Raw genomic sequence first — 128345 nt, 5'->3', positions numbered from 1 at the left:
CATGTGCCCTTGCCTCTTCCGGGCAGCCACACGCAGGGCACATGTTTAGGGCACATGTTGTGCCCTAAACACACCATGCATTTTCTATCCCAGGAAGCCAAAGCATCGTCCTGTGGATGGTGGGGAGGGGTATCAGATGTGGTTCAGAGGTGGGAGAGCTCACGGGGCAGCTGGAGGCAAGGCAGGGGTCAGTGTCGGCTGCTCCCGCTCTCCAGTACCTTCAGTCTGAATCTTTTCCATCTGTCCAGGCTGCAGCTCTTCCAGGAGGCCCTCCATGATTGTCCTAGCCCACAACAATCTCGGCCACCTCCCAAGCAGTCTGAGAACCCCAAATTGGCGCACCCGTGCCCGGCTGGGCTGCACCCTCTGGGGTTCTCTTTTGTGCTAAACACCTGTACCAGATGCTCCCAGGGGAATCAGGGTGAGCCTGAAGTGGAGGCAGCCTGGCGATCCTGGAAGCCAGTGCCCCACGTGGTTTGCCTGCCCTGCGCCTGGTGTTTGGCAGGTGCACTCTGGCTCCTGCAGCCCACATTGGGGCCCAGCTGCATCCTACACGTCCTTAGGCCTTCGACAGCGGTGCTTACCCAGACAGGTGCTCACCTGATCTTTCTGCTGCATGGCCAGCAGCACACTTCCTTCATGCCGTGACTGGCCTCGGCGAGGGGCCTTGGCAACCGTGGGTCTTGGCGCTCTTCTGGGCCCTGAGTCTCGTCCTCAGAACCCGCTCCTGCTTGCTCATTTATTCGGGTCCTGAGTCATTTGTTTATCCACACGTCTGAGCGTCCTCTGTACCGGGCGTTGGGGGCGCAAGATGACTCTATTCAGGTTTCTGCCCTCAGTGAGCTCAAGAGCCTGAAAACGGTGATAATAACCCCTGACACTGAGTGAACACCTACTGTGTACAGGGAGCTCACGTGGATACAGCAGCCAGAGTGGTTCTTTAAACCTACGTCGGGTCATGTCTTTCCTCTGCTCCAAACCCTCCAATGGCTGCAATCGCACACAAGAGGGAAAGCCAGCGTGCTCCTCGTGGCCTGCAAGACCCTCAAGATCTGACCTGATCGCCGCTCCAACTTCATCGCCTACACCTCTCCCTCCAGATCGCTTTCCAGCGACACCAAACTCCTGTTGGTCTTCAAACCTGGCTCAAAACTTTGCTTGCACTTCCCTCACCTGGAACCTTCTTCTCCTGATATCTGCACGGCCGACTCCTCGATGCATTACGGTTTCTCAGCTCATCTGTTACAGTTTCACCTCCTCAGGGAGGCCGTCTGTGACCACCCTTTCCGAAAAACACCCTGACACTCTTCTTCCCGGTTCTCTGATTTGGATTTTGTTATAGCACTGACTACGCCTTACGTTAGATTGCATATTGATTTATTGATCTGCCGTTTCCTCTGCACTCATGGGGACTTTGTCTTATTCACTGCCGAATACCCCTCACCTAGAATAGCACCTGGCACAGTTGGGGGCTCAGGAACTCTTTGAGGAATGAATGCCTCACAGCCTCGAGGTTCAGGAGGCTCTCACAGGTGGGCAAAGGGGAGGACGATCTCTAAGGACAGGAACCCTGTATGGCCCGAGGTCGCCATTTTCCAGGCACTCTCTGGAGTTGAGGTGATGTCTCTGGGCCCATTCCTGGTCCCTCCTACAGAGATATATGGCCGCCTGGCTTACACGTGCTCCAAGGGTGGAGGAAGGAGTTCAGGGCGAGGAAGGTCTGCCTGCTCTGGTGTGACAGACACGAGCCTATGCTCTCAGAGGTCTGCCCTGTTCTGTTGTCCTGGGAAGGAACTTTGGACAAGTTCTTTTCAATCAGAAAGAATCTGTCTAGAAACTATAGCAATTAGTTGTTACCTATAACCGCCCTGATTACAGCTTGGGGGACTTTGATATTTTCTTCCAAGGACATGATTTCAGCACAAAGATTCAAGTATCTCTGATATCCGCTTGCCCTTGCTTAGCAGGAGAACTAAATGCTAACTTGGGCCAGTGAACTTCGAGGCTCCCACCTCACAGGCCTCACCATCAGAGCTGGCTCAGGACCTCAGGGCAGGGGCTGGGGTGCAGCGGGCACTAGCCGGAAGGCTGATAGGCTGGCATGCTCTTGATTCCCCACTGTGTGGCCTTGGACACATCTTTTCATGGCTCTCAGCCCGAGTTTCTCACCTAAAGGAAAACTTGAAAATTCTTTAGCGGGAGGAAAAAGTCCCTTCGGGTGTCTCCCCCTCCCCATAAGCCTCCAGCCCTCCAGGTGGCGGGCTCGGTGACAATGCTTTTGGTTGCATCTAACAGAAACTCGAATTGACTTAAACGAGATTTTTTTCCCCTCACTTGAACATCCAGAGGTCAGATGGACTTTGGGGCTGTTTCACTCAGCAGCTCAATGATGTCTTCAAAGACTTGGGCCTTCTTCTCTGATCTGCCATCCTTTCCTGTTGGTTCCATTCTCGGGCTGGTACCAAGATGGTAGCAGTAGTTCCAAGGGTAACTTTGGGATATGGCAACTCCAGAGAAGGCAGATTGTGTCTTCCCATGACTTGCTTAAAATGGAAGAAAACCTTCCCAGAAGCCACTTTAGACTTTCTGGGTTCTGCATCTAATCGGCTAGAACCGGGTAACATGTCTTCTCTTGACTCAGTTATTGGTGAGGGGGAGCATGGTACCGTGACTCGCTTGGACCAAACATCAGGGGTAAAATGGATGTCTGTCCACACTGTCCGGTGGGATGGTTCAGACCGTCATCTCCAGGAGCTACAGTTATAATTCAGCTCTCCTGTGGGACCCCCTAGATGGCACTTTCACCCTGCAGTGGCCCTCAGGGTTAGAGGGGGCTGATTTCTGGGCTACCACAGGTTCAACTGCACAGTCTCTGGGCCTAGAGCGTTCTTAGGTGCAGCCAAGTCACTGCCAAACTTAGATTGCTAGGAATTAGGCCCTTTAGACTCACCATTCGTGGGTGAGGAGGGAGTAAACTGATTGAGCAGCTACCATGAGTGATCCTTTCATGTAACAGGGCTCACACGGCCCTTCAGAGACCCCGCGATCTTACAGGTTAAAAAGGGGAGCAGCAGAGACTTCTGTTCTTAGCCAAGATGAAATAACAGGTAAGATTTATCCTCCCACCTGAAACTACCAGAAAAACTAAACAAAATACATGAAACAGTGGTTTACAAGGCTTTGGACATTGATCGATAAAGGACAGTAATCCCAGACAGATGGGAAACCAGTGAGGTAAGTCCTATGCCTGCCTAGCTCAGTGCCTTGAGAGAGTTTTCAGGCTGCAGCATAAGGAGGGGGACTGAAGTAGAGCTGAGGGCACTCCCTGAGATAGTGCTGAGAGTCTGGAGACCAGTGTAACAAGAGTCCAGAAATGGGCAAAAGATCTGAATGGACATTTTTCCAAAGAAGACACACAGATGGCCAACAGGTACATGAAAAGATGCTCAGTATCCTTAATCATCAGGAAAATGCAAGTCAAAATCCACAATGAGATATCACGTCACACCTGTTAGAATGGCTATTATCAAAAAGACAAGAAATATTGGTGAGGATGTGGAGAAAAGGGAAACTTCGTGCACTGTTGGCAGGAATGTAAATTGGTGCAGCCACTATAGAAAACAATATGGAGGTTCCTCAAAAAATGAAAAATAGAACTACCATATGATCCAGCAGTTCTACTTCTGGGTATTTATCGAAAGAAAATGAAAACACTACCTCGAAAAGATGCACCCCCTATGTTCCCTGCAGCATTATTTACAATAGCCAAGATATTGGAAACAAGCTAAGTGTCCATCGATGGATGAAGAGATGAAGAAATTGTGGTATATATACACAATGGAATATTGTCCAGCCATAAAAAATGAAATCTCACCATTTGTAACAATATGGTTGGACACTGGGGACATTATGCTAAGTGAAATAAGTCAGAGAAAGACAAACACCATATGATCTCTCCTGTAGGTAGAATCTAAAAAAAGAAAAACAAACAAAAACAAACTCATAGATACAGAGAACAGATTGGTGGTTGCCAGAGGTGCAGGGGGTGGGAGAAATGGGTAAAGGGGATTAAAAGGTAAAAAGAAAAAGGGGGAGAGAAGGGGAGGGGGGATGAGAGAGAGAGAGAGAGAGAGAGAGAGAGAGAGAGAGAGAGAGTTCTCAGAGAGAATACCAGAGAGCCAGAGAGAGCTGCACAAGGAGAAACTCCTGGAGATCTGCATAGGGTCCCCTGAAGTATTCATTAGCATACTGATCAGCACAAGTGTGCGAGGAAACTATCTGAGGCCAAGTAAAGAACCAACAGGAAGAATGAAAGGGAATAGTCCTCAGTGCTCACATGAGTGGGGAAGAGTGTCTATTCCCACCAGCCGTGGCACTGGGGAGAACGTCATGGTATATACGGGAAAATACTCGGAAAGGTCTTGCCTCGATAGTGGCCAATAATTAGCCCTAGAAAAAGCACTGCTCTGAAATTGCCTAAAAAATCTATGAGTAAGACCCAAAAGGATTAAACCGTTTCCAAGTAACTTAACTGTCCTAGAACAAAGCTCAAGAGGATTTACAGGATAACAAAAATATCCAGCCCTTAACAAGGTGAAACTCACAACATCTGGCATTCAATCAAATACCATCAAGCCTATAAAGCGGCAGGCAATACGATCCCCAATGAGGAAAATAAGCAATCAAAACCAACCCACAACTGAAATAAATGTTAAAATGAGCAGATAGAGGCTTCCCTTCTGGTGCAGTGGTTAAGAATCCGCCTGCCGAGACTTCCCTGGTGGCACAGTGGTTAAGACTCCATGCTCCCAATTCAGGGGGCCTGGGTTTGATCCCTGGTCAGGGAACTAGATCCCACATGCATGCTGCAACTAAGAGTTCACATGCCACAGCTAAGGAGCCCGTGAGCTGCAACTAAGATGTGACATAACCAAATTAAAAAAAAAAAAAATCCGCCTGCCAATCCAGGGGACACGAGTTCAGAGTAACACTAACCTAACACAAGCCACAACTAGACCTGGTGCAGCCAAAATAAATAAATAATTTAAAAATTAAAAAAAAATTTTTTTTAATGGGTAAAGGACTTAAATAGACATTTCTCCAAAGAAGATATACAAATAGCCAATAAGCACTGAAAAGATGTTCAACATCACTAATTATTAGGTAAATGCAAATCAAAAACACGAGATACCACTTCACATTCACTAGGATTGATGGGTATTTTCTTTTTTTAAAATAAATTTATTTATTTTTGGTTGCATTGGGTCTTTGTTGCTGTGCACGGGCTTTCTCTAGTTGCAGCAAGTGGGGGCTACTCTTTGTTGCAGTGCGTGGACTTCTCATCGTGGTGGCTTGTTGCAGAGCACAGGCTCTAGGTGCGTGGGCTTCAGTAGTTGTGGCACGTGGGCTCAGTAGTTGTGGCTCACAGGCTCTAGAGCACAGGCTCAGTAGTTGTGGCACACAGGCTTAGTTGCTCCACGGCATGTGGGATCTTCCCAGACCAGGGCTGGAACCCATGTACCCTGCATTGGCAGGTGGATTCTTTTTTTTTTTTTTTTTTTGCAGTACACGGGCCTCTCACTGTTGTGGCCTCTCCTATTGCGGAGCACAGGCTCCGGACGCGCAGGCTCAGCAGCCATGGCTCATGGGCCCAGCCGCTCCATGGCATGTGGGATCTTCCCGGACCGGGGCATGAACCCATGTCCCCTGCATTGGCAGACGGATTCTCAACCACTGCGCCACCAGGGAAGTCCCAGGATGGGTATTTTCAAAAAACAGAAAATAACAAGTATTGGTGAGGATGTAAAGAAACTGAAATTTTCATGCATAACTGGTGGGAATGTAAATGATACAGCCACTGTGGATAACAGGATGGTGGCTTCTCAAAAAAATTAAATATAAAATTACCATAAGATCCAGCAATTCCACTCCTAGGTATATACCCAAAATAACTGAAAGCAGGGACTTGAACAGATATTTGTATGCCATTGTTTACAGCAGCATTATCCACAATAGCCAAAAGGTAAAAACAACCCAAATGTCCACTGGTGGGTTAATGGATAAGCAAAATGTAGTATATACATACAATGGGATATTAAACCTTAAAGGAGTGAAATTCTGACATATGCTACAATGTGAATGAACCTTGAAGACATAGTAAGTAAAATAAGCCAGACACAAAGGAACAAATATGTCCTGATCCCACTAGAGTAGTCAAGTTCATAGAGGCAGAAAGTAGAATAGTGGTTACCAGGGGCTGGGGGGAGAAAAGAACGGGGAGTTAGTGTTTAATGCATAAACAGAGTTTCAGTCTGGGATGATGAAAAAGTTCTGGAGATGGCTGGTGACCACACATTTGTTGCACAAATTGTGTTGCACAATTTGTGAGTCTACTTAATGCTTCTGAATTGTACACTTTAAAACAGTTAAAATGGTAAATTTTATGTATACTTTACACAATAAAAAGTTAGGTAGAAATCTGGAATATATATATATATATATATATATATATATATATATATATATATATATATATATATATAAAGACCTAAATCAAATTGCTAGAGGTGAAAAAGACAATGTCTGAGATGAAAACCACTGGATTAGTGGCAGAGTAGACATGGTACAAGATTAGTGAATTTAAAGGAACAGTAATAGAAACTATCCAAAGTGAAACACAGAAAAAAGAATTAATGAAATGAGCATCAGTGGATGGGACATCAGTGGTGAAACAACTTCAAGTAGTCTAACCTATGGGTAATCAGAATCACAGAGGAAAGTGGGGGGGAGAAAAAATATTTGAAGAAATAGCGACCTAAAAACTTTCCAATCTTACTGAAAACAATAAACGCACAGTTCTAACAAGCTCAATGTACCCTAAACATAAGAAATATGAAGAAAACTATACCAAGGCATCCATAATCAAATAGCTCAAAAACCACTGACACAGTAAAAGCAGTCATAGAGAAATGACTTGTTACATACAGAGGGGACAAAGAGAAGGATATCAGCTCTGTTGTTGGAAGCAACGCAAGCAGTAAGACAGACTAACATCTTTAAAGTATTAGGAAACAAAAAATCTTGTTAACCTAGAATTCTATACCCAGCAAAAATATCTTTCAATCACAAAGCTAAAATTGAAACATTCTGGACATATGAAAACTGAAAGGGGACTTCCCTGGTGGTCTAGTGGTTAAGCCTCCATGTTTCCACTGCAGGGGGCACAGGCTTGATCCTTGGTTGGGGAACTAAGGTCCTGCATGCCATGTGGCGAAAAAAAAAAAAAAAAGCTGAAAGAATTCATCATCAGCAGATCCTCATTACAAGAAATATTAAAGGATATTAAAGGATGTCTTTTAGGCAGATGGAAAGTCATACCAGATGGAAATTTGGGTCTACACAAAGGAATGAAGACCACTGGAAATAATAACTACCTGGGAACATATGTAAGATTTTTTCTTATTACTTAAGCTCTCAAAAGACAACTGTTTAAAAAAAAAGACAACTGTTTAAATAAAAATAGCAACAGTATATTGTGGGGTTTATAACATGTAAAAGTAAAAAAGGAGTGACAATTGAAATATAAAGGCTGGTAATGGAGAAATGGAAGTATACTACTGTATGGTTCTTATACTGTATGTGAAGTGGTATAATATCACTTGAAGGAAGACTGTGATAAGTTAAAAATATACACTAGAAACCCTAAAGTAATTACTGAAATATCAAAAAAAGTTACAGTCAATAAGCTCATGAAGGAAATTAAAATGCAAAGCATACTTAATTTGTCCAAAAGAAGGCAGAAAAAGAGGAAAAAAGGAAACAACAAATGGGGAAAATAGCAAACAAATGGCAAGATGATGGACTTAAACTTAGCCAAATCAAGAATTGTATTAGGGACTTCCCTGGTGGCGCAGTGGTTAGGAATCTGCCTGCCAGTGGAGGGGACACAGGTTCGAGCCCTCGTCTGGGAAGAACCCACATGCTGCGGAGCAACGAAGCCCGTGTGCCACAACCCTGAGCCTGTGCTCTAGAGCCTGCAAGGCACAACTACTGAGCCCGTGTGCCACAACTCCTGAAACCTACACACCTAGAGCCTGTGTTCCACAACAAGATAAGCTACCGCAATGAGAAGCCCGTGCACCTCAACAAAGAGTAGCTCCTGTTTGCCACAACTAGAGAAAGCCTGTGCGCAGCAACAAAGACCCAACACAGCAAGCAGCAAGCAAGCAAGAAAGAAAGAAAAAGAAAGAAAAGACGAAAGAAAGAAAGAATCATATTAAATGTAAATGATTTAAACACTCCAATTAAAAAGCAGAGATTGTAAGACTGGATAAAAAGCAAAACCAAACTATATGCTGCCTATAAGAAACACACTTTAAATATAAAAATACAAATAGGCTAAAAGTAAAAGAATGGAAAAAGACATACTGTGCTAACATTAGTTAAAAGAAAGTGGGATTGGCTGTATTAATACCAAAGTAAATTTCTGGGGATAAATTCATCCAAAGAACAATATGAACCTAACAGAGTTTCAAAATATATATAGCAAAAACAGAACTGCAAGGAGAAATATACAAATCTACAATTACAGTTAGAGATTTCAATACTCCTCTCTCAATCACTGGTAAAACAAGCAGGCAGAAAATAAGCAAGCACATCATAGACTTGAACAACACTATCAACCAACTTGACCTAATTGACATTTATATAACACTCTACTCAAAAAACAGCTGAATACTCATTCTTTTCAAGTGTAAATGGAATATTTACCAAGACAGACCATATTTGGGGCCATAAAACAAGTCTCAATAAATTCAAAAGAATTCAAGTCATATAAAGTCTCTGCCCATTATGGTCTCTGTCCACAACAGAATTAAATTAGAAATCAATAACAGAAATATCCTTGAAAAAAAAATCCCCCAATATTTGGACACTAAATAACATACTTCCAAATAACCCATGAATCAAACAAGTAATCAAATGGAAATTAGAAAGTATCATGGACTGAATAACAACACACAACATATCAGTATTTCTGGGATCTTGCTAAAGCAGTATTTAGGAAGAAATTTATGAACACCTATTTTATTTTATTTTTTAAATTTTTTTGTGGTACGCGGATCTCTCACTGTTGTGGCCTCTCCCGTTGTGGAGCACAGGCTCCGGAAGCACAGGCTCAGCGGCCATGGCTCACAGGCCCAGCCGCTCCACGGCATGTGGGATCCTCCCGCACCAGGGCACGAACCCATGTCCCCCTCATCGGCAGGCGGACTCTCAACCTCTGTGCCACCAGGGAAGCCCTGAACACCTATTTTAGAAAGAAAAAAAAGACCTCAAATAAATCACCTCAGCTTCCACCTTAAGAAACCAGAAGAGAGCAAATTAAAGAGAGATGTCCACTCGCACCATTCAGCACTGTATTTGAGGCTGTAGCCAGTGCAAGACAACATGATCATCTATGTAGAATTCTGAAGGATTATACAAAAGACAAAAAAACCCCACAAAACCTCCCAAAAAACAGCTACTAGAACTAATATGTGAATTTAGCAAGGTTTTAGGATATAAGATCAATACATAAAACTCAGTTGTGGGGCTTCCCTGGTGGCACAGTGGTTAAGAATCTGCCTGCCAATGCAGGGGACACGGCTTCAAGCCCTGGTCCGGGAAGATCCCACATGCTGCGAAGCAACTAAGCCCGTGCGCCACAACTACTGAGCCTGCGCTCTAGAGCCCGCGAGCCACAACTACCGAGACCACGCGCCTAGAGCCCATGTTCCACAAGAGAAGCCACCATAATGAGAAGCCCACGCACCACAACGAAGAGTAGTCCCTGCTTGCCACAACTAGAGAAAGCCCGTGCGCAGCAACAAAGACCCAGCGCAGCCAAAAACAAAACAAAACTCAATTATATTTCTATTGCTACCAATGAAAAAATTAGAAATTAAAAAACACCATTTTTAATGGCATCAAAGTATGAAATAGTTAGGAATAAATCTGACAAAAAGCTGTGAAAGACCTATACACTGAAGGCTGCAAAATATGGTTGAGAGAAATTAAACAGAGAGATATAAGTTGTTCACAGGTCAGAAGACTCAACATTAAGATGTCAATTCTTCCCAAATTGATCTATAGATTTAACAGAATCTCAAATGAAATTACAGCAAGTGTGGACTTCCCTGGTGGTCCAGTGGGTAAGACTACGAGCTCCCAATACAGGGGCCCCGGGTTCGATCCCTGGTTAGGGAACTAGATCCCGCATACATGCTGCAGCTAAGAGTCCGCATGCCTCAACTATACAAAGATCCTGTGAGCTGCAGCTAAGACCAGTGCAGTCTAAATAAATAAATAATTTTTTAAAAAAAGGAATTACAGCAGGTGTTTTTGTGGAAATTGACAAGATGATTTTAAAATTCATATGGAAATCAAAGGGCCTCGAAATGCTGAAAAAGAACAAAATTGGAGGGCTAACAACACCTGATTCTAAGAATTATTATAAAGCTACAGTAATAAAAAGTGTGGCATTGGCATAAAAATGGACAGAACAATGGAACAGAATGGAAATTCCAGAAATAAATCCACACACAGGTGGGCAACTGATTTTTTGTTAGAGACACAAAGAGAAAAGATAAGCTTTTCAAGAAATGGTTTAAAAAAAACAAACACAACAACTTAGATCCATATGTTGCACCTATACTAAAATTGCCTCAAAATGGATCACAGATCTAAACACAAAACCTAAAACTATGAAACTTCTTAAAGAAAACATAGGAGAAAAATCACTGTAACCTTGAGTTAGGCAAAGATGTCTTAGATATGACACCCTAACCCCAATCCATGAAAGAACGAATAGATAATTGGACTCTTTCAAAATTAAAATTTTCTGCTCTTTAAAAGACACTATTAAGAGAAGGAAAACACAAGCCACAAACTGGGAGATCTTTGCAAAGCATATATCTATTAAAGGACTTGTGTGCAGAATCCATAAAGAACTCTCAAAACTTAATTAAAAAAAACAAGCAACTCATTAAAAAATGGGCAAAGGATTTGAACAGACACTTCATCAAAGAAGATATATGGATGACAGATAAGCACATGAAAAGATGCTCAATAAAAGTTGTCACTAGGGATATGTAAATTGAAATCACAGTGAGACATTATTTTGCACCTGTTAGAATGGCTGAAATTAAAAAGATTAACCACAGGAAGTGTCAGAACATGGAGCAACTGGAACTCTTAATATACTGCTGATGGGAATGTGAAATTATAGACACAACCACCTTGGAAAAGAGCTTGGCAGTTTAGTTTAAACATTACCACTATCATATGATCCAGCCATTTCACTGCTTCACTTATTCACAGCAATTTTATTTGTAATAGCCAAAAACTTGAGACACAAATGTCTGTCAATAGATAAGTAGATAAACAAATTATGATACAGCCATACAGTGGGATTTCATATACTCTGAAATATAGAGGAATGAACTACTGATATACATAACAATGTGGATTAATCTCAAAAGTTATGCTGAATGAAAAAAGACAAAAAAGGCATACATATAATTTCATTTATATAAAGCCCTAGGAAAGGTAAACTAATCTATAGTGACAGAAAACAGGAATGATGAGAGGCTAGAGGCCGGGATTACAAAGGACATGAGGAAATTTGGGTCGATGAATATGTTCACTGTCTTGATTGTGGTGATGGTTTCATGATATATGTCAAAACATGGGACTTCCCTGGTGGTCCAGTGGTTAAGACTCCACGCTGCCACTGCAGGGGTTGGGGGTTTGACCTCTGGTTGGGGAACTAAGATCCCATATGCTGCACGGCACAGCCAAAAAATAAATAAATTGTATACACACACACACACACACACACACACATACAGACACACACACACACATCAGAACGTATCAAATTGTGTAGTTTCTGTCAATTATAATTTATATTAAAAATATAAACATAAATACATTAAAAAAATACACATTCTTTAAAAAAAAGCAGCTATAGTAGTGGTTGCAAGAACAGGTCTTGGAGTCTGGCTGCTTCAGTTGAGTACTGCTCTAGCACTCACTTGCCATGGGACGCCCCCCCCCCCAGCAGGCTACCTGAACTACTGGTGCCTGTTACCTCCTCTGTAAAAGGGGGCTAATAACGGAACATGCCTCAGAGGATCATATTCAATATTAAACGGGCTAACACATGCAAAGTGTTTGTAACAGTGTCTGGAACACAGGAAGTATCCCATGAATGGCAACCACCACCTTTCTCACTGAGGTTTGGCATTGGAGTGGGTGGGTCTAACAGGCAAATGTTTTTGTTTGCTGTGCATACCCTACTGTGGTTAACTGTTCTTTCCTCATCATCCACTCCACGTGACTCTGGTGGGCTGAAATTCACAGTATCCAGTACACTTGGGGTAGGCAGCCTGTAATAGGACCCTATCCCCCAGGATGTAGTGATTGGTCCAAGATGTATGAACAGTAACCCAAGCCGGGCCCATCAGAGACCTTTCCTAGGATTTATCTATATTGAGTATCCTAACATAAGGAGATGTCTTTCTTTTTCTTCTGGGCTTTCTAAACTGGCTAATGTAAGCCTAGAGTGACCTGTGCCATGCTCTCCCTGCCTCCCCCATAGGAAAGAAGACTGTTGACAATGGGACAAACGGTACAGAGAAAAGCACAGTTGGAGACAGGGAGAATCTTAAGGCTATCCTTTGTGCCCCTGGATCTATCCAGACCTGAAGCCAAACCACTCCTTTCCTTGCTGACTTATGAGCTAGTCAATCCTCCTTGGGGCTTTAGGCTGTGTGACCCATTTCCACTGCCTGCAACTGAAGCTGTCTTACATGACAGAGAGGTGAAGTGAGTTAGCAGCAAAATATCGGAGCTGGGAATCATTTAAAAACCAGGTCTCACTGCTACCAAAGCTCACACATGATTACCATCTCCTACTTGTGGGACCAGAGGGGCATGCTTAGTGATTCAGTATCGAGGGTCTAAGCAGATGGCAGAGGCTATGAACAAGCACCAGGCAGGGGAAGAGCAGTGGCCTGGGCCCTAGAAAGCCTGACATGAGACTGAGCTTTGAGGGAAACCACTCAGCTCAACACATTTGGGGAATCTGTCTCACCTCAGACCCGTAACCCTTGAAGCGATTCAAGAGACATGACAACAGGACAATGACATATTTATTTACAACTGGACCAAAAAAAGGCATACAGGCATCTTTTAATTAAAAATAATGATGATGATGATTTAAAAAGTCAGAAAAATCGATGCTGTTTGAACCCTTTACGAGGAGTCCGTTTCCCCGCTCCCCCACAAAAGAGAATCTCTTAGGGAAAAAAATCCAACATTCGAATGAACAAGACTCCATTATCATACTCTACTGCTTGGGTTCCCTTTCCTCCAACCTGATTCTTGGTGGACACCGCCTGGCACTGCGGAGTCGCTGTGAGGCAAGGTTGAGAAGATCACCGGTTTGACTGGCAGAGCTGGTGAGGGCTGCTGGGAGAGTGCGGGGGGAGGGGTGGCGGGGAGGGTGGTGTCCTCCTACCTCAGCCAGCATCCTGAGCTTTGTCTTGTGGTGGGCTTCCTCAAGGGGCTGCAGCAAGGGTGGGTGGCTGCTACTTAAACCCTAACTCCAGGGTGGGTTTGGTCTCTTGCAGCTTAAGAGCAAAAGTCTGTGACACGCACAGGGGCCGGGGGTGGGTTAGGAGGAATGGGCGCTGACAGGGAAGCCAGGCCTGTGCGTCAGCTCCTCTTTCTAACTTAGGCTCCTTGCCTATTCCTGGGACTTGGGGAAGGAAAGACAGAACTTACTTTCCATCTTCCTTCTCTCAACCAGTGTTCTGGGTGTTCCTCAAAGGAGGCAAGAACTCAGACAGGAGGTGGAGGGGAGGGGTCTGGCTAAAAGAGCTGTGTATGGGCACTAAGGCTGGGGGATGTCAGGGAGAGTGCCTCTTCCCAGCCACCTAAAGCGGGGGATCTGCTGTCTCCAGGCCTTGTCCTGCCCTGGAAATGGAGGAGAGGGCCCACCCTAGCACACTCTGCAAAGAGCAACAACCCCCACAAGGAAGGGCCTGAGGAGCATCCTGCGGGGTGAGGACCCTCAGCCCAGACACAGACACATGGATGCTTGGTTTGGCTCTGGAAACACTTGGCCCTGGATCCAGGGTTTCTTGGCACGAAGACAGTTCATTGCAAGTCTCTCCTCCGGTCCAGCAAACTCTCACTGCTCTGAGCAGGCGCATCTCCTGCTGTCCTGGGGCATTTGGTGCCCAGTACTTCCAGGGGAGTTCCTTGTAGCAACCAAGACCTAGGCTTGCTCCCAGTGACAAGATGACCGGAGGCCTGGTGGGAAGCCCCGCCTCGAGCAGCCCTGGGAGGAGGCTGGGGAGGAGAGAAGAGGGAGGAAAGGGGGCTGGAAGAGGCTGGTTGGCACTGAGGATGTGTGTCCAGGCTGAGCTGTGCTTTATCGCGGCATCAATGGCGAGGACGGGCAGCGAGAGGCTCAGAAATCTCACCGAAGCCCTGGAAGGCCCAGCGTTTCCTCTTCCAGTTAGTCGTGGGGTGGCCAACAGCCCTGAGGAACTGAGGTGGAGACAGTGACCAGAACCCAGTGTCTTGATGGGTTTATCCATCCTGGATCCATTTGTTAAAAAAACTAAGGAAAAAACTCCAAACCAAAAATAAACCTGAATAAACAGGTCTGAGAGTTCCTGCTGGAGGGAACTTTCTTAGCACTGAAGAAAAACAACCCACAAAAAACTCATCCCCCACAGAACTGGAATAAGATGATGAAGAAAAATGCAAGATTTATCTATAGGCCCTCCCGCCCCCTATGCAGCCCCAGGATCCAGGAACACTGTGCCAGGAGTTACATTCCAAACGAGCAGGAGTTATTTTATTTTACGTGCCTGCAGTTCCCCATGTGGGGTGGCTTCCTGTCTGTGGATGGAGAGGGCCAGGCCACGGTCCACCCTCATCAGTCTATCTTCACAGCAGCGTAGATCTTGCGGACAAACATGTAGGCTGCATAGAAACCGATGGTGCCCGTGAGAAGCCAGAAGGACAGGACCATGAGGGCCGTGTAGCCAAAGTAGAGGAGAGAAGGAATGAACTCGACGATGTCCAGCTGGGGCACGAGCAGGGGAGAGAAGAGAGGGGACACGCTTAGTGCCAGCCTGCCGTGGCCAACTGCGTGTCCCCCGACCTTCTCACTGATCTCGGGGTGAAGCTGAAGACTGGCAAGGGGAAGGGGCCCGCCCCAGGTAGGCAGCGAGGGGCAGGTGGGTCTCAGAGTCACGGTGCACCTTCAGCAGCACCAGGGCCCGTGCACTGCCTTGGATGCTCACAACCACTATGGTAGGTTATTAACCCACTTTACAGACGGGGCACAGTTACACAGCCGGGAGACAGAAGGAGCTGGGATTTGAACCTGGGGCTAGAGGGCTAAGAGCCCAAGGCCCAAATCCATTGACTCAGGCCATTTCTTGTGGGGGTAGGAGGGAGTGGGAGTCTTCCTGGGGAAGGGCCTGGGAGCTCGCTGGGAGATGGGGCTGACCTCAGGGGCCAGTGCCAGAATGACAAAGGCAGCAATGGCCATAGCTGTCACTTCTTCACTCTCCACAGTCCCCAGAACAGTACAGTGAGACTCCTGGATGCAGGAGAGAGGCGTCCAGGGCTCCTGGCTTTAGGAACAGAGAGCCACCATGAGCCTGTCTCAGCCTACAGTCCTCTCCACCTGAGTGCGCTGTCACTTTCATTACCCTCTCACGGGGATTTTTATCTTGGAGCATTTGAACTCCTTTGCAGAGTTCTGAGGCCTGGGCAGGGATGCTAGGGAATCTGGGGTGTGGTGGGGTTTGCGGGGCCAAGTGGAACTAATCTAGGACCTTGGTATCAAGACCTGCCCAGCCCACCAGGGCCTGAGTGGGGCCTGTTCTAGGGCTCATGGGCAGACACATGGTCACAAAATGCCAGGAGCCCAGAAGAAAACAATAAGGGTCACTGTTCGAGACTGTCTCCCTGAAATCAAATATCCTCAAACTAGGGGTGAAGGCCATGTTTTCCAGCTCAACTGCCTATGTCTCCTTTTATGAGCTTTCTTACGGCTGAAGATGGGGTGAAGGTGAGGGGGGAAACAGGGCAGTGGTAAATCCAGTGGTAAAACCAGGAAAGGGATGAGGCACAAAGGCAGCGCTGGAAAGTTCCTTAGAGTTCAGACAGGCCAAGGCCACCATTTTACAGACAGGGCTCTGGGGCTGGAGGAGGTTTTTAGAGCAGAGAAGAAAGCCTGGGCCAGAGGCAGGAAGGGCAGGAGGCTGAGAAGTGACGCTTGTGTAGGCGGCTATGGTAGCAGGTTTTGCTTGCCCAACACTGGCTCCTGTCTTCCTTCTTCCTGGTGTCTCGGGTACCCACTCCCTACTTTGTGGTCCTATTGGGGCTGTCAGTCCTAATACAAAACCTAAGCTAGTCAATCAGAGTATGCCATCCTATTGGACATGAGGAACAGTGAGGGATGGCATGTAGCCTGGGCCAATGAGTGTCTTCCCTGGGATTTATAACATAATGACAGAGGAAAGATGTTCTTTTAGTTCTAGAGCTGCAAAGCTGAGAAAAGGAGACTCTAGGGCTGCTCTTGGTCATCCTTCTACTTTGTAGAAAGATCCTGCCTGCAGATTGAAGCCAAGAAAACACACACAGAGCTGAGGAATAAACATAGAGCCCTGATACCATTTGAGCTGCTGGATCTAACCAAGCCTGAAGCTGGAACTCCAACTTCTTATTAAACTTACATCAGCCAAAACATTCTCTTTTTTGCTTAAGCCAGTTGGAACTGGTTTTGGTCACTTTCCATTCAAAATAGTTCTGATTAATATGGGCTGTAGAGAAGGGAAATTAGATTTGTTCTGCAGGATTCCAAGAACAAGACTATGGTCTGAAGATGGAATTTACAGGGAGACAGATTTCAGTGTGACTTAAGGAAGGCCTTGATAATGACAGGAGCTATCCAAAGAGAATAGGAGCATCAGGAGGGAGTGTCTTCTGTTGCTGGATATGCCAGAGCAGGGGTCAGCAAGCTTTTTCTTAAAGGACCAGATTATAAATAGTTTAGGTCATGTGGCCTCTGTCAAAACTACTCCACTCTGCCCTTGTAGTGTAAAAACAGCCTTGACAATATGTAAATGAACAAGCATGGCTGTGTGCCAATAAAACTTTGTTTACAGAAGCAGGCCTGCTGGCCCATGGGCTACAGTTGGCTGACCCCTGAGCTAGATGATCGCTTGTTGGGATCGCTAGAGAAGAGGGCAGTCAGCAAACTGGAAGCAGGGGTGGAGCACCGCACTCAAATATCTGGACAGTCCTTTCCAACCTGACATTTTTGGGAAAGGGAATTCCACGCTTCACCCAGCTGACCTATGCCTCTAGTTGGGGAATACACCCTGGTTGTGAGCAGAGGACTTCTCGGTTTGGGGTTCTGGATACCCAAAGTATAGCAGGTAAAACTGTCTTCAGCGTAAGCTCCAGAGGTAACATGGGGTCCACAAGAGCGACCCCAGACTCCTCTCAATGGCCCACCTGGTTTATGTGTTACACACAAATCTAATAAACATGCTGCAGGGATCTGTTTGTATTCTTACTCTTATGCCACTCTTTGGGGGCAGTGAGCTCTGTGAGTATAGCCGAGTTCCTAAATCTGAGTGCTAAAGCCTATTTCAAAAGTTTCTGCTTTTACCTCTATTAACTCTTCTCACTTACTTTCATTCTTTCAAGTTAACTGTTCTTTTTTTTTTTTTTCTGTCTTCTTGAGGTGAACACTGTATTAGTCTCTCTTACTTCCTCTAAAAAGCGCTGTAAGGTGATACACTCCGTTTAAGTTCTGCTTTGGCTGTATCTCACAGGTTTTGCGTATAGCATTCTCATTGTCATTTATCCTAAAGGCTTCTGTCACCCAAACATACTCTCTTTCCTAAAATGATTATGTTCTAAGAGCAGGAACAGTTCTAGGATGACTTTGGTCCTCCTCATTCTTGGCAGAAAAGTAAGACTTAGACACTTGGGGTTTTTCCACAAGCACCCTCCCCCACACAATCCTGCCCTAAAAGGGCTAGGGGGCTCCCTCATGCAGGGTGGTACCTTGTTAACAAAATAAAAGATGGCATAGACCAGGACATAGAATGCAGATCCCCCGGAGACTAGGAAATTCCTCCACCACCAGCGGTAATCCTGAGGAGGAAACAGAGAAGGGTCATTGCTGTCTCCAGGCAGAACCTCTTCCCCAAGTTTCAGAGCTGCCTGAGGAACTAAAGACCCTGGGTAAGAACTGTAATATTTGGGGTGATGCTCCAAGCATTTCTTGAGCAAACGCTCACCATGTGCCACATACTATTCTAAGTGCTCTATGTGAATCAGCTCATTGAGTCTTTGCAGCAGCCCTCTGAGTTAGGCCGGGAAGGCACACAGAGGTTAAACAACTGCCCAAGATCCAGAGCTACTAACAGAGGAGCCAGGGTTTCAGCTCAGGCTGTCTGTCCCAGAGCCCTTATTTTGCCCACCAAGAGCTAGTCCCCAGATGGAGTGCAGGTCACCCAAACTGCATCAGCTCTTGAAGAAACCATTACTGGAGTGGACTCAGTACTGACGAGTCTACTGTCATTAGGTCGTGGTGACTTCCCCGCAAGACTATGCAGTGAGGTAGGGATCATTAACTCTAGTCTACAGCTGAACAAATGGAGGCTTGGCAAGGGGAAATGATGTACTTGCTCAAGACCTCATGGCCAGAAGAGGCAGGACCACATGAGAAACCCAGACAGCCTCACTGACCCAATTCAATACTGGACCCAGCTGCCCCCACCCCAAACTGCTGGCCCCATTCCCCTCACCTCTGCACACAGCTGGAAGTATACCATGACGATGCTGATTTGTGAACACGACACCACCAGGATGATGAAGACGAGGAACAGGAAGCCGAAAAGGTAATAGAACTGATTCTCCCAGATTGCCTGCGGATATACCACAGCCGGCCTTCAGCTAGCCTGCCCCCACTCCCCTGGCATTCCCTGCTTGTGCTCGGGAACTCCATCCCTTAGTCAGGACTGGCAGGAATGGAGACACCACCATGACACCACTGGGGCCTGTGGGCCTGGCTCGTGGCTGACTGGTCTCTCCTCCCTGGAGCAAAGGGTTCCTAGGGAGGGGCCGGGGCATGGCTGATCCTGAGATGGGTGGGCCCAGCCTGAACTCAGCAGCTTGCAGAAAATAATGAATCCCACCCCAATCAAAATTACACAGCAGCCACCACTACCTGGGGCAGCTCACCATGTGCCAGGCATAGTGCTACGTGCTTTACGTACAACACCACGTGTCAGCCTATGAAAGCACGGCATTTTACAGTGAAAGAAGTCAAGGTTCAGACAGGCTGGTGATTGGCCCAGTGTCACACAAACAGAATAGATGTAGCCTCCCTGCCCAGGCAGCCAACCTGTCCTAGGCAGGGCTGGGTGGGCGAGGGGGTCTCAGCAGGGATGGGATGGGCCACTCCAGAGGAGTGGATGCTTGTCCGGCACGGACTTAGTGCAAGACCCTCTCTCCATGCTAGGCACTGAGCTGGGTCAGCTGGACTTAGATGGCTCTGAAGAACCGTTCTGCCAACTTTCATCTTGGCATGCCTGGGAGAGGAGTAATCATCATTACAACAGCAGCTACAAGTTAACAAGCATTTCCTGAATGCCAGGCACTGTGCCTTTTATAGACATTATCACGTTCCAGCCTCATGATGATCCTGAGAATTAGGCATCATCCCCCACACTTTCCTAGGAGTTTTGAGTAACTTAGGTAAAGACACGTAGGGACCCAGAAATCAAAGCAGACGCAACAATGATATTAATAACGGTGGTGACTGACTGCAATATTGCTAAAGCAGCCAAAGCAGCTTCTATTTACTGAGCCCTTCCCACACCAGACCCCGTACATATGGCACATCTCACGTAACCTTTCAAGCTGTCCTGAGAGGCAGGACTGTTACCCTATTTTAGGGCAAAGAATGGGGGCTCTGAGAGGCTAAAAGGTCTGTCTGAAATTGCATAGGCGGTAAGAGGCAGAGCCCCTAAGTGGAGGGGTAGGGACTAGGCTAGTGTGGGAGAAGGCGAGGGGTGGGGAGCAAGTGGCAGTACTCACACTGAAGATGAAGAAAAGCTCGATGAACATGGCGCCAAAGGGCAGGATCCCAGCCATGAGAATGCTGCAGAGAATGCGAGGGTTAACGCTGCTGGGAGACCTGGGCCACTGCAAGCTTCGGGCTCCCTCCTGAGCCAGCAAGAATGAGGATGCTTACACTGTTTGGTGGGTCTAAATCTTTCGGCATGCTTTTGTACCATTATAGCCTTTCAAGAGGTGGGCATCATTCTCCCCATTTTATAGATGGGAAAACTGAAGTACAGAGAGGTGGCGTGACTTGCCCAAGGTCCAAGGTAGTCTTTACCTGTCACCCTGCACCTTTCCACTCCACCCCTTCCCTGGCCAACACCGAGTCTGGCTACAACCTGGTCCTCTCTATCTTGGAGTGAAGCTGAGCTTTCAGGAAGTCTACTAGAGCCAGCCAGGGCTGCAGGAGCACCTGTCACAGCCCCCACAGGGGGAGGGTACCCCCTGTCTTTCCCAGGAGATGGCTCAGGGGAACGCTGGCCTTGCCTACCCCAGAAGCCCCCGCTTGGCCCTTGCCGGAGACTCACCCCACAAATCGGTTCATGTACCACCGCTGCTCAGGGATCTGCCGGGGAATCTGGTTGGTGCGCACCGGGTTGTCATATGGCTGCTTGCGGAAGCCGAAGTAGTAACCCAGGTAGACGAGGGGCAGGGAGATCCCGAACCACATGCAGAGCAGGGCCACCATGGTGGGGAAGGGCACCTGTGGGCACAGCACTGTGAGGCTCCACAAGCCCTGAAGCCCAGGCTGGGGCCGTGCAGGGGGAGGGGGACCTTCTGGGTCCCAGGGCAGGAAGGGCACAGCAGGACCACCAGGGTGGGGAAGCTCCTGCAGACACGCCCCCCACAGGGCTCCTGGCCCGACTGTCCTGGGGCTGACCCCAGCCCTGGGAAAAGCAAAGGGCAGATGGAGGGCCAGCCGAGCCGTGAAGTGAAGGAACCACGGCATCCTACAGGAGCTTGTCACCAGGGAGGACGTGGGGAAAGAACAAGGAAGGTGGGACTGAGAGCATGAAGGGGAGAGTGGTCTGTTGGGTGAAGACAAAGGGGAAAAAACAGAAGTGCACAAATAGTGTGTTCCCAATTTCGCTCAATGAAAACACCACAATATACCATGAAGTGAAAAAAGCAGGATATAAAACTGTATGTAGAGAACTCCATTTTAATAAAAACACCCCAATACTTACATGCATATGTGCCTGGAGAGGCCTACACCAAAAAGTTAACAGCACTTCCTCAGATGAGGTATGGGGCTTTGGAATTGATTTTTCATTTTTTAAAAAAATTCCCCTCTGCACAGTCTTAGGTTTTTACAACTTACACAAAATGGAAGAAATGAATGAATATTTGTAAAGTGTTCAGAACAATACTTATTCCAAAGTAAGCACTATATAAATGTTTGCTATTATTTTATAATTTTAAGATTACATTATTCCATTTTAAATATATCTAAAAAGAGGTTAAAAGACTGCAAAAACAGGGAATTCCCTGGCAGTCCAGTGGTTAGGACTCTGCGCTTCCATTGCAGGGGGCATGGGTTCGATCCCTGGTCGGGGAACTAAGATCCTGCAGGCTGCGTGGTGCGGCCCAGTCAAAAAAAAAAAAACAGACTGCAAAAACATACTAAAGATCTACAGTAACTTTTCTGTACTTTCCTTTCTAAAATTTCTGCAATGAGTGTTTATAGTGAGCAGCTGGTAACTGGGAGAAAAATGTTGAGAGAGAGAAGGGAGACATGTATAAAAAAGAGGAAGTGAGAGGAAGAGCACGACCCTGTCTTTCCTGAGGGCAGCTCCCTGGACCGCTGGGAAGGACCCAGTCCTCCGGCAGCCTGGACTGCAAGCCTCACCCAAGGACCTTCTGTGGGCACCTGCCAGTGGAGGGGAGGTGGCTCTCTCCTCCAAGGCTGGGATGGCAAACACCTGCCCCACCTCTCCCACAGCTAATCCATCAAGACCATCTCCTCACCCCCAAATGAGTCCACAATCCTTGTAGGGGGGCTGGTGCTGAGCTCGGGGCAGGGACACTAGGAGGAGAGCCTTGTTTTGGGAGACTGACCTCATCAAGTCATACCAAGCAGCTTTCCCTTGGGTGAGACGAGAGAAATTCCCCAGTTGGCCCTTGGACTGTGAAAATCTCCCTTTAGGGAGATTGGGTCAGCTTTGGTCCCTCTGGTCAGCTGTCTGAAAGAGCCCACGGGAAGGGCAGGACAGATGGATGCATAGGGCTGGAGAAACACTGGCCAGCCCTCAGCCCCCAGGGCTGGGAACAGCCCTCTGGGGACTTAGAAAAGGGAAGGAAGCAGCAGGAAGTGACCTGCAGGAATGGGCCTGAGCACAGCTGGCCCTCCCTTGCCGGGGAGGGCACTTACCGCCCCTGATGAGTGCTTTCCCCAGATGAAGCAATTCAATACGAAGCAGATGCCAAAAACCACGCCAGGGTACAATGTCGCCGTCTGGAAGCAAGAGAGACCAGGCTGGGGAGCTGCATCTAGGGAGAGCTCCCACCTGCCCCATCAGGGCTCCCCGACTAGAGGTTCTCAAGCCCTCCTTGTCCTGTAGGACTCAGCTCAAGGATAAACCCTTCCAGAAAGCATTCCCTGTCCCCCAGACTAGGCAAGCCTCCTCCTGCTCTCTGTCCTTTTAGATCCCTGAACCGCACCGTCCTTGGCCCTCATCTGAGTTCATAATCATGTGTTGTTACCCCCACAGACATAAGCTCTTGGGAGGATCACGTCCTGCTCACTGACGTGCTCCCAGCACTCAGAGCACAGTAGTGTTCAACAAGCATTTGTTGAATAGGAATGACCAAATAAAAGTTTTACTAAACACGTAGGTCTGGGTCTCAACCCAAACTGTCCAGAGTGGTGGGTAAGCTTTAATTGAGTCTTAGGGGCAGTGGGTGCTCGCCTCCACATGAATCAATCATCTCGCCCAATCCTCACTACAGGCCTAGATGGGAAGGACTGTCACTATCCCTTTTCAAGAAGAGGACACTGAGGCCCAGTAACGTTAAATACCCCACACCCCAACTTCACACAGTCAGTTAAGGGTGGAGCAGAGGTTCAAACGCAGGCAGTCTGACCCCAGAGGCCCTGCTCCTGACGCCCTGCGGTGTATTCTATCCAGTCAAGCCTCTGGGGCTGGGGCTCAGGCACTGGAAACCAAAGCCCTAGACCTACAGTGGAGCCTCCTTTACTACTGCGGCTGCCTGAGCATCCAAGAGGGTCTGCCCATGAGGCCTGAGGCTCCCTGCAATCTGGTGCTCAGCTTCACGGCCAGTTTTTTTTTACCTTTAGCCTGCAGCCTCCCACACCCACTAACTGGCCACTGCTCCTCCACATCCCTGACCCTGGGCCTTTATGAGGTAGAGTCATCAGCATCTCAGGTATCTGCGGAACCAGTGGCCTTCTGTATAGCCTCCTTCCAACCACACAACGACCTGAGACTTAGGTGCAACCAGCCCCCACTGGAGAGATGGGGAAACCAAGGCTCAGAGGGCTGGTCAAAGATACCAACCAAGGAAATAACAGAGCCAGAACTGGGATCCAGGAGATTCCAGAACCTGAGGCCTCCCTGCTGGCTGCTTCCATCCAGTTGAAACCCTCCTCTCCAAGGCCCAGCTCAAATGTCATTTCCCCCCCTCCTGTGTGTTCCTGCTTTACGCTGCTGTGTAGCAGAGAATTCCTCGTCTGTCCTCTTGGCGGAAATTTATGGACTGGGCACTGTGCTAGATACCAGGAAGAACAGGAAGAATGTTCAGACCCATAAATGGAGAACAACATAAGTGGCACTCATAGGCCCAAGGCTCTGCCCAGGCCCCTCCGGGGTGCCAAGGAGGACGCTGAAGTTAGAATGGGTGGGGGAGGAAGAGTGACCCCGGAGCTAAGACTTAGCTGCCCACACAGAGGCCGGAGGAGAGAAGAGCAGTTGTACACCTGCACGGCTGCGGCTGCAGCAGAGGCCCGCCTGTGGAGCGAGGCCGAGCTCCACACCAGGGAAGGGTCAGAATCTTGCAGGGAAACTGAGGAGGCCTAGGACGGCCAAGGGCCCAGGCAACAGGGAAAGACGCCTGAACTTGGGCAGGAGTCCTGGGGATGGAGATGGGAAGGAATTGTGGACTATCTGGCAGGAGAACCGTCCACACCTGATGTATGAGAGGAGGCGGGGGCGCTAGTGAGTAGGAGGAAGAAAGGGAGCCACCCAGGTGACTGCCTTGGGGGCCTGGGTGGATGATGGTGCCACCGGATGCAGGGAGCAGGTTTGGGGCAGAGAGACGGAGTTTGCCGTGGGACCAGTACAGGGAGACTTGGAGGGTATCTGGTGGGAGACCTCATCAGGGAAGTCTCACCAGGGGAGGAGAGGGCTGGGTTTTACAGCTCTGAAGATCCCTGGGTCTTAGCACACAGTAGCCTGAGAAAAACACCTGATGCATCAAGAATTTAGGAAACTCTTTTTGATCTTTCCAGCACAATCACTCTCACAGCTCTTCTATACTGAGGGCTTATTAATTGCCAGGGGTATTTGCCAGAGTTGGGACAGCCTGAGTTCCCCTGTGCTTTTGATAGCTATGAGAATGGTTTCAGAAGGCCTGGGTCTAGAGGCTTCTCTGAATTTGGCACCAGGGGTTTCCCTGGTCCTCTAAGGGCTCATTTGCTCTGGGAGAAGGGGCTCAGGGCTCCCTGGGAGGCAGGGTCAACTCTCAGGCGTCCTCCGGTTTCTGTGGTCTTTTCTGCTGCCAAGAACTCTCCTCACCACCAGGAGGACAGGGAACATCAGAAGCTGACCTTATTGAAGAGGAACAGAGGCACCGAAGTCTGGAAAACAGGCGGACAGTGACGTGGGGCCTGGCTTCTCCTGCCCCTGGCAGGTAATTCTCTCTTTACTCTGCTGGGTAGGGTGTTCTCACAGCTGCCCTGCTGATCAGGTTTTGACCTTAAACTTTGACACCTGGGATGGTGTCTAAATCCTGTTATTCTGAATTCCCTATTTCTTCTCGTGCTTGAGCCATGGGACAATGTAGGCTAAAAATCATCTAAGTTCAATTTCCTCTTTTCATGGATGCAGCTACTAAGGCCTCAGAGGTAAGCACCCAGGGGTGAGAGCCCAGCACTCCTGGCCCTCAGGTGTGCTCCTCCCACCCCATCAGGCTGCTGCTCAGAACCTGGCCCTAAACCCCCACCAGAGCCTGCCTATGCTGCTCTCGAGGAGCCCAGGAGGAAGCTTCTTGGCCCCCCAAGAACATGGGGAGGAGGTTTAGGACACTTACACAGAAGGCTCCTTTCTTCCACCGATGGCCTTTTAGAGTGCGGTACAGACGGCCGGCGGAAAATCCACCAAACACCCTGTGGGGAAACGGAAGGGATCCGCACCAAGGGGACCTGTTAGCTGCAGTGCAGGCAGTCTGTGCCAGCCCTGGGACCCCACTCATGCACACGTACCCCATGAACATGAAGAGGAAGCAGGCCGTGGTCATGAGAGCTCCCCGGCTGGAGGGTGACAGCATCCCAAGCATGGCCACAACTGAGGAGGGAGGGGCAAGAGAGGGAAAGTCAGGGTCTCTAGGCCCCAAGGCCCAGTCAGTCATGGGCTGGCTTACAGGGCCGCAGGGCAGGTGAGGCTAGATGAGGCTCCCTACTCCTTGGCTAGATGAGGTTCCCTACTCCCTCTCCCTACTTTACTGGAGAAGACTGGGTCTTAGTTGGGGTTCAGAGGGGTGCAGCAGTTGCTGGGCCATGGCTGGCTGAATCTTTTTCTTTTTTTAAAAAATTTATTTTATTTTAATTTATTTTTGGCTGTGTTGGGTCTTTGTTGCTGCGCGCAGGTTTTCTCTAGTTGCAGTGAGCGGGGGCTACTCCTCAATGCAGTGCTCGGGCTTCCCATTGCGGTGGTTTCTCTTGTTGTGCAGCACGGGCTCTAGGCGCGCGAGCTTCAGTAGTTGTGGCTCAAGGGCTCTAGAGCGCAGGCTCAGTAGTTGTGGCGTACGGGCTTAGTTGCTCCGCGGCATGTGGGATCTTCCCGGACCAGGGCTGGAACCCGTGTCCCCTGCGTTGGCAGGCATATTCTTAACCACTGTACCACCAGGGAAGCCCCATGCATCTTAATGGTTATGGCCAGCCCACAGACCACTTGCAACCAACCAGGCACTGAGCTGAGAGCATTACGAATGCCAGCTCACTGAATCTACCTCATCAGCCCTCTGAGGTGGAGGTTATTTCCCACATTCCTCAGATGAGGCAACTGCGGCTCACGAGGTTAAATGAGCGGCTCACAGAAGTTAAATGACTTGTCCAAGGTCACAAAGCTTGGAGGCATGAGGCTGAGACAGAAATTTAAGCAGATTAGTTGCTAAGAGATTAGATTTTGAAAGTTCTCATGACAAGAAAAAAAAATTTGTAACTGTGCGAGGTGATGGATATTAACTAAACTCACTATGGTAATCATTTTGCAATATATACATATAATATCAAATCATTATTTTGTATACCTTAAACTAATACAGTGTTATATGTCAGCAAAAAAAAAAAAATGAAGTTAAAATGGTAAAAAAAAAAATTTAGGCAGATTGATTTCAGAACTGCCTGTAACTACTATATATTCATTTTGGGGGGTGTTTTCTGAGAAAAAAGACCTGATTCCAGTCCTAATCCTGGTGCTGAAATGGGTAAGTCACTTAATGCCCGACTGCAAAAGGAGGCCAACCTCAGAGTGCTGATATGTGGCTTCACTGGTGGTGTGGATGTCGGGGGCTATTGATGGTGCTGGAAAGATCTGAGGAGGAGCAAATCACCAGGGCCTGTGGCTGAGAGGACCAGCCCTCTTGCTGGGATTGACGGCTCTGTCTGGCCCAGCGATGTTGACATGCCCCCCCGCCCCAGGAAGGGAAGCCTACCCTTTTCTCAGACTCAGGCCTTCGCTGCTCTGGTGACCACAGCTCCCCCTCCCCAAACCCCCCACCCCACCTCCACCCCTGCCGGGCTTACTCACAGATGACGATGAGGATCATACAGAAGAGCTGAATGCCTGAGCCCAGCAGGGAGCTGAGGATCATGGGGTACTGGGGGGGCCTGAAGACGTCGCCATGCACCAGCTTCCACCCGGACTCTTCCATCGTGTCTTCCTGCAGCAAAGGGCCAGAAAGTGAGGCTCTTCTTGGGCTCCGGACAAGGCAGATCCTGCAGGGACCACCCCCAAGGACCCACATCTCTGACCAGGGCTGAGGGTCCCTCAGGTGTCAACCAGCTCCACTCTGACACAGGAGTATAAGTGACATGAGAACGTACTTCCCAGGGAACTGTCACACGGAAAAAGGAGGGCACAAACATGGGCTTACAGCTATATAAAAGGAAAATCTCCTCCCCACATTCCACAAACCAAATGCATGGAAAAATAATGTAAACCAGCACACTAAAATGTTAACTGTGATAGTTTTTGAGTGGTGTCTTTAGAAGCAATTTATTATTTTTTAACTGATTATAAAAGTAATATAGGCACACCTATTTTATTGTGCTTCATTTTACAGCACTTCACAGATATTGTATTTTTTACAAATTGAAGGTCTGTGGCAACCTGCATCAAGTCTATTGGCACCATTTTTCCAACAGCATTTCCTCATTTTGTGTCTCTGAGTCACATTTTAGTAATTCTCACATTTCAAAATTTTTCATTATTATTATATCTGTTATAGTGATCTGTTATCAGTGATCTTTGACATTACTATTGCAATTGTTTTGGGGTGTCGTGACCTGTGCCCATATAACATGGCAAACTTAATCAGTAAATGTGTTCTGATTGCTCCACCAACCAGTTGTTCCCCCATCTCTCTCCCTCTCCTCCAGCCTCCCTCTTCCCTGAGACGTAACAATATTGAAATCAGGCCATTTAATAACCCTACAATGGCCTCTAAGTGTGTAAGCTAGAAATGATTAAGCTTAGCAAGGAACATGTGTCAAAGGCTGAGATTCTTGAAAACTAGAACTCTTGCACCAAATAATTAGCCAAGTTGTGAATGCAAAAGAAAAGTTCTTGAAAGAAATTAAAAGTGCTACTGCAGTGAATACAGGAATGATAAGAAAGCAAAACAGCCTTATTGCTGTTATGGAGAAAGTCTGAGTGGTCTGGATAGAAGATCAAACCAGCCACAACATTCCCTTAAGCCAAAGCCTCATCCAGAGCAAGGCCTAACCCTCTTCAATTCTAAGAAGGCTGAGAGAGGTGAGGAAGCGGCAGAAGAAAAGTCTGAAGCTAGGAGAGGTTGGTTCATGAGGTTTAATGAGAGAAGCCCATCTCCATAACATAAAAGCGCAAGGTAAAGCAGCAAGTGCTGATGTAGAAGGTGGCTACACTAAACATCAGATATTCCATGTAGACGAAACAGCTTCGATTGGAAGAAGATGCCATCTAGGACTTCCATAACTAGAAAGGAGAAGTCAATGTCTGGCTTAAAAGCTTCAAAGGACAGGCTGACTCTCATTAGAGGCTAATGCAGCTGGTGACTTTAGGTTGAAGCCGATGCTCATTTACCATTCCGAAAATCCTGGGGCCCTAAAGAATTATGCTAAATCTACTCTGCCTGTGCTCTAGAAATGGGACAACAAGCCTGGATGATAGCACATCTGTTTACAACATGATTTACTGAATACTTTAAATCCACTGTTGAGACCTACTGCTCAGAAAGATTCCTTTCAAAATATCCCTGCTCATTGACAATGCGCCTGGTCATCCAAGAGTTCTGCTGGAGATGCACAACGAGATTACTGTTATTTTCATGCTTGCTAACACAACATCCATCCTGCAGCCCATGGATCAAGGAGTCATTTTGACTTTGCAGTCTTATTATTTAAGAAATACATTTCATAAAGCTATAGCTGCCATAGAGTGTGATTCCTCCGATGGATCTGGGCAAAGTAAACTGAAAACCTTCTGGAAAGGATTCACCATTCTAGATGCCATTAAGAACATTCGTGATTCATAGGAAGAGGTCAAAATACCAACATTAATAGGAGTTTTGAAGAAGCTGATTCCAACCCTCATGGATGGAATTGTGGGGTTCAAGACCTCAGAAGAAGAAGTAATTGCAGATGCAGTGGAAACAGCAAGAGAACTAGAATTAGAAGTGGAGCCTAAAGATGGGACTGAACTGCTGCCATCTCATGATAAAACTGCAACGGATAAGGAGTTATTTCTTATGGATAAGCAAAGAAAGTGGTTTCTTGAGACGGAATCTACTCCTGGTGAAGATACTGTGAAGATTGTTGAAATGACAAGATAGGATTTAGAATATTATATAAACTTGGTTGATAAAGCAGAGGCGGGGTTTGAGAGGACTGACTCCAATTTTGAAAGAAATTCTGCTGTGGGTAAAATGCTATCAAACAGCATTGCATGTTTACAGAGAAACTGTCCATGAAACGAAGAGTCAATTGATTTGGCAAATTTCACTGCTGTCTTATTTTAAGAAATCGCCACAGCCACCCCAACCTACAGCAAGCAACACCCTGATCAGTCAGCAGCATCAACACTGAGGTGAGACCCTCCACCAGCAAAAAGATTAGGACTTGCCAAAGGCTCAGATGACAGTTAGCATTTTTAGCACTAAAGTATTTTTAAATTAAGGTATTTTTTTAGACATACTGCTACTGCACACTTAATAGGCTACAGTATAGTATAAGCATAACTTTTATATGCACTAGGAAACCAAAAAATTTGTTTGACTCCCTTTACTGTGATTAATCACTTTATTGTGATGGTCTGGAACTGAGCCTGCAATATCTCTGAGGTATGTCTGTATGTGCTCTTACTTGTGTAATAAGTAAAAAAAAAATTTTGATATATGGCATGATATTCAAATGAACAAAAAGTAGTAAATGAGTATTGTAGACAATTTTTTAAAAATCCAGAAAGACTGAACAAAAAATATAAAACTCATAAACATTCATAGATTAAAAAATAAACCAGAAAGAGAAAATGATTTATATACTTAATAATACCACTGTTTTGACATATTTCCTTTAGTCTTTTATGTATGTACATGTGCATATGTATATATAATTTTTAACAATAAAATACTGTATTTACTGTGTAACAATACTTTGTTATTTTAAGCTGATGTATGATCATGAGCATTTCCTTATGTCAATAAACACTCTTTACAATTACTATTTTAATGTCTGTACAATTTTTCATTGTATGGCTGTACCATAATATAACCAATCCATTATTATGGAATATCAGGCAATTTCCAGTTTATTTAAATGATAAAAAAGGCTGCAATAAATATTTCTAGATCAAATTTTTGTGGTTTTAATGCTTTCCTTAGGAAAATTCTAGAAGATAGTGGATCAAAACAAGTTAACTAGGACTTCCCCGGTGGTCCCGTGGTTAAGACTCTGTGCTTCCACTGCAGGGGGTGAGGGTTCAATACCTGGTTGAGGAACTATGATCCCACAGGCTGCACCAGAAGTTAAAAGTGCAGCCAAAAGTTAAAAACAAAACAAACAAACAAGTTAACTATTTGGCAGCTCATGATATGTACTGCCAATTAATAACTTTTCAGAAATCTACCAGTTTACACTTACACAGGTGGCATGAAAGGGTGCTTATCTCACATGAACCTTGCCGGCAATTAGTACTATATATACGAATCTGTGCTAATTTGAAGGTCCAAAACTGTCTTCTCATGACTGTTTGACACTGCATGTTGGGGGCTTATCCCTGAGGTAAAAACAGTTTTTTACATGTTTACTGGCCATGTATGGTTCCTTGTCTGTAAATTTTTTGTTCATTATCACATTAGAGACTTCAGTGTTTTTTTTTTTTTAGAGATTTTATACCAGTTCTTTTAACTATCATCTTTTAAAAAATTGGTTGCATATAGTTTTGCCATTTCACTTTTCTGTTGTTTATATATCTTAACATGCGGATTAAAGTCAAATTAATCCATTTTCCTTTCTGTCATTTCTTCCATTGTTTTTACACTTAGAAATTAGAAAGCCTTATCCCCATCACTTTCGGTCATTAAACATTTTGTTTTCCTTTTCAATACTTGGTTTATGCTATGAATGATAACACACACACACACACACACACACACACACACACACACACACAGGCACGTGCGTGCACGTGCACGTCCTGGTCTGGTAGGCCCAGAGCCCCACTGCTAGACTGCCCTCCCTCTGCAAGTCCATCCCTCCCCAGCCAAGACCTCGTACAATGTCATCCTCCTTATTATAGTTGGCGATGTCCTTCCGGAGGGTCCGAATGATAATCATACTCAGGATGCCTGAAACAAACAGGGGCGGGGAAGAAGAGGAGTCTCAGCACGGCCAACTGAGTCTTCTGTGCTGCTTGCCCTCCGGGCACGCGTGGCTTCCTCTAGTGGGAACTGGCCATACAGCCGCCTCAGGTTCTCTCCTGGGCATAGCTCCACCCCAGCTACAGGGCAGGGGAAACAGAGGGTCACCCCCCAAGGAGGGGGAAGAATGAGCTGCTGGGATGGGCGGAGGCAGTCATAGGACACCGCTTGTATTGCAGGGAGAACAGCATCCCAGCTCCTCCAGGGCTTGGTCCTTCCAGCCTCTCCAGCCTCACCTCCTCCCAGGCTCGCCTCTCACTTGCCTCTGGTTATTTGTTGCTTTTAGTTATCAGGTCACAGCCCCATCTCTCTCTCACCTGCGTGCCTGTAACCCAGGCTGTTCCCTTTACCCGAATGCCCCACTCTGTCCTGACTCCTACTCACACTTCAGGACATCTTCTCTTCTCAACACCCCAAGCATTTCGGAGGCACCCCAATTTGTACTTGCACAGCACCCTGTTTACCTATCTAGGCAGCACAAGACAATGGGTTGTAGGACCTTGAGCTAACTTAACACTTTTTGGCTTAGCTCATGGGGCTGCGAGGATGGGGATGCATGTAAAGTGTTTATTAGCACAGCAGCTGGCCCCTGGGTAAATGTTTAATAAAGACAGCATTATCTATACTTCTCCTGATACTGAAACGATCAGTTTCATTCCACCTCTGACAACCACCCTCACCCTGCTCACTGCCCTCTTGCCATCTGGCTCCTCACCAAGCCTGTCTCACTGCAGGGCCATGACCCTTGCTGGAACCGTCTTTCCCTAGGTTTCTGAATGGTGGCTCCTCATTCAGAGAGGCCTCCTCTAAAGCAGCCTTCACCCTTTCCTCAACAACCATGCATATGCTTCACAGCACTTAGCACTATCTGGAACCCCACTACTTCTGTGCTTTTCTGTCTCTCTCCTGCCACCAGAATACAGACCGTGAGGGCAGAGACTGGGTTGGGCTTGCTCAACACCGTATCTAGCACGCGGCATGGGGCCCGAACAGGATAAGCAACGACCAAACACTGCTGAATGAGTCAATGAAGGTGTGCGTGAAGAGGCGGCGCAGTCTTCCCCTAGGGAGCTCTCCAGAGTAGAGGGTGAATCTTGTTTACCTCTGTGTACTGATGCCTTGCACAGAGCCCTAATGTCTGTTTTGGACCTATGCTTGGCTCCAAGAACACCCTAGAAGTCTCCTGGGAGTGATGTGACACCTCAGCCCCTCATCCCTCATCCCCTGTCCTCTCCACCCTCCAATCCACAGCTCTCTCACCTGACAGGAAGAAGACCACCACGACGGAGTTAATGATAGAAAACCAGTGGATCTGTACATCACTCATGGTCAGGTAAGTGTCCCAGCGAGAGGCCCATTTGATGTCACTCTCCTGGCGGTGGGGAGGAAGCACTTGAGAGTCAGGCCTCCACCTTGACAACTCCTGCTCGGACCAGAGCCCTCCTCCCCTGCCGTGGGCTCCAGCCCCTTCTCACCTCCCAGTGCACAGAGTAGGTGAAGTACAGCTGATTCTCCTTGGTGGGGTCAATTTCTTGGGGCGAGGAGTTGGTACCCTCAGGCAGGGTGCATGAGCTCTTCTCGTCTGTTTTGAGGTCTGTGAGAGACAGAGATTCAGTCTGTTCCTGCAAGGGCTGGTGCCACTACCCAGGGACTGTTCTGTGGGTGCCCTTAGAGGCAGCGTGCTGCGGAGCAGTGGCTGGGAGAACAGCTGGCAACTAGAGCTTTAAAACTGTGCTCCCTTGGGTGGGATGGGGAGGGTGGGAGGGAGCCCCAAGAGGGAGGGGATATAGGTATACATAGAGCTGATGCACTTTGTTGTACAGCAGAAACTAACACAGCATTGTAAAGCAATTATAATCTAATAAAGATGAAAAAACAAAAACAAAAAAGAAACAAAAAACTGTGCTTCCCAGAACCCTGACTTTCCAAAGGGCCTTAGAGGCTGCAGAGAGGTGTGTGTGGGGAGGGGTCTGAGTCCCTATTTAGTCAAACGAATTCTTCCTTCACTCAATTCAAACATTCATTTGCTCATTCAATCAGTCCCATTCAACAGGCAAAAACAACACTGACTCACTCTCTCATACGTTCACTCACTCATTTAGTCCCCAGAGTCCCGGCACTTCAGTAATTCAATCACTCAGATGCTTCCTTCCTTCATTTACACATTTGCTCATCCTGCTATCTGTCCATTCAGTCAACCAACAAACATACAATAAATAAGCACCTACTATGTGCCAGGTACTGTGCTGGAGAGAAAGTGGTGAGAAAAGGAGACAGGGTCTCTAACTTCGAAGAGCCAGTGGAGGAGCAGCTGCTGTCAAACACTCACACGGTAAATGTCAAGCTGTAACCATGACACAGACGGGAGGAGAGGCAGTATGATGCCCCGAAAGTGCAGGGTCTATGTTTTACATAAGACTTCTACGTATGACTTTGTTTGACTATGAGGTGCCACAGCTTAAAAAACCTCCAGAAACTCACCACCACTGTGGACAAAAGGCCAGGCATGTTAAATGGAAGTGCGCCCTGTGGTGAGCTAGGGCTGCCAGGCAAGGTGAGGCCAACCAGATCCTGTCAGGCCTACAGGGCTGGGCCTGGGCTCTCAAATTCCTGCACAACTGTTCACCCGGGGCCAAGTTTAGTCTACGCCAATCACTCACACAGAGGAGCAGAAACACTGAAACCTGCTGCCCAACAGCTCTGTCGGTACCCCTGCCCCTTGTTCTTCAACCCTTTGCCCTTGAGCTGGCTGGTTCTTGTGATAGGTCCAGCAAAGCCCCAAACTGCTGTTTGGTCTTGGCCAAGTCACTGACCTCTCTGAGCCTCTGGATCCTATCATAATCAGCACATTACCTCCCGGGGTGGCTGGGTGGTGGTAAGCTGGTAAGGTGCTGTGCCGGGCCAGGAGACAACATGTCAGCTCTCCTATTGCCCCCACCTTCTCTAATGGGAATGTAGTGACCCTACCTTGGCTGGGCCCATATGCCACACTGGGGCCTATCAGCCATTTCAGGAATCAAGGGTGCAAAGACCCTGGGTGTGAAGCCCAGGCCCGTCCAGCCCTGCCCCTCTGGTCACACCTCCCCACTCACCCTCCAGCCTGATGCTCTGGGGAATCACCTCGAAGCGGACGACGCGGTATGTGTGCTCCTGGTCCTCTTCCAGGTCCTCCCGGTGGTAGTAAAGGATGAACGAGAGGTGATTGTGCAGGTAGATCTAAAACAGAGCAACGAAGAGAACAAAATAGCTAGGAGCCAAGAAACCACCAGAAAAATCACACAGGGTGACCAGCCAGGTATTAGGTCCCTTCCCTCATCTAGCAGACCCAACTGTACCAGTGTTCCAAAAACACAGCTCTTATAGCAACCCGCTACTCATGAACCCTCCAGGGCTCTGTGGGGTTTACTAGGTACAAGTTCAGACCCCTTAGGCTGGTATTCAAGGCCTTCTGTCACCCTAACATACCCAACTGCCGTCACCCTCTCAGATATGTTAGTTCGCCTGGTCTCCCTGAGTCCCCCCTCCCTGCCCCGTGAACAGTCCCCACCCTGAACTCCGTTCACAGCATTCACTTAACTAGAATGCCATCCCGACTTCACTCAGCTCAAGCCTACCTATTTTTCAAGGCCCACCTCCTCCGTGACAACCTGAACGCACATTAGCTCCCTCTGAACTCCTCGGGCACTGACCGTCAAAGCAATGGCACGGTCAGGATTGGGACTTAAGATCCAGGATCTTACACTGTCAGTTCTCTTCCCACTTATGAAAGAAGCCCTTAGAGGACAGGGATTGTGCCTCAAAAGAAATACTTTTGTTCTTTATTCCCTAAGTAATATGTGTTCAGTTTAGAAAATGACAAATATAAGAGAATCACTGTTACAATCAATGCCATTAGCATATTTCTCAGTGGCTGTGCTATAAAGTGCTTACACAGATTATCTGATTTACTCTGCACGACAACCCCCAAAGGCAGCTATGGCTATAACATACATTTTACAGATAAGGAACCCAAGGCTTAGAGAGGTGAAAGAGGTAGGCTTAAGGTCACTCACCAACTACTAAGTGGTGAAGGCAGGATTCAAAACCCAGGGAACCTGCATGCTCTTGACCACTACTGAGCTCTCTCTCTTACATACTGATGAAATTCCAGACTCCTTTTTTTTTTGGGGGGGGGCAGTAATCTTATAATTCATATAATCATATATTTATGTGGAATCTGAGTTTTTAGGCACTGTGCCTTCCACCTCCCGTGTAGCATCCGCTAGAGCCCAGCCCACAGCACTCAGACTTCTTGACAGGCCATGGCCGGGGGCACCAGGAGGAACTTGTCTTGGCCATCCCCATCTTTCCTAAGCCTAGAGCTACATGTTTCCCCCTCCTCTGTGGCCCCAAGTGCCTGTGACTTTGGGGAGTGGCTCCGCCAGCCCTCTGAGCACATCAAGACACTCTACCTTGTTGACATCCGTGAAGCCGAGCCGGTAGCCGTGTTCAAACTGCACGTCTTTCTCCTTCTTCTTGTCATCGCCGTCGCGGTTGGAGTAGAGTTCCAGCCGGGTGGCCACAGGCAGGTTATCTGCAATGCTGGAAACCCAAGGCCCCGCTCAGTCCCTCAGACCGCCTCTCCCTCAGTGCCCTCCCCTGTGGGAACTCGAGGCTGGCAGGGAGCAGAGGACAACTCACAGGTGGACATAGTAGTCCTCTGAGATCCGCTCGGCCACGAGCCGGCTTTGTTCCACGGTCAGGGTCACCGGCTTGTTGGACTGGCTGCACAGAACCTCACACTTCTTTTCACTGTTCATGAGAACCTGGAAAGGGGTGTTGACAATCCGGTCCCCTCTCAGCACCTCTCCTGCCGTAAGAGAGACAGATGGAGCTCAGAGCTTCAGCCCTGAGGTTGCTGAGGTCAGCAGAGCCCCGGAGACACAGGGCCCACCCGCAGGGCCTTCAGCAGTCCTGCAGCCTGGCACTCAATGCATTACCCTGCCTGTTCAGGCCAGGCTTGCCCACCTGACGCGCCCCTGTTGTCCCTCCTCTCTCTTTGTGCTCTAGCACCACCAGACTCTTCAGAGTGCATCAAACATGCCACGTCACCCCACGCCTCTGGGGCTCATGTCGTTTCCTTTGCCTGGAGTGCCATTCCCTGCCCCACGTTTCTGGGAAACTCTTCCTCACCTTTCAAGCTCAGCTTCTATTTCACTCTCCAGGAAGCCCTTCCTGACCTCCTTAGGACTGAGTTCGTGACTCCCTCCTCGGATTGCCCTCTGCACAGAGGCAGCATCTCACAGTGGTGAAGAGAGGGCTACTGAACCCTGGCTCTGCCACTGACTAGCTTAGCAGTCTTGGTAAGTACCTTAACCTCAATGAGCCTCAATTTCCTCATCTGTAAAATGGGGATAATAGTACCCATCTCACAGGGTTGGAGTGAGAAATAAAGCACCAGGCACAGAGTGGGAAGACAAGAAATACTATTTTTATCACCAGCATCACTTCTGCACCTTTTCATATGTCAGTGATGTGACTTTGCACAATATGTTGATAGGTTAAGTTTCTACCCTCATACCTCATTATGAGCTCTTTAAGGGCAGATAATGTTTCCTATTTATTTCTCTGTCTTCAGATCCTGGTTCAAGGAGGAAGGGAGGTAGGGTAAAATCTAGCACCTGAGATTTTCAGCCAAAACATCTTTTTAACTTAACAAACTGGCACACCCCTTGCATGCCTACTGCCTCAGATAAACCTGCTGCCAAGACGTCCCAAGAGCAGGCACCGAGCAGTTAGGGCCTGTCAACTAAACCCAACGGTGCTTTCATTCTGAGCCATTCTAACACTTCTACTGGGATGAGGTGGAACTGGGGCAAGCCGAAGGAGACCTACCAAAGCCCACAGGCGGCACTAATGCCCACACACGCTTTGTCTAACAGCTGCCTACCAGTGTGGACCCGCTTGATGTGGGACTCTTGGCCTAGTCATTCATTCATTCATTCATTCCCAAACATCCACTGGATATTGGTTATATGCTGGTTTCTGAAGAAATAATGTTGAACAGACATACGGAGCTTATGGTCTAGTGGAAAGGCGGATTGATTAGTCAGGATAATGTGAAGGTATAGTACAATATGAGGAACTTGCTCTAGATGTGGGGGAGTAGGTCTAGGACAGTTTCTCTGAGGAAGTAATGCTTGAAGTGAGCTCTAAAGGAAGAGAGACTTAAGTAGGCAAAGAGATAGGGGAAGACTATTCTAGACAGAAGGGAACAGCACGCACAAAGGCTCCCTGCCTGGTTGGAGGGTGGGGGGTAGGCAGGGGGATGACGCGGTAAATGTAAGAGGCCTGTGCGGCTGCAGTGTACACAGCAAGGGTGACTTGAGGCGCACTGGAGATACGGGCTGGAGCTGGACCTCAGGGGGCATGTGGGCCAACAGGAAGTTTGATCTCTATCGAGAGAGCCACAAAAACCAATAAAGGGTTTCTAACAGTGGCGGCAGGAGACATTATCCAATTCTGGTTACAGATCACTCTGGCTGTTCTGTGAAGAAAATATCGGAGATGCACGGAACTGGCTGGGGGAGATGGCAGTCAGCTGTGCAAGTGGGCGCTGATGGTGGCTGGATTAGAGGGTATAGTGAGGGAGGAAACAAGTACACAGATTCAGGAGCTACTGAGGAGGTGAAATCTAGGGGGGCTGGTGCTGGCTGACACAAAGGATGAGTGAGGAGTGGTGCCTATCAGGAAGACTATGAGGTTTCTACAACCAAGTTCCAGTTGGGGGGAAAATGGGAAAAACAGCAAATTTAGACTGAAGGCATTTTTTCAGTTGGGATATGTCAAGTGGCTATGTCAAGCAGGCAGTCAGATATCCAAATCTGAGGGTCAGAGGAAAGGTCAGGGCTATAGATAGATGCTGTGAGTTGTTGGGATACAGATGGTAAGTGGCAGGGCCACAGGCTTTACCACAGTGGGGAGAACCACTCAGCTGTGCAAAGTAGCACTCTGACAAGAGTGGATGAGGCCACTCAGGAGAGGGGGGAGGGTAAAAAGGGGCCTGGATAAGGTCTCTACACCTCTCCCCTGCTTTCCCCCTCCTTTAGAAGGCTAGTTATGCAGATGAGCCTGCAAAACCCAGGGATGAACTGGCCGGTGGGAGGGCAAGAACACCAGTAAGATATGTGCATGGCCCACTGCTGCAATGATCTGGGTCATCCTCTGCCATTTTACAGATGACAATGCTAAGAACCAGACCCAGATAGTGACTAGCTTATGACAGTGACTGTGGTAGTGCTAAGCCCCTGGGCTCTTTCCTCTACACCATGCCTTACCACTCACTTCTTTTCAGTAAGGTCAATAAGGAACTCACTTGAGGAAAGGGAGAACATACAGAGAGAGGAACGGGGCTGAAGATCAAGTAAGGTGGGTATCACTTCTTGATATTTAGAAATTATTGATACATTTAAGCCAAGAAAGAGGACATACTGGCCTGGAACAGCTCATTTCTAATACAGAAGTATTCATTTTAATTTTTAAAGCTGGGAGCAGACAGCCAGCCACACTAAACGAGCAACAAGCTGAGTGGACCCTCTAAGCGAGTCTGATGTTATACTCCAGTACATCTGCCGCAGACATTTCCCCACCCCCCCGCCACGATATGAATCTCCACCAACATGATAATCAGGAGCACAGCCCTTGGACAGCCCAAATGAACCTTTCTGGAAAAGGCAGTCTAGACAACAGAAAGAATTCTGTTTTTAGAGTTAAAAAACCTGGGTTAGGGCTTCCCTGGTGGCGCAGTGGTTGAGAATCCGCCTGCCGATACAAGAGACACGGGTTCGTGCCCTGGTCCGGGAAGATCCCACATGCCGCGGAGCAACTAAGCCCGTGAGCCATGGCCGCTGGGCCTGCGCGTCCGGAGCCTGTGCTCCGCAACGGGAGAGGCCACAACAGTGAGAGGCCCGCATACCGCAAAAAAAAAAAAAAAAAAACCACTGGGTTAAGATCTCAATTTCTCTACCCATTGACCATGTGACCACAAGCAAGTTTTTCAAACCTCTGAAGCTGCTGTGCCCTCTACTATGGCACGGAGGCCATCATACCTGGCATTGTCGAGTTACAGTCGGAACCAAGTAAGACAGTGCACAGAGTGTACTGCTTAAGGCTATGGACCCTGAAGCCAGAGCTCCTGGGCTCTGCCACCAACTCGGCGAGTGACCTGTAGCAAGTGACTTCACCTCCTGTGCCTGACTTCTGTTATCTGGGATAAGGGGATAGTAAGAGTAACTACCTCAGAGGGCTGTTGTGAGAATTAACTAAGGTAAGCAGAGACGTGCTTAGAACAATGCCCGGCTCATTGTTAGAGCCCTTTAAGTATTAACAGTGATGATGATGAGGACGTAGAGTACAAGGCTTGCGACCCAACAGGCATTCAATCAAGGCTGTTTCTGCTCCACTCAGGGAGGACAAAAACTTTTACTGAATAACAACTGTGTGTCAGACACTGGGTCAGCAGTGGCGGAGAGAGAGAGACACATAAGACATGATCCCGCTGCTCAAAGAGCCCCTAGGCCACAGAGGGGACACTACACAAAGCTGGAACGAGACACAGTGTGGCAGGATAACTTTTGTACCCGGAAGTTTCCATTTCTATGAGGCAGGAACATTCCCCAGCTTCACGGAGGTTAAGGTCACGCAGTATCACACTGAGGTGTGCCCAACTGCTCAGCCTTGGGCTGTAGATGAGTCCACCCCAGCTCACAGGGGAAGGGAGGAGCTGCTGTGAGGGGTGTGGAGGACACAACAGGTCAGGCTTCCCAGCAGCGGCAAGGTGGCCGGAGCACGGCATGGTGCGGAGAGAAAAGAAGGGTAAGCGGTAGAGGCAGCAGGAGCAGCCCAGGCCCCGAGACTGACCTCCACCCAACTGTACAAGGCGAGACTTCGGGACTGGCGGTGCTGCCTGCTTTTGGTCGAGGCCTGGCCCAGCTGGTCTGGGACATCCGATACTTGGCAGTAGGTACACCTGTTGGCTAGGGGTTCTGGAAACATCTGAGCCATGGGTAGCCCTGATGGAGAAGGCAGCCCTTTCAGGGGACTGCTCAAGAGCCAGTTCTCTCCTTTCCCCTCCCTAAGCTACAGGAGAATAGGAAAGTCTCTTAAGTTCCTGAAGTCAGGAAGGGCATCCTTCCAAGTTTTTATCTCCAGGACTTAACACTGAGATGGCAGAGTAAGTACTAATAATCATGTCCTCAAGAGAGGCCACCAAATGTCTTTTCCTTTAAGCCTGAAATTCCACCAAATGAAGAATTATTTGAATTAAAATAAAATGGCTGCTATTTATGAACACATATGCCAGACACTGCGCTGGGTGCTTCACACATCTGAGGCAAGGCCTGCACAGCTTAGCAAGAACTATGGTGATGTCCCTGCTTCCATTAGGGCCAGAGGTAATCACCCATTCTTTTAATTAAAAGCAGAGCAGGTTACAGAAGCCACAAGAAACAGAAGGGGATATCTAGAAATCAAGGAGAGCCAGTTGGAGCAGTAGCCAAGGGCTCTAGCTCTGAAGCCTGACTACATGGATTCCAAGCCCAGTTTAGGCATTAATTAACAGTATAACCACAGGCAAGTCACTTACCCTGTAAAATGGGAATAAACACCACACTACCTCCTTCGGGATGTTATGAGTATTAAATAAGCTAATCTGTATATAAACTACGTAGAATGGTGTCCAGCACATGGTAGGTGCTATATAAGGGTTAACTGCTATTAACATTATGAAAGATCTGAGTTCCTCTTTGGGATAGCGTGACAGCAGTGTGAGAGAAGAACTTACCCAGATTCTCTGCCTTGTAGGTTATTTTGCTGGGCTGGCAGAAGGGCAGTGAGTAGTATTCATAAGGCAGCTGGGTGCGAGAGCTGGTGAGCTTCACAGCCTAGTGGGAGAAGAGAGGCCATTATTCCTCAACCCAGAAATCAAGATGACTGTTTCAGTAATCCTCCCTGGTACCCACTCATCTTTAGTATACTCGGCATTATTACCTAATAAGCAAACTAACCGCAGCAGACACAACTCTGGTATACTATACAATTATTTCACAGTTCACTAGTTTTAGATTACATTATAGATTTTGTTTAAAATCACAACCAAATCCAATATATACTCAGAGTCCTTAACATGCTGATATCCTCTGACCCTATAATTTCACTTCTGGGTATCTTTCCTAAAGAAATAACTCCAAATAAGAGAAAAAACTTCAGGTACAAAGAGCTCACTCCTCATTCCTAACCACAGTGGTCTTTTGCCTCTAGTTCCTTGAGCCTGACCAGCTCTCTCCTGCTTCAGGCTTTGAACCTGCTCCTCTCAGCCCAACTCTCTGACTCTTTCTCACATTTGGTCTCAGCTTAAATCCCCTCACCTTTGAGTCCTTTCCTAATCATCTTATCAAAGGAATTCCCTCATCTTCTGTATTTAAACACTTCTAGTTATCTTTGTAGCACGTCTGATAAAATGTAATTATTTTGTTTTTGTTTTTCCAGAGAAATCAGCCTCCCCTACTAGAATTCAAGATTAAGCTCCATGAGGGCAAGGACCGTATGTGTCTTGCTTACCTATGTAACCGCCGTGCCTAGAGATCTAGGTACACAGTACGTGTTCAATAAATGTTTGCACAATGAAAAAAGAGAGAAAAAAATGGAAAAACAGCTAAATGCCCCATATGGGAAATTGGTCAATAAAACACAATATATTCATTCAATTAAATATTATGCAACCATTAAAGATGAAGTTTAAGAAGACCATGAAGAAGAACATTTAGGAAGTGATGCAACCACACAGAATGCAGCTCTGGAAACAGTGACAGCCACAGACAACTCCCCAAAACATGGATAAAATAGAACCAATCAAAAGGCTGCAAAAATATTAAATTTAATTAATTAATCAATTAATTATTTTAAAGGGTTTTTTTTGATGTGGACCGTTTTTAAAGTCCTTATTGCATTTGTTACAATGTTGCTTCTGTTTTGTTTTGGTTTTTTGGCTGCGAGGCATATGGGATCTTAGCTCCCTGACTAGGGATTGAACCCACAACCCCCTGCATTGGAAGGCGAAGTCTTAACCACTGGATGGCCAGGGAAGTCCCAAATTTTAATTTAAATGCAACTAAAATTATCTTTGCTATTTAAAAACTATTAACCGTTCCTCATACACCATCTGAAAGTATAGTTTTTAGAATCCAGGTCCACAATCCTTACTTAAAACTCTTGCTTTGGAATTAGGAATTTTTCTAATTTTAAAAGAGCAATGTGGTATATTATAAAACCATGGGTTTTATAACAACCCCCAGCTGGGTCTGGAGCAATATCCCACATTCAATGACGAGGAAATGCAAACATATTCATACTAAGTGGGAAAAATAAAGTTAATAAACAGTTCAGGTCAGGTCTCGCCTACAATGAGTTTAGAAAAACTCTAAGTTTCAGAGCTTTTTAGATGTTGGATTGAAGGATATGGGACCACTATTAAGCATTTCATGAACTGCTTGAGGCAAAATGACCAAAAAGTTATTATCTGTTATAACAGCCTGTTATTTTGTGTTTCTTAGCATTCTCTCCTTCTGGACAATCAAAAAAGAATCCACATTACAAAGAAACTGAATCTCACCTTTATGTCCCCTCCCACCCTCTCCCTTCCCACCCAAGGTGTAGCTCTCACATGCCCAGCTTGGCAAGACTGAAGCCAGAGCCACCCTGTCCTCCCCATGCCACAAGCTTTGCTCTGGAGGGGGCTTCTGGCAGAAGCACTGGGAGGAAGGGTACTGCGGCGCTTAAGAGCCGGGCTCTGAACTAACCCTATGTCTCCCTCACAATGTGACCTTGGGCAAGTTGGTTCACTTCCTCGGGCCTCAGTTTCCATAACTGTAAAATGTTCAGTAAATCTCTAAAACATACAGTATCTGCCTCAGAGGGCTCTTGGGGGGCATCTTGAGCTAAGCCATGCATAATGCCTGGCATGTAAATAATCCTCAATAAAGGTGACTTTAATTATTGTTCCCGAAAATTACAAGTCTGACTTCCAAGGAAGAGGGATGCTCACAGTAATGCAACACAGGGAATGGTGCATTTGCCTGTTACTACTACATAGTTCTAAATGCAGACACTTTCTAATAGTCATTGATCATATGTATTTATCCACCCTACCAGGCTATGTACTAGGAGCTGGTGACACAGCAGTAACCGAGAAAGATAATATCCCAGCCCTCGTAGAACTTGATTCGTGGTAGTTTTCGTTTTTCCACAAATGTATTATATTTGTAACCTCTAAACTGGTTAACTCCCCCTGGATAATGAAAAGTTGCTTGCATCTAATGCCCCAAATAAGCATGACAGGTAGCAATTTTGCAAATGCCCAAAATGTGGCGGCAAACAAAAGCACATGTACATGACAGCATGTCAGGTGGATGGCTCTTTGTGATTTTCTGGGCTTCTGTTCCCCCTTTTGAACACTGTGATGCTTAGGACAGGATAAAAACTTTATTTTCACACAATCTCACCGCTTTGCTTTTGCACAGACCAGTAAAGATGTGGTTCCCACAACAAGAAATGTACATTTTAGGAGCAGAATTTATTTTCATTACTTTGTAAGTTTTGCTAGACCTTTGTACAGAATCACTAAGGATTTGAAGGACTACTTAGAAACTTCAACTATACGTTATTTTGCCTATGGGGGACTAATGTGGTAGTCAAGAAGCTGGGGGTTTATGGAAGTGTGAGAATGCCGAGTACCCTACACTGTAAACACTGCACAGAAAAAAAGACTAAGAAAAATAACCCAAAGTATATTAAGAGTGGTTATATTTGGGTGATGGTAGAGAGGAGTCCCTATAGCTGGGAGCTCTGGTACAAGGTCACACCCCTTGTCTGGTGGCCAGTGCTCTCGCCTCAGTGTGGGAGAACTCTGCAGCTGGCCACTCCAGTTCTAGAGCCTTCCATAGGACTCTGTATCACAGCTTAATATCTCCCCTCTGCCCAGTCCTGCTTCCCTTACTCCCTCCCAAGTGCCAACCCTGAGCAACTAGTCAATAAATCTCTTGCACCAAATCTCCACCTTAGAGTTTGTTTCCTCGGAAACGAGATCCAAGAAGATCCACCACCAACCCTCAGCCGTGTTTAGGGCTCTGAGAATGCCACCAAGAGTCCGAGACATTAACCAAGGTGCCAGCCTGCCCACTGCCCCGATCAACCATATTTTAAAGGACTCTCCCATAACCCTATCACAGGTGACTGACCCACAGGTGGGCATCTAGGCTGACAAGGTGAGGTGGCCCAGTTGGCTGTTCTTCTGGACTCTGATTTAGGGCAATGCTTTCAAATCCTAATCACTCATGTACCAACTTGGCCTATCTACTTACCACTTATTCTGCTATTTTCTTGGATATGATTCATTTTTAGGTAAATACCTTTATTTAAGAAGCAAACATTTTAACACTATTAAAAATGGAAAAACAACAACGACAGCCATGAAATCATGAGTTGAAGTAATGGCTATAATTTCTAGTATAATTAAAACAAAACAGCTATTAAAATAAAACATACGTGTCAGCCACTTAAAATCATCTCATATACCACCACTCAGATATGCAGTGCACCGTTTGGAAATAATGAACTGGAGAATCCTGGCAGAAGCTAAAATCGAAAAAAAAAAAGGCCATAATAGGCTGCGTATACACAGATGATATGAGTTATGCAGAGAAAGCTGTCAACAGAGAGGAGGATGAAGAGAGGCAGAGATGTCACAGAGAAGGAGGCAGGTTGAGAGAGATGGAGACACAGAAAGAGGTGGACACAGAAGCGAGTGAAAGTGAGAGAGAAACAAAGACAGGGGAAGAACCAGAAACAGAGCCAGAGCCAAAGAGAAAGAGAGAGAAAATGCACTCATACGGGCAGAGATGCAGAGACAGCCAGAGGCAGAGAGAGAGGAGAGGCGGCGGGGCCCGAGGAACACCCCACTCCCTCCTGTGCGCAGTAAATCCTCTTCCTCCCAGGCTGAGCAGCACTGGTCTGGGTTCTCTGCAACCACAGGACGGACGTGACCAGCTCTCCACAGTCCTCTGGCCAGGTTGCCCAGCACAGAGGTTCCCACAGACCAGGAACGCACTTACCTTGATTTCTACAGGGTCGTTCTGGTGGAAGTTGATTGGTGCGACCCCAGGAACATAGAAGGCCCCAGTGTCACACGTGAGAGAGAGAAGCAGCAGGGACCACGGCAACCAATCCTGCTTGGAAGAAGAGAGGTAGCGGTCGGAATGCGGGAAAGAGGTGAACAACCCTCGGGCACCGTCACATCCGCTTTAACTGACGCAGTCTCATCCCCACTCTGAGAAGCCTGAGGCCCCCCCAAGGGCTACCCTCTAAATGCCCCCAAGGGTGCTATGAGGCACTGATCCTGCACTTCCAGAAACGAGCCACAAACTGAGTGCAGTAATTAACAGCAGGGCGAAAGGGCAGAGTAATACAGGAGCCACGGCTCCCCACTCTTCGAGCAATGTGCCTTCCATCACGTCACACGTATCACTGTCCTGTAGGGCGGGCAGGAAACAAAGCTCCACAGTGTCCCATTAATTCCCATTTCTCCACATAGCAACGGGCTTGCTTTGTCAGGAAGCTCCTATGGCACCAGTACATTTTCCTACAAACCGTCTCCAGAAGAGTCCTGACCCCACCGCCTCCCATCCTCTGCGTCCTCAGCTCCGTTCACACCAGCCTTCTTGTCTCCTGACAGCGAGTCCTTCTCCATCCCCTCAGGGCCATCACCTTCACTGCTCCCTCCATCAGAATGCCCTTCCCACAGGTACCTGCCTGGCTCATGTCTCATCCCTTATTCCATTCAGGTCTCTCTCAAATGTCACTTCCTCAGAGAAGCCTCCACCAACTAGCCCGTCTAAAATGGCCTCCTCAGGGCTCCTATCACCCATTCTCCAACCTCGTACTCCACTTCTCCTCGTGGACTTAGCTAATTGGCATGGACATACGTATCTGTTTCCTTGTGTATTACCTGTCCCCCTTCACTTGAATGTAATCTCTGTGGGAGCAGGGACTGTGTCCCCAGTACCTGGCACCTGGGAATCAAAGGAGTACCCCATCAAAGCATCTCTTTCCCTTCATTAATATGCTTCGCCCCCTCAAGGTACTAGAAGAGCTTCTTTCCCTCTGCCTGGCTTGAACAAGGAACTTTGTCATCCACACACCTGGATGACCAACTCAACTGTGCGGCTGCATCTGCCTTCTCTCTCCACCCCTTTCACCGCTGTGGCATTTCAGACCCTCATTTCCTCCCATCAGACACTGGCCACAGCCTCCTGATCGCCTTGTCCCCACATCCTTCAAGTCACAATCACCACCATACACACACACACACACACACACTCTCTCTCTCTCTCTCTCTCTCTCTCTCTCTCTCTCTCTCTCTCTCTCTCTCTCTCTCTCAGACGATTCTTTCTGTAACTCAGTGTTACAGGGTATCAGAATCACTCAGGGGGCTTGCCAAAAATGTAGACTCATCTGTATTTTTACCAGGAGCACAAGTTGAGGAAAACTGGCTTTCAGAGTTTAAGGTTCTGAGCTTGTGCACTAGTTTAGATACAAAGCCTGGTCAAACTCTTAAAAGCAATATATTCATAGAGTGCTTTCCTCTGATCTGCTGTGATGTTTATAAGTATCTGTCAGCTGATGTGCATTATGAAATATGAAATATAGTCTGACCCCAACAAAAACAGTGAAAAATGGCTAAGACAGTTGTATTGAATCTGGTAATCACAAGGTCAGCAGAATTAGGGGTGAAAGCAAGATCTTTAAAAGAAATGACAAGACAAAAATGTGGAAAAATGTCTCATGGGGTAGGATCCTGTATAGGAAGTCAGTATGTTTCCCCCCCCTCTGTCATTTTTATTAAATTTTTATTTTTAAATAAATTTAGACTCACAGAACATACTATGAGAGTTCCCATATACTCTTCACCCACTTTCCTCTAATGTTAACATATTACATAACCATGGGTAAGAGAGGCCTTAAAAAAAATAACTAGGTTAAAAAAGTTTTGAAAAAGCAAAACATATACAGTAAATATTTGCGAAGATTATGGAAAAACCCGAACAAACTTTTTGGCCAATCCAGTAATTCGAACAGTACAAATGGGTATAACCATGAAAAAGAAATCTTCCTCCCTCTTCAGCTCCCCATAGACAACTGCTAGCACCAGTTCCTTGAAAATCCCTCTGGAGATATTCCATGCACATACAAAGGGAAGCCTTTAGTAGCATGAGTTTGCCTTGATACAGCAACAACAAACAGATTTTTATTCTTTCTGTGAGAGAAAGCCTACTGACTGTGGGCTGGTTACAGCTTCTGATTTCCTCTCCATCAAGTAGAGGATTTCCTCCACTTGACCAGTCATCAGAAGATTCTAGCCCTCCCTCTTTGCTAAGCCTCACTGGGCAGTCCTTAGATTGAGTGCTTTGTGTGAGAGAAATAAATCCTGTCCTTTGTTTTCCTCAAATTCCTCTTTGAACCTGAATTCCAGTTAACTAAATGCAAGGAAGACAAACTCTGTACTACTGACAACAAATGTCAGCCAAAAGTCATTTAAAAATAATAACCCAACTCTAAATTTTTGAAAAATGATACAGAAAACAGACAATCTTCACACATAGATACTATCAACAGATCACAAATCAATTTATCTCAGAGGAAGGATCAACAGATGAAAAATGGCAAAGAATTATTTCCACAATATGCTAGAATCTTTGAATAATATAAGTTGGCAACCAAAAGTAATTCAGAAGTTCAGTTTAGAATTAATGACTATACCAAGATGATACTGTTAGTTTTAGATATTAAAATGTCACTGTTTCGATATTTTCATATGGCTGGAGGGATTATAAACTGAAACATTTCTGGGGGGCAATTTGACGCTATCAAAATCCTCGCCCCATAAAAGTCCCCCAGAAGTGCATACTCTTTGACCCTGCAGTTCTACTTCTAGACATGTTAAGAAAAATATGACAAATATGCCAAAATGTACATAAAAGGTTGTTCACCACAGGGTTATTTAAAATAGTGAAATAGTTCACAACTTACAATTGTAAAATGTCCAATATTAGTGGAATGGGTTAAATTATAGTGTAACCACTTATCCTTTTATGTAGTCATTAAACACAATGATATACTTCTCGAGTAGGAATATTCAAGCTTTAGATTTATGTAGAAAAAGCAGGGGATAGAAACCTGCTCAGCAAGATATGCCCCTCTCTTTTAAAGTTATGTTTGAGAAAATGAGGTGATGTTTTCCTTTTTTGCATATCTGTATTTTCCAGTTTTTCTTTGGGGATTATACATATTTATACCACTTAAGAAAAATAATAAAATAAATTAGGCAAAAGAAAACATCACTGTTCTGAACGCCTAGGTTAGAGCAATTCTAGCTTGGCATGGAATGAACTCTACCTGCTGGCCCCAAGATGCCTTTCCATCAGCACCTCCCACCTTTTCTTTCTAAGCCTTCAGGAAGACCCCAAGTTTGTCTCTGCCCTTGGCAAGCAGACTTGCCCAGGTGAGGCAGCCTTCAAGGCCTTTGCTCAGGCTGTTTCTGACACTTGCCCTTACCTAATTCAAGTCCTACCTACACTTGGAGGTCCAGTTGAAATGTTGCTTCCTTCAAGAACCCCTCAGACCCCTACAGGAGGAATTATCCTCTTTCTTCTTTATTTTTCAAGGCACTTGGCAAATATCTCTACAATGACACTAGAGGCAAGAAATTGGAAACTACCCAACACCCAAATGAACTTTCACATCTATACATGTTCAAAGACTGCTGCTTAAGTTATCTGACAAATATTTAAATCTGTACTTGTTTAAGATCCTACTATAGCAGTTTTCATGTTATATTATGGTTTAAGTATCTGCCATCTCTCCACCTGCACTAATCACTTGTCTGGCTTTGTTGATGTGAGTACTCAACAAAATCCTTATCAAACAGGCTAACAAGCATCAACTAACCTCTGATCTATAAAAATATAAAATCATCCATTCACATACAGGTTGAATACTATGGTTCTTAATCTTTGCTATATCCACTTGATAACTGGTTTTTTTCAAATCCTCAAATTTAAGGAGTTCTTGACACCTCCCACCTTTCCAGCTGTCCAAGGACCTACTGTGAGAATCCCTGAGACATCTATTACCTCTATACCCTATCTGTACATCTAGGATACTGGTTCTCAACCCTGATGCACATTAGAATAACCTGGGGAGTAAATGGATTAAATTCCCAATCAAAAGACATACAGTGGCTGAATGGATAAAAAAACAAGATCCAGTGATATGCCGCCTGTAAGAGACACATCTAAAGACACACACAATGAAAGTGAAAGGATAGAAAAAGATGTTCCACGTAAACAATAACCAGAAGAAAACAGGAGTAGCTATACTTATATCAGACAAAATAGACTTTCAATCAAAAGCTGTGCCTAGAGACAAAGAAGGTCATTATATGATGACAAAAGGGTCAATTCAATAGGAAGATAAAATAATTATAAATATATATGCACCCAACATCAGAGCACCTAAATATATAAAGCAAATATTGACAGATCTGAAGGGAGAAATTGACAGCAATGCAATAATAGTAGGGGATTTTAATATCCCAATTACAATACTGGATAGAACATCCAGATAGAAAACTGTTAAACAGCTGACTTGAACAACACTACAGACCAAATGGACCTATATATACATATAGACATATATAGAACCTTCCACCCAATAGCAGAAGAATACACATCTACTCAGGTGCACATGAAACGTTCCCCAGCACAGACCACATGTTAGGTCACAAAACAAGTCTTAACAAATTTGAAAAGAGTGAAATCATTCCATGTATCTTTTCTGACCACAAAGGAATGAAATTAGAACTCAATGACAGCAGAAAATGGGAAAATCTGCAAATAGGTGAAAACTAAACAACACCCTCTTAGATCAAAGAGGAAGTTGAACAAGAATTTTAAAGGTACCTTAAACAAAAGAAAAAAAAAATGACAAAATTTACGAAATGCAACAAAAGCAGTACTAAGAAGTTTACAGTGATAAATGCCTACATTAAAAAAAAACACAACAAACCTCATACAAACAACCCAACTTTAATCTCAAGGGACCAGAAAAAGAACAAATTAAGTCCAAGTTAGCAGAAGTAAGGAAATAATAAGATTAGAGCAGAAATAAATTGAAAAGAGAATGTTAAAAAATAGGAAAAAAAAACAGAACTGTGTTGGTTTTTTGAAAATACGGACAAGCCCTTAGCAACACTAAGGAGAAAAAGACTCAAATAAATAAAATCAGAAATAAAAGAGGAGACATTACAACAGATGCCTAAGAAACAAAAAGGATCATAGGGTCTATTGTGAACAATTATAGGTCAACAAATTGAAGAAAAAGGAGACTGAATCAGTAATCAAAAACCTCCCAACAAAGAAAAGTCCAGGAGTAGATGGCTTTAAAGGTAAATTCTAACAAACATTCAAAGACGAGTTAATACCAATCCTTAAACTCTTCCAGAAATACAAGAGGGAACACTTCCAAACTCATTCTATGAGGCCAGCATCACCCTGATACCAAAATCAGACAAAGATACCACAAGAAAAGAAAACTATAGACTAATATCCTTGATGAACACAGTTGCAAAAATCCTCAATAAAATACCAGCAAATTGAATTTAACATCTTGATAAAAGGAGCACATACCAAGATCAAGTGGGATTTATCCCTGGGATACAAGGATGGTTCAACAAATGCAAATCAATCAATGTGATAAACTACATTAACAAAACAAAACAAAAAAATCACATAATCTTTTCAATAGACACAGAAAAAACATTTAACAAAGTTCAACATCCATTCATGGACTTCCCTGGTGGAGCAGTGATTAGGAATCCACCTGCCAATGCAGGGAACACGGGTTTGAGCCCTGGTCCAGGAAGATCCCACATGCCGTGGAGCAACTAAGCCCATGTGCCACAACTCCTGAGCCTGCACTCTACAGCCCGTGAGCCATAACTACTGAGCCCGCACTCCACAACTATGGAAACCCACACTCCTAGAGCCCCTGCCCCACAACAAGAGAAGAAGCTGCTATGAGAAGCCTGCACACTGCAATGAAGAGTATTCCCCGCTTGCTACAACTAGAGAAAGGCTGCGCACAACGAAGACCCGACGCAGGCAAAAAAAAAAAAAAAAAAAAAAAGAAAAAATCCAATCATGATTTAAATTCTCAAAAAAAAAGTAGAAAAGGAACTTACCTCAATGCAATAAAGGCCACGAATGAAAAGCCCACAGTTAACATCATTATTTCTTGCTAATCAAAAATATATGTGTTCTACCTCCTACACTGCTGGTGGGAATGAAAACTGGTGCAGCCACTATGGAGAACAGTATGGAGGTTCCTCAAAAAACTAAAAATAGAGTTGCCGTATGATCCATCAATCCCACTCCTGGGCATATATCCAGACAAAACTATAATTTGAAAAGATCCATGCACCCCTATGTTCATAGCATCACTATTTACAATAGCCAAGACATGGAAAAAAACCTAAATTTCCATCAACTGATGAATGGATAAAGAAGATGTGGTAAATACATACGTGTGTGTGTATACACACACACACACACACACACACACACATACACACACACTGGAATATTACCCAGCCATAAAAAAGAATGAAATGCCATTTGCAGCAACATGGATGGATCTAGAGATTATCATACTAAGCGAAGTAAGTCAAAAAGAGAAAGACATATACTGTATGATATCACTTATACGTGGAATCTAAAATACAACACAAATGAACATATCTACAAAACAGAAACAGACTCCTCACAGATATAGAGAACAGACTTGTGGTTGCCAAGGGGGAGGCAGGGTGGGGGAGGGAAGGATTGGGAGGTTGGGATTAGCAGGTGCAAAGTATTATACATATGATGAATAAACAACAAGGTCCTATTGTATAGCACAGGAAACTATATTCAATATAGTTAAACCATAATGGAAAAGAATATGAAAAAGAATATATGTATAACTGAATGACTTTGCTGTACAGCAGAAATTAACACAACATTGTAAATCAACTATACTTCAATAAAATTTTTTAAAATATATATGTGTTCTAAATTTCCCTTCCTAGGAAGCCAGAGTCCACACTTTTTTGCCTTATCTGATATGTGATGTGAAGCCAGGGCAGAGGATTACAATCTCTTATGGTTATCAAGCCAATTAAATCTAAGAAGTTACTCCAGTTCTTTTGAAACAGAATCCTCCAATCTTAGCAGAGAGACACTGCCCTGGGGAACTCAAGGGCTCCATGAGAGCTCAGGTTGCAGAGGAATGAAAAGCAAATCCTGAAAGACTTCAATACCCTTTTGTTCCAAAGTCTCAAACCAGTGGAGCAAGTAGACACAAAAAACAAACAAACAAACAAAAAGACAGAACAACAAAGAAAATACCCACCCTAGCGGAAAACAACGTTAAAAAGTAACAAGAAGCCACAGAGTCACTGAGCACCTAAAAGTAAGTACAAGGCAGTGTGGCACAAACAGTCCCTTCCTTCCATTTACCAAGTCCCTGCTTTGTGCTAAGCACTTTACAAACACTGACTTGCACGATTCTGGCAACTACAACTACCTGGGGATTTCTATCACCATTTCCCAGACGATTGCCAATTAACCTGAGACCCTCAGATTATATAACTTGCCCAAGATCAGAATGTACAGCAACAGGTATGCTCTTTTCAGGCAGGTGAGTTGCGTTAAAAGATGATAAGCATGTAATGGTGACATTGATAACAGTGGCAGCTAACATTTACTGGATACTGATTATGTGCCAGGCACACTTCTAGGTTCTTTTCATGCAATAACCCAATTAATCAATTAATCTTGACAACAATCCTATGAGATAGAGACTCTTACTATTCTCATTTCAGAGATGAGGAAATTGAGGCTCAGAGAGGCGGTATAACACTAGTTGAGTCAGGATTTATACCCAAGCAGTCTGATTCCAAGGCCCATGCTCTAACCAGTACAGAAATCAGCTCACTACATTGAACACCTACTATATGTCAGGCACTGTGCCAGCCTCACAGAATGCACACCCATGAGGAGCTTTCAGCCAGTTGGCGGACAGAGACAAGTCATCAGCCAATGGCAATACTAGGTCTCAGATACTATGGAGGACCTAGTCTCTTAGCCTATCAGTTAAGAGGCTAAGAAGTACACAGGAGCAGCAACAAGCCCAGTCTTACAAGGGATGGGGTACAGATCTAAGAACTCAAGCCTACTCCAGGGCCTGAAGGGAGAGGAGAGGGAAGAGAGAAGTGTTCCAGAAAGAGCAAAACACAGGCACAAAGGCCTGGGGGCAACTATAAGGAGTTTATGGCAGGTGAGGTGTAGGCTGGTGCTTCTCAAACTTTAATGTGCATATAGATCACCTGGAGGGCTTATTAAAATGCAGAGTCTGATTCAGCGGGTCTGAGGTGGGGCCTGAGATTCTGTATTTCTAACAACCTCCCAGGTAATGACAACATTTCTAGTTCATGTGAGTAGCAAGCATGAACAGGTCTTTGTAGACAGGAGACTGGAAAACGGGTAAGGGATACATCACACAAAAGCCACACCTCATGAGGAGTTTGGGCTTTCTCCTTAGTGCATTGGGGGGACACTGAAGAACTTTAAGTAGGAAAGAGAATCATATCTGCAGTTTTAAAAATGACTCTGGTTACCGAGTACACGTGTGTATGTGTTCGGGGGAAAGGTGTGTGTATGCAGCACATTTCTGATCCAGAGACATAGTAATATCCAGCCCTAGAGAAGTCACCTATAAATTCTCGGTCTGATGTGAACAGAAGCAGCAGCCAGGTGGGGAAGCAGAATGGTAGGCAGTGGTTCTGAAACTTGAACAGGCAAGGAAATCACCAGGAGGGATTATTAAAACAGATTCCTGGGTCTAACCCCCAGAATGTCTCTTTCAGTAGCTCTGGAGCAGGACTTGAGTATCTGCACTTCTAAGAAGTTCACAGGAGATGCTGGTACTGCTGGTCTTGTCTTGGGATCACACTTTGAGAACCACTGGTGTAGTGAAAAAAGCACAGGCTTTGGGGGCCATACAGATATGAATTCAAAGCCCTGACCCACCACTTCCTAGCTGTGTGACTTTGGGCAAGTTTCTTAAACTCTTTGAGTCTCTGGTTTCTTATTTGTAATAAGAAAATAGTAATACTAAACTCATGGCAGGGCGGCTAAGTGATGATGGTGGTAAGGATTAAGTAAAGGACACCGAGTGTGCGCTTGATAAGGCAGAGTGGCTTTGTTCTGGGTCGCACTGGAAGGCAGGACCAATGAGCACACAGCAAGGAGGGAGATGTATGCTCAATCTAAGGAAACTTCCAACAAGAGAGTTATCTAACTAAGGAAAAGGCCATAACCATGAGCAAATCAGAGAGAAGGAGGTGACCAAGGAAGGAGGTGAAAGGGGATATCCCTACCTAGTGAGGAGAGTGAACCAGAAGCCTTATTACCTCCCATGAAACTCAAGAAATTCATGATTCCCTTGAAAATATGGGACATTCCATCAACCCAAGCAACCTAAAGGTTGAACAAAATAAGGCAAAGTTCCACCCAGAGTTGGGTTCCATAAAGACATCTTTTGGGACTTCCCTGGTGGCGCAGTGGTTAAGAATCTGCCTGCCAATGGAGGGGACATGGATTCAAGCCCTAGTCTGGGAGGACCCCACATGCTGTGGGGCAACTAAGCCCGTGCGCCACAACTACTGAGCCTGTGCTCTAGAGCCCGTGAGGCACAATGGCTGAGCCCACGTGCCACAATTACTGAAGCCCGTGTGCCTAGAGCCTGTGCTCTGCAACAAGAGAAGCCACCGCAGTGAGAAGCCCATGCACCACCACGAAGAGTAGCCCCCACTCACCACAACTAGAGAAAGCCTGCGCAGCAATGAAGACCCAACGCAGCCAAAAAGAAATAAATAAATTTATTTTTTTAAAAAAGACATCTTTTGAAGAACCTCAGGAGGTCAGAGAGGGGAACTGACGTGCTCACACAGCAAATTATCTGCAGAGTAAAGGAAGTCCAGCTGTACCAAACCTGGCAGAGCTGAGTGATCAGAAGTTTGTCCCCACTGTGGGAGCCATGCTCAGAGATAATTTTTAGGTCATGATTAGAGGTATCCAAAGAAGAACTTAATGGCACAGATTAATTGCTTTTTACCTCTGTTTACCCTCCCTCTCTAATTCTTTTCCTCTTCAATACTTTGTCTTCCTTGTCCCTCCCTCAATTCAATGCTTTTCTACCAATAAACAAATCACTCTAGTCAGTTTCACACTTATCCTTTACCTCAGGATTATTTTGAAAAGAAAAATAATGAAGGCATACTAGTTCTACTAAATATTAAAATACAGAGCTATCTAAACTAGTATCGGAGAAGACAGAAAAAGACTTCAACGTAGAAACCGAAATAAGAGCAGTATTAGAAGAAAATATAGCTATACTTTTAAACAATCTTGACATGGAAAGTTTTCTAAGAAGAAAACAAAATCCAGAAGCTATTAAGAAAAAGAATATAAAGGAAGAAGGAAGAAAATGAAAAAAAAAATCACCATAGAAAAAGAAAAAGACAATTTGAATAAAAATATTTCCCACACACCTGACAAAGGACTAATATCTTCAATACACCAAGAGCTCTTACAAACCAATAAAGAACAAATAACCCATAAGGATAAGAATGGGCAGTTAAGGGCTTCCCTGGTGGAGCAGTGGTTAGGAATCTGCCTGCCAGTGCAGGGGACACGGGTTCGAGCCCTGGTCCGGGAAGATCCCACATGTCGTGGAGCGACTAGGCCCGTGCACCACAACTACTGAGCCTGTGCTCTAGAGCTCATGAGCCACAACTACTGAAGCCCACGCGCCTAGAGCCCATGCTCTGAAACAAGAGAGGCCACTGCAATGAGAGGTCCGCACACTGCAGAGAAGAGTAGCCCCTGCTCGCCACAACTAGAGAAAGCCCACATGCAGCAATGAAGACCCAATGCAGCCAAAAATAAATAAATAAATAAGAAGTATTAAAAAAAAAAAAAGAAAGAATGGGCAGTTAAAAAGAAAAAGGTTCAAATGGTCAGACCCAAAAAGATGCTCAATATCATTCATAATTAAAAACTGTAAATGAAAATAATGACATCTTTTTTACCTTTCAGAGTCAAAAAGTTTAAAAAAAGTCTGAATACACTAGATATAGGTAAATTTGGGGAGGGCAATTTAGCACAATATATACTTAAATGGAAGGTAGAATTATTATTGAAAGACTGCCAACATAAGATATTAAGTAGAAAAAAAAAGTAAGATGCACAGCAGTGTATGTATAGCATAATCTCATTTGTCTAAATAAATTTTTTAAAAGAATGTACCAAAGCCAAAGACATCACAAGAAAAGGAAACTAAAAATATTCCTCAGGAACACAAACAGAAAAATCCTTCATAAAATATTAGCAAATTGAATCCAGCAACATATAAAAAGGTTTACACATCATGGCCAAAGTGGGGTTTAGCCCAGGAATGCAAGGTTGGCTTAATATCTGAAAATCAAATAAAGTAATACACCATATAAATAGAATAAAGGAAAAAAACTATACTATCATCACAACTGATGCAAAAAGTGCACTTGACAAAATCCAACACACATTCATGATAAAAACTCTCAACAAACTAGGAATAGAAAAGAACTTCCTCAATCAGATAAATGGTGAAAGACTGAATGCTTCCCCCTAAGAAGAGGAACAAGGCAAGGATGTCCACTTTTGCCATTTCTATTCAACATTGTTCTATAAACGCAAATAATGTGCACTAAAGCTAATAATTAAAGTCATCCAGATTAAAAGGAAAAAGTAAAAGTGTTTTTATTTGCAGATCACATATCTTGTATCTAGAAAATCCTAAGAAATCCACAAAACAACTAGAACTAATAAACAAGTTGAGCCAGGTCACAGATTACAACATCAATATATAAAAATTAATTGTATTTTTACACACTAACAACAAACAATCCAAAAATTAAATTAAGAAAATATTCCAGGGACTTCCCTGGCAGCCTTAACTACTGGACCAGGTTTGATCCCTGGTCAGGGAACTAAGATCCCGCATGCTGCACGGTGTGACCAAAAAAAGAAAAAAAAAAGAAAAGAAAATAGCTCCATCTACAGTAGCTTCAAAAAGAATAAAATATTTAGAAATAAGTTTTTTCAAAAAGGACTTGTACATTGAAAATTACAAAACATTGCTAAGAAAAACAGAAGAAGATCTAAACAATTGGAGAGACATTCCATACTGGATTGGAAGACAATATTGTTAGGATGGCAATTCTCCCCAGACTAATCTATAGGTTCAGTGCAATCCCTATCAAAATCCCAGTAGGCTTTTTTGTTGAAACTGACAAGTTGACCCTAAAATTTACCTGGAAGCACAAAGGACCCAGAATATCCAAAACAACTTCAAAAAAGAACAAAACTAGAGGATTTATACTACCAATTTCTAAGCAATTATAAAGTTACAGTAATCAAGACAGTGTGGTAAGGATAAGCATAAAACCCAATGGAACATGGACTTCCCTGGTGGTGCAGTGGTTAAGAATCTGCCTGCCAATGCAGGGGACACGGGTTTGAGCCCTGGTCCGGGACGATCCCACATGGCGTGGAATAACTAAGCCCGTGCACCACAACTACTGAACCTGTGCTCTAGAGCCCGTGAGCTACAACTACTGAGCCTGAGTGCCACAAGTACTGAAGCCCATGCACCTAGAGCCTGTGCTCCACAAAAAGAGAAGCTACTGCAGCGAGAAGCCCTTGCACCTCAACAAAGAGTAGCCCCTGCTCCTTGCAACTAGAGAAAGCCTGTGCGCAGCAACGAATACCCAACACAGCCAAAAATAAAATAAATAAATTAAATAAATAATTTTTAAAAACAAAACAAAAAACCCCCAATGGAACAAAATTAAAAGTCTAAAGATAAATCTTTGCATTTACAGTAAATTGACTCTCAACAAAGTTGCCAAAGCAATTCAATAGGGAAAGGATAGTCTTTTCAACAAACGGTACTTGGACAATTGGGTAACCACGTGCAAAAGGAACCTCACATCATATACAAAAATTAACTAAAAATAGATCATAGATCCAAATAGAAAAGCTAAAATGATAAAACTTCTAGGAGAAAATCTCTGTGCCCCCGGGTTAGGCAAAGATGTCTTAGATACAACACCAAAAGCACAATCTATATTTAAAAAAATTGATAAATTGAATTTCATCAAAATTTGAAACTTTTATACTTCAAAAGATATCATTAAGAAAATGAGGACTTCAACTACTGAAGCCTGTGCGCCTAGAGCCCGTGCTCGGCAACAAGAGAAGCCACCGCAATGAGAAACCTGCGCACCGCAACGAAGAGTAGCCCCTGCTTACCACTAGAGAAAGCCTGCACGCAGCAACGAAGACCCAATGCAGCCAAAAATAAATAAATAAATTTATTTTAAAAAATAAAAGAAAATGAAAAACAGGCCACAGACTAGGAGAAAAACCTTTGTAAATCACGTATCTGATAGGGGACTTGCATCCAGAATATATAAAGTTTGGCAGTATCTTTAAATAGTTAAACATAAACTTACCATATTATCCAGTAATTCCAATCCTAGGCATTTATCCAAAAGAAAGGGAAATATATGTCCATACAATGACTTGCACATGAACATTCCTAACAGCTTTGATCACAACAGTCCAAAACTGGAAACAACCCATCAATTGGTGAATGGATAAACAAAATGTAGTACAGCTGTACAATGGAATACTATTCAGCAATAAAAACTACCAATTCATGTCACAACATGGATGAACCTCAAAAACATTATACTAGGTAGAAGCCAGATGTGAAAGTCTATGTACTACATGATTTCACTTACATGAAGTGCCCAGAAAAGGCAAATCTATAGAGACAGAAAAGGCAAATCTATAGAGACGGAAAGCAGATCAGTGGTTGGCTGGCTGCGGGAACAGGGATTATTGGCTGCAAGTGTCAATCCCTTGCCTGTAAGGGAATTTGTTGGGGTGACAGAAATGTCTAAAACTTTGTGTCATTATGAAGATGGTTGTATAAGTCTATATGAAAAATTATTGAACTGTACACTTAAAATGGGTAATTTTATGGTGTTAAATGATACCTTCATAAACCTGAAGAAAAAAAATCAGCTAGGGGGAGGTATAGACAAAACAAGTTTGGCAATATAATAGTAATTGCTGAAGTTGGGTAATGGGTTATAGAGGTTCTTTATACTATTTCTTCTACTTTTGTGTATGTTGGAAAATTTTTATAACAAAAGGTTTTTAAAAATAGATGTTTTATGTACATAAAGATGTTCTGGAGAAACATTTTTTTTAAGTCAAAGACTACACCTGATAAATGGATGGTGGGGTAGCTGAGTGACTTTCTTTTCATTTATAGCTTTCATACTTTTTCCCACGTATATGGATTACTTATATTCAAAATAAATACACTGACACTTTAAGAAGGGAAAGGCTGCCTCTGAAAATACTTGGGCAAGTTCCCCTGAAGATGTGCAGAAAATGGGAGCTACAAGGTAAGAATGATGCAGAGGAGATTCTGAAGCCAGGTGTGTGGGTAACCAGGCCAGATCAGTGATTCTTTTTTTTTTTTTTTTTTGCGGTATGCGAGCCTCTCACTGTTGTGGCCTCTCCCGTTGCGGGGCATAGGCTCCGGACGCGCAGGCCTAGCGGCCATGGCTCACGGGCTTAGCTGCTCCGCGGCATGTGGGATCCTCCGGGACCAGGGCACGAACCCGTGTCTCCTAGCATCAGCAGGCGGATTCTCAACCACTGCGCCACCAGGGAAGCCCCCAGATCAGTGATTCTTAATCTTGGGGAAGTGTTGCAAATCCCCCTAAGAATCTTTAAAAAGCTATAGACACTGCTCTCAAAAAACACTCCGAAATGCAGAATCTGACGTATGATTCCAAGAGGATTAAAGGACCTAGAAGTTCGTGGGCCCTTGATAAAGACCCCTGTGCTGGATCCCCTTCCAACTTTTGTGATTATCCGACTTAACTACCTCTGTAGCCCTGACAGCCTCATAGAGGATGTTTGACCCATATTTCATTTCTGTAAGGAAATTAGGGAGAAGCAAAGTACCTGCTTCTTGGGAAATTCCTTTATATCTTCCTTTAATTTTTAATCGATCACCACAGGAACTCTCACATGAGGTTCAGTTTGAAAAGCCAATTAAGTATTTAGGAAACATCTGCTGCATGTTCAGAGCCATGAAAGGAGCAGAGTCCTAGGAGAGGTGAACCAGTCCATTCAACGTTATTTTGCTTTACTTGGTTTCCAAGTCACAAGACTGCAAAGGCAGCATGTCAAGGAACAAGGTGATGGCAATCTAGAAGCCCTTGTGCTGTAATCTAACACCCTATCACTGGCAAAGATATGGGTGACCTGAAAAGTTATAAAGCTCGAGAGGCCTAAGAATCAAGGTCTTGCCCTCCCTATCTACTTTATTCTTGGGGGCTGGGCACGCAGAAAATTTTCTCCTAAACAACAGCCCAATGAAGGACTACTAGGACCAAAAATTACCCCTCATCCCCCGCCCAAATTTGCACCACCCAGTTTGAAAGGTATGAACAATTAACTTCTTCTAAAGAAAATAGGAAGTTTCCCCTGAGAACTGAAAATTATTTCATTCACTCATATTTCTCTGTGGGCAGAAGTTAACCTTTTGTTTTCTGGAGCCCTCTGCTTTACGGTCGGTCGTCTTTCCCATAAACAGCATCACCTAGCGACAGAGTCTGGCCAATCTGAACAGCCTTCCTGGTTTCTACATCATGCCTTTCCTGCTGCAAAAGCAGCACTTTCTCTTAAGAGTAAGCTACTGGGGCTTCCCTGGCGGCGCCGTGGTTGAGAGTCCGCCTGCCAATGCAGGGGACATGGGTTCGTGCCCCGGTCCGGGAAGATCCCACATGCCACGGAGTGGCTAGGCCCCGTGAGCCATGGCCGCTGAGCCTGCGCGTGCGGAGCCTGTGCTCTGCAATGGGAGAGGCCACAACAGTAAGAGGCGCGCGTACCACAAAAAAAAAAAAAAAAAAAAAAAGAGTAAGCTAGATTCTTCTTTTTCCTTTTCAAAGACACAGTCACCATTTTAAGATCACTCAGTAACTGCTCCCCAGGGCTGCGAAGAACAAAGAAAACGAAAACGAAAAAGGCTTTGTGGCATAGTTTGCCAACAGTTAACTGAAATCAGTTACCTAATCAGTTAAAGCTCCCTAAGAATTCAACCACACATGAAGGACAGCTAATGACAGCCAAAGACCACTTACCAAGCAGCCGCCATGGAGCTAAAGACCTCAGGAAGAAAAACAAACAAACAAATGAACCAAAACAATCACACAAGCAAAAAAACCAAACCAGAACCAAATTAGCCACAGGAGACTGAAAATGTAGCCTTTATTTCAGAGCCCAAAGACACAGAATAGCTGTTGAGCAGAGACACACAAAAAGACTCAAAACTGTTCTTTGGGGGTAGGGAACAACCCACAGCAGGCTGTGGAAGTCCAGGTGAAACTAGTAACTACCCTCACCAAGCAAAAGACAACCAGACCCAAACCTTGAGGCTAGCAAGTGCAGAAATAAAACATAAAAAATGCACTGACCTTCCCTCTCCCCCTGGGTATTTGTAAAAGGACTCTCAGTTAGCCCAAGCAATAGGCTTAGATGGTTCGTCTCCTAAAGACTTCAAACCTTGGAGTAGGAAAGTTACAGAGAGCTCTCTTTGCACTAGGCATGTTCGTCTCATATTTCATTTAATCATCACAACAATCCTTTGAGGAGAGTATCATCCTCATTTTAAAAATAAGGAAACCGATTCGGATGAAAAAGTTTTGAAGATGGATGGTGGTGATAGTTGCACAATAATGTGAATGTACTTAATGCCACTGTACACTTAAAATAGCTAAAATGATAAATTTTATGTTATGTCTATTTTACCACAATAAAAAAATGTTTTTAAAGTAACAGGTTTAAAGAAGCAAATAGTTTGCCCAAAGTCATAAAACCAATCAGAGTGTCAGATTCTAGCCCAGGTCCTTAGACCAAGCCTTAGTTTCTTCATTTGTAAAATGGGCTTTTGTAAGGATTAGATGGAATAATGGATGAGCCTATGGTTTATCAACTGAAATGTATCTTGTGAGCAGAAATTTCTCCTTCAAAGTTAGGTAACATAGGGGATTACCACACCTTTTCATATTGCTTTTGAATCAGAATGTCAATAGGAAAAATGTTATAGAGACCACCTCATTCAGGGGTTGCAAGTTCAACCACCTACAGGGGCCAGGCAAGTTACCTAAATGGTGAAGCTGCGGAGGAACAGGACACGAGGGAGTGGAAGAGAAAATGATGAACTGGGTCCTGCATGGGGAATGCTCCTGACGGGGAACTTGGGCCCAAATTTTCAAGAAAAAATGAAAATTTAGAGTTTTTGTAATGTGAAATCTCCCAATTATTAAATATTGGCAACTAATTAGAAAAAAATTAAAGTCCTGTGCCTGCCAATCTCCGTCCTCCACCCCCACCACCCCAAACAAATCCATGTGAAGATGTGGTCCATAAACTGTCTATTTATAAGCATCTGATCTACTTCATTAGAAACTGAGGCCCAAAGACCTTAAGTGACTTGCCAGGGCACCCAGACTCCCTTCTAAACTGGCTTACGAATTCAGCTCCAATTTGTGATTTGATTTTGTTTTTCAAGAACTGCTAGTAGCATTTAGCATACCCTCTGAATACAAAACCTTTAGACTTCAAGCCCTGGGAGGTCTGTCAGTTTAATGCTCGGGCATAGGTGAGAAATCATGGTAGGGGGCAGAGAAGGAAGCAATGAAGAGGAATGAGACGGAACCAAGAAGTTGCGGGTGTCCCCAGCCGTGCCCCACTTGGGAAATACCAGTGTCAGCAAATGGTTCAGGGATCAAAGCAGGTTTGGGGTGGTAGGTGGCTCCTACCATTCGTCTACGGCCAGATGGCCCTGTTCATCCTGGGTCCTTCCCACCTTCCTGCCAGTGCCCAAAGATCAAAACTCAACCTTCTCCAACATTCTGTGACCTGCTTCTTTAATGCTGAGATCAAAGGGAAACTTTTGTCCAAGTTGTAAAAGAGAAACCAAGAGGCAACTTAATGCCATCTCTGACTTCTCTGGACTTCCTGAGGGGATTAAGGGCACTCCTTTAAAGGGATGCCTCAGAGAAACCCATTTGTACCTAGGCCTGGTGTCAGTGCCTCAGCTCCAAGGATGCAGTGACTCCTGCGGAACATGTGCCAGGTGGAGCAACTCGAGAGATCAGACAACACAACCAACACACAGCCGCTTGGGAAGACCACAGGGATTATGGCCATGAAAAAAAAAAATCAATCTGATTTTATAGGCATATTAGCAAAAATCAACTTAAATACAAGAACTGTAAACCACAAAATTTTCAACCAAGACTTTAGAAATCCTCAAGTCTAAATCTTAATTTCACATATGACATGTGTTGAAACAAACCAATAAAGCCAAAATAATCTGCCCCAGGCTACACGGTGGATCAGTGGCAGTGCTGGGACTAAGCTCTGGCTGCTGACTCCTGCTCCAGTGCTCCTTCCTCAATGGGCCGATGCCCATCCACACGTGAGGCCTAGGGGAGACAGCACTTGCCACACACAGGACTGGTAGCAGAGTCCAGGCCTCCTGCCTCCTGTTCCAGGCCTCTATCATCCAGATGCCATCACTAAAGACGGCTCCTGTGCTTCTGACTGGGTTGGGCGGGTGGTGCGGGATGGGACGGGGGGAGAGGGGCAAGGGGGAACTGGCTAGCACTGCTTCCACCTGCTCAAAGGAACCCTGAGGTCATTCAGGCCATTCCCCTGCCTCTGGACTGGATCAAACCCAAGTAACCTCAAAACAGTGAGAACTAACCCAGCAGTTCCACTCCTAGGTATATACCCAAGAAAACTGAGAACCTATGTTCACGCAAAAACTTGTACACAAAATGTTTATACCAGCGTTATTCGTAACAGCCAAAAAGTGGAAACGATCCCAAAGTCCATCAACGGATGAAAGGATAAACAAAATGAGGTCTATCCATACAATGGAATATTATTTGACCATAAAAAGGAATGAAATATTGATACATGCTACAACATAGATGACATTTGAAAGCATTATGCCATGTAAAAAAAAAAGTCAGATACAAAACACCACATATTGTTTGATTCCATTCATATGAAATGTCCAGAAAAGAAAAATCTATACCGACAGAAAGTATATTAGTGGTTGCCAGGGACTGGGGGGAAGGGGGGGGTGGGAAGTGGCTGCTAATGCGTTTCTTTATGGGGTGATGAAAATGTTCTAGAAGTAGATAGCAGTGAAGGTTGCACAACTTTGTGAATATACTAAAAACCACTGAACTGTAAACTTTAAAAGGGTGAATTTTATGGTATATGAATTATAATCCAATAAAAAGGGAAAACGATAAAACCCAAAACAGTATAAACAATGATTATGTGAGAGAAATACACAGAGTTTTATTCTCCAAATGGAGGTTTCTAGACTCCTGAGATGCCTACAAATGCACTCAATGGACATTTCCCAAGTTCCATGACAATAATATTCCCCAAAGCATATTCCATATGCTCAAGAGTTCCATAAGGAGTGAGATATGAGCCTGCCTCTCACCTCAGACCCAGCTAGATAAACTCAGTATCCTGTAACTTTACAGAGTCATCTAAATCCAGGGCAGGAGGAAGGCAGGAAAACTAGAGAGAACTTCAGTTTACACCAGCCATCTACTCCTATGCTGCAGGAAGTTCAGGAAACCCCACTGTGCTAACACAGACCTGGGAGGTGGCAGCCAACCCCTGGGGAAGAAGAACCAATCACTAAGGAGGGGAAGGGGGAAAAACACATAAATACCACTTAAACTTGCGTCCACAACCCTAACTTTCAAAACAAAAGAATAAACCAAAACCCAGCATGTTCCCACGGTCACTGAATTTATTAGCTCACTTCCTCGTTCGTTGTAATGACTTGCCTCAAAACCCAGATACCCCAAGGCAGATCCACACACTTCCATTCCCGACAGCTGTGCAACAACCTATGTGTACGAGGGTGTGGTGACTGTTCTGACTTCCGTGTAATGAAGTGCTTAACACAGACCAAGCTCAAGTCCATCTGCCCACTCTGCCTGTCACACGTAGCCCCCTGTAACACACTTGCTTCCATGCCTTTTCACCACTGCATCAAACGTGAAGTTTCTAATGTGCACTCTTTAAAATGGCCTCTGTGGGTCACTGTATACATTACATCCTGTTTCTTGCAATCAGTTACAGTATTCACCATGAAAGCACAGGACGACACGCCCAGGTGATGCAACAAACACGAAATCACTGTGCTTAGAATAAAATCCAAACTCCTTTCCATTGTTTCTCTGCAGGCTGAGAACTAGCCGGCTCCCTTAATGTAACGTTCTGGAGAGGATGGGAGGGCGAAGCACCTAACAGAACAGTCTTTCAAAATGCAGTCCGCAGACTACAAACTGTAGACTACAACCCACCACAATTATAGGCATGCTTCTAGAAACACAGCTCTTCCTGCCTCTCTCCCATTTCATCTTGTATCATTCTCTGCACCACACCCTGACTCCTCACCATGTTTCAGTCCCTCCAGCCTTCTGTGTTCCTCAAACATACTCTTTCCCACCTCGGCCCTTTACATTTGTCATCTCCTTTACCTGGAACACTATTTGCATTGCTAGTTCCTTCTTGTCAATCAGGTCTCAACTCATGTCACTTTCTCTGAGAAGACTTCTCTGACCACTTAATGCAAAGCAGGTGCATCACCCTGTCACCTCCAGTCACTACCATTTCACCTTGCCGTCTTTACTGCACTTACTACTATCTGACATTACCTTGTTCATGTATTTGTTTACTTACTCACTGCCTGTCTCCTCAGACTAGGAAGGCTCCACGAAGGTAGGGACCTTGACCCTCTAATTCACCAGAACATCCCTAGGTCTTGGCACAGAGCAGGACTTCAAATATTTGTTGATTAAATAAATGTGTACCAGAAATATGTTCACTTATTACCTCTTAAAACCTCAGAACAGGGCAGGAATTTCCCAGTGCAATGCAATAAATGCCACTTTATTGAAATTTTCCCTATGGCAAAAGGGGGTGTGACTTTTCCTGTTAAGTTCTTATGCCATTCTTGTTCTGAATGTGGTCCAGAAAAAAAATGGGTTTCAACATACCACTTTTGGGATTTTTTTCTGTGGTCTCAGACCACAGAAATCAGGCAAGACTGTGAAGACTTTTACCTGACCACTGAGGTTCTATACAAGGAATCCCTTTATTAAACAAAAAGGATAATTTATCAGTTGGTTAACAGATGGAGGGAAATTTGTTATCAGCCAACAATCTACCCTTGTTTGGAGAAAATCAACACCAAAGAATTTAAACAACAATCCTCCTTTACTAAAGTCAAACGTTCTTTGCGTGCACTCCCAGGATGCAATTATCTGCTGAGGAAGCAACATACAGGAACACCTAGACAATCACTCTGGACTAAGTGACTTCAATTTTGGCTCTGGTCTCTTGACAAGTAGAATGTGAGCCGAGCTTCTGGAAGAAGAAAGGGCCAGTCCTTCATAGATCTACTTCCAGCGTTCTGTACCAGAAGCCAGCAAGTTCTGACCCACTTTCCAGGCACAGCTTATCCACGTACCCTTATTCACACACAAGCTTCATCAAGAGCTGTGTGGCCCTGTAGGGGCATGGGAAGGGGAGGGGGCCAGGCGGGGCTGCTACAGTGTTTTTCAAAACGTAGTTACAGACCACCTCGATCATAATCACTAGAGTGCTAGCTAATAAAAGTGCAGATTCCTGGGCATTATCTAGCCCTAAGGAATTAGAATCTTTGGAAACTGCATTTTTAACAAGCCTCCCCGCACACACCCCGAGTCTCATGCATAGTTAAGTTTGAAAACCAGTGGGATAAAAGCTCCCTATGAGAGAGGCAGGGAGTTGAGAGAAGACAAGAGAAATGATTACGGAAGAATCTGGGGATGGAGGATGGTGGGGGGCAAAGGCATGCTTCCGGGTATCGGCAGTCAAGACAAGTGCGCGGTGGGAACAACTGAGGGTACAGGTGAAGACAGGGCTCTGGAAAAGATCTGACACAGGATTTGGGCTGGGAGGTTGGTCAGAGGTGAGGACGCATCCGCGGACTGGTCAAGACAGTGGGGAGGCGGAGAGAGCAGGGTCTGGACGTGAGAGGGAGGAGCGAAGGTGGGAATAACTGGGGGCTCTTCAGAGAGATCAGGGCTGGAAAGTGAAAACTGGGAAATGGGAGTCACAGGACGCGGAGACCAAAGCCAGAACAGGAACCGACGGAGGCGGTGGCTGAGACCTTTCCTCCGACCCAGTGCCTTCCCCAAAACTTCGGGCCTTGACAAGACTGAGTGCGGGGCCAAGGCCGGAGAAGGGGAGTTTGGGGGAGTCGAGCCCTGTCAGGGATGTCCCTCAGGCCTGCACTAGGGGTCCCTGAGGTGGCTCGGGCCAGGCATTGGACGCCGGAAAGTCCTGGGATTCCCCGAAGGGCCCCGCTCCATCTCCGGCTCCCGGAGACTCCTTCACTCACCATCACAGCCGCCATCTTGGATCCACGTGTCGCCGTAATGACGTCAGCGGAAGTAGTGTTTCCCTGGTTACGGAGTTTAACTCCGCAAGGTGGGGCCTGCTTTCAGTCGCTCCTTTCGTGGCAGTGAGTGGAGGGGCAAAGAAGACTTAGCTGCTGATCGGTAGCTTGGTCTGGGGAGTCAGGTCGCTGACTAGGTGAAAACAGAGAATGGTGTAACTACGGGAGCCATGTTAGCTCCTGGCAGAGCCTGCTCCTCCCACTCTTGACACTGCATTGTGGGTAATAGAGGTGTGAGTAAACGCAATTGTTCTCTGGACTCCATTTTTACTATTGGCAGGAAGACCCGTTGCCAGGGTTACCTGAGGCCCCTGATACGGGTGAGTGGGATGGGTACCAGGGCTCTATTAGCAGAATAATTTGTAATTATATATTTAATTACTTGCTTGACTATCCTATATCCTCTCCAATAAAATATAATTCCTATGTGGGTAGGATCCTGTCTTTTATTTAACCTCACTCTGCCTCATTCTCAAATGTGAAATGCGGAGGGGATGATTATAATACCTTCATCATAGGTTTATGATGAGGATCCAATGACATAATGTTACATACTATTATTCAATAAATAATTGTCATTATACTCTTATGTATACTCCTTCTGGGATATGTTAGGTGCCCAACACAATACACTACTAATTAAATGAATGAAGGAAAAGCAGCATCTTTAGTGGAGGGAAACATCTTTGAATGTGGACTTAACCATGTGCTAGTTACCTAAGTGTGTGACTCGAGGCAAGTCACTCAAACTTTCTAAGCCTCAGTTTCCAGTAGCTGGAAAAGGAGACTCAAAGAGTTGTGGTGTTAAAATTGGGAGAGACCTGAAAGTTCTTTTGGTCCATGTATCACTGTAAGGTGAATACAGTACCAGTGTTATCTGCAACTGTTAGGAAAAGTTGTAAAAGAATAATAATGGTGGGACTTCCCTGGTGGCGCAGTGGTTAAGAATCCACCTGCCAACGCAGGGAACATGGGTTCGAACCCTGGGCCGGGAAGATCCCACATGCCGCGGAGCTGCTTAGCCCGTGTGTCACAACTACTGAGCCTGTGTGTGGCAACTACTGAAGCCCGCGCGCCTAGAGCCCGTGCTCTGCAACATGAGAAGCCTGCGCACCGCAACGAAGAGCAGCCCCCGCTCGCCGCAACTAGAGAATGCCTGTGCTCAGCAGCAAAGACCCAACACAGCCAAAAATAAATAAATTTTAAAAAGACAAAAGAATAATAATGGTTAATAATAATAATCACTTACTGAACATTTGTTGTTTGCTGCAGCATTTAGCATTATGCTAAAACTATTCATAAGACTTTCTTATCTAATCCTACCTCTTGGCAGGGGGCAGTTGAACTCTGTTGCCCGCCTACAAGCACCACTATGGTAGATTGCCAGACAAAGAAGGCTGCCAACAAGTCTTCCCATCTTTTCATGAGCATATACTGTTTCTCCTGCCAAGAAGTAGACTCTTGTTCTTCTCCTTTTGAATCTGGTTGGCCACATCATTTGCTTTAGCCAATAGAATGTGGTACAGATGACTCTGCCAGTTCTAGGTCTAAGCCTTAAGAGACTTGGCAGCTTCTGCTTCCATCATCTTGGGTCTAAAGATGTCTGGCTACCCAGCTGGAGAGCCACAGGGAGAGAGGCCCAGCCATCTCCTCAAGTTACTCTGGAAATTCTAGTTGAGCGCTAGGCATACAAATGGAGTCATCATGGACATTCTAACCCTAGCTGAACTGCCAACTGAATGCAGCCACATGCATAACCTTATCTGACACTATATGGAACAAAAAAACTGCCCAGCTGAGCCCGGTTGTTTTAGATTTTGGAGTGTTTTCTCATGTAGCAATAGATAATTGAAACACACACTTATTAACTCTTGTGACCCACACAGCTATCCTGAAGAAGAGTACAACAGATAAATCCCCAAGGGGGAAGAAGTTTGAGAGACTAGGAGGGGGCAGTTTCATAGCTAGAAAGCCATAGGTTCCAAACTTGCAATCAGTTCTCCTGGAGCTTGAATCCTGGGTGTTTCCCACCATTTCTGGATGCCTGAAGAAGGATGACTGATAAGGAACAAAGTTTCACGAATGGCATATTCCTCAGTATTTCCATTTTTCCCCTCATATTTTCTGTTTTTCCCATAGGGCTTTCATGACTCAGTCTCCTTTAGTGACATACATACTTCAGAATCTTGGAGTAAGACTGCTTGGGTTTAGATTCCATCTCTGTCACTCCCCCAGCTCCGTGGTATGGGCAAATTTCATTTTTCCCTTATTTTTTTTAAATTGTAAAATATACATCACATAAAATTTACCATTTTAATCACTTTTAAGTGTACAATTCAGTGGTATCAAGTACATTCACAATCTTGTGCAGTCATTACTACCTTCCATCTCTGGAAACTTTTCATCATCCCAAACTGAAACTCTGTACCCATTAAACTCTAACTCTGCATTATACCTTCCCCTCAGCCCCTGGTAACCACTATTCTATTTTCTGTCTCTATGAATTTGCCTATTCTAGATACCTCATATAAATGGAATTATGCAATATTTGTCCTTTTGTGTCTGGTTTATTTCATTTAGCATAATCTTTCCAAGTTTCATTCATGTTGTAGCATGTATCAGAATTTTATTCCTTAAGACATTTGGGTGGTTTCTACATTTTGGTTATTGTAAATAATGCTGCTACGAAATATCTATTCAAATCCCTGCTTTCACTTCTTTTAGGTGTACACACAGAAGTGAAATTGCTGAATCATATGGTAATTCTATGTTTAACTTTTTGAGGAACTGGTATACTATTTTCCACAGTGGCTGTATCATTTTACATTCCCATCAGTTATGCACAAGAGTTCAAATTTCTCCACATCCTCACCAACACTTGTTATTTTCTGTTGTTGTTATATTTAATAATAACCATGCTAATGGGTGTGAAGATGGGCAAGTTTTTTAACCTCTCTAAACCTCAACTTCCTCATCTGTAGAGCACGGATCATAAAAGAAGACCTTACCTCATAGGATGGTTATGTGGGCTGAATAAGTTAATATATGTCAAAAGATGAGAATAGTGCCTGTCACATGGTAAGTGCTATATACGTGTTTGCTATTATTACTTTGAGGTCAGTAGAGCTGGCCTTTTAATCTCTGGAATGGCGGAAACATTAAGATAAAGATATGTTGAGAAACTTGGACAACATAACCCAACAAATCAGAAGGGGGATAAGGCTTGACTCAAATCCATTGAGTCGAGTCCATGCCTCCATTGTACATCCAGACAGACAGACAAAACCAAACCCAAACTAGGGGGGTCTTATAGGAGCATCGAGGCATGTAGTTCCAGACACCTGCAAAAGTGCTTCTCCAAGGAAAATTGGAGGGTGGGGCTGGGCTTAGAGGACGCAAATCCGATCCTTAGATATCTCCAAGGAGAAGGGTAGGATGTATTAATCTATGTCCTTCTCACACTGGTGTCAGTTATCTATTGCTACATAATGCACTATCCTAAAACTTAGTGGCTCAAAACAACAATGATTTATTATTTCTCTTGATTGTGTAAGTCGGCCATCTGCGAAATTCTGATCGTTTCAACTGGGATCTTTCATATGCTCTCATCTGACAGCTCAACTGGGGCTGGAGGGTCCAAGGTGGCCTCATATGTTTGGGAGGTTGGTGCTGACTATCAGAAGGGCCTTTCTCTCCACATGGTCTTTCATCCTCAACAAGGGCAGCCTAGGCTTCTTCACAGTGTGGTCTCAGGGGTCCCTGAGAGTGAGAGCAAAAGCTGCTAGCCTCTTCCTAAGGCCTAAGCTTCAGAAATCCCATAGCATCAGCTCTGTCACAATCTGTTGGTCAAAACAAGTTACAAGATCATTCCAGAGTCAAAGTGGAAGGGGATCACACACAGGCATGAGTTCAAGGAGGCATGATTCATTGGGGGTCATTTTGTCACAATCCATGGTGCAATCCTTGCCTAGGCCAACCTCACCTTTCTCCCCTGGGCATCTGGGGTGGCCTTCCACCTAGTTTTCCTACACCCACTCTTGTCACCTCTAATATCTATTTAACTGTCAAAGTCATCTTTTAAAAAACAAGAATCAACTGTTTCTTCCCTGTTTAAAACTCTCAAATGATTCCCACTGTGGTAACATAAAATCCCAAGTCCTCACCATGGCCTGCAAGGGGCTTCATGATCTGGCCTTGACTCCTACACTGTCCCCTTTACTCACCAGGCTCCAGCCACACAGACCTACTTGGAACTTCCCAAGCTCATCTCTACCTCAGGGCCTTTGTACTTGCAATTCCTTCTCTCTGGAATATTCTTCTCTCAACATTTTGTGTGATTAGCTCCTTCTCATGATTAGGTCTCAGCTCAACTGTCACCTCAGAGAGATGTTCCCTGCCCCCAACACAGTTGGGGACACACACACACACACACACATAGAGAGAGATATACTTTGGTTATTTCATATTGTCCGAGAAAGAGAGATACTTTGGTTGTTTCATATTGTCCTTCTTCCATGAAAGCCTACACTGAGTCTATGGTGTTCCCAACAGTGTCCCTATTAAGTATGTGCTCAAAAAAATATTTGTTGAATGCTTGCATTATGAATTGATCTTAGGCCTCACTCTGTCAGTTGGGAATAGATCCGGCTGCAAGGAAGACACCCCCCAGCAAAATAACAGTGGCTTAACAAGATGAACACTTACTTTTCTCTGCGTTAGTTTGGTTTTCTCCAGAAGCTGACTCTGAGACAAGGATTCAAGCAAAAGTACTTTATCTGGGAGGTAAAGGGATGCCAGAAGGCAATGGTATGCAGAAGTCAGCTTCTACTGTTTGCAAGAGCTGATAGTTAAATTCTCAGAAATTTTGTGAGCCAGTTGTTGAATATGGGCATTATTGAAAATTAAATTATATAAATTTAAAATTAAATAAATGGTATTTAAAACAAAAGTATGAAATATTCAAAACTCATTTCCTAATAATTTTACTAGATTTTATTATCTGCTAAGCTCTTGATTTTATTTACATCTATTTTATGTGTATGACAGAAATACTGTTATTTCATCTGCTGCTACACATCTCTTCCCAGCTCTGTATTCAGTGACTTTGGGTTGGTAGCAGAGCCAGTTTATTCATTAACATAGTAGGTACAGTGCCCAAGGCCCAACATACTTTTAGGGTCCATGAAATATTTAAAAGAAATTAATTCCTTTTAAAAGCAGAAGGCAGGGCTTCACTGGTGGCGCAGTGGTTGAGAATCCACCTGCCGATGCAGGGGACACGGGTTCGTGCCCTGGTGCGGGAAGATCCCACATGCCGCGGAGCGGCTGGGCCCGTGAGCCATGGCCGCTGAGCCTGTGCGTCCAGAGCCTGTGCCCTGCAACGGGAGAGGCCACAACAGTGAGAGTCCCGTGTACCACAAAAAAAAAAAAAAAAAAAAAAAAAAAAAAAAAGAATCAGAAGGCAAAAATGAACTTTGGTGTTGAAGTAAAAGTTTTCATATGTAATATTAGCATATTCATTATTTAAAAGAGCTTATTTACTTATTTATGTATGTATTTATTTAATTGTTGGCCATGCCACGCAGTTCCCCGACCAGGGATTGAACCCAGGCCCCAGCAGTGAGAGCGCCGAGTCCTAATCACTGGACTGCCAGGGAATTCCCAGTGTATTCATTTTTATATCAATGCAGCTGTTGACTGCAATTTATATTTAAAAATAAAAATATTGATACTGATATTTATAAATGTATATTTTATGAAGGAAGGGTTCTACAAAGGCAAAATTGCCTAAGCCCCATGAAAGCCACAATGCAGTTTTGGATGGTTGCTTAAAATTGGCCATGGTGGGAATATTTACACCACAAAAATCAGCAAATGCTACAAATCAGGACTTGAATTTTTGCTTTGTTAGCAAAAATTTTCTGTAAAGGGACAGATGGTAGATATTTAAGGCTTTGCAGACCATGTGATTGTGTCTCAACTACTCAACTCCACCTTGTAGTACAAAAGCTGCTACAGTAAATAATGAGCATGGCTGTGTTCCAATAAAATGTAGTTTGCCAAACCCCAGCCTAGACTTAAAGTGATGGAGAAAGTGTCAGTTATGCAGACTAAACTTTAAGAATATCATGTCTGTAGCTGTTACATTGTGATTAGCACAAAAATGTGATAGTATTTGAAACTCTTACTTTATTCAGCAAAGAAGTTGCTCATATCATTGAATAACAAGTGAAGTTCTGATGTATGCCTTCATTATTTCATTTTCATCTGATTCGTGAATATACATGAAACTATCAACCCACATTCATGTTGGAACTATACTTGGAAAGCATATGTTGTCAAGCAAGTTACCATCGTGGTTAACTGAAGCTTAATTCTGTGGGGAAACTCTGGGAAACAATGCAAAGCACACACCTCAGAGTTCTCCTACCCAAGGGGCAAGGGAGCTGGGGTATTTATACACCACCTCCCAAAAGTCATTAGTTGAGGACTGATCCCACAGGGTGTTAATTCCTTAGAACTTTTGGCCTTCTGGGAACACTGGTAGCTGAAGCTTTTTGCAGTTTTAGAAAAAGAGCTCTCAGGCACAGTGATGCAGATGACAGCTAAAAATCCAGTCCACTTTAAGGGATACCAACAGTGCATGTTACACCCTGTAAAGTAAAAAGTCTGGGGAGGACTGTCCTAGCTGATATGGCAGCTGTGCCTCAAATATCTTCAGGGAATCAAGCTTCATCCAGCTTTGTCATCCCTAGAATTAATTTATTTTCCTCAGGGTCCACGCTGCCAGCTAAAGCTCTAGCCTTCACATGCACATTCTATGCAGAAAGATAGAGGAAGAGATGAAAAATAAGAGGCGAAGAGACCACATCAGTTGTCTTTTAAGAAAGGAATTTGGAAGATGCTACACCACACTTCCACTTACAACCCATTGATCAGAACTTAATCACATGGCCACACTTTGCTGCAAGAGTGGGAAGTGTAGTCTTCATTCCAGGGAGTTATGTGTCCCTAATAAAATTCTATTTCTCAGAATTCTACGTCTAGAAGAAGGGGGAACATAGATATGGGGACAACCAGCAGTCACTGCCAAACCCCCAAAGGGAAGGGATGCAAACAGAATGCAAATTGTTATAGCCTTATGTCAGAACATATTGTAACAAGGACAGACACGTGACAAAATTGAGGGCCCAGGGGGGTAATAAGGAGGCAGTTTTACAAGTCACAGGGAAGAGAATGAAACAAGTGCTTTCCCTATATTTAAACTCAAAGCTATAACTAGAGAAAAGATTGAAGTAAGTCATTACCATCTTAGAATGGGCACTTTACCCATGCCTTCTTTGCCATCTTCCGGGCAGGAGTGCATGCCATTTTCCCATAAAATGGGTGGCACAAATCTATCCCTATATTTATTTAATAGACTTTACTTTTTAAAGCAGTTTCATGTTTACAGAAAAATGAGTGTGAAGTACAGAGTTCCTGTATACTCCCTCATCCAGCCCCCAGTTTCCCATATTATTAATATCTTGCCTCAGTGTGGTACATATGTTACCATTGGTGAGCCAATAGTGATACACTATTATTAACCAAAGTCCATATTTTACATTAGGGTTCACTCTTTGTGTTGTACATTCTATGAGTTTTGACATATTTATAGTGATATGATATGTATCCACCATTAAGAGAATCATGTGGAATAGGTTCACTGCCCTAAAAATCCCCTATGCTCCACCTCCTCATCCCTCCCTCCCTCCCCAACAAACCCCTGGCAACCACTGAGCTTTTCACTGTCTCTATAGTTTTACCTTTTCTACAGTGTCATATAGTTGGAATCATACAGTATGTAGCCTTTTTAGATTGGCTTCTTTCCTTTAGTGCATTTAAAGTTCTTTCATGTCTTGATAGCTCATTTCTTTTTATCACTGAACAATATTCCATTATATGGCTGTATCACAGTTTGTTTATCATTCACCTATTGAAGGATATCTTGGTTTCTTCCAAGTTTTGACAATTATAAATAAAGCTGCTACAAACATCTGTGCAGATTTTTGTGTGGACATAAGTTTTCAGTTCATTCAGGTAAATACCAAGGAGTGCAATCGCTGGACTGTATGATAAGAGTATGCTTGTTTCGTAAGAAACAGCCAAATGTCATCTAAAGTACCTGCACTATTTCGCATTCCCACCAGCAACGAGTGAGAGTCCCTGTTGCTCCACGTCCTTGTCAGCATTTGGTTGTATCAGTGTTCTGAATTTTAACCATTCTGATAGGAGTGTGGTGGTATTGCATTGTTATTTTAATTTGCATTTTTCTAATGACATATGATGTTGAGCATCTTTCCATATACTTATTTTCCATCTGCATGTCTTCTTTTTGAGGTGTCCACGTGTTTTGCCCATTTTTAAAAGTGAATTGTTTTCTTATTGTTGAGTTTTAAGACTTCTTTGTGTGTTTGGGATATCAGTCCTTTGTCAGATACATGTTTTTCAAATATTTTCTCCCAGATTGGAGCTTGTTTTTTCATTTTCTTAAATGTCTTAGAGCAGAGTTTTAATTTTAATAAAGTCCAATTTATCCATTTTTTCTTTCACAGATCATACTTTTGATGTTGTACCTGTCCCCAGTATTCATCAGTCTTTCCTGTGACCAAAGGGATAAATCAGAGTATAGGCTAATGGGGTTCAGAGGGCAGTGTAAACTGAAAGAGCAGGAGGGCAGGAATTGACACCTTGATCTTGTCCATATAGGCTCCACCTTTTGAGATCATTTCTCAGTCATCTATTTCTATAATAATGCTACATAACAAAACAACCCCAGAACTCAAGGGCTTATAATAATAAGCATTTACTTCTCTCTCATATGTCCATGGGTTGGCTGGATTTCAGTTGATCAAGGCTGTGCTCAGCTGGGTTTAAATCCAAGCTGCAGGTTGGGTCCAGATCTCTTTTACATGTCACTTATCTTCCTTGGACTTTGTTCTTTTCAGATCAAAAGACTGGAGGGCAAGCCCAGCCACACAAGCACATTTCTAGTCTTTGCTTACATCATATCTGCTAACATCCCATTGGTGAAAGCAAGTCCATGGCCAAGCTCAACATCAATGGGGCAGGGAAGTATACTCCTCCTATGGATTACTGAACAGCAATCTAATATGCCACAAATCATATATGCAAATTCCTATCACAGGACCCTGGGCTCTGCTTTCAGATATCCAAAGACACATTCCCAAACAAGAAAGCAAGAGAGAAATTCAGTTATAAACTAAGTAAGTTGAAACACTGCTAGCTTTATTTTCCACCGTTCTTTTTTTGCGGTACGTGAGCCTCTCACTGTTGTGGCCTCTCCTGTTGCAGAGCACAGGCTCCGGACACGCAGGCTCAGCGGCCATGGCTCACGGGCCTAGCCGCTCAGCAGCATGTGGGATCCTCCCGGACCGGGGCACGAACTCGTGTTCCCTGCATCGGCAGGCGGACTCTCTCAACCACTGCGCCACCAGGGAAGCCCTCCACTGTTCTTATACCCAGTGCCTAAGGTTAGACTCTGTGCTACTCAGGGCTACAGAATCAAGTCAGTATAGCGTTCCATGGGACTCTGGCGGGTGCTTCACAGAAGGATATAGATCCTTCAGGAGATACAATAATACAGAAAGGTGTTATTTGCTCCCCATCCCACTGTCCACCTCTTCTCATCGCTCCCCCTACAACAAAGCTAACCACCAGTGACTTTCAACTGAGGCAACATGCAGGAAGGCCCCACTGCCTCATCTTCTCTGCCTCCTTCCCACATCTGCCCCTGCCCCTGCCCCTCCACTGAGAGCTTCCAACGCAGGGTCCCAGATACCTCTCAGCAGCCATAGCTCCAGCTGCTAGGGCTCCTGCAATGGTGGATACCATCTTAACAACCATGATGGCTGCTTGGCCATGGGAAATGCAGGGGCTACAGGCAGCCCCCAACCCTGTGGGAGATCCAGACCAACCAACGTGCATAGCAAAGTGGCTTGACAGGAGAGTCAGTGTCCCAGATCTTGAAAAATCATTCCTGTCATCCAGGCCGACCAAGCTTCTGGGAGACAAAAACCCATCCACTGTGATAGGTGAATAATGCTCCCCCTCAAAAAAAAAAAAGTCCACGTCCTAGTTCCTGGAACTTGTGAAGATGTTACCTTATGTGGCAAATGGCATTTTACAAATGTGATTAAGGAACTGAAGATGGGAAAATTAGTCTGGATTATCCAGGTGGGTCCAATGTAATTACAGGGGTTCTTACAAGTAAGAGGGAGGCAGGAGCCTCAGAGTCAGAGAAGGAGATGTGATGACAGAAGCAGAATTTGGAGTGATGAACAGAAGGGAACCAGGAATGTGGACAGCTTCTAGAAGCTGGAAAAGGCAAGTACACAATTGTCCCCCAGAGCCCTGCCAACCCATCTCAGACTCTGACCTATGGAACTGTAAGACAATAAATTTGTTTTGTTTTAAGCCATCAAGTTTGCGCTAATTTGTTACAGAAGCCATAGGAAACGAATACAGCCAGCAAGTATTTGGGGGAAGTTAGAAAACTGTGAGCACTGAACCCCACTTCTTTTTGCCAGTCCTTCCCCCTTTGACTTGACATCCAGCAAAAGGCAAATATTCAGAAATTGGCAGGACAAGACAAGTCAACCTGTTAGTAAAACCTTTAGCTTCAGATCTTTTATTTAAATATTTACTTCATTATTTTTAAAGTTCTCCATCCAAACCACAGCTGTAACTGGAATCCAGCTGTCCCAGGCAATAGAAGTATCAACCGGGGGTGTCCTGAGATTGGCAGATTGTGGGTTGCTAGAGTCAAAAAGAGATTGTCCGGTCCAACCCACCCACGTGACAGATGAGGAATTGTGGCTGGAGAGAGGGTGGGTGTCTGGGAGTGGGAAAGGTGAGCGGGTGCTGGGCAGATGGCACTGGAGCCACCGTGCAGGCATGGCCTCAGTGCCTGGCCCTGCCTGGCCGCCCCCCGTCATGGCTGCTGTTGGTACTGGCTCTCAGTGGCCGTGTAGAAGTCATCCAGCACACTCTGGATGTATTCGAAGGTGGGCCGTTCCTCAGGGCGGTTCTTCCAGCAGCGAGTCATGATGTTGTAGAGCTCCTCGGGGCAGTGCTCTGGTCGAGACATCCGGTACCCCCGCTCCAGTGCCCGGATCACCTCGGGGTTTGACATCCCTGAGAAGGAGCCATGGGATTGAAAAGGGAGGGATTGGGGTTGGGGTGGCAGACATCGTTGCCTCCCCAACAACCATCACTCCCCATCTCCCCATGGGAGCTGAGTTCCTCCCACTGTGAAAGCCAGGTATCCCTTCCCCAGCCACCCCTGCAGCGAGGGCAGGGGCCTGGTGCCCAGTTTTGGCCAATGGAGCTGACGGGGAGACTCCCAGGAAACTTTCAGGCAAGGTTTTTCTCCCTTATGAGAAATGAGGCTTTGGAGGACACACCCTTCCTCCTTCCTTTGGATACTGACACAAAGTGATCTTTGGAGCTGCAGCAGCCATCTGACCACATGGGGAAGACAGTCACAGAGGAACCAACCCAGAGTCTTGAGGGCCTTTGAGCAGCTGAACTGACCAGTCACCAGTGCCAGACTCCTTGCTCTGGGGAATAATAACTTACCTATTGTTCCCTCCACTCTTAGTCTGATAATTTGTTACTTGCAGCCTAATGCATCCTAATGGATACAGCATTCCATAACCCATTGCCTAGTTTTTATTGGTGTACCCTCAAGATAAAACAGTCAGGTAGCTAGACTCAGTGTCACCCTATGAGTGGGAACATTTCTTTCTTTTTTTTTTTTTTTTTTGCGGTACACGGGCCTCTCATTGTTGTGGCCTCTCCTGTTGCAGAGCACAGGCCCTGGATGCACAGGCTCAGCGGCCATGGCTCACGGGCCCAGCCGATCCGCGGCACATGGGATCTTCCCGGACCGGGGCACGAACCCTTGTCCCCTGCATCGGCAGGCGGACTCTCAACCACTGCGCCTTCAGGGAAACCCGAGTGGGAACATTTCTTTGTTCAATTAAAGTTTATCTTAGTTATCATCTAGAACAACCCTTTAAACATCTATGACCCCCAATTTTATATTACCAGTCTTGAACACCAAACATATTCATAGATCCAAGTGCTTCCTTGAACATCTTTACTTGGATGTCTACAAGTCACCTCAAATTTAACAGGGCTGAAACAGAATTCTTGAATTTCTATTCCCAGACCATCATGTACCCAGATGCTCAATCAAAACAAGGAGACTCCTCCTTGATTCTTCTCTCTCCCTCACCTTCCACATCAGTAAGTCACATCCTTTCTTCTTATAAAACACAGCACCAACTCATCAACTTATATCTCTAACGACTGTCACCACCGCCTGTGCCATTGCTGCAGCTCTCACCATCTCCCCAGCCCCGATGCACTCTCCACACTAAACCAAAGCATCATTTAAATGTGGAAATCAGATGATGCCACTTCCCTGCCTAGAATCCTCCAATAGCTTCTGTACACTTAGACTAACACCTATAGGCTTCACCCTGACTATGGATCCTGCCTGACTGGGCCCCTGCCAGCCCCCTCACGTACCATCTGCTCTCATTCCTTGTCTCCAGCTACCTGGCTTCCTTGCTATTGTTCAGGCACCCCGCAGGCCCTAAGAGCTGGCAGTATCTTCTACCTGGAATCCTTTCCCCAGATCTTCACTCAGCTGGCTTTCCGCTCAAATATGACCTGCTCTGACAGTGCTCCCTGTCCACAGGAGGCCCATGTCACTCCCTCTCCCAAGCCCCTGCTTCATTTTCTTCTCCGCAGTGATCTCCACTGAGAGTGTGTGTCTGTTTAGCGTGTGTTCCTCCAGGCTAGAATGTGAGCTCCTGCTGAGCAGGGACCTTGTCTCTTACTGTATCCTTCATGCCTAACACACAGTAGGAATGTGATAAATACTGATGAGTGAACCAAGCGTCTACACCTTTTATTTCTAATCTTCAAAACCACTTCTGCAAGGTAGTTGACAATGTTACCTATAATTTTTACAGATGAAAAACTAGGGTAGAAGTCAAGTGGATTTCCCAAAGTGTTAATAGTTGATGGGGGGCTTCCCTGGTGGCGCAGTGGTTGAGAATCCGCCTGCCGATGCAGGAGACACGGGTTCGTGCCCTGGTCCGGGAAGATCCCACATGCCGCGGAGCAACTAAGCCCGTGAGCCATGGCCGCTGAGCCTGTGCGTCCGGAGCCTGTGCTCCGCAACGGGAGAGGCCACAACAGTGAGAGGCCCGCATACCGCAAAAAAAAAAAAAAAAAAAAAAAAAAAAAAAATAGTTGATGGGGACAGGATTAAAACTTAGGACTATTTACTTAAAAAGTCAGGGACTCTTTATATCCACCTTGCCTCCTCTCCCCAGTGTTCTGGCTACAGATACCCTAGGATACATCCCAACTCAAAAGGAACAGAGAACAACTTTATTTACTGAGTTCCAGGCAATCTACATGTCGGGTATATCTTTGTATACCCTATGGTCTACTCAGTGTAGGGTGCTGCCCATAGGCATGGGGATAAATTCATCCATTTGACGAAGAGTTACTAGACACCCACTATGAGCCAAGCACAAATGTAGTCAGTGCAGATGCACCAGTGAGGAATACAGAAACAATTTCTGGCCTCACAGAGCTCAGAGTCTGATGGAGAAAATATCAAATGAATATATAATTATCAGTGGTGATGAATGCTGTGAATGAAACAGTATAGGGTATTGTGAATGAGAATCACAGGGACATGTACGGTACTTTAGATCAGAGGCCCCCAACCACCGGGGCGTGGGCCAGTACAGGAACTGGGCTGCACAGCAGGAGGTGAGTGGCGGGTGAGCAAGCGAAGCTTCATCTGTTGCCCCACATCGCTCTCCATCCCTCGCATTACCACCTGAAACACCCTCCCGCCTCCATCCGTGCGAGAACTGTCTTCCGTGAAACCAGTCCCTGGTGCCAAAAAGGTTGCTGCTTTAGATGACTGGGTGGTGGGGTACAGCATGAAATGAAGCAGGAGAAGTAGGCAGGGGCTGGATCATGAAGGACCTGCAGGCCACAATTAGGAGTTGGGATTTTGTCCTAATTATGCTGGGAGGCCATTAAAAAGTTAGAGGTGGAGAAGGGAAAAGATCTGGTTCACAGTTTTAGAAAAATCCCTCTGGTCCCAGGTGGAGAAAGGCCTGTGAGAGAGACAGGAGACTGATTAGGAGGCCACTGCACCAGTGAGGTGAGGGAGGATGTTGGCCTGGTGTTGGTGGCGGCTGTGGAGTTAGAAGTGGGCCGACTTGGGATGTTTTGGAGTCAAATGGCCAGAACCATGTGTCCTCTTGGATGTGGAAACGGATGAGAGAAGAAGAAGGGCCAAGCAGGCTCCCAGATTTCAGGCTTAAGAAACTGGATGGATAATGGAGGCTTTAACTGAGATGGGGCAGGCAAGGGGAAGTTGGGGGTGAGGGCCAAGAACTCAGTCTGACATAGAGAACAGACTGGTGGTTGCCAAGGGGGAAGGGGTTGGGGGAGGGATGAAGTGGGAGGTTGGGGTTAGCAGATGGACGCTCTCATATATAGGATGGATAAACAACAAGGTCCCACTGTACAGCACAGAGAACTATATTCAATATCCTATGATAAAACATAATGGAAAAGAATATTTAAAAAAAGAATGTGTATAACTGAATCACTTTGCTGTACAGCAGAAATTAACACATTGTAAATCATCTATACTTCAATAAAAATATTGATAAAAATTGGGACTTCCCTGGTGGTCCAGTGGTAAAGAATCCACCTTACAATTCAGGGGACGTGGGTTTGATACCTGGTCAGGGAACTAAGATCCCACATGCAGTGGGGCAACTAAGCCTGTGTGCCACAACTACTGAGCTCGTGTGCCTCAACTAGAGGGCCCCTGTGCCGCAAACTACAGAGCCCACGCGCTCTGGAGCCGGCGTGCCACAACTAGAGAGGGGAAACCCACAAGCCACAATTAGAGAGAAGCCCGCGCACCACAACGAAGAGCCCGCACGCTGCGACGAATGATCCCGCGTGCCTCAAAGAAGACCCGACGCAGCCAAAAAAAATTGATAACAAGAAATAAACAAAATAACAAACAAACAAAAACTCGGTCCGAATGGCCGCATTGGCAAGAGAAAAGAGCCAGGCTGGGCCCTGGAAGCAGACCCAAGCTGATGTTCCCTTTCCTACCTGGGTAAGGGATCCGGCCGTAGGTGACGATCTCCGTCAGCAGGATACCAAAGGACCAGACGTCTGACTTGATGGTGAAGGAACCAAAGTTGATGGCTTCAGGAGCTGTCCATTTGATGGGGAACTTGGTCCCTGTGGTTTGGACAGAGCAGAGTCAGGCTGAGTGTGAGGAGCAGTTAGGGCTGGGTCTCTGCTAGTAAAAGGGAACAGGACAGCGGTACAGCTGCCAACATGTGCCCCCCGCAGAACTGCGACTTCCCTCAATCTGGCCTCCATGGAAGCAAGGAACATCCATCCTAAGGACAGATGGCTAAAGTGGGGAGGAGTGGGCCGAGGCGCCTGGGGTGTGTCTGGGAACTCACTCTCTGGGGCCACCTCATTGATTCAGCTGATGTCCTGGTGAACTACAACTCCTGAAGAGTGGAGTCCTAGAGGTCACAGGATCTTTGGGGACAGCAGAACTTCAAGGGACTTTGAGACCAGGTCACATCTGATGCCTCTGCCCCCTAACCCCTTGGAATGGGGAAAGGGAAGATTTGGGCTCTTGGCCTCTGAGGTTTCCCCCATCACTGGGTGTCTCCCCTCCTTGCCTCCGGTCTGGGATGGGTTTAGTTAACCTTTGGTGAGTGATTTCTATCATAATTCCACTGTGGTTGGGGAATGTGCTATAAGGGATACATGTTCTTTGGAGTTTGTTGAGACCTGCTTTATGATTCAGTACATAGTCAAGTTCTGAAAAGGCTCTATGTTTTTCCTCTTTTCCTCCCATCCTTTCCTTCCTTGGGATTGAGAGAGTTTTAAAATTCCCGCTTATCTTCTCTTAGTTTAGAAATCATACACTCTATTCTTTTAGTGGCTGCCCTAAGTTTAGATTTTTTATTGTGTCATAATAAACATGAAATAAAATGGACAATCTTTCATACACAACTTGATGCATTTTACATGTGTATATCCCTTTGTAATCACCACTCAGATCAAGATATAGAACACTTTCTCAGAAGTGTTCCCTCTGGCCCCCTCTCTGTCAATACCCCCCCCAATCTAGGTAGCTATTATTCTGACCTCTAGCATCATAAATGAGTTTTGCCTGTTTTTTTTGTTTGAGATACATTCACAGAGCATAAAATTCACCCACCTAAAGTATACAGTACAATGGTTCTTAGTATATTCACAAAGTTGTGAGTTTTGAAATATTTTCATCATACCCCCCAAAACCATAGCAGTCACTACCCATTTCTTGCCAGGTCCCTACTCCAGCCCTAGGCTGGAGTTAATCTGCTTTCTGTCTGTAGATTTGCTTGTTCTGGGCATTTCATATAAATGGAATCATATAATATATCGTCTTCGTGTCTGGCTTCTTTCACTTAACACGATGTTTTCAAAGTTTATCCATGTTTAAGGTATATTAGTACTTCATTCCTTTTTATATGGCCAAATGATATTCCATTGTATGTCTATATCCCATTTTGTGTATCAGCTGATGGACATTTGGGTTGCTTCCACTTTTGGGCTTTTAAGAATAATGCTGCTGGGCTTCCCTGGTGGCGCAGTGGTTGAGAGTCCGCCTGCTGATGCAGGGGATGCGGGTTCGTGCCCCGGTCTGGGGGGATCCCACGTGCCGCGGAGCGGCTGGGCCCGTGAGCCATGGCCGCTGAGCCTGTGCGTCCGGAGCCTGTGCTCCGCAACGGGAGAGGCCACAACAGTGAGAGGCCCGCGTACGGCCAAAAAAAAAAAAAAAAAAGAATAATGCTGCTGTCAACCTTCACATATGTGTTTGCCTGTTTCTGAATTTTATATAAATGGAGCTATCCAGCATCTACTTTTTTGTCTGATTTCTTTGATTTCGATATTATGCCGTGAGAGTCATCCATTTTTTGCATGTGTCACTGGTTCGTAAGTTCTCATCGTTACACAATATTATATTCTGTGAATATACCACAATTTAAATATCATTCTACTATTTGTGGACATTTAGATTCTTCCCAGTTTTTGTCTACTACACATAATGTTGCTCTTACCCTTAATTTCAACATGACTTGACTAACCCAATCTACAACTGGTCACAGACAGTCACTGGGGGAGACCCTGGAGACCAAGACACTATGTCCAGAAGGGGTCCGTCCAGCTTAATAACTCACAGCTGATACTGGGATAGACCTTTGCATTTTTACCAATCACTTTCACGGGTCTTAACTCTCAACAGTCACAACCCACCCAAGTGAGCTCCACGGGGCCCTCGGCAGCATGCCCTACCTTCCCGAGCTGTGTACTCATTGTCCTCTATGATCCGTGCCAGGCCGAAGTCAGCAATCTTGCACACCAGGGACGCAGACACCAAGATGTTGGCAGCTCGGAGGTCTCGGTGGATGTAATTCCTCTGCTCGATGAAGGCCATGCCTTCTGCGATCTCCACCCAAAACAGAGACACCCTTACCCTCAGATCTGGCCCAGCCCAAGGTGGGTCTCATCCAAAAGCAGAAGAGAAATGTCCAAGAGTGAGAAAGCTGGAAAATATGTGCGCCAGCTCCCCCCTTTTTTGTGGCAGGGTCCTGGGCTCAGGTTGGCATTTCTCTGTCTACCCAGCCAGGCTGGGGAGATCCTCAGGGCCTGGGTCAGTTTGGGGCTTCTCTAGAGTTCCAAGACTTCCCAAGAACACTTTGAGGAAAAAGTGTTATTTCTCCAAGGACCTACACACACACAAACCAGGATACTTCGACAGGCTTTCACCCCCAATCCCACTTCTGGGAACAACCTAGGCTCACATAACATTCTGCTGTATCTCTTATGCCTCCTTCACCCCCAAGCCTGGGTAGGGAAAATTCCTTTATTCATTCAACAGATATCTGCTGAGTGTCTCATGGGTGCCAAACATATTGCTTGAACAGGTGGGGAGCCAGGCAAAGTCCCTGCAGGTGGTAATAAGTACCATAAAGAAAGGATAAAGCAGGTAATAGGACACTAAATGTAGAGGGCTGTTTTGGATTGGATGGTCAGGGAAGGCTGCTTTGATGAGGTGACATTTTAGGAAAGATCTGAGTGATGATAAAAGTGTGTCAAATAAGAGCATCATCATGTGCAAAGGTCCGGAAGTAGGAGTGAGCTTGGGTATTCATAGAACAGGTGGCTGAGCCGAAGTTGCCAGAGGGAAAGTTGGGGGAGTTGAGGTTGTTAGGGAGGCTGCTGATTGGGAAGAACCTTGTAGGTTAGGAGAGGCAGTTGGGTTGTATTCTAAGCATAAAGGGAAGAGAGAAGTCTTAGAGCAGGAGAGTGACATGGTCTGATATATATTTTAATGTCATCATGGCTGCTGAGTGCATAATGGACTGTGTGGAGGATTCTTTTCTTTGTTTTTTTTTTTTTGAATTCTTGAATTTTATTTTATTTATTTTTTTATACAGCAGGTTCTTATTAGTTATCCATTTTATACATATTAATGTATATATGTCAATCCCAACCTTGTATGGAGGATTCTTATTCACAATGGGACCTTGGAAGCCTGACAGAAAGATGTGGGATTTTTCCTTAGAGACGTTTTCCACTTACAAGGGTTTGTGCATTAACCCTCAGAAACAGGCTTATGGCTAACCCTCAGAAACTCAGAAAATAGCATTTATAGTTCATAAACGGGCCTTCAGTGTCCTTGAGGCAGGCGTTATCACCATTTCTGTTGTACAGAGGAGGGACATATTTTCTAGATCACACCACCAGGGAGATTCTGACTCAAACCTGTCTGTGGATTTCCACTCCCCATACCCCAAGCTGCCTCTAGTTACCCAGAACTCCAGTGATCTGGAGAACTGCAGCTGGGTGCAATGGTGAGATTATTTGGGGAGGTGGGACTTCTGGCTAGACCAAACCGAGACACAAGCCTGTTTAAAGTCTGAGGCAAGTGGATGGTGCACTTGTGGAAAGTGGCCAGCAGGGAGCACCTGTGGACATTGGAACTGAGGTCTGAGGCTCCAGGCTTTCCAACAAAGACGTGAGACTTTCTGATTTTGTTTGTGGTAAGGCAGAGTCTTGACCTGGGGGTGTGGAAAATTTATAAGGAGTTCCTCGACCAAACAGTTAACAACAGCTGTAATATTAACGGCAGACGTTGTAGCTTATTCATTAATCATAAGATTAATACTTAACAAACTTAAATAGCATTTATTCTCTGCTTTGGGGGAGGTACTATTGATATCAGCACTATTTCACAGGTGAGAGAACTGAATCCCAGAGAAATAATTAACTGGCCCAAGTGGAGACCAGGACTGGACATCTGACAGCCCTGCTCTGGGTCTGTGTCCATTACTCTACCTGAATGTTTGGCACAGAGCAGGCACTAATGCTGGTCGTTACTATTTTTCAGTACCCAGGGACAGACTCTCATGGTATGGATTTGCACATGAGCACATGAGCTCAGTGAGGCAGGTGGGACTAACCCCACTCAGGAGACAGCAGATGAGAACGCCTAGGTGACTCTGGGGTTGGACCAGCTCAATTTGAGCCCCACATCTCTGTGATCTCCAAGCAAACTACTTTAACCCTCTGTGCCTCACTTTTCTTCTCTGTGAAATGGGGACAATAGAACCTTCTTCCAAGGGGTCATGTGAGGATTAATACTCTAAGTCTACATCAGGGCTTAGAACAGAGTCTGGCATATAATTATTCACTTTAACAGTGGCTATAATGGTCCCTGTTGAGGAAAGTGGCCCTCAGAAAGGTTAAGCAATTTGCTCAAAGCTACACAGGCAGAGCTGGGGTCAATAGCAAAACTCTACGTGATTCCTAAGCCCATGTGTATATAGTGGTTCTTCTCAAGGGTTTGTCAACTGAACAAATAGTGGATAGGTTGACTGGGTTCAGGGTTGGTCTACGAATTGGGGGTTGATGAGGTGGTGAGATTTCATGTCCACCAAGTAGGCTGCCATGATGTCAGGCATTATTACTGGGTTTGCTTCTCAGAGTATCAAGGAATCACAGAACCAGCTGGAAGGGCCTGTAGGGATATCCCAGCTCAGGGCTCTTCAGACTGAATCCAGTTGATACCTCAAGGTCATCTTGGGGTTGGAGGGACAAAATAAAGGCCACCTGCTTCAATCAGAGCAGCTCTGTTTTGATCTATTTTAAAGTATTCAGCTGCTCTATAAGATTCATTTGACTAACTGAGTTATGGCTTAAAAAAAGAAAATGCTTTCAAACTTGAAAACCACGGAGATGGTCCAATTCCCTCATTTGACAAGTAGAGGGACCAAGACCCAGAGTGGATCCGAGGCTCCACAGCCAGCTGGTGACAGGGCAGGGCAGCCTCCACTGACTGCGACCACCTGCCTCTCGAGACTGGGAGTGAAGATCAGGCCACCAGGTTGACTCCTTCCTGTCCCTGGGCTCTGAGTGTACCTCTGCTCCTTGATGCACAAGGGCCTGGAACCCCTTTCCCTCCTGTGGTTTCTGTTTTCCTGTCTGTGCCATGAGGACAGTGGTTCTTGCCCCAGTCCGTGAACCTCCACCCAGCAAGGTTTCTGCCAGTTTGATGGTTATAATTTAGCAACAGGCCAGACTATTGTTTCCCCGGGGCAGCACCCACTGAAGGGAAAATGCCAGGTCTTGATTTCCATAGGCCTCTGGCATTCCAGGCTCTGAAAGGTAAAGTCTTTTATTATACCTCTGCCCAGCCCCCCAGGATTTTCATACTCAGATGAGCTCTGCCTTAGGCATCTCCAGAAGGCCCAGCCCTAGGCCCAGGTGCCCCTCTCCCTTAACACTTTCCAGGCTGCAAGCCACACCCCCTTCATTTTTGTCAGGCCCAGGCTCCAAATGACCAGACTGAGCTCTTGTTTTGCCCTTTGGGCTTTGGCACAGGCTGCTTCTTCTGCCTAGAATACCCTTCCCTCTTCTCTTCATCTGCCTAACTTCTACTCATCCTTCAGGGCTCAGCCTAGAGACCGCTTCCTCTGAGAAGCCTTCTCAGATTGCTCCTAGACTGGGCTAAGTGCTCCAGCTGTGTACTCCCATAGCAGACTTTTCCTCCCCTGTTTTCCCACAGATAGGAGAGAATGAGAGGCTAGAAGTAAAAAGCACTCAGGCCGGGGGTGAGAAGAGCTGTAGAAAGTGAAGAGAAGATGAGAAAGAAAATGAGGTTTTAAGAAGTGTTTCTGTGATTTATGGACATTATTAATTTTGCTGGATACTGCACTCTTTTGGCACTGAGCCAGGACCACTTGGGTCCTGGCTCTCTAAGAGATTCAGTTGTTTAGTAAGTGTAAACCCTGGGAGGACAGCAATACTTTCCATTTTGTTCACTGCTGTATCACCTAAAAGTGACATAGTAATTTAGGCAAGCTACTTCATCTCCCTGGGCCTTAGTTTCCTCATCGGTACTTCACTTCATCTCTATGCCTCAATTTCCTGTTCTGTAAAATGGAGTGACAATTACCTATCTGTGGCCGGACTATTACATCAGTGGCTTCCAGTGAACCATGCCTCCTGGGACTCATGCTCTTGTGTAGTCCCTCCCACACTGACTGAGGGCTGGGCATGTGACTTGCTTTGGCGAAGGGGACATTAGCAAGCATGATGCAAGCGGAGCTTGCTCATTTACCGCTTGGTCCCTTAGAATATTCCCTCTTGGAACCTCGCCGCCAGAATGTAAAGGAGCTCTGGTTAGCCTATTGAGTGACGTGGGGCCACTGGAGAGAGACTTGGAGGATGAGCCATTATCTCGGACATTCTAGCCCCAGGCAAGCTCTCAGCAGAATGCATCCACAAGAGGAACCGCAGTTTCACCACGTGGAGCAGAAAAAGCACCCAGCCAACCCCAGTCAACCCCACAGAATCATGGGAAATAATACGTTGTTGTTTCAAGCTACTAAGCTTTGGAGTGGTTGATTACAAAGGAATAGATAACAAAAATCTCACCCTAGAAGGTTGATGTGAGGACTACATGAGTTAGTACATAGAAGGCACATATAAAAAGCATACTTTAATCCTGAGCACTCAATAAGTGTTAGCTATTATTATTGTTATTACTATAGTATGTGATCAATAAACATTTGTTGAAGAGATAATTGACTTCCTGTCCCCCTCCCACGACTTCCCCATTAGACTCTCACCTGGGCTGAGAAGTCGATGAGTTTTGGCAATGGCTGCTTGCTGCCTTCGTCACTTTTCAGGAAGTCCAGTAGGCTGCCTGGGTCGGGGAGGGTGAAGCAACATTTACTACTCTCAGGACTTTAGTGTGTGGTTAAGATCGTTCATAGTAATGGATTTAAATAAAAGTATTTACCGCTCCTAGTGTTTGAGAAACAGAATTTGGGCGTTTGGAAAACGACTTTGTGATTGCCAGACTGGTTCCTTGACTGAGACAGCTTTCTGAGCCTGGATGATTGGGGGCATGGTTTTATAAGGCTGGCATAATTGTGTGTTTAGAAAATGATAAAAGCTTTGAGATTTTGAATCACTCTAAATGGAGGTCATGTGACATGTTTCTGTATATAGAGAAATGGGCAGGGATTGAAAATAATTGGGAAATGGTGGCCTAAAAAAAAAATCCCTGAGATGTCTTGGATTGTGTGTAGGCAGGGTGGGGGCAGCCTGGAACGGATGCTTTGTCAACTCTTAAGGTTGACAAAGGTCTTAATGCTTTGACTCTCTTTTCTGGAGCATTGGTCCAGCTAGGGAAGGTGGCTGATGGTGGGGGGTGGGGGGCTGATTTAGGGAGTCACCCCAGGCTCTAGGGCTCACAGTGAACCCCTAGAAGCCTCTCCTCCTATCACCCAGAGGGATTCTGGCCCCACTCGCTCTCCCAGGGGCCCATGTGCCCCCCTTCTCCTGGCATCCCCCTCACATGATTTCACCCCCTCAAACAGGAGGGTGGGGTGGGTGGATACGAAGATGATTAGTGAGCTCGTGTCAGAAGAGCTCCTGGCCAGATTGGGGAAACCTTGAAGGCAAGAACCTTGACAGAGTCAGCTTTGACTCTGCAATTGACCAGGAGGAGCCACAGCCTGCATCCCCAGCTCCCAGCATGTGGCACCTTTGGCCATGAACTCTGTGATGATGTAGATGGGCTCCTCCGTGACCACGGCGTGCAGCTTCACCAGCTTGTCGTGCTGCAGAGTTTTCATCAGGTTGGCCTCTGCCAGGAACGCCTCCACAGACATGCTCCCGGGCTTCATCGTCTTCACGGCCACCTTGGTGTGCTTGTTGTAGGTGGCTGGAGTGGAACAGGGAGAAGGAAAGGTGGTCAGGACCCACTGCTCTTTCCCCACAGTTCTGGAAGACCCGGGTGCAGACCTGCCTCCTCCAGGACGCCTTCCCTGCCCATCTCAGCCCTTAGAGAGAGAAGGGGAGACATGGGCTTTGGCCTCAGACAGATGTGGGTTGGAGGGCCGGTTTACCACTTCCTAGCTGTGTGCCCTTGGGCAAGTCACTTAACCTCTCTGAACTGTGGTTTCCTCATCTGCAAAGACTCTTTCAGGAATTAAAAAATAACCTTAAAACATCACTCAGATTATGTCACTCACTCACACACCTACCTTTGTTTTGTTAGACATTCATACGTATACTATCTTTGCTTAAAATGGTTTATTTAATCTTAACACTGCTCTCAAAATAAATGCCAGTTTCATCTTGGTCCATAAGGCCCTGCATGATCGGGCCTTGCCCACCTTGCCTCATCATCCGCCAACACCCCCCTTACCTTTTGTGCACCAATCAGCCTGCGTATCATTCAGTCCCCCAAGCAGCCAACTCCCCTTCCCACCACAGGGACTTTGCACATGCTGTTCCCTCACCTCACCCTACCCCTTCCCTGCTTCATCTTGTTGATCTTGTAAATCTCATTGTTGCTTGTGTTTCCATGTTTGCCTTGGCTTCCAGGAAGCTCTAAGCCAGAGTTGAGGTCTTCCTGGAGTAAGAGTCTAAGGCCTCATATAATATTTTTTGTTTTCCAACCTCATCATCCCAATCTGCCTTACCTTCCTCTCCATACTTTCTCTGCCACATTCTCTTATTCAGTGCCTGGCACATAGTAGGCTCTCAATAAATATAGTTAAAATACATGGATTTTAAACTTATTTTTTTCTGGCTGAATTGTTTGCATCTCTGTAAATTGTCTTCACTCCCATTTGGAATGTGGTGTATAAACACAATGGGAGGTGCCAGGCACTGGGCCAGGCATCATGTCTAACCCACAGTTCTGCAAAGCAGGCTTTGCTATTCTTAGGTTATTAGAGGCAGGACAGCAGGGGTGGAATATGACTTTTTGGTGCCCCACAATGCCCTAGCATGGCTCTGGGCACATGGCAGGTGCTCAGAACAGCTTGTTCATCAGCTGCCAACACTGAACTCACCTGGAAATCTCCAAGTTATACTTTCCCTTTTTTTTTTTTTTTTTTTTTTTTTTGCCACGCTGTATGGCGTGTGGGACCTTAGTTCCCCAACCGGGGATTGAAACCCGCACCCCCTGCATTGGAAGCACAGAGTCTTAACCACTGGACCACCAGGGAAGTCCTATTTTCTTTCCCATTCTTAATTTTCATCCTCCTAAGAGATGTTCTGGTTATCTCAACACCCAACTAGTAGACTGTCCCAGCTCCATATGAGGAAGCAGATTCCTCATCTGGGACTCCTGCTTCCCGAAGAAAGTGTTTGACCCCAACAGGCCTGGCCTCAAAGGCAAATCAGTGTTTGCATGGCAGGACAATTTGGTTTGCTATCAGAGAGGAACTGAAGAATTGCTCCTTTATGGTTATTATTCAAATCTCCCCTCTGCCCTGGGTGGCATTCCCACTTTGCCTCAGGCTGTTCCTGAAAGCAAGGACCTCCCTCTTCCCTCCTTCCCCTCCCCACTCTGGCCCTGGGTGGTCCTTACCCATCCAGACTTCCCCAAACTGCCCAGCTCCAAGTTTCTTCTCCATCTTGAGGGACTCCCGGGGGATCTCCCAGGCATCTTTCTCCCAAGGCTTCTGGGGTTTGGAGGACATGCAGGGCACTGTCAGCTTCTGGCAGAGTCCGTCGCTCCCCTCTGGAACAGAGCCCCTGATCAGCTGAGGGCAGCCAGCTCCAGGCCAGCCACAGGCTTTCCCTCAGGGGCTGCGCAACCTGGTCCACTGTATCTGGCCCATGTTCCAAAGGGTCGCCCCTATCAGGGACAGCCCCAAGAGAACAGAGCATGATGAGACACCACCTCTGCCCTCCTGCTCAAAAAGCCTTCAGGAGAATCCAAAGCAACTATTTGTCTGGGGAGGAAACCTCAGCAGGCCTCAGAGGCTGCAGTGTACACTTGACTAGGATTCCTGGGAGACAGGCCCACCCACTTGGGCCCCCAGTTAGAAGGCAGCCCCAGTAGGACTTACTCTTTTCTTTTTGTTTGGCTGTGTCCCACGGCATGTGGGGTCTTAGTTTCCTGATCAGGGATCGAACCTGCACCCCCTGCATTAAAAGCGCGGAGTCTTAACCACTGGATCGCCAGGGAACTCCCAGGACTTACTCTTGTAGTGGGCCACCAGCTCCTGCAGGCTGCTGAAGGTGCTCCGGGGGGAGATGTAGAAGCCCCCATTGTCCAGGGTCCGGATCTTATAATGTTTCACTGTGTCCCCGTGCTGGGGGTCGTGGTCTCGCACGGACAAAGAGTAGCTCCCTGCATGGGCCGGAGAGAAACCCCTCAGGAGTGGACTCTCAGAGGCCTGCCACCTTGTGTCAGCAACCTGACACTCTGTAAGGCCACTACTGGCACCGTACTGGCACCTGCTCAGTGGAGTACAGGGTAGGAGTGGGCTGTGGACTCAGGCTTCCTCGGTGCTTGTCAGGCTGCTCCATGTCCACCTGTGAGACCTTGGGCAAGGGACCATGTCACTTCTCTGTGCCTCAGTTTCCTCATCTGTAAAATGGGATTGGTCATACCTCCTCACCCCATCACATTGCCTGATGGTTAAAAGAAGTAATGCTTGTATTCAGGATGTAAACACTCATTAGATGTTGGCTGTCATCATCTTCATTATTATCTCTTTTTCTTCCTATCATCTATCTATCTATCACAAAAGCCAAGATACCACACCAGTTTGGTAGAAACACTATTTATAAAACAAACAAGCAAAAAGATAAAACAAACACAAAAATACCCAGTTCAATTATTACAGTATAAACATTGAAATGTAAGTGTAAACATTCAATGCCGTGGCAGGCTGAGCAACAGCCCCGAAGATGTCCGTGTCCTAATCCCTGACACCTGTGCATATATTACCTTACATGGTAAAAGGGGTTTTGCAGATGTGATTCAGTTAAGGATCTGGAAATAGGGAAATCATCCTGGATTATCCAGGTAGGTCCAGTGTAATCACAAGGGTCCTTATAAGAGGAAGTAAGAAGGTCAAAGTAGGATATATGAAGATGGAAAGTGGAGGTTGGGGAGATGTGAGAAAGGGGCTATTGAGCCAAGGAATGCTGGTGACCTCTAGAAGCTGAAAAAGGCAAAGAAACAGATTCTTTTGTGAAGCCTCCAGAAGGGACCAGTCCTGCGGACACTTTAACTTGAGCCCAGTGAGACTGATTTCAGACTTCTGACCCCCAGGACTGTAACATCATAAATTTGTCTTGCTTTAAGCCACTAAGCTTGTGGTAATTTGTTACAACAGCAATAGGAACCTAATACACATGGCATCACGCAGACCAGAAACACACACATCTTTCAGTCCATGGCCACGGTTCTGCCATTTGTGAGCTGAATGTCCCTGGGCAAGTTATTCGCCTTTCTGTCTCTCAGTTTTCTCTACCACAGTAGCACCATGTCATAGGTTTTGGGGGAGGTTTAAACTGTTGCATGAATAACAGTTGATCATACATGCTAGCCACTAAGAACCTTGTCTGAATAAAAAATGAATGAAAGAACAAATGAATGAATAGGAATAATATTCATTATAATGAATTATAGTTATATGTATTATGATAAATTATATTATCCATTATAGTGAATGAATAACCCCACAAGGTAGAGGTTTTATATCACCACAATTTTATAGATGAGGAGACTGAGGTCCAGGGATGTGAAGTAACTCACCCACAGTCACACAGCTTGTCAGTAGCAGAGCTGGGGGTCAAACCCAGGCAGCAGGCTCTGGGACCCCACTCTTAGCCACTCTGCCCCGTCAAGGTGAGGCTGGTTTGGCTGATGCTGGGTGGGGAGGAGCAGAAACCAAGAAGCAGCAGGATAGGATTTGGGGCACTTGTGCTGCAAGTTTTATTAAGTCGGCGAACCCGCCTATGGCCCCACCTCTGAGGGCCGTGACAGCGGCCCAAGCTCACCTTCCTGCCCCATAGCTCTGCCCCTGTGTGCAGGATGGCCCAGCGGGAGAAGAGAAGCCGAAGGCTGTGTACGGCTTTACCTTTTTGTTCATTTCTTTTCCTCTGGGGGTTGAAAAGGGGCTTGTTGGGTGGGAGGAAATAAAGCCTAAATATTCACTGACCCAAAACACTGATTTTGAAGTGGTGTTCTAGCCACGTTCAAGCTTCCCCAGTTCAGATAACTAGGGAGTGAGTAGAAGGTCACACAAATGCCTTCGATTGATGGCCCCAAAACTGTTTGCCCAGGGTACTGTGAGGTCACACTTTACACAATTTACTGATTTCTTTGAACCAAGCAGTCTTGAGTCTAAACACCGTAGTAAAGGTCCACTCTGTGTGTGAAATCCGAAAGCACCAGACTCCTACACATTCATTCCTTTGGGAAAACTGGCCTCAGTTGATGCCAGTTTGAGTTACGCACTGTTTGGGGGCACTGCTCTTGCCTCCTGTGCAATGACCCGGCACAAAGCCACCCTCACAGCACAGAAATTTCAGGAAGCAGGCCACCAACATCAAAACTTCCAAATACCTCAGAGGAGCTAATTTAAGCAGGGTCCCAGCGAAGGCCTTCCTTTGGGGGCTCCTCCTGCAGCATAATCCCACCCATTTTCGTATGGAGAGAGGGAAGAGTCAGGTTTAGGGACAAGATATATTTTGATGGATATTTAAAAGAATACAAGCAGGATGTTGTTTTCGGGGCGCTCACTGCCTCCTGCTTCCATTGGCCTAAGCCGGCAGCTCTGGGGGCTGAGAAGGCCCAAACTAGGCTTGAGCAAAGGGCAGGAGGGAGCTTGGAGGCCACAGTGGGCTGAGTGAGTTGTTCAGGCCCCCACCCCCCAGGGCATTCCCCGTGGGGTAGGGGAGGTGGGCAGGGACACAGGGCTGGGAGGGCCCGCATCACCTTTGGTGGTCTCGCTGTCCCGCATCATGAAGGAGCCCAGCACATTGCCAGGGGCCAGGAGTTGGCGCTCTGCATCCTTCCGGCTGATGCCCTTGAAGAACCACCTGGAGGGGAGGGGGGTGCAGCGAGTGAACCCGTGGCAGACAGTCCTGGCCGGCTCTCAGCGCTCTTGTCCGGCACCAGGATTCTGAGGGCCTGGCTTCCTGCGGGATCAATTTTACTCAGATTCTTTTGGGAAAAACACCCATTCTTTTAATATTTTAACATTAAAACAGACATTTTACCAAACTGGTGAATCCAGTTTGCTGAGGCTGAAACTTATGCAACTTGGGAAGCTTTCTTCAAGAAAAATAACACAGCGTTACAAATACAAAATGCTCGTGGTCGTTCCAGCACCACCCAATGTGAGGGATAAGGTGATGAACAGAAACATTGGGTGGAAAAATACAGCACTCTTAACCAACTGTGGCCCCAAATCTTACTTTTGCAACTTTCACAAGAACATTTGACCATCTTTTCAGGGTCTTGAAGGCCCATGTGAGTGAGGGCTGAGCTTTGTTACTGCCACAGTTCATCCTCCTCTGTGGATACAGAGTGAATATAAAGTCAGCATGCATTTCTAAGCTAAAATGTGAGATTTCAAATGATTTTATACTTGGGACCATATCCTTGGACCTTTTCTTCATACTTCCTGGACGTTTGGGATCTTGGGTGGAAAAATTCAAGCAGCAGCAACCAAATCCATTCCCTGAGGAGTAGTTCATGCGCTGTGATAGAAAAACCCCAGACCAGAGGTCAGCTGGCCTTGACCCTGACACAAATCTGCTGTGTGACTTTGAGCACGTCTCTTTCCCTCTCTGGACTTCTGTTTTCTCTGCTATCAACTGGGGAGACAGACAGCTGACATTCATCAAGTTCTTGTTACTCACCCAACAACTCTGTGGAATCATTGCCTTTATTATCCCCACTTTATAGATGAGGAAACTGAGGAACAGAGAAAGCAAGTAACTTGCCTGGCGTCATATAGCTAGGAAGTGGTGGGGGCAGGATTCAAAGCCAGGCGGTCTAACTCCAGAGCCCAAGGTCTTAGTCACCATTCTACACCTCCCACTTGCCTTCTTTGCTCTCACTTGGTAAAGTAATTCATGCCATGGTAAAATGTCCAAGCAATGTTAAAGGGTACAGAGTAAGAGGTATCTCCCTGGCAATTCCATCCCTAGGAAGTTATCCCACCAATCTTGCACAGGAAGAAGTGACATATACGCAAGGAGATTCACTGCAGCACAAGACTGGAAGCAGCTTAAGTGACCACTGGCAGGGGATAGTGGGGCATCTATGTGACAGACACTGCAGCTGTGAAAAGGAGGATACTGTAGGTGCTGCATGGAAGAGCTGACCAAAAGGAGCAGAACAGTGTGTGTTCAATCTACCACTTGTGTAAAACGGAGGGAGATATACATATTTTCTTTCTTTTTTTTTTTTTTTTTTTTTTTTTTTTTTTTTTTGCGGTATGCGGGCCTCTCACTGTTGTGGCCTCTCCCGTTGCGGAGCACAGGCTCCGGACGCGCAGGCTCAGTGGCCATGGCTCACGGGCTTAGTTGCTCCGCGGCATGTGGGATCTTCCCGGACCAGGGCATGAACCCGTGTCTCCTGCATCGGCAGGCGGATTCTCAACCACTGCGCCACCAGGGAAGCTCTACATATTTTCTTAATCAAGTGTAAAGCATTTGGGAGGGCGTACAAGAAACTGGTTGCTTCTGGAAGGGAAGTAGCTGGGTGGGGATAGGGTGGGAGGAACACTTTTCACTCTTTATTCTAGGTCCTTCTGCACCATTTGCATTTTGAAACATTTGAAATTATTGCCTATTTCAAGGCAGAAGAGGAAATAAGATCTCATCTCACGCTGATTCCAGTGCCCCAGCTGCCCTCCCCAGAGGCAACCTCTGTGAGCAGTTTCTCGATGCAGACACAAGAACCCAGGAGTGTAAGACTCACATAGGCATTTAGGTCCGTGGTTTTTAAGGTGGGTCCCTGGACCAACAGCTTCCGGCTCACCTGAGAACTTGTTAGAAATGCAAATTATGAATCAGACAATCGGGGAGTGGGGGCCAGAAACCAGTGTTTCCACCAGCCCTCTAGGTGCTGCTGATGCACTCAAGTCCGAGAACCAGCCATTCAGGGTATCACCTAAATGATAACCCACCATAGATGTCCTCTGCACCCAGCCTTTTCCGCTTAGCAATTATGTTGCCTTTAAGGAGTAATACCAGGCATGCCTCTTCCAAGGCTGCTGCGAGGTGAGGCGTGGCGCAGGGGCTCTGTTAAGTGTTCAGCGCCCCGAGTGGGGAGAGCGCATGGACGCCCCAGCAGAAAGCCTAGAAGGAGAGAGAAGCAGCTGAGACCCCCTGCAGCACGTAGGGGGTGTGCTGGGGGAGTTCCAGGACAGAAGGTCAACAGTGGGAGTGGGGGCTTCCTTATGGCCACAGAGGGGAGATTTCAAAGGGCAAAGAGATTTCATGGGCACTAAGAAAGGGGTGACTTTAAGATGGGGAAAGCCCAAACATTTTAATTTTTAACAGACAAGTATCCCAAACCCTCAGTACCATCTAGCCAGAGGGAGAAGGCAAAGCAGATAAAACCATGGGGACTGTCAGGTTTCAACTTTTTGACTGGCTGATTCTGAATTGGATCTATTGTCACCCTATAGTGTAGCCATCTTTTTACTTGTCAATCTCACCGCCTACACTGTGAACATCTTCAGGGAGTAGCCTGCCTGAGTCACCCAGTATCCCTGGAATAGGGCTGGGGTACAGTAGGCGCTCAACAAGTGTCTGTGGGATGATTGGGTGGACGGATGGATGGATGAAGTCTAACTGTCTATGCTTTCAGAGTCAAGTAGGACCCAAAGAGCCTGCAGTCAAGAATGATGGGTTACAGGGATCTCCTCGAGAGTGGGGGCTGTCTCATGGACTCTGCAGCCCCCGTCTGGCACAGGGCTTGGTGAGGCACAGGCACATGTGTGCTGATGAGTCACGTGAGGGGTGACCGGCCGAGTGTGGGCTGGCTTGCCTCTCAGAGGATGCTCCTCAGCACAGCCGTATACTTCATCCAACAAATATTCATTGAGCACCTACTGCATGCCAGCCTGTGCCAAGGATGCAGCAGCAGACAGAAAAGGTCTCTGCCCTCACATACTCTCATTCTAGTACAGGAGGCAGACAGTGAACCCGTGAACAACCAGGAAATAAGATCATTTTTTGCTGGTGAGAAGTGTCTAGAAGGGAATAAAACAGGTTTCCATGAGAGAGAGAGAGAGAGAGTCTCAGAGGGGACCTGCTTGAGACCGGGAAGGCCTCTCTGAGACTGGAAAGATGAGAAGGAGCCAGCCAGGCAAAGAGCCCTAGGAAGAGTGTTCCAGGAAGGGGAGACAGTGAGTGCAAAGGCCCTGAGGCAGGAGCAAGGGGGGCTCTGTTCATGCTTCCTTCTGGAGGGCAGGGAAATAGAATACTCACTCTTCTGTCTCCAGAGAGTTGACTCGGGCAACGTAGTTGCTTGGAATGTAGCCCTCTTTCTGGGAAGACAGGGATCGTGCTCTCCACCACTCCCCAGACCTGAGGGACAGGAGGAAGCAAAGGGGTTGGAGGGCAGGAGGACCAGTCCTGGTCCTCTTGGGCCCCCCAGCCTTGGCCTGGAATACCCCCAACCCCAGGAAGCTGGTAGGGTGAGGGGCAGGGCCACTACTGTCCCAGCCCCCAGCCTTCGCCCCGTGATTAAGGTAAATATCTTTACAACAAACCCTACTGTGCCTATGAGGGTCCGCCCAGGGCTGGAATTAAGCCCTGTCCCTGCATTCAGAGTCCTAGGTCTTTGGCCTCACTCTTATTCCCTGGACTTGTGGCCTTGGCCTTATTAGCCATATGTAAGGTGGGGCCCTATGCCCATGGCAGACTCACAGTGGCTCGTTGGGGCTAAGAGCCAGAAGGAGTGGGCCCAGGAGTCTGACCAAGCATAACCACTCCCATCCTTGGGCCCCAGGACATACTAGACACTACATCCACTGATGGTGAAGAAGGTAGGAGATTGGAGGTAGCAAGCTCAGAGATCCATGGATTTCTGAATGCAAAGTCACCTCAGCAGGGTCTGATCCATAGGTAAGGCTGCAGCTTAATCACAGGAGCCCAAGGAAGGCTTCCCTGAGAAAGCACTTTCTACTGTCCGTCCTTGCCTGGATGTGCCATCAGCAAGTATGCAAGCCCCTCTACTGTGGCTGTAAGCCAGGTTAACAGCAAACTCTTCTTCTTTTATTACGATCAGGTTCTCATCAGTCATTTACACCCTAGTGTAATATAGTTTATCAGGTCCTTTACTGAAGCACAATAGAGCGTAACTGAGTATCGGAGATAGGTGTGTCTTAGAGGGGAGTGGAATGGGGACTCACTCTTCCAGGACCACCATCTGGTCCCCCTTCTGGAAACTGAGGTCTTCATGGTGAATGGCCTCGTAATCATACAAGGCAACCACAGTGATCTCCTCAGAACCTGCTGGGAAGAGAGACATGTGGGATGGTGAGGCTTTATCTGAGCACACCCACAGTCCTGGGTGTTTCCCACCCCGACACCTGGCACCCAGCCCTGGACCCCTTGATGTGTCTGTCTCGTGATATAAGTAAGCATCTTGCCATGCCAGGTGCGATTCTTGAGTTTAAAGCTAACGGAGTTTTGTTCATGTTGTGAAACAACATTATAGAAAAACAATAGCCTGTACTAAGTATTCGGGGGGCAATTTATGGGATTTTCAAGAGTGGCTTTGACTGTTTGGGATTTTTGCCTCAAGCTCTGACTGAGAACCTAACCTAATCCGCTACATAACACGACTCCACTACACGTGCTTGCCAGCTACTTACCCTCTGCGGACCCTGGTGGGTTGCCGTTGCTACTGTCAGGCCACTGTGGGGAAGAAATGGGAGAAGGGGATGAATCCAATAGTGTGTGTGTAGCCATGGAAAGTCAGTGTCAAAAAGGATATTCCAGCCCCGTGAGTCATGGGAGGAGGCCCAGAGAGGGCTGGGAAGTGCCCAAGGTGACACAGCACATTAGGGGCACAGCCAGCACAAGGATGCAGTTCTCCTGGGTCGTAGGTTCTGCCTTCAGCCTTGGACGTACTGGGGGACGTACTTGTGCCTTCCCCTCGACATACAGTGAGGGGTTTGGTCCAGATCAGTGTTTTCCAAGCTATGTTTGAAGAAACCCTAGGTCTACCAACAAGGCCCACGAACAAAGGCTGCACTATGTATGTGAAACAACCTAAGTGTATGTCCAAAGGGGAATTGGTGCCTACACTGTGGTGCTCTAAGCAGCCCTTACAAGAGGGAGGCCGCTTCATTCCTGACACAATGAGACCTCAAAGATATATTGTTGAGTAAACAAAGCTAGTTCTTCAGAATGGTAAATATGATACATTGGTATAAAACACATACTCAAACATCCTAAACACTTTCTGCGGACACATACTGTACACATGTGAGTGTAAATTCATGGAAAAAGGTCTGCAAAGTTCCACGCCAAACTGACAACAGCTGATATCTCTAAGGTAGAGTGTGGTATTTCTAGGGAGGGGGGCAATCGTCAGCAGAGACTATAGCTTTCACTGAAATCTGTGATTTTTATTTTCAAAGAGAATGAATTTTTGTGTTACACAATAAGTAAACATTAATTTAAAGAAATAGATTTGGGAGGGGCTTCCCTGGTGGCGCAGTGGTTGAGAATCTGCCTGCCAATGCAGGGGACACGGGTTCGAGCCGTGGTCTGGGAAGATCCCACATGCCGCGGAGCAACTAGGCCCGCGAGCCACAACTACTGAGCCTGCGCGTCTGGAGCCTGTGCTTCGCAACAAGGGAGGCCGCGACAGTGAGAGGCCCGCGCACCGCGATGAAGCGTTGTCCCCGTTCGCCGCAACTAGAGAAAGCCCACGCACAGAAATGAAGACCCAACATAGCCAAAAATAAATAAATTAATTAATTAAAAATTTTTTTTAAAAAGAAATAGATTTGGGAAACACTAAGAAGTATATCCTTTTTGGGGGAGATTCACAAAGCCCATTACAAAGATTTATAAAGGCTCTGAGTCCTACAGGGAAGGAGTGTTTGGTCCAGTGTTCTGCAAACTGATTTGACCTGGGAACCCTTTCTCAGTTACTAACTTACTGCTGACCCAGTCCTCTGCATGAGGGGAACAAAGAATGGCTGATAATAGTGTCCCTTAAATCTGATGCTCAGAGAGAACAGCCAAAAACTGGTGGGAGAAAATCCTCTGCTTCCCACTGCTGACAAGCCAGAAGGCCTCAGAGAACCTGAGAACCTGGAGCCCTGGCCACAGAAAGGGCCCAGGGCCATGCAGGCCAGGTGAGAAGCAGACTTGGGAGTGACTTAGGGTTTAGGATGTCAGCTCAGGATCTCGTGTAACCTCAGGCTGTATTAATAGATGTCAAGTGTCAGAAGGAGGGAGGTGAATATTCCACTCCTCTCCCATTTCTATGTGTTTGGGGCAGAACTAAGGGGCAGGTATTGATCCAGGAGTAAGGGTTATGGGGTAATACGCCTCCCTTCAATACAAGGAAGAACCTTCTAAGGGGTGCCAGGATGGAGTGCATCCCTGCCTCTGCAGGCAGCAAGCAGAGGCTGTCCTTCCTGGACAGCCTCAGGTAAGGGGATGGACGAAAGGATCCTATAGGAGAGAGACCCCAGCCTTGAGTTTAGGAAGACCCAGCTCTGCTGCTTCCCAGCGGTATGAGCTCAGGGAGCCATTTAACCTCTTTGAGCCTCAGTCAGCCTGGCTGTAAAGTAGCGTAACTCCAGCCTCAGTTTTTGGTGAGGATTTAATGAACAGAAATACCTCACTCCAGTGCCCGGAACACAGTAGTTTTTCAGAGAACAGTAATGATGATTACAAGTGTTATTGCTGCTCTTAGTACTGTTGTCTCTTTACTAGTACGATTATTGTAATCACTACTATTACTAATGCTACGGCTCTTCTGACTACCACAGCTACCATTACTAGTGGGGCTACTTCTATGGCAACTACGGCTCCCACGACCCCCACTATTGCCGCCACAACTACTGTTGCTGTCACTGGCATTTGGCTCTGTTACTCTTGCTCCTACCCCTGGGACAGTGGAACCTGCAACTGCCCAAGTTTGAATCCTTACAACCAGGTGGTTGGTCTTTAGCAAGTTATTTAATCTGTCTGTGTCTCATCTGTAAAATGGGTATAATACAAATTGTGACCTACAAGAGCACTATTATGCGGATTAAAGGTGTCAATAACAGTAATGCACTTAAAGTAGGGCTTGGTTCACTGTAAGCTCTGTAGAAGTGTAAGAGAATTAAGCAAATAACCTCTTGGTTATTTGGTAGAAGTGGTAGTATTACCACTTCTCTCATTTACTCTTTTTTAAAAAACATTTTATTTATTTATTTTGGGCTGTGCTGGGTGAGGGCTTTCTCTAGGTGCGGCGAGTGGGGGCCACTCTTCATCGCGGTGCGCGGGCCCCTCACTGCCGCGGCCTCTCTTGTTGCGGAGCACAGGCTCCTGACGCGCAGGCTCAGTGGTTGTGCCCAGTTGCTCCGTGGCATGTGGATCTTCCCAGACCAGGGCTCGAACCCATGTCCCCTGCATTGGCAGGGGGATTCTTAACCACTGCGCCACCAGGGAAGCCCTCATTTACTCTTTCTGCTTTTGTTCCTACTGCTATTATTGCCGTGACGCCGATACTGTCATCATTCCTGTCATTACTTCTACTGCTGTTGTCACTAACCTGCTCACTCATTACTCTCAGTACTGCTTATGGTACTTCCTAGGTGTGAGGCCGGCCGTGCCCCCTGGGACCTGGTCACCCAGGTTGATGGGCCAAGGCCTGGCCAGTGGGACAAGGAGCAGTGACATCCCTGCCCTGGGTGCTTGGTGCAGGTGCATCCTGGGGAGTCAGGGAGCTGCCGGCGAGCGGTCAGCTCCATTTCACCCCAGACTCACCCTGCTCCCCCTTGGGAAAACAGGAAGTGGTGAGGGCAGTTTGGGGCAGCCCCCAGGCTGCCGCTGGCCTCCCCTTTCTTCCCCCACTCACCCTCTTGCCCAAGGACGTGGGATCCGGCACATACACAGTGCTGTGTGCGCTGGTGTTCGGCTCCGTTTTTGAGACCTTGCCTCCATCCCGGAGGAACTTGGACTTCACGCACCCCATTCTGTGGTAGAGAGAAGGGAGATGAGCCTGGCTTGTTCAGAGCCCCACAAGGGGGAGTCTTTGATGCTGGGCTCTAGACCCCGTGTTCCCAGGCTGGCACCCCAGTCACCTTCCCTGTCTCCCCTCCCCCTCTCTGCCCCCTCACCCCACGCTGGCCACGTGGATGGAGCTCACTCTGCCCTTGTCATCTCTGGGCTTCCCCACACCACGTGTGGCCCGCACCCACACAGAGCTGACAAGTTGTCGTAGTCATGCTACCAAGGACCCCTGCGATGGGGAGTTTATTCAGAGAATAAATCGTGATGATCATTGAAATTCAACAGGTGGAGCCTCGAAGCAGCGGGGGCGGGGGGGGGGGGAGCCGCCAGCTCTGGGGTCAGAAAGCCTGAGCTGACGCTTGACCCCTCCCTCCCCGACTAGCAGCTCACTTACCACACCCCCTGCTCACCAGTCTCAGTTCCTCATCAGCGAAGTGGGGATAATAATACGACCTACTCGCCGGACGTTGGGAGGACGAGAAAGCACGTGGGTGGGGAAATACTCAACAGAGTCAGGCTCAGAGCACATGGTGAAGTAAAACTATACTCTCATATAAAGTGAACATTTTATATAAAATGATAAAGATCAGGTCACATAATGTGGCTCAAATAATCAAGGTCACCATATTCCTCATATCATTTTGTAATTGCCTTCTAACAGCTTCCTTCCTTCTTCCCTGCCTCCCTCCCCTCTTTTTCTTTTTTTCTTCCTTCCCTTCTTTCTTTCATGGATTTATTTGGTCATTCAACCATTCATTTACTCAGCAAACATTTACTGAGCACTCTTCTAAACCGTGATTAAGACAAGCAAGTTCATGCCCTTATGGAGCTCACTCTGGAGATGGATGGGAGACACAGACGATAAACAGGTAACAAATAAATAACAAGATAAATTCAGTTAGTGAAAAGTGTGAGGATGATAAAAGAGGATGTGATCAGGAACAAGTATGTGGGGCCTCTTTACACAGGGCGGTTGGGGAAGGCCTCTCTCAGGAGGTGATATGGGACCTGGGGCCTGACTGACACAAAGGAGCCAGTTATGTAACACTCTGAGGGAACAGTGTTCCAGGCAGAGGGAACAGCAAGTGCAAAGGAATGTGCTTGAAGAGAATCAGGCACTGAAAGGAGGCACTGAAAGGAGGCCAGTGTGACTGGAGATCACAGGCAGGAGAGAGAGGATAGCATGTGACAAGGATGTCCCATCTTGTGAAGAGTTTGGATTTGATACTAAGGATGATGGGAAACCATGGAAAGTTTCAGGCAGAAGGATGACGGGGTTCAGTGTGTACTTTAAATAATCCCACTGGCTGCTCAGTGGAGTATGGACTTTAGTGAGCAGGGCAGGGAGCCCTGTCCACTGCAGGAGTCCAGGCTTGAGATGATGATGGCCTGGCCCAGGGTGGTGGCTATTGAGGGGGTAAGAAGTGGACACATTCGGGGGACATTTTGGAGGTAGAGCTGACAGACTTTGCTGGTGGATTAATCAAATTATTTTAACATCTTTATTGGAGTATAATTGCTTTACAGTGGTGTGTTAGTTTCTGCTTTATAACAAAGTGAATCAGTTATACATATACATATGTCCCCATATCCCTTCCCTCTTGCGTCTCCCTCCCTCCCACCCTCCCTATCCCACCCCTCTAGGTGGTCAAAAAGCACCGAGCTGATCTCCCTGTGCTATGTGGCTGCTTCCCACTAGCTATATATTTTACATCTGGTAGTGTATATATGTACATACCACTCTCTCACTTTGTCCCAGCTTACCCTTCCCCCGCCCCATATCCTCAAGTCCATGCTCTAGTAGGTCGGTGTCTTTAAAGACACTTAAAGAAAACATTTTTACCTGATCAGAGTCAAAACTTAATTGTTAAAGTGGCAGAAACTTTTTCTTTCTTTTCTCAAAATGTGCACATGTATTTGCTGAGAAGATAGGCTGTGAGCAGCCACATAAGGAAGTAATTGTTTTCCTCATCTCTTCACAATCACAATTTTCTTCTAAAGCAGTTAGAACTCAGTTATACTTATCTTGTTAAAATAAACATGTGTTTGTGGCTTAAGAAATAACCCCAAATTCCTAGGTTTACGAGAGTTTTTTTTTTTCTAAAGATTCTTTTTATTTACAAGGATGTTTTTTGTCTGTCCTGGGGGAACCGGGAACAGTTTACGACATCAAGACTTAAGCGGTTTTTGCTTCATTCACCTTTTGCGAATAAAGTAAGGAATTAATCTAGACTCCTGGAGTGCTAGATCATTATTTTGAAAAATTATTGCAATTAATCAGTACTTTATAATGTACTTGTATGCATCGAAAACAAAAACCAATACCTCTCTGACTTGTGATAAATATGGTTTACAGTTGTGGGAAATAAAACAGCATATTGCGTGGTTTTGTATGACATAAAATTATATTACATTTCATATATTTTGATTAACTTAAGGGTGTTCTGGGACGAGCATGGCTGTGTGAGGTAGAGCAGCTCCCTCCAACTCTCTGAGCACCTATTTGGTATGTCTTACATCATCAATTTTCATATTCAGCATGGCCACAGGGTCTCGAGGGATGGGTCTCCCAAAGAATGAACATGCATGATCCATGGATGGTGGGGTTCTACCTCCTGGGGTGGCTGCAATCACAGATGAGTTGAGAAGTGTAAAGGTATATGCCACACAATAAACGCGACAGAAATGTTAACCATAACCATTTCCGTTCACTAGCAGATGTGGCACTGCCCTGGAGCATAAAGCAAGCCCTGTTTGCAAGTCCTTTGGCCTACAAGTGTAGAGATAGCACAATATTCTAGAAGTTAACTTTTTAAAAAGGGAATTCCCATTAGTTCAATTTTTGCACAATAAAGTTGTTTTTTTTTTTTTTTTAAGTGATGTACTGGCAGGAGTTAAATTTGCATAAAATGTGATTTCCCCCTAAGCCAAGAGAACCATTCTACTGCCTGGTCTGGAGTGGCCTCAGAAATGCTTATTTTTATGACCACTAGACCTAGCAATGTAACGTGAGCCACGTATATAATTAAAAATTTTCTACGGCCATATTTTTTCAAGGTAAAAAGAAACAAGGGAATTAATTTTAAGATGTATTTATTTTTCCCAATATGTCAAAATTATTAACATGTAATCAATATAAAATTATCATTGAGATACTTTATATATATATATTTTCATGCGAATTAATTTTAAGATGTATTTATTTTTCCCAATATGTCAAAATTATTAACATGTAATCAGTATAAAATTATCACTGAGATACTTTATATATATATATTTTTTTTCATGCTGAGTCTTCACATCCCAGGGTGTGGTTTTTGTTTTTGTTTTTGTTTTTTGCGGTACGCGGGCCTCTCCCTGTTGTGGCCTCTCCCGTTGCGGAGCACAGGCTCCGGACGCTCAGGCTCAGCGGCCGTGGCTCACGGGCCCAGCCGCTCCGCGGCATGTGGGATCTTCCCGGACCAGGGCACGAACCCTTGTCCCCTGCATCAGCAGGCGGACTCTCAACCACTGCGCCACCAGGGAAGCCCCCAGGGTGGGTTTTACACGTACAGCACATCTCAGCTAGGACTCGCCGTGTTTCACGTGGTCAAGAGCTGTCTGTGGCTCAAGCTACTGTACCCAGCAGTGCAGATACAGAACGTTTCCATCTCTGCAGCACAGCAGAGGATGGTCTTGTTCATGTCTGTGTCCCTCAGTGCTTAGCTCAGTGACTCCCTGGCACACGGTAGGAGCATAATGCACGATTAGTGAGTAAATACACGCCCAGAGCCCACGCTTTATGTGGTCAGGCCAAAGTAAAAGCATCAGGACCTGGTTCCTGCTCCAGTTGGGATGGGAAAGACTGGACATACAGAACTACATTCCCAAGAAGCTGTTAGGGATCGGCAAGGACAGTCAGAGCCATGCAAAGACTGCTAAAATACTTACTGAGTGAGAAAAGCAAACTGCAAAACATGTATAATATCAAGCCATTTTGTAAAATGAATATATATCCGGGTTCTGCCACTAACATGTGTATGTTAGTTTGTTCATAGGAAAAACAACCTGTTTATAATAATTGAGCAGCAGGATAATGAGTTGGGTTTTGAAGAATGAGAAGCATTTCAGTAAAGATTTGGGGAAACTCAAGAATGTTCCAAAGAAGCACTGACTTTCAAAAAGGATTTGAGGGAGCTTATCATATTAAACCATATATAGAGCACTTCAAGACTCACAAAGGGTTATGCTCCACCATTTAGAAAGGAAAGATTATTGAACCAGAAGCCTACGGTGCTACTGCTACTGCCATTGGGTACTAGATTTATCTGAGTTTCCTAGCAGCCAAGATAAAAATGGGAATTTGTACATTGTTAACATAAAACCCCAGGAAGCCTGGCAATTTACTGAGAGAAACACATATTTTTTGAGCACTAAATTCCAAAGAGAATTTATTATGTGGATCATCCTATAAAGGTCACTGAAGAACACAATGAACTGTGATCTGGCAGCAAAGTCTGCTATATGTTGACAAGTAGTTCCCAAATACTTGATGTTGATGTTTGGGTGGGTTTGGAAACCATGGGATGAGGGTGGGGAGAGGGCGAGGGAAGAGGTTTATATATCCCAGGGCGTCTCTGCAGGGTGGGGACTGCACAGTTGCTTGAACTGAGTTAGAAATGTGACAGAGTGCCTGGCTACTCAGTGTGGCCAGCGTGAAGACCAGCAGCATCATCCCACCAGAGGTGTTAGAAATGCAATCTCGCGCCCCACCTTCCAAATCAGAATGTGCGTTTTAACAAGGCTCAGGTGATTCACGTGATCATTCTAATTGAGAACCGGGCATAGGGAACATTTTTTGCTCTTGCTTCCTCAACATCCATCCCTTTTCTGAGAACAGTGCCTGGATATTCCTTGGGCACCCAGCTTCTCCCACTCAGTCGGGTTTTAGGGGGCTAACCCCACCCTTGCCTTCAGGGATTGACAACTTGATACAGGCCCAGCCCATTAGAGAATTCCATGTCCCCCGACAACCAGTGGTGCTTGGTTCAGTTATAGGTATATATGTGATCCTAGCCGAGGTAGAGTCTGCCCTGGGGTTTTGCTGGAAAAATTAGGGAAAAGGCACTCTCTTTCCATAAGCGTTGATGTGGATGTGAATGTAGATATAGGTATAGATGTGAATGTAGATGTAGATGTGGATGTGGATGTGGATGTAGGTATAGATGTAGATGTAGATGTAGGTATGAATGTGGATGTAGATGTAGGTATAGATGTGGGTGTAGACGTAGATGTAGATGTGGATGTGGATGTGGATGTAGTTATAGATGTGGATGTAGGTGTAGATGTGTATGTAGCTGTGGATGTGGATGTGGATGTAGCTATAGATGTAGATGTAGATGCGGATGTGGATGCAGGTATAGATGTGGGTATAGATGTAGATAGGGTTGTAGGAAACTGGAGCTCTTGGGAGCCATCCTGACATCATGAAGGGAGGGACTGCCTTTGAGTGAAGCCATCGCAAAGGACAGCAGAGCTGAGCCATGGAGACAACGTGATTCCTGAAGACATGTTTGAACACCTGGATCCAGCTATGCCTAAAACTTTGCAACCTCAGAATTTTTCTAATTCATGAGCAAGTAAATTCTCAATTTTGCCTAAGCCAGTTTGAGTAGGATTTCTGCCACTTGTACCCAAAGAGTCCTCACTGATTCTTGCATATTCCTGGGCCACACTCTGGATAGAATGAACTAGAGTTTCTGGGGATGTAGGCCTGGAATCTGCATTTCTAACAATTCTTTAGGAGATTCTTATCACACTAAAATTTGAGACCAACCAATGTAGTGGAATGAAGGCCAAACTTGGGGTCTGAATACTTGGGTTTGGATCCTAGTTCTGCCACTGACTGGCTGTGTAACATTGAGTAAGTCACTTCCCCTCTCTGAGCCTCATTTTCTTCCCCGTGTAATAGAAGGCACTTGCTTCTCAAGCTTGTGAGACAGAGATGTGAAAGGCTTTTTAAAATTTCTGAAAACACATGTTTCTTGTCTAATCTGATTCAAAACCAGGCTCTGAGAGCAGAAGTGGCCTGCCTGGCCCAAGACTAACTTAGAACGGCTGATCCCTGGCAAAGACACTTCCTCAGGTCAGTGCTGAACTCCTGGGACCTGAAACCGGCTCCTCGTCCCCTCAGCTTCTGCAGATGCTGCATGGAAGGGAAGTGAGAAAGTTCAGCTTGCTTGGCCTGGCTGCTTCCCATGGTCACTGTGCTGGCTATGGAGGCCTCAGAGATGCCTCCTGAACTCTCAGAGCCAAGCCCAGGTCCTGCCTGTGCATCCTGTGGAGTGGGCAGGAGATGGTTTTCTAGGAGCTTTTAGGCTCAAGCAGCGGCTTATGAGGGCTGGGGGTGAGGAGCCCTGGAGTTTGGTCCCACCTCTGCCACAGACTCACTGTGTGACCTCAGGCAAGTCCCAGCCTCTCTCTGGGCCTCAGTTTCCCCAAATATGAAGTGAGATGTTGGAGGATAAGTTCTCTGAAGGGAACTGCTATAGTTCTTTCCTGTGTAGCATCTGCTCCTCCTTCTTCTGACAACAGCTCCCCAGTTTTCTTTGGGAACCGCCTCTCCCCCATTCCCAACCCATGGATTGCGGTAAAGCTGACTTCAACCTCTGGCTGTAGGGGTGGGTCTGTGACCAAGTCTGGCCAATCAGACTTGCAGTAATAGAAGCAGAGATGGGCATGTGACTCAATCCTGGCCTGTGAAAATCATCCGTTTGGCTGGAAAAGAGGCTTACAGTTGCAAAGCAGAGCCAAGAAATGAAGAAATATAGATTCTCCAGTGCTGTCTGAAGTTGAAGTGCTCATGGACTTTCCAGTAACCTCCTTCTTCTGTTTGAGCCAGTTTGAGTTGAATTTCTGCTCCCTTAAACCTCAAAGGGTCCTGCCCAGTGCAAAGGAAATTCTTACAAGGGATTGCAATTCATACTCAAGTGTTAATGGCTTATGGGAAAGACTGCCTTGATAGGAAGTTTTTTTTGTTTTTGTATTTTTTTGTGGTACGTGTTTGTTTCACTGTTGTGGCCTCTCCCGTTGCGGAGCACAGGCTCCAGACACGCAGGCTCAGCGGCCGTGGCTCACGGGCCCAGCCGCTCCGCGGCATGTGGGATCTTCCCGGACCGGGGCACGAACCCTTGTCCCCTGCATCGGCAGGTGGACTCTCAACCACTGTGCCACCAGGGAAGCCCGATAGGAAGTTTTGATAGAAGAAAGTAAAGAGAGTACTAGACCCATTGGAGTATGTGAGGGTGTGTGAAGTATGGATCCCATGAAGATGACAGCACTGAAGCCATGCCTAGAAAGGGCCGAGCGTGTATTAGGCCCTCCATATATATTTGTGGGATGAATATATTGTGTTCAACCCTCTCTAGGCCTGACCATACTTGGCTGAAGTCAGCAGGACCAGAATTATGAACCCATCTGTCAGATGGGGAAATGGAGGCCCACGGCAGAGAGCATCCCCAGGTGGTCAGTGGCAAGTAGAGCAAGAACTCAGCTCTCCTGTCTCTCATCCTCCACTGGGTTGGCCTCAGAAGCTGCAGTGGGGAAAGGGGAGGGGGGAGGAGTAACACAAACAGGAAGCTTAGGAAGGCAGACGGCCAGAGGCCCAGGGCTCAAGACTGTCCAGTTAGAGGAAACTTCCCTTCTCGGAATAGCTCAGCCATGGGGGTGGGGAAGAAAGCCTTCCACTATGAGGGACCAAGTCCCTGAAGAGTTTTCAGGAGCGCAGAGCCCTACAGCTCCCTCTTCTCGAGTTCCCTGACTGTCTTCTGAATGAACCAGCCAAACCTCCAAGTGACTGTTATCCATAATGGGCACTTAGGGGTCGCCCCTGTCTCCCCATCTCTTCCCCTTTCTGACCCTCAGCTTCTTTCTGATCAAGAGCTCAAAACTTTGACTTTGCAAACAGGAAAGGACTGGAGAGACCTTTGTTTTACAGATGGGAGCAGCAGCCCCAGAGAGGGCGGGTGTCATGCCCTGGTTTACACAAAAGCAGGTGACAGAGCAACACACTGAAGAGGAACTTGGGCATTTGGTCATTTGCCTCACTTGGCCAGAGGGTTGGCTCTGAGATGCATGTGTTCCAACCACTTGTTCCAAACATGTAGTGAGTTTTTAGCATGTTCAATGTTACCTCTGGGTCACCTGGTCAACTCCAGAACTCAAAGGCACTTGTGAGCCTCCTTAGAATAATACTATCTTTAAGGTAGGCAGGGGGCAGGGAAGTTTGGAAAACATAGGATGGGATTTGAAGCCAGAAAGAGCTGGGTTTGAATCCCCATTCTGCCTCTTATAGAAATGAGCCTTTTAAAAATATAAGTCAAGTCATGTCTCTCCTTTGCTCAGAACCTCCTGGGGCTGCCATCTCACTTGGAGTAAAAGCCCAACTCCCCTCTATGGCCGGCAAGGTTCCATGACCTGGGGTCCCCTCAACCTCACAGTCCTGCCTCCTCCAGCCCTCCCTTGATATTTCCATTTCAGCCACACTAGCCTCTCGCTACTCTTCAACTCACCAACCATGTGTCCACCTCAGGACCATTGCACATGCTGCTTTCTGGAATGTTCGTCACCCAGAAAGCCTCTTTCTCTTCCTGCAGATCTCACTTTCTCAGAGGGGTCTTTCCTCATCACCCTGGCTAAGATAGGAACTCTGCCCCCAACTCCCATCACTTTCTGGCCCCTTCCCAGCTCTTTTCTTCATGGCTTTAACCACCACCTAACTTGGCAGCCAAGAGGAGGGGCCTCTCAGATCTCCAACTACTGAGGGCAGAATTGACAAATGGCCCCAGCTGCTGTGCTTTGAAGACCATCACTGTTGCCATGGGCTGCTCCCAGCCAGGGACTGAGTGTAGTGGGATACTGAGGCAGGCCTGTGCCAGGGGGACCTCTGACGGGAGGCTTTGGCTAAGGGCTCTTTGACAGCCTTGCCAACATTCCTTAGAACTGCCCTGCAGTCTAAGACACTTCCACCTTCCCTTCCTTGCTTGTTCTCTTCCTTCCTCCCTCCTTCTTTCATTTGGAGTCAGATGTGCCTGCTATCTGATGACTTCTCCTAGCCTCTCCTAGCTTTTCCCACAGGCATTCCCGCTAATCAATTTCTTGCACATTTAATCTCTCTGAGAGTCTGCTTCTCAAAGGACCTGAACTGAACTAACACACCTATTGTTACCTGTGGATGTATCATCTGTCCTCCCATAGAAAGTAAGATACATGAGGGTAATGATTGTTTGGTACATGGCTATATACTAGTGTGCAAAACTAGGACACAGTAGGTGCTCAATTAATTCTTGACTAATTGAACGAAGTACCCTTTAGCTGCCAGGGTGCCCTAGATTTCCCCATTTAAACAATAGTTACAAATGTGTGTTTAAACTGAGAAGGACTCTCCATGTTTGTTTATCTCTGCTTGGAGAGGAACAAAGTCTTGGAGAGGAACAAAGTCTTTCCTCGATTGAAGCTGAGTGGAGGTGGCCCCCTTCAGAAAGGACATGGTGGCCAGTTCACCCCAGGGACAACTTTTCACTTCAACCTCCCAACATGCTCCGAGGTCAGCTGCCACCAAATCTGTCCTCAGCAAATGGAAACTTCAAAGCCAAAAAACCACATCCCCTGACCCTTTTACACTTATTTTTTTTTTATAGTTGACAGAGCCTATTATTTTCTGTTTTGGTGGGTTTGTGTTTTTGTTTTTAAGATTACCTTTCATCACCTAGTAAAACAATACACCGTCCTTGTTAAAAATGAAAACAAGGACTTCCCTGGTGGTCCAGTGGTTAAGACTTCACACTTCCACTTCAGGGGACCCGGGTTTGATCCCTGGTCAGGGAACTGAGATCCTGCATGCCTTCACAGGGTGGCCAAAAAATTGTAAAAAAGAAAAATTGAAAACAATACAGCTAAATGTAAGGCACCCTTGGAGTAAGGCTTGTAAGGTACCCTTTACAGGCTCTCCACAGTCTCCCCTCCCCTCTCCAGGTAGCCTCTGCACATGCGTTTGCATACATGTACTATATCAAAGAAGATGCTGTCGGCGTTCTGCCCCATAGCTCAGCGCTTCACCATTTCCGAACACTCGCTGGACGTCCAACTGCTAGCACCTGCATCTCTTTGCCTAAGAGATTTCTCTGTGGCACTTGGTGCCTGCTCTGCCCTTGAGCTTGGCAAGTGGAAGTGCTAGAGAATCACCATCCCTCAGGAGCAGCCCTCGACCAGTGGCTGACAGGAGCAGGAGGATAAATACCCCAGTTCCTTTGCTTCTCAAGCGCAGTCATCAGCTCCCAGTGGAAATGAGCTCCAGGTGCCCACAGCGAGACTGGCTTGATAACACGCCTTGATTGGCTGCCTTCTCTCCTCTGTTTTGCTTCCTCATTCTCCTACCAGGGTTTTCTGGGATCTGATCCCAAATAAACTAAATAGTAAATGCATTTGAAATCTTTTCTATGGTCTGCTTCCGGGGCAACTCAACCTGAGACATACATACCCATAGAAAATATGGAGTTTCAATTTTTTTGTGCGTTAACATCAAAGGAATACTGTTCTGCATGCATCATGAGGCAGTATTCTTATTCCCATTTTTTAGATGAGGAAATTGAGACTCAGAGAATGAAGTAATTTGCCTGATGCATCACAACTTGTATGAGGCAATGTCAGCACTCAAACTCAGGTCTCCTGTGCTCTGTCTACTGTGTTTCATTTCTCTGGCAGAGTTGAGGGAGGGTCTCCTATTCTCTTGGTTGCACCTAAGTCTCCTGGACCAAAGGATTTCATGGTGATGGTGGGAGCTCGGGCAGGTGTCATAGGGCAGGATTAGGAATGCAAGCCCCAGTGCAGTGTCATCCAGAGGGTGCAGCATGTGTGGCCACGGCCACTGCCAAGAACAGGGCACATTTTACATTCAAGCAAGGGTTTCTTCTGTATCATTACCCATGCCTCTGAAAGTACACTAAAACTCCCAGTCCTGGGGTGGAGGAAACTGGAGAAATGGGATGGGGATCAAAGTGCTGTGAGGGTTTGCTTAGAAAGGCAGAGGCTAAGAGGGATTGTACTGCTAACTTTCTGTGTAACTTTGGGAAAGTTACTTACCCTCTCTGGGACTGACATTTCTTTTCTATTTAAAGGGAGGCCTTGTCACGATTGGAGGGCTGGGCTTGAAAAATCAAACGACTATAGGGGCCCACAGGGCCATCCACATGAGGAAGGTGGTCCGGGCAAGGGTGCTGCAAACCGGACAGCTCAGAGGCAGTCTACAGGGCAGCCCCATTCAGCATCACCAACGCTGCCATGAGTCAATAGCAGGGGAGTCCAGGAGACCAAGGTTCTAGTCCCAGGACTGTCAGCTCTTCCAGTTTTTCAAGAGAAGACAGAAATCCAGATTTATGTGAGCTCTCTTGACTTTAAATGTTAGCAACTCATTTAAAAAGAATCACTTTGTGGGGTCAATTGAAATACACCTACTTGCTGAAATATCTCCTAGGCAAGGGAGGGAGGGACTGTTCAACGTCCCTCAATTCCGTAGTTTTGAGAGGCCCTACTGTGTGCCAGGTGCCAGGTGTTAGAGATACGATAGTTTAGGAGGCAGACATGTCTGTGCCCTCGTGGGACTTAACTTCTAAAATAGTTTAAAGTCCAAACCCTGACCAGTCCTCTGAATGCAGGCAACTTTCCCCTCACCCTCTGGGGTTAGGGGCCCCACAGAGCATCCTGGTTGGGGTGAGATTAAGATTCATGCTTCCCACGCCCATTAGGATGGCTCTAATAATAATTTTTTTAAAAGGAAAATAGCGAGTGTTGGCCACAATGTGGAGAAATTGGAACTCTTGTACACTGCTGATGGGAGTGTGAAGTAGTGGAATACAGTTTGGCGATTCCTCAAAAGTTAAACATGGAATTACCATATGACCCAGAAGTTCAACTCCTAAGTGTATACCCAAGGGAAATGAAAACAGGTGCTCAAATACATGTACATGCATGCTCATAGCAGCACCATTCACAATAGTCAAAACGTGGAAACAACCTGAATTTCCATCTACAGATGAATGGATAAACAAATTGTAACGTATACATACAATGAAATACTATTCAGCCATAAAAGGAATTAAATGTGTCAGTATTTAACTGGATGAACCTTGAAAACATTATGTTAAGTGAAAGAAGCCAGTCACAAAAGGTGTGGCTTTGTGTGATTCCATTTACATGAAATATCCAGAATAAATTAATCCAGCGATACAAAAAAGCAGGTTGGTGCTTGCCAAGGGCTGAGAGGAGGGAGGAACAGAGTAACAGCTTGATGCATACGGCACGGCGTTTCCTTCTGGGATGACAAAAATGTTTTGGAACTACACAGAGGTGCTGATCGCGCAACACTGTGAAGTGCTAAATGCCACTGCGCTGTTCACTTTAAAATGGTTAATTTTATAATGTTATATGAAGTTCATCTAAAAATAGTTTTAAAAATTACAAACTACATAACAGTGCTTTGCTAGGATGGTTAAACAAATTGTGGTGCATCCAAACAGTGGAATATTATTCAGCCATTCAAAATTCGAGGATGTTTTAATGACATGGAAAAATGCTTACAATGTAATACTAAGTAAACAAGTGGGATAAAAATTGCATATGCAGCATTTTACTAATTACGTTAAATAAAATGTGCACAAAAAAGACCATAAAAATAAGCTAAAAGGTTTGTTATCCAAAATTTTTTTAAAAGATTCATGCTTCCAGGAATTCCCTGACGGTCCAGTGGACCGTCCCTGACTCCCCGAATTCCCTGACTCAGCGCTTTCACTGCCGTGGCCGGGATTCAATCCCTGGTCGGAGAACTGAGATCCCACAAGCTGCGAAGTGCGGTCAAAAAAACAAAAAGCTAACAACAACAAAAGATTCATGCTTCCACTGCTTCAGCATCTACTAAGTGTCAGTCATAGTGAACGAGACAAATGAAGATCTTTGCCCTCCTGCAGCAGAGAACAGGTGACAGTGGCCCTGGGCCTAGAAAGAGCTGGAAGGTCAGCAGAGCCAGATTCTTTCTTCTCTCTTCTCTGCCCCAGACTCCCTGGGTGACCCTTTCACGCCTCAGTCCTCCTCATACGCAAAAGCTGCCCCTCGGGAGAGCCATCCAGCCTCTTGGTGTTTTCCCCTAGAAACACCTGTACATGCACCCAAGACCACACATCCAGGCTGGCCTCAGCAGTATTGTGTGTTGTCGTGAACCCATGGAATAACCTGTATGTTCATCACCAGGGGAATGAGAAGTAAGGCAGGATGGTCCCCTGCCGGGATCCTCCACTTAGAAGGAATAAACTAGAGCTCTGTTTCTTATCCTGGCTAGACCCTGACAACTTAATGATAAGAAGGCAGGGGAAAATGAAATTGCAGAAGAATCGCACAGTTAGATAGCATTTATGTAGATCCTTAAAACACGAAAAACAATTTTATGTACGGTTTATGTACCCATATATATGTAATAAAGTTTTTAAAGGCACAGACAGGAAGCACTGTAATTCATGACAGAGATTGCCTCTGGGGAGGAAGAGATACAGAACTGAGAGGGATACAAGGTGGGGAGGCTTCAATTTTAACTGTTACTTTTAGTAATTTTATTTTTTTTTAAACTGAAGCAAACATGACAAAATGTGAACATTTGTTAATTCTGGGTGGTGGGTTCCTGGGATATTTAGTATATTATTCTCTTCACTTTTCTGTATTTTAACCTCACCCCCCCCCCAAAAAAAAAGGATAGTGAAAAGAAAGCAGTGAAGAGAACCAATATCTATTGAGGGCTTTCTCTGTGATGGCCAAAGTGGTCCTCAGAGTGCGTCCCCTAGACCAGCAGCAGCAGTGTCACCTGGGAATGCAAATTCTTGGGGTCCTGTGCCAGACTTACTGAGTCATGAACTCTGTGGTCAAGACCCAGAAGTCTGTGTTTTAACAAGCCTTCCAGGTGATTCTGGTGTTCCGCTAAAATATGAGAACCACCGGGCTAGACTGTAATAGCTATGACAATAGTTAACCCGTATTAAGCAGTTAGACCTGTCAGACAGTGCTCTAAGAGCGTTCCTTCAGTAACTCAATCTAATCTTCAAGATAACCCTATGAAGGAACCATATTTTAATTATCTGCATCTTACAGTTGTGGAAATGGAGGCACAGAAAGGCTAAATCCGCTGCCCAAGGTCCAACAGACATGTTGCTCCCAGAAACCCTTTACCTAACCACTACTCTAGACTGTCGCTTACATGACCTCTAACATACTCTAGCTCACTGCAGCCTTGGAAGAAAGACTTAAGAGCCCTCTTTGTCAGATGAGGAAATTGGAATTTAGGGAGGGAGAGTGACTTGTCCAAGGTCTCACAAGGAGGAAAGTGAGGGGCCACACATCCTGTGGTCTGTCCAGGAGGTTTTGGGGTTTGACCTAGACCCCCTGGGGATCAGGGCCCAGCTGGGAGGAGGAGGGAGCTCAGCCAGCGGACCCAGCTGCAGCCCTGCCTGGGTGTGACCCGCACCGTCACGCCTACGTCCAGCTGTCCCCTTCCCCACTATGGTGGCTGCCAACCCTCCGTGACCGTGACGGTCACCCACACCCCCACCAGGAACCTTCAGGGCCTTCCTCTCCTGGGCTCCGTGAAGCTTTATTTTTTCCTTTTGCAAAAGGGGAACCTGGACTGCCCAGAGAAGTGACGGCTCAGGCACAAAGTCACCCTACAGCTTTCCCAGGCTCGCCGCCTGGCAATTCCACGGTTCATTTGGGCACCCTCCCCCGCGGGTCGGCCCCAGCATATCCCACCTCCTGTCCGCCGCTCCCACGACGGCCCCTTTCCCGGGCAACCCAACCTACGCGGCTCACCACCCCGGGTTCCCTCCGCAGCCCGAAGACCCTCAGGTCGAGGGTCACTGGCCGCTGTCCCCGATCCCGTGTGCGCTGCACTCACCTGGGCGCCCGCTCCTCGTCCCGTGGGCAGCCCGGATCCTCGCAGCTCGAGCGCCCCCCCAGCTCGGCGGACCCCGGCGTCCCGGGCGCTCGTGCCCTAGGGAAAATGGACTGACTTTCGAGAAGAGGCTGGGGTTGCGCTCCGAGGGGCTTCGGGGCCGCGCGCTTTATGGGGCCCCTCTCGTGCTGGGCTGTCCGCGTCCCCCCCCACTTGCTTCTAGGCCCCGGCGGTGCGCCCGGGCTGGAACCAGGGACGCTGTGCCGCCCACAGGCCATCTGGGCTCCTTAGCGGCGCCCGGAGTGATGCTAACCCCCGCCCCCAAGTGTCTTAACCCCGCCCCCGAAGATTCTAACCCCACCCCAGGGACTCTAATCTCTGTCCCCACCTCCTAAAATCTTAATCCTGCCGCCTAAGGATTTTTTAAAACACTGCCCATCCAAGGCTTCTAACCCTGCCCCCAAGAATCCTAACCTTGTCCCGGAGGGATAATAACTCTGCCCACAAGAATTTTAACCGGTCCTTCAAAGGTCCTAACCCCCAAATAACCTAACACCTCCCCCAATGTATTCTAACGCTGCCTCCCATCGCCCTAATCCTGCCCTAAAGGATTCTAAACCCCACCCTTCCCAGAGCCCCAACAGCTCATCTCCTCCTCCTGAGATCTTAATTCTGCCCCAAAGGATTCTGAATCTCACATCTGAAGGAATTTTAACCTCGCCTACCGGAGATTTCTAATTCTGCCCCCAGGATTTTAATCCCGCCAACCGGAGGATCCTAACCCTTTTCTTGAAAAGATTCTAACCCAGCCCTCAGGATTTATGACCCTAATCCTAGGGATTCTAATCTCTCTCCTGAGCGATCCCAACCAGTTCCCATAGGATTTTAATCCACCCCCCAGGATTCTAATCCGGCCCATCCAAATATTCCATCCCTGCTTTCCAGGGTTTCTGATGGCACCTATCAAAGGATTCTAAACCTTTTCGGGAGGATCTTAACCCCACCCTCGTCATTCTCACAGGATTCTAAATCCGCTCCTCCTCCCCCAAGCATTCCTCACCCTTCCAGTCGCCACCTCCTACCCCGGGCCCCTCCCTACACTGCATCCCAAGCCTTCCCCGCCCTTCTGTGGTCTGCGGTTTCCGCAGGCCCCTGTCGATTCAAACGCCAAGCAAAGTTCCTTGCCTGCAGGAACCATACTGGCTTGCTCCTTGCAGGTTTCCTGGCAGCTCAGAGGAGTTCAAAAATTGAGGGGGCCGCAGGTGGGGCTGGAGGGCACAGCTGGAGGCCGCACATGCCCAGGGCCAGGCAAGGGCAGAGCACATCTCCTCCTGGAAAGAGAGGGACTGTCACCTTAAATTCTGCTGAACACACCTCCAAAATGTACGGGAATCTTACTGTGTGTCTCTGTAGTCCCACTACTACCAGCCAGTTCAGGCCACCATCATCTCTCCATTCATTCAGCAAGACTGTGCTGGGCGCTGGGCTACACAGGGCTGGCTTCTTGGCCTCAGCACTATTGACATTTAGGTCCTGAACTTTTTTGTTGTGGGGTCTGTTTTGTGCATAGTAGAATGTTGAACAGCATTCCTGGATTTCATCCACTAGATGCCAGTAGCAATCCCCTTCCCCAGTTGTGACAGCCAAAATGTTTCCAGACATGACCAAACGTCCTGGGGGGGAGGGGGCAGAGGAGGGGGACAGACCATGGATGAGAAAGATAATGACTCTGCTCTTATGTGTTCTGTTTAGGTACTTAAATACATGTATGCACTTTTAAAAAGTAGAAAACGGGGGACTTCCCTGGTGGTGCAGTGATTAAGAATCTGCCTGCCAATGCAGGGGACACAGGTTTAATCCCTGGTCCAGGAAGGTCCAACATGCCGCGGATAAGCCCCGGCACCACAACTACTGAAGCCCGTGCGCCACAGTGAGAAGCCTGCGCACTGCAAACAAGAGTTGCCCCTGCTCACTGCAACTAGAGAAAACCGGCGCACAGCAATGAAGACCCAAAGCAGCCAAAAAAAAAAAAAGTGGATAATGGGTTAAAAAAGTATATATATATATATATTTTTTATTTTTGGCTGTGTTGAGTCTTCTTTGCTGCATATGGGCTTTCTCTAGTTGCAACGAGCGGAGGCTACTTTTCACTGGGTGCGCGGGCTTCTCATTTCAGTGGCTTCTCTTGTTGCGGTGCCCGGGCTCTAGGCGCGCAGGCTTCAGTAGTTGTGGCTCACCGGCTGGAGAGTTGTGGCGCCCGGGCTTAGTTGCTCCGCGGCATGTGGGGTCTTCCCAGACCAGGGATCGAACCAGTGTCCCCTGCATTGGCAGGTAGATTCTTTAACCACCGTGCCACCAGGGAAGCCCCTAGATAATATTTTAATTGTGTGTTTAAGTTGGATGGTACTTATTCAATTTTGTCCTTTTCTTTTCACTCCATCGCTAGATACTATTAATATCTAGCCATGTTGCTGAAGGTCATTGTCTACATCCTCCATAGTCTATTTATCCATTCCCCTAGTCATGGACACGCAGATTGCACACTACTTCACACTACCTTAAACAATGCCACTGTGGACATCCTGATATGTGTCCCCTTATGAACCTATGTGAGAATTTTATAAAGACTTGCTTTGCCAAGAATGACAAATTCTTGCAGAATGGCTGCTACCTGGATTCCTCTCCTGTCATTTCCCCGTATCTTGTTCCTTGGTATCATCTGCTGGTCTTAATCTGAGTTCCCCAGAAGCAGACCCCAGACATGGATTCAAGTGAAAGTCAGTTATTTGGAAGATGCAGAAAACACTGGTAAGGGAGTGGGTGAATGAGACAGGCAAGGGAAGAAAGCCAATTAAGAGAGCATTATCAAGCAAGCTCCAATTGTGGGCTCCTGGAGCTCAATCCTGCTGGGAAGCCACTTCAGAGTTATCCCACCTGAGGCTTGAGGGAGCTGGGGTATTTATACACCAATGCCTGCCAGACATTGGATGAGGGCTGCTCCCAGGGGGATATTAATCCTCCAGCATTTCTTGTCTGCCCCATGTATGCTCCAGTCACCAGAGAGAGCCTCTAGGAAGAGAGATGCAGGTTCCAGGGACATTAGAGGGTCACTGTCAGCATCAGCTACATCTTCTTCCACAAGTTTGCCATTATGATGCCAAAGGACCACTGATAGCTGAAACATTCTCCTGCTAACAGCCAATTTCCCCAATTTTTTTGCTATTAAAGTAATGCTGCCATAAAAATTCTTGTATGTGTTCCCAAAGCCCCTATCAGCTTTATTGCGGCATAATCTTATAAATAAAATGCACCATTTAAAATACTCAGCTTGGGCTTCCCTGGTGGCGCAGTGGTTGAGAATCCGCCTGCTGATGCAGGAGACACGGGTTCGTGCCCTGGTCCGGGAAGATCCCACATGCCGCGGAGCAACTAAGCCCGTGAGCCTTGGCTGCTGGGCCTGCGCGTCCGGAGCCTGTGCTCCACAACGGGAGAGGCCACAGCAGTGAGAGGCCCGCATACCGCAAAAAAAAAAAAAAAAAAAAAAAAAAAAAAAATACTCAGCTTGATGAGTTTTGGCAACTGTATACATTTGTGTAACCACCACACTAATCAAGATATAGAACATTTCTATCCCTCCAAAAAGTTCCCTTATACCCTGTTGCACTCAACTTCTCCCACTCATTTCCTAAGGTAACAACTGATTGGATTTTTGTCATTATAGATTAACTTTGTCTTTTCTGGGATTTTACATAAATGCAATCTTACAATATGTTTTTTTCATCTGTCTTTTTACTCACATATTGCTTTTTTTTTTTTTTTTTTTTTTTTTTTTTTTTGCGGTATGCGGGCCTCTCACTGTTGTGGCCTCTCCCGTTGCGGAGCACAGGCTCCGGACACGCAGGCCCAGCGGCCATGGCTCACAGGCTTAGTTGCTCCGCGGCATGTGGGATCTTCCCGGACCAGGGCACGAACCCGTGTCTCCTGCATCGGCAGGCGGATTCTCAACCACTGCGCCACCAGGGAAGCCCCACATATTGCTTTTAAGAGTTTCCATGTTGTTTCATATTCTAGTATTTTGTTCCTTTTCACTGCTGAGAAGTATTCCATAGTACCAATGTATCACTATTTGTTTACCCATTTACTTTTTGGTGGATATTTGGGTTCCTTTTATTACAAGAATAAAGCTGTTATGAACATTCATGTACAAGTCTTTGTGTGGACATGTTTTCATTTCTATTGGTTGAATACTTTGGACTGGAATTGCTGGGTCATATAGTAAGTGTATGTTTAACTTTATAATACAATGCTAAATTGGTTTGCAAAGTAATTATACCATTTTGCATTCCTGCCAGTGATGTATGGTTTCCAGTTTTGTCACGTCCTTGTCAATTCTGTATTGTCGTTCTTTGTAATTAAAAATATATTTCCCATCTAACTCATATTAGCATCAAAGAACATTGTTACAATTACAAATTTTATCCTAAAGCACTGGCTTACTAGTATTTGGGGTGGCAACCATTTTGTCTACTCATGCATTCATTCATTCATTGTCATGGGGAGTATAGCTGGCCACAAGCAGTGGTGCTAAATACTGCATCTTTGGAGTCAGACTAGAGTTCAAACCCTGGCACTGCCATTTATCAACTGAGTGATCTTGCACACATCAAGTCACCTCTCTGAGCCTCAGTTTCCTTATCTGTCAAGTGGGAATAATAATAGTACTTACCTTGGTGAGTCATTGTGAGAGTCAACTAACATCTTTTGTCTAAGGGTGATAAGGATTGAAAGGAAAATAAAGCAAACCAAGGGGAGAGGTAGCAGTGGTGGGGGAGGGGTGATGGTGTGACTTGAGACAGAGAGGCAGGGAAGGCCCCTCTGAAGAGGGAGCATGTGAGCAGAGACCTGCTGAATTGGGGGAGTGAGTCATGGGATGGTCTGGGGGAAGTGTGTTCCAAGCAGAAGGACTAGTAATGGCTAAGGTCCTGAGGTGCAACTGCACTTGGTGTGTTTAAGGAACACAAGGAGGCCAATGTACCTGGAACAGAATGAGCACAGGAGAGAATGATGGAGATGATGTTGGAGAAGTTGTGGGGTCAGACTGTGAGGCCATGAACCTCCTGGTACTGATATTAAACTTTAATTGACATGAGATGGGAGCCATTGGAGGGTTCTGAGCAGAGGAGTAAGCCACAACTGGCTTGTGTTTTAATGGGATCTCTCTGGCTGCTGGGGGGAGAATGAATTAGACGGGCCAGGGGAAACAGGGAACCCAGTGAGCAGGCTGAGGCAGTCCTCCAAAGGCAAGATGATGGTGGCATGCGCCGGGGTGGTGGCAAATGACAATTGTAGGAGCTCAGAGAAAGGATCAGAATGCTTGAAACTTTATGGGTATGCACAAGGAGAGTCATTGCAGCACCACTTTTACTAGGGAAGAACTGGAAATAACCTAGATATCCATCATTTGGGGACTGGAAAAAATGATAATACAGTATTGGAGTACCAAGCAGTTGTCAAAAGAATAATGATGTTAAAAACTAGTCATATTTCTATGCACTAGCAAAGAACAATCTGAAAATAAAGCTAAGAAAACTATATCACTTACAATGTCAATGAAAAGAATAAAATACTGGGAATCAATTTAACAAAAGAAATGCAAGATACTTGGAAAACTAAGAAACATTTTTAAAAATATTTATTTATTTATTTGGCTATGCCCAGTCTTAGCTATAGCACGTGGGATCTTCATTGCCCATGCGGGATCTTTTTTCAGTTGTGCCAGGTTGGATTTAGTTCCCTGACCAGGGATCGAACCTAGGTCCCCTGCATTGGGAACACGGAGTCTTAATCACTGGACCACCAGGGAAGTCCCCTAAGAAACATTCTTGAAAGAAGCTTAAGAAGACCTAAGTAAAGTCATCTCAGGAGATGGAAAAGATATCTCATGGAAAAGACATCCCTCTGTGGACTGGAAGACTTAATATTGTTAAGATTATATACTCCCCAAAGTGATCAACCAAATCCTTATCAAAACCCCAGATGTCTTTTTTTTTAATAAAATATAAAAATAGACAAGTTCATCCTGAAATTCGTATGGGAATGCAAGGAACTCAGAACAGCCAAAACAAACTTGAAAAAGTAAACATAGGAGGACTCACTCTTTCCAGTTTGAAAACTTACTACAGTAATCAAGATAGTAATCAGTGGAATAGAATTGAGAGTCAAGAAGTAAACCCTCACATTCACGGCCAATTGATTTTCAGCAAGGGTGCCAAGACAATTCAATGGCAGGAAAGAATAGTCTTTTCAACAGATGGTCTTGGAACTGGATGTCCCCACGCAAAATAATGAAGTTTGATCCCTACCTCACACCATCCACAAAAATTAGCTCGAAATGGATCATAGACCTAAATATATGAGCCCAAAACATAAAACTCTTAGAAGTAAATCTATATGACCTTGGGTTAGGCAAAGCCATCTTAGAAGTGACATAAGTGACAAAAGAAAAAACAGAGAAACTGGACTTCATCAAAACTAAAAACTTGGGCTTCCCTGGTGGCGCAGTGGTTGAGAGTCCGCCTGCCGATGCAGGGGACACGGATTCGTGCCCCGGTCCGGGAAGATCCCACATGCCGCGGAGCGGCTGGGCCCGTGAGCCATGGCCGCTGAGCCTGTGCGTTCAGAGCCTGTGCTCCGCAACGGGAGAGGCCACAGCAGTTAGACGCCAGCGCACCAAAAAAAAAAAAAAAAAAAAAAAAAACCTAAAAACTTGTGCTACAAATGATACAATCAAGAAAATGAGGGACTTCCCTGGTGGTCCAGTGGTTAAGACTCTGCACTCCCAATGCAGGGGGCCTGCGTTAGATCCCTGGTCAAAGAACTAAGAATCCTCATGCTGCATGGCGTGGCCTAAAAAAAAAAAAGTAAAAGAAAAAGACAACCCACAGAGTGGGAGAAAATATTTGCAAATCATACATCTGATAAGGTACTGGTATCCTAAATATTTAAATAACACAACTCAATAATAAAAAGATAACATAATTGAAAAGTGGGCAAAAGATCTGAATAGATATTTCTCTGAAGAAGCTATACAAATAGCTAATGAGCACATAAAAAGATGCTTACTATCATTAGTCATTAGGGAAATACAAATTAAGCCCAATGAGATGCCACTTTACATCCATTAGAATGGCTAATAACAAAAAAGACAGATAACAGCAACTGTTGATGAGACTATGAAGAAATTAGAAACTTCATATATTGTGATGGGAATGTAAAATGGTGCAGCCCCTTTGGAAAACGGTGTGGCAGTTCCTCAAAACGTTAAACATGAAGTTACCATATGACCCAGCAATCCCACTCCTAGGTGTCTGCCCAAGAAAATTGAAAATATGTCTACATAAACATTTGTATGTGAAATTTTTATAGCAACATTATTCATAATAGCCAACAAATGGAACAACTCTGATATCCATCAATGGATAAATAAAATGTGCTATATCCATTCAATGGAATATTATTTGGCAATAAAACAGTACGAAGTACTGATACATGCTACAACATGGGTGAACTTTGAAAATTTGTTAAATGAAAGAAGCTGGTCACAAAAGATCACATATTGTATAATTCCATTTACATGAAATGTCCAGAATAGGCAAATCTACAGAAACAGAAAGTAGATTAGTGGTTGTCTAGGGCTGGGGGTTGGGGAGAAATAAGGGGTGACTGCTAGTGGGTTCAGGGTTTTTGTGGGGGGTGGGTAATGAAAATGCCCTAAAATTGATTGTAGTAATGGCTGCACAACTCTGTGAACATACTAAAAATTACCAGAGTGTACATTTAAATGGATGAATAAGTGAATTATAATTCAATTTAAAAAATTTTTAAATGAAGAAAGTGGTTATGTACTAATAGGGAACATGTGGGTAAGGGGAGGGGGGAGCAAGGTGCACAACAGTTTCTATTGTATTTTACTATTTATGTAGAACAGGAGAACAAGGATATGGGAATTTACCAGCACATGCCTGGGCGGAGTCAGGAAGGGCACACAGAGGAAACAGCCCCAGGGGTTTCTTCCAGGGAAGGGAATTGTGTAGCTGGGTGACAGAGGAGGGAGGGAGACTTATTGGTCCTAGTATATCCTTTGTACTCTTGAATTTTGAACGACCTGAATATATTAACTATTCAAAAATAAAGTCATTTTAAAAAATCAGAGACT

The 128345-nt window shown here is 45.9% G+C and overlaps 2 protein-coding genes across 4 annotated transcripts; both read right to left on the bottom strand.

The window, feature by feature from the left end:
• Positions 1–13175: 13175 nt before the first annotated feature.
• TM9SF4 (transmembrane 9 superfamily member 4) lies at positions 13176–68623 on the bottom strand. 2 transcript variants are annotated; one of them, XR_010836528.1, is made up of 19 exons: positions 68377–68618; positions 45714–45827; positions 41390–41489; positions 36250–36418; positions 36021–36150; positions 34662–34785; positions 33045–33163; positions 32830–32941; positions 31427–31497; positions 27201–27333; positions 25655–25736; positions 25483–25558; positions 22586–22669; positions 20742–20917; positions 20188–20251; positions 18894–19013; positions 18148–18237; positions 14925–15142; positions 13176–14598 (listed from the first exon to the last, which is right to left on the bottom strand). XR_010836528.1 is itself a non-coding variant. In XM_059038248.2 (18 exons), exons 1-18 carry the CDS (start codon positions 68389–68391, stop codon positions 14993–14995), a joined length of 1929 nt encoding a protein of 642 aa, XP_058894231.1. In that variant the 5' UTR covers positions 68392–68623; the 3' UTR covers positions 13176–14992. The 2 variants fall into 2 exon arrangements, 1 of the variants encoding a protein (XP_058894231.1); XM_059038248.2 differs by having other exon boundaries at positions 13176–15142; positions 68377–68623.
• Positions 68624–79096: 10473 nt separating this feature from the next.
• HCK (HCK proto-oncogene, Src family tyrosine kinase) lies at positions 79097–120457 on the bottom strand. Of its 2 annotated transcripts, none has more exons than XM_059038281.2 (13): positions 120134–120457; positions 105014–105131; positions 101799–101841; positions 101334–101433; positions 100408–100506; positions 96896–96999; positions 94145–94294; positions 93527–93679; positions 91688–91867; positions 90765–90841; positions 85924–86077; positions 83671–83802; positions 79097–79629 (listed from the first exon to the last, which is right to left on the bottom strand). In XM_059038281.2, the coding sequence occupies exons 1-13, from the start codon at positions 120406–120408 to the stop codon at positions 79427–79429; spliced, it is 1788 nt and encodes a 595-aa protein (XP_058894264.2). In that variant the 5' UTR covers positions 120409–120457; the 3' UTR covers positions 79097–79426. The 2 variants fall into 2 exon arrangements, with proteins under 2 accessions (XP_058894264.2, XP_058894263.2); XM_059038280.2 differs by having other exon boundaries at positions 101334–101436; positions 120134–120415.
• Between the last annotated feature and the right edge of the window lie 7888 nt (positions 120458–128345).

The sequence above is a fragment of the Kogia breviceps genome, chromosome 14 (assembly GCF_026419965.1).
Source record: "Kogia breviceps isolate mKogBre1 chromosome 14, mKogBre1 haplotype 1, whole genome shotgun sequence".
Lineage (NCBI taxonomy): Eukaryota > Metazoa > Chordata > Mammalia > Artiodactyla > Physeteridae > Kogia > Kogia breviceps.
This window is presented reverse-complemented; position numbering and strand designations above follow the sequence as displayed.

Bases quoted from the DNA above. Each gene is read 5' to 3' on its own strand.
- TM9SF4 (XM_059038248.2), bottom strand. The intron at 36,151-36,249 runs GTGAGTTGTCCT...TTGGGTTTCCAG, and splicing joins GAGGACTACTATGTCCACCT to CATTGCAGATAACCTGCCTG. The intron at 25,737-27,200 runs GTGAGTAAGCCC...CTCCCTCCTCAG, and splicing joins TATGATCCTCATCGTCATCT to TTGTGGCCATGCTTGGGATG.
- HCK (XM_059038280.2), bottom strand. From the start codon at position 120,408: ATGGCCTGTGGGCGGCACAGCGTCCCTGGTTCCAGCCCGGGCGCACCG. The intron at 90,842-91,687 runs GTGCCACATGCT...TCCCCGACCCAG, and splicing joins CACAGAGTTCATGGCCAAAG to GCAGCCTACTGGACTTCCTG. The intron at 86,078-90,764 runs GTGAGAGTCTAA...TTTTGGGTGGAG, and splicing joins TCATCGACTTCTCAGCCCAG to ATCGCAGAAGGCATGGCCTT.